Source organism: Pyrus communis, chromosome 5 (genome assembly GCF_041283825.1).
Source record: "Pyrus communis isolate YQ-2024b chromosome 5, ASM4128382v1, whole genome shotgun sequence".
NCBI classification, from domain to species: domain Eukaryota; kingdom Viridiplantae; phylum Streptophyta; class Magnoliopsida; order Rosales; family Rosaceae; genus Pyrus; species Pyrus communis.
In genome coordinates this window covers 18,716,762-18,860,940 of record NC_142569.1, presented here as the reverse complement: position 1 = coordinate 18,860,940, position 144,179 = coordinate 18,716,762, and the positions used below count along the sequence as shown (strand labels likewise).

General features: G+C 37.0%; 6 protein-coding genes, 2 long non-coding RNA genes and 1 pseudogene across 11 annotated transcripts; 3 read left to right on the top strand and 6 right to left on the bottom strand.

Moving 5' to 3' along the window:
- Positions 1 to 15,130: 15,130 nt before the first annotated feature.
- Positions 15,131 to 21,181, bottom strand: LOC137725467 (phototropic-responsive NPH3 family protein NPY2). The gene is made up of 5 exons (XM_068464156.2): positions 20,470 to 21,181; positions 19,088 to 19,873; positions 18,009 to 18,078; positions 16,256 to 17,419; positions 15,131 to 16,016 (listed from the first exon to the last, which is right to left on the bottom strand). Exons 2-5 carry the CDS (start codon positions 19,147 to 19,149, stop codon positions 15,450 to 15,452), a joined length of 1,863 nt encoding a protein of 620 aa, XP_068320257.2. The 5' UTR covers positions 19,150 to 19,873; positions 20,470 to 21,181; the 3' UTR covers positions 15,131 to 15,449.
- Positions 21,182 to 60,800: 39,619 nt separating this feature from the next.
- Positions 60,801 to 61,990, bottom strand: LOC137726639 (zinc finger protein ZAT10). Its single transcript, XM_068465578.2, has one exon. It carries the CDS (start codon positions 61,732 to 61,734, stop codon positions 60,994 to 60,996), a length of 741 nt encoding a protein of 246 aa, XP_068321679.2. The 5' UTR covers positions 61,735 to 61,990; the 3' UTR covers positions 60,801 to 60,993.
- A 9,276-nt stretch (positions 61,991 to 71,266) lies between these two features.
- Positions 71,267 to 75,312, top strand: LOC137725721 (ATP-dependent Clp protease proteolytic subunit-related protein 1, chloroplastic). The gene is made up of 9 exons (XM_068464489.2): positions 71,267 to 71,616; positions 73,053 to 73,168; positions 73,304 to 73,507; positions 73,622 to 73,726; positions 73,837 to 73,899; positions 74,166 to 74,277; positions 74,411 to 74,472; positions 74,550 to 74,732; positions 74,820 to 75,312. Exons 1-9 carry the CDS (start codon positions 71,370 to 71,372, stop codon positions 74,904 to 74,906), a joined length of 1,179 nt encoding a protein of 392 aa, XP_068320590.2. The 5' UTR covers positions 71,267 to 71,369; the 3' UTR covers positions 74,907 to 75,312.
- A 430-nt stretch (positions 75,313 to 75,742) lies between these two features.
- On the bottom strand, positions 75,743 to 79,141 carry LOC137726087 (mitotic checkpoint protein BUB3.2). Its single transcript, XM_068464955.2, has 9 exons — positions 78,840 to 79,141; positions 78,629 to 78,759; positions 78,442 to 78,524; positions 77,852 to 78,118; positions 77,523 to 77,598; positions 77,039 to 77,119; positions 76,403 to 76,481; positions 76,211 to 76,311; positions 75,743 to 76,060 (listed from the first exon to the last, which is right to left on the bottom strand). The coding sequence occupies exons 1-9, from the start codon at positions 78,957 to 78,959 to the stop codon at positions 75,973 to 75,975; spliced, it is 1,026 nt and encodes a 341-aa protein (XP_068321056.1). The 5' UTR covers positions 78,960 to 79,141; the 3' UTR covers positions 75,743 to 75,972.
- Positions 79,142 to 105,343: 26,202 nt separating this feature from the next.
- LOC148696934 (uncharacterized) lies at positions 105,344 to 125,530 on the top strand. Of its 3 annotated transcripts, none has more exons than XR_015962903.1 (3): positions 105,344 to 105,430; positions 124,421 to 124,757; positions 124,844 to 125,530. It is a non-coding gene; the product is annotated as an uncharacterized LOC148696934 (long non-coding RNA). The 3 variants fall into 3 exon arrangements; XR_015962902.1 differs by lacking the exon at positions 105,344 to 105,430 and adding an exon at positions 123,427 to 123,657; XR_015962900.1 differs by lacking the exon at positions 105,344 to 105,430 and having other exon boundaries at positions 123,664 to 124,757.
- Positions 113,896 to 116,716, bottom strand: LOC137726221 (beta-glucosidase 12-like; annotated as a pseudogene). The gene is made up of 11 exons (XR_015962050.1): positions 116,663 to 116,716; positions 116,438 to 116,513; positions 116,189 to 116,266; positions 116,008 to 116,095; positions 115,671 to 115,926; positions 115,365 to 115,480; positions 115,008 to 115,225; positions 114,840 to 114,871; positions 114,644 to 114,746; positions 114,374 to 114,482; positions 113,896 to 114,257 (listed from the first exon to the last, which is right to left on the bottom strand). The product of XR_015962050.1 is annotated as a beta-glucosidase 12-like (transcript).
- A 6,790-nt stretch (positions 125,531 to 132,320) lies between the features above and the next one.
- On the bottom strand, positions 132,321 to 133,859 carry LOC148696933 (beta-glucosidase 12-like). Its single transcript, XM_088694681.1, has 6 exons — positions 133,738 to 133,859; positions 133,387 to 133,604; positions 133,219 to 133,250; positions 133,023 to 133,125; positions 132,747 to 132,855; positions 132,321 to 132,630 (listed from the first exon to the last, which is right to left on the bottom strand). Exons 1-6 carry the CDS (start codon positions 133,761 to 133,763, stop codon positions 132,459 to 132,461), a joined length of 660 nt encoding a protein of 219 aa, XP_088550807.1. The 5' UTR covers positions 133,764 to 133,859; the 3' UTR covers positions 132,321 to 132,458.
- Positions 133,860 to 134,039: 180 nt separating this feature from the next.
- Positions 134,040 to 137,304, bottom strand: LOC137726188 (cyanogenic beta-glucosidase-like). Its single transcript, XM_088693403.1, has 7 exons — positions 135,607 to 137,304; positions 135,357 to 135,426; positions 135,041 to 135,099; positions 134,816 to 134,891; positions 134,567 to 134,644; positions 134,386 to 134,473; positions 134,040 to 134,304 (listed from the first exon to the last, which is right to left on the bottom strand). The coding sequence occupies exons 1-7, from the start codon at positions 135,775 to 135,777 to the stop codon at positions 134,040 to 134,042; spliced, it is 807 nt and encodes a 268-aa protein (XP_088549529.1). The 5' UTR covers positions 135,778 to 137,304.
- Positions 137,305 to 138,419: 1,115 nt separating this feature from the next.
- Positions 138,420 to 140,617, top strand: LOC148696932 (uncharacterized). Its single transcript, XR_015962899.1, has 2 exons — positions 138,420 to 139,832; positions 139,919 to 140,617. It is a non-coding gene; the product is annotated as an uncharacterized LOC148696932 (long non-coding RNA).
- Positions 140,618 to 144,179: the final 3,562 nt, after the last annotated feature.

Genomic DNA, 144,179 nt, shown 5'->3' with positions numbered 1-144,179 from the left:
GGTGTAAATGTGCATTCTAGCAACCATCCATTATTGCTTTTGCATCTAATAGTAGAAGAATATCTGACTTTCTCTTTCTTTCTTTTTTCAAAGAATGATAATCCCTTTACAGGACAAAAGGGTATCACATTTTATACTTAATTAATATAAATAGAAGATTTCACATTGTATTATTTTGACTAAATTTAAGAAAATTCTTCAAAGAATCACATAATTAATGAATTTCATTAATTTTTCTTCTTCCTGTTGATGACATCATTACTTATTTGGAATAGATCGGAAGTTATGAAATGAGGAAGTCAAGAATAAGGAGAAAATGAATGTGCATTAGATTATGAATTGTATTGTGGAATCAGTATTTTGATTCCGTAAGTTAGAAATCCGAATAATTTTCAAGAGTAACTTTAGGTAAACATGCAATAAAATTAGACTCTATGCGATTAATTTTCCATATTAAAATAATTCGATAACATAAGATGTTATACAATATGATAACTAAAAGAACATTATTACACATAATCATATAAGTCTTTTATTAAACGAATGATTTAGACAAATTAATTTCACTTAAAGAGTTAGTGAGTGGCTATATTTACAAGGCGCAGAAGTTGGGAAGAAAGTGGCACGCATGGGACTAATGATAACGATAACGATGAAGATATAGACAAAGTAAAGGCATTGAAGTTATAGTCGCGACTCGGGGACGTGGCATCTTTATCTTATTAGGACCACAATTCATTATCTAATCTCACATAAAATATGTTTAATTTATTGTTAATTAAGTGATGTTCCAACAAAATGAAGTTTGTGGAGAATGGGATTCCAATACAATTAAATTTTCACAGCTCACTTTGATTTGGATTTCACATGCTTCCGAATGTAAGGCCACTCTGGTCATTATGGATTATGCTAGTCTATATTGTGGGTGGTGTTACCCACACTCTCATTTTTACTTCTCACACACCTCGTTTAATTTCCAGTCGTCAGATCAAATTAATTGAAGAAAATTAATGGACAAAAGTTACAAGAATGATGGAACATCACTTGGCCGTACATACGATGCCAAAAAATGAATTCATTAGATTAATTGTAAGACAAGGATGTGGTATAGGATGTTTCCATTTGCAATTGAAGCTATTCCAAAACGTCCCTTCTGAGAGCTAGAAGGACACATACTTTTCGGGAGAATTCAAGACATGACTTTCAGCCAATATATGAATGTTCTTTAACTATTTGATCTTTAAGAAGTTTCCCATAATTTACATTTTGTTTTTAGTTTTGCCCGCATAATCTCAAAACCTTTTTTGGGAAGCCCTCTATATATTGACATTCTTAGAGCTGCACTTTTTAAGGTTTAGAATCTTTCATCAATTAGTTTCACAAGCAAATGGTGAAGCTCTGTTTATCATGATAGGGAAAGGTGCGTCAATAAAGAGTAACGTTTACCACATTTGGCGATTATATCTTTATAAACTTAAAGTTAAAACCCACTTGGATGAATAAATCTCACTTTATTGGATTTCGGATGAGTGAGAAACGTAATGTAATCGCTAAATATAATATTATGTGACTAAACCCTTTGTTTTTTCGATGACAGAAAGAATAACCCTAATGATCCAGATCTGTCAGCAACTACAAGGCTTTAGGATAAAATCTAGATGTGTAATCAATCATTTGCAAACTAAATATGTTAAGTAAACTCATGCGTTTACACCCGATTCTGTGAAGGTTTAAACCTAGGACATCGAAAATTACGACTTGTTCTTACTCACCTATGCCACTACACCATTTGGGTTAAGGGTAATGCTATACGGAGACTAAATTTTTTTGTAAACTAAATGACATGAAAATCGATGATTGTATTATTACTTAAGTGTTGATTAACATTTTGATTTCTTATTGGTGACACATCATTTATTTTCCAAATTTAGTCTACCTAACATTACTCTTCAGATTTAATTAAAAAATTTAATCTTTTAAGGGTCGGTTTTCCTTCAAATAAAAAGAATTCAGGTTTAGCAAATAAAACACATTGTGCTTACTTGGGATTGTACTCTTGTGACGGCAAATCCTTCGTAATGTACGCTCCACAGGTAAAGATAAACGTGGTTCATGAATGGCCTGTCTTTTATTCCCCCTGTGAGCCGTATACCAAGCCTCTGTGTATGCATTGAGTTGTCTTTGGCAGAAACAAAGCGCACGAACATACAAAACCCTATCGATTTGAATACAACTAAGGGAAGTTAACAGCAACTTATTTTAAGCAAATATCTGCGTAATTTAGTAATATATCATGGATAACTGCTAGCCGCGACACACAGTATGTGACCTTTAACCTAATCTGTGATTTTTCTTCTTGTTTTTAACTGAAAATTTGTCACCTCAAAGAAACGAAATCCAGATGTGGAAAATGGGTTCCGGAGAAAGTTAATGTGAATGTGATGATGACGATCATTTCCAAGATTGTGGGGTGGCTTGTAAGAGTGACTTCAGGTTTTGAGCGGTTTCTTTTATGCAGGAGTGATTGAATTTTGCTGTCAATGGTTCCCTATCATTCTAGCTATTAATTTTTTAACAAATAATAGCGAAAATTATATATCCTTGAAATTCGTGTGTTAGAATTAGGGCTGATTTGAGATTGTAATACTTTTAAAAAGGAAAAATTGACATAAATGACTTATTTTCTTAATCTTAGAACCAAAATATGATTTTTCGAACATGCACTGAACATGCATATGATATGCGCAACAATAGAATAGAAATTATATTTTTCCTATCCTTGTAATGACTTAATTGCCCTCGTATATAAATTGATTATTTCTTCCAACCCAATCAGCATTTGCATCTTTCTCCGAAAATCTCTCACCCAATTCCTATGTCAAAGAACCCTAACCACCAAATCGTGGGGAAATGGCGAAGTTGGGATTTCTTCCTCAAATCATCATCTTCTTCCCCAAATTTGAAATCTCATTCAAAACCCATATAGGTCCATCTAGCTAGTTGTATTTAGCAAAATCTCACTGTATTTTGTGAAATCCTTCCAAATCTGGAACCCCAAATTCGAAATCCCATTATATCCCTTCGTCTTCTTCTCCGTTGATTTCATCGGATTCGGGCTCGCCGTCGACATTTTGGGAAGAGGGAATGTCATTGGAAACGACAATTTCTTACAGAAAATGACTCATTTATAGGGCTCGTCATCTTCTTCTGTGTGTTTAGTGAATGATTTAGGGAATGTCGTCGACGGTTTTTTATGCAATTTGTGTGCTTTTTTCATATCAGAACCTCTCTTTCTCTCTCTCTCCCGGTAATGTTATGTTAGTGCTTGACTGGAGAAATTGATCGATTTTTTTTCTGATATTTCTTGCAATTTCTTAGATTTTTCTGAGATTTATTGCAATATCTGAGATTTTTATTCTTTTGGGTGTGTGGTTTTGGATGTATTAATGGATTTCACCTGAGAAATTGGGATTGTGTTTTGACATTACAAACAGATGAATGCTAAAAAGCTACTGTATGTACACGACATGCATATGACATACTCACAAATCTGAGTTCAACCCAAAAACTCAAAGCTCAAGCTCTCTCTCGACATCCCTCCCTTTTCCAATCAGAAAAGTGATGCAATGAGCTTAGAATTTTTAAAATTTATTTGTGAGTATTTAAGTAATTTCAATTTTATAGATTGTGTGCATGGCATGTGAATGGTCGATTTGTCCTATTTTAGTTCCAAAATTAAGAAAATGAGTCATTTCTGTCAATTTCTCTTTAAAAGCAACTTATTATTAAAAAAAATCTAGAACATCAAATGTGTTTAGTAAAATTTAAAAAAAGAAAAAAAGTTTTTTTTTCTGAAAGCACTTTTTTCTTTTTTCTTTTTTTTTTTTTCCTAAAAGCCCTTTTTCAAAAAAAGTTTTACGAAACACTCAACAACTTTATTTTACAGCTGTTTATTTGCACAGTACAACAGAAGTAGTTTTATTTTATTTTATTTAAAGTACATCAATACCAAACTAGCCCCTAATATTCTTCTAAAATAAAATACTTGCAACTTTGCATGATTTGCTAGGTTTTACCTGGAATAATGATTAAATAGGTCCTTCTTATTCCATCCATTGCGTTTTAGGTACATTCCCCTCTCTTTAGTCTAGTTTTGAGTAGCGATATTACCTGGAAAACACAAGATGCATATGAACCACCTTATTTCTAGCTCATTGTGAGGCTAAGTCCACTCTCTCTTCTTAGTATATAGATAATATCGTTTGTTCAAAAAATAAAAAAAAATAAAAAATAATAAACACAAGAGGCATATAGTAAGTAGACCTGGCAATTTCTGACACGACCCGATAACCCGACACGACACGACACGAAATTAACAGGTGTTTGGGTCAACACGATAACGAATCGGGTCTTATCGGGTAACCCGATAAGCACCTGTTAAGATAACGGGTTGGGTCGGGTATACACGTGGGTAAACACGATACACGATAAGCAGAATATTATTTTTATAATTTTATAATCCTCAAAAAATACTGTAATAATTATATACATTAATTTTACAATTTTATACCCCTAAAAATTATAATAAATATATATATATTAAATTAACTATAAAATTTATAATAATTATAATAATTATATATACTATAATAATTATACCCCCAAAATATTAAGTCTATCTATACTAATTATATATATATATATATATATATATATTAAATTTTATAAAAACTATAATAATTATTAATTAATAATTTAATATGCATGATCATGCATTGCATATTTGCATGATTTTGCATCCATTGAAATTTGATGCGTCAGGACTCATATGTGATTTGTTTCCATACTCAAATTTCAATAATCAATTTCTTGCCATTGCCATTTGCCAACTTGCCGCCCTTTTTGAAAAAAAAATGGAGGGAAAATGAAAATGTTAAGAAAAGTTGAAAATAAAACAAAAAAGTGAGGGAATTCAATTAGGGAAAGATGTTGGAGGGAAAAGTGAAAATGATAAGAAAAAGTTGAAAAGGAAACAAAAAAGAGAGGGAAAAATGAAAATTAATAGAAGTGGTGAATCTAAGTATAAATAAACTCTAAGTGTTAGTCAATCTATCGTTTTACGAATTCTCCAAAACTAATTTCAACGATCCAAACCGTCAAAATTGTTTGTATATGCTTGGAGATCACATCAGCAAAAAATCACAAAAAAAAAACATTCAGAGATCAAGTAACGGGACAAAGCTTTTCAACGGTTATAAACGAAAAATCACGATTTAACGGTTATTTTAACTCCGATTTTGATGATTTTTTATAACTACACTCCTTGACCCTATATGAATACAATGAATGAATTCGATCTTCAATTTAAAATATTTACACAAGTGGATACCACAAAATCTTATGTTATACTTAATAAAAGTATAAATAAACTCTAAGCGTTAGTCAATCTATCGTTTTACGAATTCTCCAAAACTAATTTCAACGATCCAAACCGTCAAAATTGTTTGTATATGCTTGGAGATCACATCAGCAAAAAATCACAAAAAAAAAACATTCAGAGATCAAGTAACGGGACAAAGCTTTTCAACGGTTATAAACGAAAAATCACGATTTAACGGTTATTTTAACTCCGATTTTGATGATTTTTTATAACTACACTCCTTGACCCTATATGAATACAATGAATGAATTCGATCTTCAATTTAAAATATTTACACAAGTGAATACCACAAAATCTTATGTTATACTTAATAAAAGTATAAATAAACTCTAAGCGTTAGTCAATCTATCGTTTTACGAATTCTCCAAAACTAATTTCAACGATCCAAACCGTAAAAACTGTTTGTATATGCTTGGAGATCACATCAGCAAAAAATCACAAAAAAAAAACATTCAGAGATCAAGTAACGGGACAAAGCTTTTCAACGGTTATAAATGAAAAATCACGATTTAACGGTTATTTTAACTCCGATTTTGATGATTTTTTATAACTACACTCCTTGACCCTATATGAATACAATGAATGAATTCGATCTTCAATTTAAAATATTTACACAAGTGGATACCACAAAATCTTATGTTATACTTAATAAAAGTATAAATAAACTCTAAGTGTTAGTCAATCTATCGTTTTACGAATTCTCAAAAACTAATTTCAACGATCCAAACCGTCAAAATTGTTTGTATATGCTTGGAGATCACATCAGCAAAAAATCACAAAAAAAAAAAACATTCAGAGATCAAGTAACGGGACAAAGCTTTTCAACGGTTATAAACGAAAAATCACGATTTAACGGTTATTTTAACTCCGATTTTGATGATTTTTTATAACTACACTCCTTGACCCTATATGAATACAATGAATGAATTCGATCTTCAATTTAAAATATTTACACAAGTGGATACCACAAAATCTTATGTTATACTTAATAAAAGTATAAATAAACTCTAAGTGTTAGTCAATCTTAAAAACAAAAACTCTTTATCCTTGCACATTTAATATTTGTAATAGATTAGTAGTGTATGTATTATTTTTTTTATTAGGTTTTCATTTTCGAGTGTAGATATAGTACTTGAACGAGAAATGTTTTAATGTTTTCAAGTAATATTTATGTCGCAATGTGTGGTATGTGCAAATTTTAAAAAAAATATTTTTTTTTCTTAACGGGTCATAACGGGTCATAACGGGTCGGGTCACTTTACCCGTTGGGTAAAGTGACACGACCTGTTAAGGACCCGTTAAGATAACGGGTGTGACACGACACGACCCGTTAAGATAATAGGTGTTACACGAAAACGACACGAACACGACAGACACGACCCGTTTGCCAGGTCTAATAGTAAGTGAAAAATACTATTTGGTGTCATGTAGCATTAAAAGCTATGGCCATTGGATGACCTAGATTCACAGGACTCCAAGAAAATCAATAATCTAATACTTGTAGCATTTAATACTACATATAGCATAGAAGAATTTTCCAAAAATATGATGAAAAATCAACCATTATTTTAAATTTTAAAATTTATTTATTTAAAGTGTTTACCATTTTCATTTGTTCAATAATACGTTAAAACTTTGTAGAATACGTAAATTTTATGTCTTGTTAGAAAAAGTATGGAAATTGCGTGTATTAACTATTAAGTGTCATGAAGACGAGTGCATACACATGTATATTTAAGTGTATAGTAGAGTTAATCTTAAAAATGCATGTATTTTAGTGAATCTGTTTGGACCCAAATTTACATCATCAGCCCGTGTAATCAAGGCCGTTGAGTAAATATAACTCTCAATCGTTGGATGGAAAGTGAAGATAATTTTGTTATTGTTAAAGGATAATATTATGATTTTTATCATAATAATTATCTTTTAATATGAATTATTCTAGCATCTTTTTCAACCAGATAAATAGGGTGTGAATTATATCCCGAAGCAAGTGGTACAGTTTAAATTGAGTTGGGATGTGTGTGTACATGTGGATTGGATATGCTGCAAGATGATATTAAAAATGATGGCTTTGGGTGATAACGAGACAAGCCTAGAAAAGCTAGGTTTTTTGGTGGTGGTATAATGATGACCTAGGAAGCCTAGGTAGGCTAGGCTTTTCTTGTTTTTTTGCATGGTGATGGAAATATGAGTTTCTGCTGAAGGTTTTTTAATGAGATCAGAAACCTAGGTGGGCAAGGTTTCTGATGTGGTGTGGTAAAACCTAGATAGGCTGTTGCTTATCTAACTGACGAGTTTGAAAAGTCAAGGAACAAAATCAATTTGAAGGATATGCTTCAGTTCCACAAATTAGGATTGCAGTAGGACTCTACAAAATTATTTGCCCTCACCGCACAACATTTGCCTATAAATACAAGACTCGGTGCAACGAAAGAAGGACCTCCAATTCAACACACAACTGCCCTGCGCAAAACCTCTCAAACACCTTGAGATTTTTTATTTTCTTTTTCTCGTCGACACATCTTCAGTTTGGATAAACAACACTGGGAAGGCAACTGGCGAACACCTTCAGTTTGGATAAACAACACTGTTGCCGTAGAATCAACCGACCAAGGAGCACCTTCAGTTTGGATAAACAGCACTGTTGCCGTAGAATCAGGCGACCGAGGACCACCTTCAGTTTGGATAAACAACACTGCGTCGAGGCTGACTGGTTACTTATCCAAGTCTCGGTCGAGAAGGGTTTTCGAATCCTTATTGGCAAAGGTCATCTTATTAGCCTTCTCGGCGAAGTAAGGTGTTACGAGTTACGACATTCGGCGTATTGGACGCCGAGTGATTTTATGATTGGATACTCATAAGTGAGTTTCAGAGTTCGACATTCTGACGGCCGAACCACATTCACCATCAAGACATACATTACTTTTGAATACTTGTGTCCGTACAGTCTGGTGTCGATTCGACGTGCTTATACTCTCATGAATATAATCACTATGACCGAATCTGGCACCGACGATTTGTGAACTTCGCAGAACTAGCAGCCTTGTCTTAAGGCTTGAGAATCCAAAGGCCGAGATTTGTTCCTTCCTCGGCTGCAGTTGCAAGATAAAGAAGTCAGCAACGCGCTTAACGCAACACCAACAAATTTTACTCCTCGGCCGAGCACGACCGATGAGTTGGCACGCCCCGCATTCAACCGAATGACGTAGTTAGCTTATTAGTTACTCGACTTATGTGTCACGTAAGTTTGGTAGTTTTTAAGGCCAACAGAATCATTCATGGAAAATAAGTATTTTTTTTTCAAAAATACGTATATAAAACATATTATACTCTAAGTTACTAAATTGTTAACAAATTATATACAAATTAATCGTCTAGTACGTTAATTTTTTTTATATTGAAAAAGAGTAGAATGTATTTAATTGAAATTTTGAGGAATTTTAATGGATCTATAAATCCATGGATTTTGATGGAGTTTAATTGATTTGTAGAGAATTCAAGTAAAATTTTGATTCAATTCCCTCGAAATCTTGGTGAAAATATGAGATTTGTGAATGCTAAAAATAAACTACAAAATCTCTCTAAATCCCTAAATTCCTCAACTTTCTAATGTGGGAGCATTCAATTGGAATTTTGAGAGAGTTTCAGAGAATTTAATTTCATGGAATTTGAGAGAATCTGAGAGAGAGAGAGAGAGAGAAAAAATCAATTTCCATGGATTTTGAGTTAAGTTTCATAGAGTTCACATATGAATTGTGAGAGAATTCTGTACATGGGCTTAGAGAATTTCCAAGAGTCTGTTCATGGATTTCAAAAGATTTGTTTGAATTCCCATGAAATCATAGTGATTATTTTATTTCAAGAAAAGCCAAATTGATTGGTACAATTGGGTTGTCCCAAAGGCAAAAGGAAGAAGCAAAATAATAACCCAACCACACCACATGAATACGCATCAAACTTCTGCTTACAAAATACATTTTAACTGGGGTTATCACCAATCACAAATGTTGGTGCCACTGCTAGCCTTGAATGTGATCGCATGATAAACGAACTAACTGCTGCAAACATTGCTTACAGTCTTGACAAAAAGTAACAAATTGACTTACATGTAAGAAATAGAGAACAACCTGCAAATTTTGCTCAACTCAATCAATAAAATTACTAGCCGAATGGATTTTTACCAAACAGTTCTTTTGAACAAGAAAAAGAAACATTTTTCAAACTCAACATATGCCAATGATCCTCAAGCCTTTTATTCTACCACCATCCTAAAATCCGAGAGATCAAGAATAGAAATTATAAAAAAACCCCGTAAAATCAAATAATCCCCTCTATTTCTCATCTTTGAATCCTATCATTCACAACATTGTCCACATATTTGTAGCTATACCAGCTCTCCATGCATTAGCAATCTGTCGTTTGTTTCTCTTGAGTGTGATTACCTGGTTCATCATCATTTTCTTCATCTTCAGATTTATCGTCTTCTGATTCAATTGAAAATTCATCAGAACGACACTCCTTGAGAAGAAGGTTGTGCAACCCTGCACAAGCTAACACGAACTCTGCTTGTGTTTTAATTGGAAATGGAGGTGTTGACTTAAAAATTGTGAATCGAAATTTAAATTGTTCAAGTACAAAATAAAATCGAGGTACTAACATAATAAAATTGTTAAAATACAAAATCTATAAAAGTGAAAGATCATTATGTAAATAATATATTCTATAAGAAAAATAACTCATCCTAAGGAAGCTTTTCCATACTTCATCACTAACCATGAACTTCTTTGTGACGGGGTCCTCTGCGCTATCTACTCATCATTCCTGCAACGAGGATATGATCAGGTGAGTTGATAAAAGAGAATAGGGGATGGTGGTTTGCTTTTCAAACGTAGGTTTTCAACAAAATCACCCAACCAAATCGAAAACTATGCCTAAAAAGCTGACATATTGATTGATATCGACCCCTCAACGTTTTCATATGGTTCTTAATTAATATGATCTTGAGTTTTTTGACACCCAAGTTTTTCATTGAGCATGGGAACAAGTTTGGCTCTATAGTCTGCTTGCTTATTATGCCATTAGCATCACGCCATCCATTTTTTACGGCCTGAACAAGTAGTTGCAACAACATGTTGTTCTCTTCCGCGGACATTGATTATAGTTTCATTTTTTCTTTTCTTGTTGTGAATCTCCCATTTATAATATTAGATTATACGTTATAATTATTTTATTAGTCATACATCTTCTATACAACGAATCAATGCACGCAATAAAGACAAATTGAACAAAAGAAATTGAATAACAGACCAGTCAAGTCTCACCCTAGTTACATTGACATTTTGATCGAATGCTAAAATCTCACCCTTATTTGACATAAAATCAACGGATGCTAAAAGCATGATAAACAAACACATAATGAACGTCACAGTAAGGTCACTTTTCCTTGCAAACGGAAACAAAAAAATTAGGCCAAGTTTTAAAAGACTTCTTCATAAAAGAGAAGGCAATGAAACAAATAATGGAGCGATACTGGAATACGAGACTAAAGGGACATAGCAGGCAATGAACGATGGACCCCAAAACCATTTTTGTGGATTCCAGTTGATCTTTTGACAATCAAAAGCACAAAATATTTCAACAAAACACCAAATCATAAACCCACACGCATATTCAACAATAGGGTTTCAAATCCTAATAAACCCTAACCCTAGAACAAGATTGTATCCAAACAAGAAAAATCATGAGAAAACATGTACAAGGTAAAATGTTTTACCTTCAAGCAACTCCGTTTTTGGAGGAGAAGGTGCCGTCTCTGGAGAGGAGAGAGTAACATACAAAGTTGCTCAAAATTTCTATAGGTCTCACCTTGAAATCCTCCAAAATCCACCAATTCACAAATTTCTTCAATTTCAATTCGTTTTCCAATACACCTAAATTTTTAGAAACTTTCAAAAAGTCACAATTGAATACACCTAGATTTGTAGGAAATTTTTTTTTTTTTAAATAACCGATATTGTCTACACTATGGGGGAGGGGATAGGTCTCATAATGGGCTAGCAATATTGTGCTTCAAATTTGCGTTTGGCTATAATCAGACCTAAGACCTCTCACTTACAAATGAAAAGGAATATCACTAGACCATAGTACTAAGTGGCAGATTTATAGAAATTTTTAAAAAGTCTCTAGAAATCTCAATTGAATACACCTATATTTCTAGAGACTTAAAAGTGTTTAGAATTCTCAATTGAATACACCTAAACTTTTATGAAGCCTTTTAAATTCCGAATTGAATACACCTGAAAGTATTAGTTCCCTAAATGACACACTTCGGCCAGCACGCCTTGATTTCGGTCGGGGAATTGTCACATCTTGGCCCGGGCCCCCACCACAACCCGGGCTCGACTTTACCGTAGTACAATATTGTCCACTTTGGGCCCCAACCACGTCCTCACGGTTTTGTCCACTTTGGGCCCCAACCACGTCCTCACGGTTTTGTTTTTGGGAACTCACACGACAACTTCCCAGTGGGTCACCCATCATGGGATTGCTCGCACGCTACTCGCTTAACTTCGGAGTTCCTATGGAACTCGAAGCCAGTGAGCTCCCAAAAGACCTTGTGCTAGGTAGAGATGAGAATGTACATATAAGGCTTACATGATCCACTCCCCTGGGCGATGTGGGATGTCACACTAAAACTCTCTCAGTATCCCGATTGAATACACCCCTCTCAAATTCTTTAAAACAAATTCCTAATTGAATACACCTAGATTGTCATAAACTTCTTTAAAATCCTAATTAAATACACCTGAATTTCTAAGAATTTTAATAATCTATCTTAAAATCTTGATTGAACATAGGTTGAATTTTAAAGAATCATTTAAAATCCTAATTAAATACCCCTATACTCATTAAAATAAAAAAATAAAAATAAAAATAAAAAAACTAAAATCCTTCAAAATCTAATGGACGCCCTTAAAAATGAGAAATGTTAAAGCCTTTTCTCGTCCTAGCTAGCCTAGGTAATCAAGTATCTCCATGCATGAAAGTAAGATAAAGGTTTCTCGACTCAAACGGAGATTGGCCGTCATTAACAATTTACATGAAAATAAGCAAAATGTATTTCTTAGGAAGATGCACGCTAACTATACTGCATATATTATTCATTACATATAATGAATCTTATGGATTAAGGGCATGTTTGCTTGAAAGGAATGAAATTGTAAGAAATAGTTATCATTCTTATTTATGCGTTTACTAAGATCTTGAAAATGTGTACTAAAAAAGACCTATAAAGTCAATAAATAAGTGGATCCCATATTGATTATGGTATGACATACTCAAAATGTCAAGGTATGGTGTCGGAACTAAATTCAAGCACCGCTACATGTGGTGGAAGATGTACAAATTTGTTTACCTGTATAACAAACAATCGTAAACAGCCAAAGATGGGGGGAGGTGTGTTGGATGACTGTTTTTATACCAATCAAGAATGAGACCTTTTAGGTTAAGGAATCTGCATGAAACCGAGATAATCCAAAGGAGATCTAGAGAGTAAATATTGTATCCTTTTAGTAGTGTGATTACTTGTGACGCACGTCAATCCCGATAAACATCTTCGGATCTCCTTCTTTGTCTTTACCAAAACTCCCAAATCTTTTACTCAGGAAAAAGTTTAGATACTTTTATGGATTACTTGCTTCTTCAACCTTTGTCTCTTCGATTCATTAATCTCTCTCAATATGAGCCCCCGATGGCCAGAGTACGCAGCAAGGAAGAAGGAGAAACCTTAGCTCACAGTTGCCAGCATTTTCTGATTGATGCACCATTGGGTGGGAAGCTAGCCACAACGTCCAAAGTGCCTTGCCTACCCCTTCTAACCCTGAACGTCCATGTACCAGGATTCACCCTTGTTACTTGGATTTGGGGCTAAAATTTCCTCTTTCCCCTTTTCTGAAACAAGTCTTGAATTGCTACATGGTTGGCATCTGCAACCTTACGCATGCATCCTTTTGCATTATCACCTGCTTCAAACTCTTGAACAAGTGGCATGGAGCAGACCTCGGTATCCAGGAATTTCGTATGCTTTACACCATGTGGAAGAGTGTCAATCCTCATTCGTTCTTTCAATCTCGGGTAAGTGTTAGATGGCCTGCCTAAATCTCTGACTTGCCTCGCCATGACAAATACTGGTACAAAGATATCTTGGTTGTCGAAGGTGAATGGGAAGGTGACATTTTTGGGCCCCGAGTTTGAAATATTTCCTCCGTCTGTCTTCGATGTAATAGTGATTTAGAAGGTATTGTCAGTGCCATCCTCAGCTGATTAACAAGGCTTTAAGGTCATTCCAGTTGATCATCATAACTGGAAGTGGCTTATTGCTCCAGAAAGACTCAGAGAGCATGAAAGGGATGTCATGTAGACCACTGCTCCAACCACCCATATTTCGGATTTAGCATTGGTTGATGCAAGGGCAGCCGAGGATGGGAGAGACATGGTGAAGACTCCAGAAGTCCTTAAAACCGAGAAAAAGCTTAAGGTAACGCTGAGCCTCCCAAGAAAAAGCTTAACATTGTGGGGAGTTCTGGCGTTTCTCAGAGGTAAATTGATAAAGTGCTTGAGATCCAGGATCCACCCCTTTCGGGCTAGGATTGATTGATGCAGAGTAGTAGCAGGTGTCAATTAACATTGAGGAAAAGGAAAGAAGACTTTATTTAGGTGATGGCGAGGGCTTTGTCGAGGCCCCTGGAATCCAGGTTCCTTTGGCCGTTGAGCAAGAGCAGCAACCGAGTGATCCTGCCCCTACTCCTGATCAAGGGTTAGTATCTGAACAACCTCATGCTCCTATTTCTGGGGGCAAACCAATAATAAGTGGCTGCGTCGGACTTGGTCCATCATTTGCCGGAGCGTCAAGTTCTTCTGATGCGGTCGCTAGAGAAGCTCCCTCTCTAGTGGTAATCAAGCTTCTCTACGACTGTGAGGTGCTTCCCTTGAATGTGAGCGGTCTTCACAACGTGAAGCATCCTCGTTTGACTATTATTTTGAGGAGGTAGCTTTAGAGTATGGCCATTAGGTGAGAAATTGTTACCATAGCCGATACACGGTGAGTTCTTTTCTGTTCAATACTTAACGTTTCGTTTAGATTACCATCTTGTTTTTCACAAATACACTCAATCAGGCAAATGCTTGGACGGAGGCTGAACTCCAGAGCCAGACGGTGAAGATTTATAAGGTGGAAGCGACTTATAAGAATGAGCTTGGCAACAAAACTAAGATAGAGAGGCAGCTGCAAGGAAAAAAGTGCGGAGCTGGAAAAGCTTTTGGCCAAAGAGCAAGAGGCACCGTGAGGAGAGCGGATGTTGGCAGCGGAAGGGGAACTGCGCGGTGAGGAGAGCGGATGCTGGCAGCGGAACAGAGCACATGGCAAATTTTGTAATTAGTTTCTAATCTTGTAGTTTTAACATAATGCAAGATAGCAGTGGCAAGAGTGTTTTATTGCACATCCGCAATGAATGCAAACACGATTGATTAATCTAATCCGACGAGAGAAAAATGACGACTTTTAATTAATCTAACTCTACCAAAAAAGCGTGAACTCATCAATCAAACGGATTTTGATTAAATTAACTGTGCTGGTGACCGCGTCAATCGAACAGCTACAATTGTGCTACAAACTGCGTTAGCGTCACATTGTAGAAAGAATCGTAAACCCTAGATATAGATAGAGAAATGTTTTCCTTGCAAGACGGGTCATATACCATGCAAAAATATCTAACAAAAAATTTGACAATTGGATCACCACTGCAGTTAAATTCTTTAGCTAAATCTCTCATTTTCTCACAGCCAGTGAATTTTTCTGCAAGTACAACAAAAACCCTTCTTCCAAACCATATGTACTCCACTTTTGCTCAGGTAATACACAACCAGTTTTTCTTTTTAGTTGCTAAGATCATAAAAGATCAGGAGAAACCCGAAAATTCCCAACCTATTTGCGTGTCAATTAATTCTACTAAGAAACCGAATGCCTCCTATTTCTGGAAGGTGTGGATTTCGCCTCTTCAGGATTAGCAGAACCAAGACTCTCGGATGAATCGGAGCCACTGTTCTCACCTTGTACACCTTTGCTTGACCAAAGCTTTGCAAAAATCTTCTTCGACCTGAGCAACCCTCTCATTTTACTTACTGCCGCCTTGTCAACACTGCTTTTGCCGTCTCCATTCCTGTTGCACGCTCCCACACCGCTGCTCAACCTTAAGGAAGCTAGCTCTCCCCTTAGGGCCCTAAGCTCCTCAGCTGATGCTACTGCATCCCAATCCTCCTCCGTGTTGGTTGTTGCAGATCTTGAGCTCCCATGGGACCCACTGTTTAAATCCTTCATTCCTTTAGGTAGGTCTGGAGTGCTGCTGCCTGATGAAGCAGCAGCCCTGACTTGCTCAAAAAAGAGTACCTGGACAACTACACGCAACGGGAGTCTCTCATTTTGCACCGCATGCATGCACGCATCAACTGACAGCTTTTTGCAGTCCATCAGCTTGCATATCCTCTTCCTCTCACTCTTGCTGATCCCTGGGTGCTCCTGCAACAAAGATGGCCAAAGTGTGAAACGCATATCCCCACCAACACTAACAAGATACAACACAGACGCACTGTGGAAAACAGAAATTTTATGGCATGAACATATTCCAGCATCGACTAAAATACAACAGAACAGAAAATTGGAAGCCACTTGTTTGCACTGTAACATGAAAAACTTGCATGACATCATAAAAGGCCCCAACTTTTTGTCAATCAAATAAAATGTACAATAGCCCTTACCTTAAGGTACATGTCAATGGCTCGGTAAAGTCCGTCATGAGAAGGTAGAGAGAAACCTCTCACCATCTCCGCAAGATCAACAAACTTCGACAAGGGGAGGTTGGGATCCTTAGATATTTCAGCAAGATACCCATCTATCAGTTTTGCCACCATCAGCTTGGAAGCATCCAACAAAATTCCTGGCCTTCTCACTTCCTGAAGTTGATTGCCCTCTTCTAATGATTCAATCTCTGGACTTTGACCTTGCCTTAGAAACTCTTCTACTATTTTTTGGACTACAGTAACATCATAAACTATTGGTTCTCCTTCCGCTGCTCGTATCAAAAGATCATTTACAGAAGCCTCCTCCAGTTGCTGCCCTATTCTCCTTACCAGCTCTCCCTTAGTCGTGTCGCTAGAATCCACAAATATAGCTGCTTTCAACATTTTGAGCAAGAAACTACAAGAGACAGTGCCTTTCTCTTCAGGCAACAGCCAGACAATTGCATCCACTGCTGATCGATGCTTTGTCATATCTCCACCCTGGATCATACCTTTGCTGAAACCTGGCAGCCTTCTGTATGCATAAGCTTTCAAGGCCTCTCCTATTACTTCACCAGATAGTACCCCTTTGGTTTTAATATTGGCTAGAACACGCTTGTATAAATCAATCTCAAGCTCACACAATTCTTCAACCCACCAGTCTTTTGGAACTGGACGATTTCTTACACCATTCCCATTTTCCTCTTGGATCTTCTTCCGATTATAGGTATAGGACCAGTCAACTTTTGAAATATCCATGCAGGCCTTAGTAGTGATAGAGTCAATGCCATGGCTGACCAACTTCAGTTCCTCAGATATTGGTAAAAGAGACTTCGTAGTCTGAAGAACAATGATGGAATCCTTCCAGCTCCGGAAAATGCTAGAGCTAAGGAAGACATCAATCTTGTAAATGAGATTTCCTTTCTCGATAGACTCATGCATCCCCAGATACTCAGCAGCACAGCGAGACACAACAACATTGTAAGCATTGAGGGTGACAGTCATGCCATAACAAAACTTCGCACATATCTCAAAGGCAGCAGGGCCACCAGGAATGTCTGAAATGTAAATTTCACTAGTGTTTGATTCATTAGAGTTTGCAACCAACTTCTGTAAGCGGGCACTCCTTGATAGAAGAGGAAACTGCATAAAACATTATTACTTCGATCAGTATCACAAAACATGTATCTGTAGATATACAGCAGATTTTCACATAAAATTTGAAAATGAAAAGAGTTGTCTTGAGAATCGAGATAAGTTTGCCAAGACTCTAGCATCTATTTAATTTAAAAGCTATATCTATAAGGATCAGCATCTATATTTATCAATGCTATGTTGGTCTCTGGAAAATCATAATAATTCCTCAAGTGATAAGGAATTTGTCGAGTATCAACAAAGTGGTCCTTAATTAATGTTAACTAGTCATATCCCGTAAATGTTCAGTTTATTTATATGAAACAAGTTAAGCACATGCAAATTACTTATAAGCATTACACCTCTTTTATCAATATCATAATCATTATAGCTAAACGTATCTGGATTTGTTCTGGTTGCTTTAAAACATGAGTACTATAAAAAATTCTCAACTATAGATCCCTCCACTTGACAATGCAACAAGAAAAGTAACTGGGGACCCGTTTATTTCACCAATAAATGAAAAATACAAGAGGAAACGGTTATTGGCAATCCTGATACAAGATACCATACACAGAAAAATGGACCAGATGATTACCTTATGTACGTAAAACTTTGAATCTCCAACATTAACAATGATGTCTGTTGCCAAATCAGTTGCGACATACCTTGCATATAAGAATATTTTTGTAGTGTTAGTAAGGACTCTGAATATAAAAGAGTACTAATAAGAAGACCTGCATACTAACATATTAAGAGCTTGCAATGAGCAATTGGAAATCAACCCTTTTTTTTCTTTTTGAAACATTTTCTTTCCGGAAGCCCAAAAATTTCTCCTATAGGATTTAAGATTAACTTGAAAATCCCTCATTCAAAAGACTGATAGGCTATGGTGCAGTGACCTCATTATACAAAAAATACAACTCATACCCTGCATCCGTCTTTCTTTTATTATAACATCGCTTGAGCAAGAGATTTAATTTGATTAGCATTTCTACATTTTGTTTAGATTAGACACAACTTTGTCATTTCTTACAATATTATCCTGGTTTAGTATAACTTATTAGCTCACAGCCTCTTGCATCCTTAAATTAACGAACAATAGTTTATGTACATGTGAATAACAAATGATGTGTGGTGATCTGCTTATAAGAGCTACAATAGCACCAATAAATACTAGATTGACAACAGCTCAGATTTGATAATGTCAATGATTCAGAGATTCCAAAAGAATTGATCATAAAGCAAGTGACACACTGAGAGATTCAATAAAGGTTTTCTTGAGGCGGGCGCGGAAAGAGAACAGTTTTCGTGAACCAAAAAAGAAAAAAAATAAGTGTCAGCAAGTTTGATACCAAGTCATAGAACAAGAATAATTTTAATCAATAGTGTGGGGAAATGATGAGAATCGAAAAAAGGAAAAACTTACAGCCCAATTTTAAAAACCAAGATTGTTACTAAAAATTAGTGATCATAGGCCTTATCCATGAGAAGAAATACCCAAAATTTTCTAATTAACAGAAAACCATTTAAAAGGTATGCAAAGGAATCATACTTTGAGGTTTATGCAATCGGAAGTACTATGCATGAAACACAATAGCGAAAAACATGATTCAAATTAATAACTGAGGTAAGAGGTAGAACACGGTTTACAACGAAGGGGATACAAGATCTCACCTAACATTATTTCCATCAGTTTGAAAAGAATCCGGCTTCGATCCAAGTTTCATAAACTTCATCTTGACAACCCAACGGTCTGCTCCTCTACTTCCTCGAAACAAAACTACCCCACTACTCAACCTGTCACTGCTTGATCAAATACTTCACACCAAGACCACCACACAAACCCAATAAGAATGCATCTCTATCGAGGAAGAGTTGCTTGAAATGGAAAGGAAGACTCGAGAAGTGGGGACCAGAGAATCCAACTTCCTGAGCTCCAAGAGAGAAAAGAAGGATCTCAAAGAGAGGGGGGAGGTTATATCTATGAAAGGCGGGGTATGACCGAATCTTGACAGGGACCAAGGCAGTCTAAGAGAGAGAAAGATAGGGAAAGGGAAGATGGGGTTTGTGCAATTATTTAAGAAAAGGTTCTCTTGAATGGCAAGAGAGCCAAAGAAGATGGTGTTTCCTTGGTCGGCGGCAAAGCCCACGGAGTCCGGGCGCACCAAGTCAGCCGAGGGGACATAACCAACAGACTCTTAAACACTAAACAATTATCATACACCAGAGACACTCACAAGCACAAATCTGACTCCACCACACTCCCCCACTATTTCTTAATCTTTCTCTTCTGATTACTCTGTTTCTTTGTTTTCCTTTTTTAAAAGCTAATTAAAGATTCATGCCACCAAGACCTCTTTGGACGCCTTTAAAGCTTCAAGTTCCAAACCCAACATGTACACATCAACAACACCTATTTTCTAGATTATTTTTTTACCCTTCAAGTTTGAAAACCTGCAACTGAAAACAGCATCTTGGTATCAGTTGAAGAAACCACCAAAACGGTAGACAACAAGCATCTCTTTTTATTTGGGCAAAGCATGGGAATAAATGAGCAAAAGATCACACACAAATTATAAAATTGTTATAGTAATGGACAACCAAACATCAACTTACCAACAAAAATAAAATTATCACAAAATTGGGCTCAAATCTGAGGAATCTACCAGAATATTATCATGGAAAATCTAGTTAAATAACGAGGCAAAAGATCATATATCATGCTGCTGAAGTACAAAGCTTTAAAACCCCACATGAAGAAATAAGCAAAGAATCTCAAGGGGCATAAAGAAATAGGGAAATAATTAAAAGGAAAGACCCCCCAAAATCCACTCTCCGTGTATAACCCCACAAAAACCAAGACCCCATTTCATCAAATCTACAGAGCTATACAAAAACTACCAACAAATATCACCCACTTGCAATTTGAAAACAAAAAAAAAAACCCAGTTCATGTTTGAGTGCAATCAGCCAACACCAAGCCTAAAAACCCCAAAAGAAAAACCATAACCACAGAAAGTGGAGAGAGAGAGAGAGAGAGAGAGAGAGGGACTCACGCAAAATCTTACGCCATCTATTCAAGTTTTTTGCTTGAGGAATCAGGAGGAGTTTTCAGCGCTCAGAGGAACGGTGACAAGAGACCAGAGGGCGAGGCTTTTGTATGCTGCTGCTGCCCAAGCATTCAATTCTTGAGAACCAAACCCACCACCAAACCAACTTCCACGCAAGTCAGGAAAACAAGAACCAAAAGGGCAACAAAAAAAAAAAACACGAAACTCAAAAGCACCCAGCTGTTTAGTACTACTGAGTTCCAAAATCTAAAGTTTCCCCGTCTCCCAAAATACTGAAATAAAACTACCCAAGTGCGAAAAAAGCAAACTTGATAATACCAAATGCATGATTCAGTCCTCAGAAATACTACCACTTTTCCCTTTAGCACGCAGAAAATGTTTTTCCTTTTCCCGTTCTTTTCAGTTTTGCCCCACTTTAATTTTGGTGAGAAAAAAAAGTAGAGAGAGATTCATTGAGTTTTTGGGGGGTTGCATAATTAACACACTCACTCACCTCGCTCGCTCACTCACCACCTTGCACAGTAAAGCACGCCAAAACTGACAACTCTCTCTGCTTTTTTTGCTGCCCCCATAACGCGGACTCCTCTTTATTAAATGACCCTTGCGCCCTAAAACTAATCCCGCAAAGGCCATAACTTGCGTAGTGGATATGTGTGGTCTATCATGGTGTATCCGTACCATACGATTTTCTTTATGTGTTCATGTCTATATCATACAATTTCTTTTGTTTATCATGCGTTCGTGTTCATGGTGAATGTGATGGTGATTGCATTAGAAATCCAATGGTCATGTTCTAAAGGTGGCTTGTTACATGTCAACATTTAATTTGGCTAAACTTTATGTTGCTAGACAACTAGAAATGCATGTCTTTTAATTAAATGGAAATAAATTTTCACACTTTACCAAAAAAATACGGAATGACATTTTAGGATTCATACCGCTGACTCCACTTAATTAATAGGAAAAGGTTTTGTTGTTGTACCAAAAAAAATGAGAATGGATTATACTTATCTTGCTAATTGGAAATTAATTATACACTTAGCTTGTTATTGAAGTTCTCAATTCCAAAGGGGTGCATTGCACATACAAGTTAAGTAAATGACAAGTTTGTCCTGCAATGCGAACAATATCAAAGTTTTGGAAAACTGGTGTGGTGTGAGCTAAAGAGCCTCTAATGGATTGGTGAATGAAAGCTTAAGAAGAAATATGAGTTCCAGAGAACTTATGTATGATTTATAGGTTATTTGTATGTACCTTTAATAATGATTGGGTTTGGTTTCTTATTTTGTTTTTAGTTAATTCGTCGAATTCGGTACAATTATTCAAAATTTTAGTGAAAGACTAGATTTATTATCTCATGTTTGCTTTTCATGAAAAAATACCAAATTGGAAGTGAAGTGTTTCTTCAAACAATAAGGAGTTGGATCAATTATTTAATTAAATTAAATAAAGGGTGGTGGTATTCGCAAATCCTTTATTATATTTCACATTCCTCTGTTAATTTTTCTCATTTAGTCTTTTTTAATTCATTCGATCTAATGGTCGGAACTTAAGAAGATGTGTGGAAGTTAAAAAGAGATATGGGGATAGCACCACGCTAAATGAAATTGAGCATGTTTCCCATCTCTTCTCGAGAAACAAGTAGGCTATGCAAAATTGTGCTCAAATCCATATGCGACAATTCCGCCAAGATCTCTTCTTTAGTTGGGAGAAAAATCAGAACAAATCGGATTTCTTCAAGAACATATCGAGAAAGAATTTGTGAGACAATGTGTGATTGTTGAATCGGTTTTTAGCAATGTACGACAAATTTCATGTCATTGTTCAACATTGTGTAAAAAATTATCAAAATGTGCAAATTTTTTATCTTCAATTATGTTTGTTATGTAAACAAAAATTGAGAATTTATGAGAAAATTACTACTAGTTTTCAAGTCATTGTTGGATAGTGACGTTGAGACTGAAAAATTTTATTGCTCGGTTGGAGAACTTGATAGGAAGTTTTTCAAGTCATTGTTGGACAGTGACCTTAAGACTGAAAATTTTTATTGCTCGGTTGGAGAACGTGATACGATTGAGTAGCAATCATATAATCATTTTGAATTACAATAGTAGTGTCACATCCCAGCCCGGGCCTAATGTAAATTAGCTAGATTGGTTCTTAGTTATTCACATTTCTTTATATCATTATCATTTCCGCACAGCGCACATGACTACGTCACCCTCACGTGACGGCCAGCACGCCTTGATTTCGGTCGGGATGTGTCAAGTAGTTATTCTTTTGATTGACTTTTTTATTTGTACCTAAACTAAACATATTTTAGATAATTTAGTTTAGCTAAAAGTTTTTGTAGAGTTGATATTTAAATGAAAAAAAAAATTAATTTTATAGAAAATTCTAGGGATATCATATTTTTAGACTATATATTGTGGATCACATGGTATGGTGGCAGGTGGTTGGATTCGTTCTCTAATGATTTAAAGAAAAAAAAATCAATAATCAACTGCAACATCATGTGGTTTACAAGTTACGGTTCAAGTATGGTCTCTCCCAAATTTAAAATGAGTAATGATAGGGAAACCACATATTTATATACCACATAATATGGCAAGTGATATGTACAAGTCATGTTTATTAATCAATTTATCTAATTGGATAGTGATAGAAATTCATTAATTGATGTGACATGTATTATACAAATGTAGTCTCCCTAACATTTTTTATGTAAAATACAAAAACTTTATAAAAAAAAATTATGATAAAAATTAAACTTTTATGTGGGAAATGGAGATCCAGATTAATTTGGGGACTGTTACAACCAAGTAAGAGAAATACCAATTGATCACTAGGAAAATTTATATTTTTGGATTTGTATGATGTTAATTATATAGAATTTCCTTCTCTTGAGGAATTATTCTACCATCCCATTTGTATTTTAATATTTCTTTTGGGGTCTTGAATAGTGTGTTTCATTTGTATACATGTTCACGCAGGTGCTACCAACTGAGTTCCATGTGAGCAAAAGATTAAAGGAATCAACTCAGTCTCTGATAGGTTTCACGCCAAGGCCATATTCAATGAAACTACGTACGTATATATATAAGATAGATTGAGCATAAATCCATCTTCTATGCGGCCGTAATGTATAGTTTGATCTAAGTAGAGTAATGTGATGTTCTACCATCAAACTTATATCATCATACAAATTTTCATATCATGATATTGTAATCTGAGTCATCAATGTTTGTGTTAAAAATAATGTTATCAGAAAGTAATGTCATATCTTCCTTTTCATATATCATGAGAAGAATATTATATTGTAAGCTGTGTATTTAATTACAGCTTCAGACAAAAAATCAATCAAAAAATTGTGTGTGTATAAAAATGTATGTAACAAATCCTATGAGTTCTTAGCACAATTAGCAGATACATTTAGCTGGTATTTGGCAATCTGTACGATCTTTTGGTCGTCAATATTTAAGGAATCACATTACCATGTGAAGAAACTAAGAATTTCTAATAGAAAGTGATATATTTACACCGACGATTCTCATCCTTTTACAAATGGTGTTTTTGAGGAAATGATACAACAGAAGATGTCCATGCGCACAGTGTTCTTTATTGGATATTAGCCAAAAGTAAAGGTAAGAGCAATACATGCATGCATGTGTGAAAAGTAAGGATATCGCGATTGAAATGACTAAAAAGGGCAGACTTGAAATACTAAGACGAGAGAAATTAAGATTGCTTAAGAATTGGTATGAACAGATACCACATGGATCACTATATGGATGTAAAAAATATTGAGAAAATACTATCTTTTTTTCTTGATATACAAGCAATATTAGTGGATGGAAGAATCAAATACATGACTTCGAGTACAAGCCTCTTAAACTACATACTCCTTACAAGAATTAGTTAGGGCAAGTTTGGAATTGTTTGTAGAAGGGCAAGAACCAAAAAAACCACTTTCTAATATCCAAAACACTTTGATTGTGTTTGGCAAAAAAATTTAAAGGCATTTATGACCCAAAAAAGTGCGTTGAGGGATATTGTTTTTTCAAGAAGCACTTGAATTTCAATAAAACATCAACGTGTTTATAATAAAGCATTTATGTCAGTGTTTGTGAGCATAAATACTTTTAAGATAAACAATCGCAAATGAACTTGTAGCTAATTAAACATAAATTATCAATTAGAATTTTAATTGGTTGTAGTTGAGCCATGTATTAACCAATTCAATATCACTATGGTATTGACACACCTCGACCGGAGTCGAGGCGTGCTGGCCGTCACATGAAAGTGACGTAGCCAAGAGTGCAAAAGAAGTAATTAAAAATGTGAACAAATTAAAACCAAAATTAAACTTATTTAAACTAGGAATAAGTGAGTATGCGGAAGTGGTCAAACCCATATTATAAACGTTCAGAGCATAGATAACATAAAGGTGTAGTCGAACTGATTAAGTACTAAATATACAACCACAGAGAAAATATCCCTACATAATTTGATGGAGTGTCAGAATTGCCGGGTAATCCTCGTGTGCCACAGAGGAAAACAGCTATCTAGGACTTGGAGGGGCGAAAAATAGAAGGGTGAGTGGGCAAAAACAAAGCTTTAGAAAACACATTTCTCTTTTCTGAAAGTAATAACCCCTCATTGTAAAGCCCGTATAATTTCCAGAAAATAATACTACAAAAGTACGAAAATGAATGCATGAGTGCAGTGAAAGCAGAAGCATGCCATGCCACAATATCTCAGCAAATACTAAGTGTAAGCCAGGCATGAAAGCAGTCTAAACTAGCATGCCAGTCGGAGTCACCTAATGTGACCTGTACGACTGGACCTATTGCCCATCAATCTATGCTTGCACACGAGTCGGAGTCACTTAGTGTGACCTGTATGACAGGGCTGGGTATAAATATGTACGCTCTAGTGCTATGATCACGTGATAGCTAGCGATAATCGCGGGTCACCTACGAGTCGGAACTGCCTAATACAGTCTATACGACAGGGCTGGCACCAAACTTGGATCTAAGGCGAGCATGTGGTGCGAGGGGTGAACATCACGTGAAGGATTGTGTCCTAGCCCAAGGCGGAAGCACTAACACCAGGTACAACAATGATGAATTCTAAATGAATATATGCATGCTTAATCAATACAACCATTTCAATCTCATAATAACTCACCTGGACTTACCTGTGCCTCAGTAGGATCATTTGGCATGATCACAAATCTCATCACAATGCAATATTTAAGTATAACACATTTAATTCATCGCATCCTATGCATAATCAATTTAAAACATTTTTGAAAACCTCAAGGTGTGTGTGTGTGTGTGTGTGTGTGTGTGTATGTATAAACAAATGGCCACTCACTGATATGTTGAAGGATCGTAGCCCTCCTAGCCTCGCTCGTCTGCGCTCGTCCTCGGGGTAAGTCTCCCTTATATGCGAAACAACTATTTTTAGTTAGTTATATAGCACATACACAAGAATTTAGGAATAACTTCTCATAGTTTGTTCAAACGGAAGGTTTGAATTTATGAAAATGTTCTACTCGAAGTCACGAACCCACACGTAAAAACCACTTGCCGGCCGGAGGCCGGACGAGCCATCCAACCCACGGCCTTACGCGCGGCCACACGCAGGCACGTGCACAGCATGTGTGACAGAAACCCTAACAGACGTTAGGAATACTCCGTCAGAATAGACGAAATATTTTGTTAAATAGTAACAGCGTTACCTGATGCAGTCAGAATATTTCGTCATCTTTGACGGAATATTCGACTTCTTCTCTGGTGAGCTTCGCCGTCCGCCGTTGCCTGATTCGTCGGTTTCCGGAAAATCTCGCCAAATTCTGGGAAAAGTTTCAAACATTTATATCTTTGTCATTTCTCAACCAAAATCCATAAAATTTATATGGATTTGAAGATCTTGAGGAGTAGAACAAGTTCATACCTCTTAAGCATCCAAAATCAAACGGAAAATGGCCTAAAAATCCCTCGAAAGTTCTAGCCAAAACTAAAACTTCTCGAACTCGCTTGATCCGACATCAACTCCTTCCCAAACTTAGTCTAGGGTCACGATGGAGTTGAGTAGAAGTTTCCCCATGTCCTAAAACCTTGTAATCTCGTCGAGATCACAACGATAACAACTCGACCAAGTCAGAGCTTCCAAGTTGGCGAGTTAAAACTCATCCATTCGTCGATTAGGTGGTACGACTGGGTTAGTGAGGTCAAGATGAACACGATGATGGTCTTTGCAAGTTCGATCTGTGATGATTTAAGGTATGTGTGTGGTGTTGGTGGCTCGAGTGCAAAAAGGAAGAAGAAGAAGAAGGTGCGAGAAGGAGGGAGAGCTCAGGTCTGATTGGGCAGAGGAGAGAGAGATATTTTTAATTGGTCCAAAAGAAAGAAAAAAATATATCTGATTGGGCTAGAGAAAATAGGAACTAAAATAATTGGTGGATAAGGATAGTGATAAAAATAATGTAAAACTGCTTATGTACATCCATGTCACTTAGTCAATCAGGGCATAATCGTCACTTTACACACTCAGGGAGAAAATTATATAAAAAATAAGGACGGGTCGTCACAATATTGTTTTCTACATTATTATTTACTATTAAATGTTAAGCTAAACTAACTTTTGACTAGTTGACAGCAGTAAATTTCTTATAAATAAAAAATATTGTGCCTCTGCCTCTTGAAATCGCCAAACAAACACGAACATCAGCATGAATATTCATTATATATAAAACTCGGCTTAAGATATATCAAATTCCTATCTCCAACTGCACTTCCCTATGATAGTGCTAGATTTCTTTACAATTTAGAAACACCTCACACTACCAGATTTCAAGGCCCTCCATATCCTCTCTCTCTCTCTCTCTCTCTCTCTCTCTCTCTCTCTCTCTCTCTCTCTCTCTCTTATACCCTCATATCCTTTCTACCTCAGTATATATAAATAAAATACACATGGTGCAGACTGTTGTATCGTTACAAATACTATATGCTGCATAAAAATTAAACAAAAAAAAAATCTCTTCTGAAATAAAAACTAGGGTTCCTTACAGAATACTTGATTCCTTCTACTTTAAGCTGCTTAATGGAATATCATTTCTCAAAGGTTAAGGGGGTTTGAATTCGCAGAAAGTCACCGTGTGGTGGGGGTTCTTCGATAAGGATTTGTCAACAGCTTGTCGTCACGCGGATGGTTTGGAATGGTCCTACATGCATTGCCTAATGTTACAAGCATTATTAGAATCTATAAAGAATATGTTTATATCATATCACAAAGCTTGTGGTCATATACTATAGTTTAAAGAACTCGGGTCCCCTAGCTCTTTTGATTGCCTACTTTGACCTAGAACATGAATTGGGTTGTTGTTTGATATGCTTGTCTCCCTCATTTGCATATATGCTTTTGATATGGCAAAAGATTACTTCCCGCGATTTGTGTGGAGAGGAGAGACCCCTTATACATTCAATAAATCATCATAGCAGGGTCTTCTAGAGATGCCTATTGTCCATATACAAATGGAAAGGAACTTTGCTATAATATCAACGTGAAAAATTGATAATCGTTGATTGATGTACGCATATGTGATTTTCAATCACTCATGCACAAATATCATGTAATCATCTTGAGCAATTGATGATCGTGGATATGTGTATATCAAACATTTTATAGGACCTACATTAACCAAAATAATCATCATGACTTATGTAAGCATGAGCTATTAATGGGAATAAGTGAAAATCGTTGATCTGTTTATTAAATCTTTTGTGTATTAAATCTATTTTAAAGCTCACATTAATCAACGACTGTTATCGATTCATGTACAGTAGGATATCAATAAATAAATAAAAATAAAAAACTGACTAATCAATGATTGTTACTTACATGGACCGGTTATTCACACACATGTAAATGATATCCATGACAACGAAATCTATATATCAGAGCCAACCTCAGAGGGACAATATAGCAAGTACTGAAGATGGAGGATTTTTATATATGCCTAAAGTTGAAGATATGCACACAGATTGCAATCGTATTAGCATAGCTGGCTACTTGTACTTTTGTCTTTGGACCTAATTAAATGGTGATCACATTTACAACTCACCAATATAATGTCCCATTTGTGGCAAATCTGGATGCACTGTTATCGGTAGTCTTAACACGGTGCACATGACCACCATGCAATGCCGAGTATTTTCTGTCTAATTAAGTAAAAATTGATTTGAAAGATTACTACTGCATTTCCTTAATCACGTCCAAGTTTTGGCATTTAAACAAAATCCTAATCATGACAGCCATTGGGTTTTTATGCGTCGGCACACAATCAATCGAAGGATAGCATGCGTCATAGTTGAAGAAGACTGTCACTGGATTATCTAATTAGTCCTAATTATGCTACGTACACCTAACTTAAATTTATAAATATCAAGCTTGAAGAAATGAATCAGAAACATGGTCAGGACCACAACTGTGGTAGCTTAAGCATCTTTCCCATGTTTCCGCGTGATTTACGAATAGGAAAAATGAAGCTAATTAATAAGGGCCAACCTATTAAAAAGTAAGGAAAAGTACAAATGCAGAACCAAATTCTTAATTTAAGATGTGATTAGTTCCTAGTTTTCAAGTTTAATTAAACAGTACTGTAGTCGCTGGAAAGCTAATTAGTTATGTTAGTAAAACAACTTGGCACCCAATGGGAGTTAGTTTATAGGTTAATTAGGTTTTGAGGCAAAATAATTAGGCACCCAATGGGAATTAGTTTATAGGCTTATTTGGTTAATATGGGCGTAAATACTAGGAATCCAACGGGAATTAGTTTATGCTCTTAATAATTAAATTCTCCATCCAACCACTCCAAGACACTACTACATAAAATAGTTATCGCGACAAACAAGAAATCGTCGCGTAAATAAGAAATTCGCCGCCTAAAATTATATACGACGAAAACTTCGTCGTCCCAAGTTGGTCGCACAAGGCTCATAAAGGAAGGTATTGCGCGACGAAAAGAAACACTTCGTCGCACAAACAGTACATGATGAAAAACAACATCGTCGCTTCAAATTAATAGGCGCAAAGGCAATTCGTCGTATATACCTGTGAGCAAGATGAAACTAAACTCGTCACATGAAGATTAGAGGGACAAAAGGTTTCATGGTGCAAGGCGGAAACGACGAAGAAATTCTTCATCGCATAAAGTTTTAAGGGACAAAGGTTTCTTACGCAACGAAGTATGAGGTCATCACGTAAAACAAATAGGGACGAAGATTATTCTACGCATATCTGTATTCGCGACAAAACAGGGCTGGTTGCATATAGATTAGAAGGACAAAGGGTTTTGTGCCGCAAGAACAAAGTGACGAAGAGATCCATCATCGCAACGGCGAATTATTGCGTCGCGCAAACCCCTTTTTTTGTTCTTTTTTTTTTGAAATTGTTAATAATCTGAATTTCAAAACAAAATAATTTTGTTTGGTTAAATTTAATTGAGAACAGAAATTGATGAAGAAGAATATTAATTTAATGTGCAAATGTGGAAAATTTTTAAATGTGCAAATGTTTAATAAAAAAAACTACAATAAAAATTCATCAGATTCAACTTCTATGGTCGGCTGTGTTAGGTTGGGGCCTGGGTGTTCGAAGTAGTAGGAGGAGGTGTAGCGGCGAGGATGTTGAAGCCGGACAGTTGAAGTGCAGCGACGATCTAGGCCATCTTAGACTCTTGGGCAGCAATATGAGCTTCTTGGGTGGTGATGTGGGTAGACTGCGTCGCAATGTGCTTATGTTGGACTTCCACCTACTGCTCAAGTTCCGCTACTTTCTTCGTCAATGATGCAACCTGTCCCAAGGTAGAGGTGAAGAGGAGGCTCCCGTCTCACGATGGCGGGCATTTTCCATACCCCGATACACCTTTTCTAGCCTAGGACCGAGTCTCTAGTCAAGGGTGTCCGTCATGATACGGAGACCCGTATCCTCAAAAGGGGGCACCTCCTCCATCGGGGTGTCAAGGGTAAGCTAGGAAGCCACTTCCTCAAGGACAACCGGGCTCCTCTCCATCATAGTAGCCTATGAATAAGATTTATAAATTTAAAAATTACAAAAACTTACATGGAGCCCCTTTGTGAACTCATCCCCAGGCTGCACGTACACTTCCTTGAACGTGCTAATGTACGCAAACTTCAACCCCATCTGCACTAAAAAATAATAAAAATTAGTTATTAGTTGTGTAATTGAGAGTAAGAGTAATAACTTTTTTTGGAAAAAATGTGGTTACCCGACGTCGCTCCTCCGTCCTATATGAAAAGCGTCGGGAGCCGGAATGGTGAAAAAGCTTCTTCTTCGACCTATTTATTGCGTTGGCCTTGGCTCTTTTATGTAAAAAAGAAACGAATTGCATTAGTGCCGATATTAATTATAAAGTATTAAAATAAATTAATAAACAGAATTGAAGTATTAATAAAATATTATTAATCTATAATAATTTATATAATTCACTTACCAAGCATTTTTCGTCCTAAAAATGGGTGCAAAGCCAGACCCAATTTTTAGGGTGCTTCACCAACTCCAAAGGGCACTCGTGTGATAGAGTGTTAGTCGGATCATTGAATCTCTCGAAATACTCGTGGAGGTCGATCTTCCACTGAGTGAACCGGCTGGTGAAAAGTTCTTGGATGTACTTGACTTGATTGGCATCAAGGTCCTCGAGGTCATAGTGATGCTGCAAATACAAAACAAATTAATCAAAGTTAACAGTTATTAAATTTCACAACTTTACTTACAAAATAATGAAGAAAAACAAAAAACTTTACTAATCGATAGCTCATGAAGTTCTTGGTTTCCTATAGGGACAAGTCTCCAAGACTCCCACTGCATGGGGTAGTGGTGATGCACAATGAAGCCAATGTCATGGACTAAATGGTTGTGCTACTCCATTGTTGTTGTTGCCCGATGTCGAGCTTCCCACGAAATCTTTATATGCTCCTGGGTGGTGCAGGTGAGCTATGACGTGCCCATGAGCCTGCATAGACCCCTAGTTTTTTTACGACCTACAAAATGAAATAAGTTAGTGTAAAAACAATTTAAATAATCTATGAAAAATTCGACAGAACTTCCCCTAAAAATACAACATTTTCCATAACCTACAAACAAATAAACAACACAACCAACACAAGTATACAACAATTCACATATAGAGGAACTAAATAAAAGTATATTAAATTTATTAAATTAAAAATTTGGAGGAAACAATGTATTACTTGTGTCAACTTCCTCTCCTACTGCGGTGGAAAATGATGCAGACTCGTCACCCTCATCGATAGGTCGGGGCTGTCGATGAAAGCGCCGAGCGCTCAGTAATGGATGAGTCACCAAAAAAGTCAATGACTCAGGCACTGTCGACATCATGGTCTGGGCCTCCAACATCGGGGCTCGTGCTGGTAGAGCGGTGGTGGCAATAGTAGTAGGTGGTGGAGGTGTCGGATGGGACCTACTAACTAACCTACACTGCCTAATCAACTGTGACATCTACAAAATCCAATTGAACGACCAATGTTTAAAACTATGTTATTAATACCAATTTATATAATCAATACAAAAGCCTAAAATTTAAAGGGTAAAAATTGAACCTTATAATTCTACAAGTAACACAAAGTTTATGAACTTGGAAAAGCAACCCTGGAATTAGTGAATTAATACAAAAAAATTCAAATGTATATCTACAACCTAAAAATTAATCCTAAATTTGTAAAATTAAATTAAAAGCGTAAACCTACAAATGTTTTAAGTTAACAAATTTAACTAATTTAACAAATTAATCCCAACAAATAATACTTCATCCAAATCTTTTTTTTTTTAATTTTAACCCTACATTAATAATATTATACCTACAACTAAAATCTTAATGCTAAAATTGAAAAATTAAACTAAAATTCTAAACCTATGATTCTAAAGTTAACAAATGAACAAGTAAACTTACAAAATATAAAATAAGTCTAAACTAAAATTCTAAACCTATAATTGTGAAGTTATAAAATAATCTCTGACACTAATATTTTAATCCTAACATTATAAAAAAAAAATTAAAAAAAAAAACCCTAAACTTACAAAATTCAAACAGAAAATTATAAAGTTAACAACTTAACAAATTGAAGTAATTTAAATCAAATTTGTTAACATATTAACAAATTGAAAATTAAATGAAATTTGCATAAAAATTATGAAATTTAAAATTTTAACCCTACCCAACCCCCACCCCGCACCACCCCTACCCAAACCTCGATGACTCAGGCACCGCCACCCCAACCCAACCACTACCCCCCACCACCCATCCCTGAAGCCCACTTGAGCCCTACTCCCCAAATTTTGAAATCCCTAAATTCCCTATTTCTAAAATCCCTACATCCCCAATTTCGAAATCCATGAATCCCCAAATTGAGATAAACCCTAAATCCCCAAAATGAGATCAATGCTAAATCCCCAAATTGATAAAATCCCTAAATTCGTAACCCCTAATGCCTAATACCTTAATATGTAATCAATCCACAAAAACTGTACATAAAAAATAATTAATAAATGAAGAAAAAAAAACAAGTTACCTCAGAGTTGAGAGAGAGATAGAGAGAGTTCACGAGAGAAAGAGTTGCAGGGAGCAAGAAAGTTGCAGGAAGAGAAAGCTCGAACGAGAGAGAGTTGTAGGGAAAGAGAGAGTTCGAGTGAGAGAGATGGTTGGAGTGAGAGAGTTTGAGTGAGATAGAGGTTTTGGAAAATGAGAGGAAAAAAAGGCTCTCTGGAACTAGTAATGCGAAGGACTTTGCCTGACAAACACATTCGTCGCTCGATTTAATGAATTTAAAAATAAAAAAAATAAATAAATAAAAAGGCCCTATTTTTTGTTAATTTGAGAACAATGCACGACAAAAGGAAAACATTTGTCGTGTATAAGTAAAAAGCGCGACAAATATAGCACATTTCATCACGCAATATTTCATGAACCATTTTTTTTTTTAAAAAGGTGCCTACATTTTGATTTAGGAATTTTGAAGGACCTGGAACGATGAAGTTATCCCATTCGTTGTGCAATACAGTATTGTGCGACATTTTACACTCATTCGTCGCTTAATGTTTAATGAACATTTAAAAAAAAAAAAAAAAGCGCCCATATTTTGATTTTGGGAATTTTTGAAGACCTTGCACGACGAACTAAACTTGTTGCATCGCGCAAACCGCCAAATGCGACGAATGTGACCCTTGCATCATGCAAACCTACCTTGAGTGACGAATTTTCTTGTTTTCATCGCGCTATTATGTTATGCGCGACGACTTTCTAGTGTTCGTCCTTTTGAATTGACTTTAATTTGTTTTTTTTTTTAATGCTTTATCCAATTACAAATTTAATAAATCAAAATTTGTTTATATACAAATAATTAAATACACTTAATTGCATTGCATATAAGTCAAAAGTCCTTAATCCTCATCCTTGGTACAATAAATATCACTATCTTCACTTTGATCACTTTCAGTCTCCAATTCATCCTCATCCATTGGTACATCAACAACATCATCCGCACCCTTAGGTGGATTGTATCTTCAGAGACTTCTAAGATCAATTGTTATTAAGTTTATAGGAATTTTGATTTAAGGACCTCCAACTACCTAAAATGGTTCTTGGACAATATTAGTATCCCGAAGTGTTTCTGCACCAATTTGTATCGAAGTTTCGAGGAGTTGGTCGGCAAAGTTTCATCATCATCGTTGTCGTCAGGATCTCGGTCCAGAATATCATATACCCCTCTGTGATCAATCCTTGGAACAACCTTCCATCCCTTCACGGCCTTTGGATCATCGATGTTGAAAATTTGCTTGGCCATAATTGCAAGAATGTACGGGGTCTTCATTGTACCAACATCGGGTAGTGTTCACCGAAAGTAAACCATCATCCTGTTTAACACTCCCATTCCTACTAAGATCTGTATCGAACCAATGATACTTAAAAGGATGACTTGGCAACGGTCTTTGTAAAGCAATTGGACCACACTTGTTAGTTTGCCATAGAAATCAATGTTTGCAATATCTCCCACTCTTGGGACATGTACACCGCTATTTTGAGTACAAAGCTTGTCATCATGGGCAGCTCTGAAGAATTTTATGCCATTCATATGACACCTTGAGTACAGTTCCACGCTTAGAGGTTTGATAGCCAAGTTGTATAATTCATTAGTATACGCGGGAAAACTGGCTTCCTTCAGTTTTTTCACCTAATTTATACCAAAAATTTGACATGTTGGTTTTACCAAAATTTAAGACAACTGACATGCAATTATATTTTAGGAGAAAACCAACAAAAAAAACTTAAACAACTTACTTATTCGCGAAACCAACGAGGAAACAAGTCACGGTGCTTCACAGCATATAAATGCGAAGGATGTTCCCGCTTCAAAAACTCTTCATGCTCATCTAGGTACTCAATTACATTGTCCCAATTGTTAAGTATGAACTAATGAGCTACTTGCATGTTCTTTTTGGTGAATGAATCGCCTTATACTAGTTTGCCAAATGGTTGTGCGATTTGGGCAAACACAAATAATTTTTGCCTTCTCACACCACCATCATTATTATGGTGTGGTCAATTGAACACCATCTCAACATCTTCTAAGTACATAGCACAAAACGTATTTGTCTCAAATGCCACCCAAGCCTCCACAATTGATCATTCGGGCTTCGCCCTATTCCTTACACTCATCTTTAACTCACCCAGTAATCTGCAAAAACGAAATTATGATGATTCGAATAAGTTAAATCGTCAATTGATCACAAATTAATTAATGACTAAGGACTTTATACCTTTTAATTAGATACATTCATAGATAGTTGACGAGTTCGACAAGTAATGCCTCATATGACAAGTGAATCATTACGTGGATCATGCTTGTGAAGAAAGAAGGAGGAAATATTTGTTCAAACTTACATAGGACTTCGACAATGTTAGTGTGTAACTGTTGTACATCAGACTTTTTCAACGTCTTATCAGATAATTAAGAAAAAAATCTCGCTAACAATAAAATCGGCATCACCACATCTTCTGGCATTAGGTGTTGAATACCAATCGGGAGCAGGCATTGTAGTATAACATGATAATCGTGAGTCTTAAGCCCAGAAAATTTACCCCCACCTACGTTTGCACATCATCCGATATTTGAAGCATACCCATCTGGAAACTTTACAGAGGAAAGAAACTTTAAAAACTCTTTCCTCTTCTCCGGTTTTACTGAAAAATAAGCTAGCCCCTTTCTGGTTATCTTACCTTCGTCATCCATAAATGTGGCCTTATTTCCATTCGCTCCAAATCGATGCGAGCTTCGATCGTGTCCTTCGTCTTTCCCTTTATGTCTAATATAGTTCCAACCAATGTATCAAACATGTTCTTCTCAACATGCATAACATTAAGGTTGTGGCGCAGTTTTAGTTTGGACCAGTACGGCAACTTAAACAACATACTTTTGTGTGTCCAATTTAGATGGATGTCTGGTTTGGTCTTATTTACTGATTTGCTAAACGGACCAAAATCCAAACGATTCAAGTGCTAAAATAGTTTCTCCAGACCATTCTCTAGGTCTTGGTTGAATCTTTGTTCCGTCGAAGAATGTTGTCTTGTTCTGACGCCACTCGTGGTCCCACGGCAACCATCTATGATGCCGTAGTTAACAAACTTTCTCAGTGCCAAGAAGACGTTGTGTCTTCTTTGCAAACTGGGCATGCCACCTTAGTACTTCACCCGAACATCATAGCATATGTAGGAAAATCGTTTATAGTCCACATCACTACTACTAGCAAGGTAAACATCCGCCCAGTTAATTTATCGTATGTCGAAACTCTGTTTTCCCACAAATCTTTCAACTCATCAACCAACGGCCGCAAATAAACATTGATAGACTTGACCGGATTCTCAGTTATCAACATAGTCATCATCATTTTTTTTTCATGCATTTCCAATGCAGCTAATTGTACGGAATTGAGAAGATTGGCCCAAGTGTTGTGGTTTTGGTTTAATACCCTGAACATATTAAATCCGTTTGTGGCCAGCCCCAATCTTACGTTTTCCATGCATCACCATCAGCTGGATGCCTCATCAAATCATCTCCACCCATATGTCCTTATGCCATATCATCTCACTAGCAGTATGCGCCGACATACAAACGCTGAAGCTTGGGCTTTATTGGAAGATAACACATAACTTTTTATAGAATCTTCGTCGGTCTGTTTTGAGTTGTCATTTTAAACCTCAACTCTTTGCATATAGGGCATTTATCTATCGCTTCATTCTCCTTATAGAACAATACAATTATTTTTACACGCATCAGCTCCACAATAGCCATCATTACCAAAAAAATCCTCGCAACTAGAGTATGATTCTTGTTTGGCATTTTTTAATAGTTTTTCATTATTTTTAAAGGCTCCAGTATCCAGGCTTCGAGGGACGTCATCTCCCCTTTCCTGATCAAAATTGGTCGAGGTGTCTGGAAAACCGTCATCTAGGATATCCATAATTTGTTCGTTTGGATCAACATAAGATTCAACTGCCTCAACTAATGGGGTCACATGTGAAGATGAAGGATGTACTAATCGTTCTCTATGATGATTCCAAGTGGTATACGTCTCCATCATACCATGTTGTACTAAATGGTATCGAACACCTTCATAATACACAACCATTGAATTGTTACAGTTCCTACACGAACACTGGATTAAAGGTGAACCTTGGTTATGTGCCATTGCGAAATCAACGATCTAATTTATTCCATCCAAGTATTCGTCTGCACATCTGTTAGGATTTTGTATCCACTGTCTGTCCATATTGGTTGCAAAAAAAACAAAATCACAATGGTTACAAACACTTCAATTTTAACATGCCACCTTATGCCTCCAGTAAGGGTCCTATCCCATTTAGGAATGCACGGCTACTCGTCGTATTTTACAATTATATCATACTAGATTTCGATGTTGAAAAAATTTGGCAGCATATCTCTGCAATTCTTCAAGTGCAGCACGTATGTACTAAATATGTACGCAACACTCGAAGAACGCGCAGACACGCTACCAAATTTCTCCTTATAGAAATCTAATCCGTGAACCGCAAACTACTACACAAAACTGTGCATTCCCAAACTATCCAAAATTTGGGATAATTCAATAATTAATTAGACCACGGTCATGTTTTCGCATCCATGCACGAAAACCAACTAATTCTCAAATGGGAAACTATGTTTTCATGAAAATAACACATGAAGTTAATACTTAACTTCGTACAAAAATGTTTGCTCACAAATAAATTGTATCACATAAATGCTAAAAAACAAATAAACTACATTTAATGTTAAAGAAATAGTTGAAGAAAATATACCTCATAATGCGTTCATCACCGATAGTCGTTAAAAAAATACCTACACACAACAAATTTAATTTTGTTAGTTTCATTGTGTAATTTAAAAAAAAAAATTATTGAAAACAAATTTGCTTTTCAAATGATATATAGGTGATGAAAAGCGGGAGCACGAGACCTAGTGATTGAGCTAAGGGAGAGGAGAGACAATGAGTTGATGAAGGAGAGGCAAAGCTACAATGAATTTGTAGTTTCTTCCTCTCTGTGTCTAGGAAGCTAAATTAAATTTCACTCTTGCGCGATGAAGCATTCGTCCCGCAAAATTTGTGCAATCGAATACATGGCACAAAATATGTTCTCCTTTACCGCCTTTTTTTACCGACCAAGCGCGACGAAAGATTTGTCGCGTAAAACATATGCATTCCACGATATGATGCCTACTCATGGCCAATCCCACGTTTTCTGATAATCTTTGCACGATGACGGTGTAGTACCGCGCAATTCCACTTTGAGCGACAAAAATAATTTCATCGCTATTTGTTATTTTTTTTTAAATACTTTTTTTCATTTATTACTTTATTCATTTTAAATCACATACACACTTAATAAACGAAGTATTAAATTACACCCGAACAAATCTACAAATATTTAAATTAATTAAACATTCATGCATATTTAATTAATATAATCGTTTATTACAATAATATTTTATTTAACAAAAACTTTAAAATTGCATATTAAAAAGTAACGTTCATTAATAAAAAACTTAAAACCCAAATGTTATTATTTAATTAAACATAAAAGAAAAACATAAATAAAATTCTATTCCGCTGCTGGTGGTTCTGGTACTCGGTTTAGTTCTGCCTCACGTTCAACATCAAACTTACACTCCCGGAAAGATGATTTGAATAAGTTGTCGATGCACTTCATCAAATTTGGGTCACTTTGGTCAATGTCCCAATCAGGCTCTAACTCATCGATCAAGTGCATCTTTATCTCCTCCAGGACAGCTCTCCAAGACTCCGAATCCACACTGCATTTGTTACGCACTAATACCCGCACATCGCGCATAAACTTGTTGCGCATATCCAACTTTTGAATTCCGATCAATTCTTTATAATTGATTTGGTAGTGGCTCCCTCCAAAACTATATCGAACCGCAGGTGCAACTCTTTTTATTCTTGTCTACTAAAAAAATTTATATTAAAAATAATAATGCAAAGTATAAAATGTATAGAAAACACATAATTAATTTAGTGGGTATTACCTTTTCCGAAACTCTCGCCCTTTATCCTCTTCGACGAATGAGCACTTGAGTCGGCAATCGTGCTTAAATTTGAATAATAATTGGAATTGTAATCCGTAAAAAGATTTGATAAATATGGAAACCGAAACTGGTTATTTATAGGAACATAGGCCACCTTGCACGACGAAAACTTCGTCGCACAAAACCCCTCAGCAAATGCCACACTGATTCTCTTATTCAATAGCATTAAATCATCTGATTGAGAAAACTAACCGTCTAGAGTAAAAATCTTGTGCGACGAAACCTTTGTCACACAAGACTCTGGAGTCCTCACCCTTTGATTTCACCCTTACGTGACGAACATTTCGTCTCTCAAAACATATAGATTCGAAATTTGGCGGTAAACTTAACCACATTTTTTACGGCCTTTACACAACGAATACTTTGTCGCGGTTGGAAATATGCGGGACGAATAAGTAATTCGCCTGCACATACTTATTGTGTCTAATGTTTCGTCGCACAAAATGTTTAGCGACGAACAAATAGGTAATTCATTGTAATTATGAAAATTACGTAAACATAGATCTTTATAATCTATATTTACGTAAATTTCATAATTACAAAGACTTATTCAATTATAATATTTATTCTAAAATAATAGAAAACTTAAATAAAGTAAATTAACGAATTCAATTATTTAAACAACAAAACATGAATTAAAGGCTAGTTAAGTCCAAATACAAAACTTTAAATAAAACCTTAAAAATAAATATTGTCCTAAAAAATTCAAATTTAAAACTACTCCACTGGTCCTCCATTCTGTTCCACGTCATAACGCTACTGCTTGTAACCCATTTTCAATGCCTTCTCCATCAACTTCATTAACTTTTTGTTCGTATCATCAAGAGTATAGTTACATTGTTACACATATATGCAAATAATTATTTACAACATAGAAAAAATAATTTCACAAAATTAATTATTTTCAACATTTGTCACACTTACTAATAGTTGATCCATCACCGCCTTCTTCACATCCTCGGGCACAAATTTTCTAGAGCGCCACTTAGCAGTAGGACAATTGTTTTGCATTGCTAAACAAATTAAATGCACAAACTCCACATATTGCATCATATCACGGGGCCAGGAAGGCGTACTGTTTCTTTCCACCATTCGATCCCAGACCATCGCTCTCCTACTATCCCTATTATTGGCCATCAGATATACAAAAGAAAATTGCAAAACAATATGTTCTTATAAAGAACACATAAGACTTTACACGACAAATCCTTTGTCACGCATAACCATTGAGTGACGAAACCTTCGTCGTGCACAGTACAAAATAAATACGCAATAAATGTCACGACTTCAACGCCACCGACCATCGCTTTGCGTGATGAAGTCTAATCCCTCAACGTTATGCGCGACCAAAATTTCGTCACATAATTAAGTGGTAATACGCAGTAAAAACAACGCCTTAAACGCTAACCAACTATTTCATAGTGTTTTTGTGCGACGAATTCTAGTCCTGCAAAGGTATTAGCAACAAAAGTTTTGTCGCGTAAAGCCTTGCGCGATTAACTAAAAATATTTATTTTATTTCGTCTCAAAAACAGTTTCTCAACAAAATAATATTAATATTATAATATTTTGGAAATCTGTTCTCAAAACGAAACAAAATAAATACAGTCCATATAAATTTATTCTTCCAAATTAATAATAATTCAGTGTCATTATTTAATAAACCAAAATAGACTAATAAAAAAAAAACTATTCTAATCGTCCGCTGGTCCAGCCACTCCGTGTCATGTTCAACATCAAACTTCAACTGCCGAAAATGATACTTAAACACGACGTCGATGCACTTCTTCAGATTTACGTCACTTTTGTCAATGTCCCAATCAAACTGATATGCAAAAATAAATAAATTATACATATCACTATTATATTTTAATCTAAAGAACTCAATTTTTATTTAACCAATTACTAATTTACACGTACTGATAATGCAACGATCATGACTGTTTTTATCTCCTCGGGGATGTCTCTCCAAGACTCCTAATTCACTCTGCATCTGTCACGCACCAATAACCCGACATCGCCCCTAAACTTGTTCACCATATCCGACTTCTGATATCCTACTAATTTTGCATAAGTGATTCAATAGCAGCTCTTAGTTGAAGAAGTGTATCGAACACATGTCGCAGCTCTTTTCTTTTTCTTGTCTATCAACAAAATAAAAACTTATATTAGTCTACTTAAATATTTAATTAATTAAACAACCAACAAAATTTAGTACATATTACCTTTCTCAGAACCTTAGCCCTGAACTCGAAGGACCACCATAGTCGGCCATCGCGTACAAAAAAAACAAACAAAAATTGGAATAATAATTCAGTGAAAGTAAAGAGTTTTCGGATTGAATTGTGAAGAGAAATAGCGAAACTGACTATTTAAAGGAATTCAGACTACTATGCGCAACGAAACCTTCGTCATGCAAAACCATGGAGTAAATACCACATTCAACATTTTGACCAAACAACTGACAAAACTTTTGCGCGACAAAAAAGTGGTTAAGCTTTTTTGGCGCCAAAAATACAAGCATTCGTGCGTTTTTCTGCAAACCTTAGTGCGACGACGAGTTTTTTTGTCGCTTAAGCTACTTTTGCACCACAAAACATGGCGTCGCTCAACATGTTTGTCCCATTAAATTATTTTTGATCGGTTTGAGCGACGGAATGTTACCTTCGTCGCACTAACCTGTTTTATGCAACGAGTTTTATGTCATCGCATAAAGTTTGGTCATGCAAATGGTTTTTCTACCAATGAAAATCACGTGATAAGTATTGTATACTTGAGATATATCACTTATACAGTATAATCTCATTATAACACTTTTAGGCTAGTGCTTTTCAGTGTGGGGATGAAAATTTTAGAATATTTGATATGAACTTGTATCAGAAACCATTTTGTATGGTTTTTATAATTTTAAGTACTGGGTAGGACCAAAAATAAAACAATAGGAGTGGGAGATATTCAAAGGAGAAATATGTGGATAAAGATGGATATTTTTAGCTTTTTAGGAGGATATTCTAACCATGAACTCCAAAAGAAAGAATCAGAAATCTAGAGCAATTATAGTGGTTTTGATAATTTTCTTTTCTTTACTTACATGCCAATTAATTCTGTGGATTGAGGAAATGATGATTTGGGAACTAATCATGCAAATCCAACCTAACGGTAGTAGCTAGTGTGTATGTGTATATATATATTTGCTACAATATTAATTAAAACATGTGTTTAGAAAGAAACCTCCATGCCACAAAAGTTTGTGGCCCAAGTTCATGCATGGACAATAGTCTCAAGTGTGCCTTTGCCCAGAAAGCAGTGAAATGATTATTTTTTAGGCCCTCCTCTTTCTGCTCTTTACCCTCCCCTAGAAGATTCTCTCTCTCTCTTTCTCTCTCTCTCATGACAGCAGCATTCTGACAAATGTGAATAGTGTGATTCTGTGGACACTGGACAACAAACGACACGATGATGATGAAGAGTGCCATACAAAAGTTGTGGTTTTGTAATACTGCACGATGATGATGAAGAGTGACATACAAAAGTTGTGGTTGTGTAATACTGTAATTATATATGTATCTGTTCAGCCAAGGCCAGGCAGGAGTCTCTGAACCTCTCAGTACTCTGAACCATTTTCTTTTCTCTTCTTCTTCTTCTTCTTCTTCTTCTTCTTCTTCTTCTTCTTCTTCTGCTTTTCTTGCATTTAATTTCTCCATGTCTCTTTCCCCACCTTGTATATATTGTATACGTTTCGTTTGCGTAGTGTAACCTGTATAAGCCTGAGCCTCCACGGCTCCACAGTTGGTCTTGGTTCTGGTTCACATGATTTCTCACCAACCCAATTCTCAAGTTATGAACCATCTAATTGCATGGCAGACGCAAGGAAATTGACAATCATGACCTAGATATTATACAACGTACCAGAATGCTTATTTTCTCAAAAAAAAAAAAAATGATAGAAAAACATAATTTTGGACTTACCATGCATGATTCTATCTAATTAAAACATATATAAATATATAACATGTGTTACAAAATTTGAATTACACATAAAAACTTATTGAGCATGCTCTGCTTCTACTTGACAGGCCTGTAGCACTCAATTTCCCACGTCCCCCCTCTCTTTTCTTATGGCACTTATCGCTTGGTCACTCTGATGAATGCCTAAGAAGGAGGAATATCTTGTTTGCAAAATTCTCTGTATGAAAACTTGAAGTGCATGAACAAATAGTTTTGAGGAACCATTCCTGTGACCAAAATTCAAGTCCAACTTGCCGTTCAATGGACCTCTACAAATTTGATTGGGATGGAGGTGTATACTTGGGTTCTTGAAGTTCACTTGACTTGCAAACTAACTTATAAGCCCAAGTTTCCCAGCTAATTTATAGCTTTACACTTGGGCCACTGTCATAATTTTGTTGTACCAATTATATGTATTTTTTTCGGTTAATTATTGTTGTATCCCTGTAGTCTAGGTTGAGTAACATTTTGGTCCCTAACTTTTGAGAATTGACACGTTACTACCCTTATGAACTAGTACACCATTGTTCTCTCTGTTAATCTATCTATCAAATTAACTTTATTTTTAACACGTAGCCGTTTCATCTTTTGCTTGTATATAGTCGTATCGATGACAAATTAATGGATACAAATGCCATACGGACAATCAAATAAGAACTTTTTTCAAGAAATCTTTAGCCTTTTAGATATAAGTAGGAATGATTAATGTCACTAATCTGACGTTCGTGTAAGTAAAAAATACGCCTATCGAATATCATGTAAAAAGATAATAGTTAATTTGATGGTTCATTGTATGAAAGGGACATTACTGTAACGACATGTCCCCAATTATTATGATTTTTATAATTTTAAAAAGTGAATTTACGAAAATGTCTTTGGAGACAAAGTGTTGACTTTTGTTGACTTCCATGTCATGTTACATAAGGTTCATTTTCTTGGTGTATTCCCGTAGTACTCGTTGCTACAGATGCGCAGGCACAAATGGATCGTGATTTAGAGTTATAACGAATGAGATATTAACGTTTAAAGTCGGGGGCATTTTAGTAAATTAGTTATTTTCTGGAATGCTCCAGATTTTTGGAGCAAAATTTGGTGGAGCCACGTGTGTGGCCCAGATTAAAAGAAAGAAAGATGGTTGGTGGAGATGGAGGATAAAGGAGAGAAAGGAGGGAGGAATGGGACCAATGGGGAAGAGAGAAAATGACGAGAACCAATGGGAAAAAAAGGAAAGGAGGAAAATGAGAGAAGGGGAGAAGGACAGGAACCTGCTGGGTTCCCCATTGATCGGCGACCCGACCGGGTTCCGCCATCTTTTCCGGCGGTTTTCGTCGGTTTTTCTGTCAAATCGTTGCCACACACTACCTGAGAAACCTTCCATGACCTCCCATCTTCCATTTCCAATCAAATTTCACTAGATTTAGCCTTGATTCCGGGAAGAATGGAACCCGTGGGTTCCAGGGGTGCACGGCGAAAATTCAATGATCGTGAAGCTAACTCCATCAACCACCACTACCAATGGACTCTCCTCAATTCCAGGAGCAAGGCCCAAGCCTTGGAAGAGGCGTCGGAGTTTGTTTGGAGACGAATCAACAACTACCCAATTTTAAGGGTTTATGGTGGGTTTGGATGAAATTAGAACATTTCCCGGCCAAATTGGCCTTAGTCATAGGTATGAAAGTTGCTTTATCCACTGAGATCTTCATTTCTGTGAAGTTTGAGAATTTTTGGAAATAATTGAATTTTTCTAGCAAGCTAGAGCGGCCGACCGTCACCTGCAGCGGCCCGTGGGTCGAGACGTCCCCTAACCTTCCTAGGCTAAATTTGAATACCCTGATTCCATTGGTGAAGTCCAATTGGCCAATTTCTGTCATTTAAACTTAGTTCCATTAAGGTCTGCCACTTGATTATTATAGCAATCGACGATCCGACTGTTGGATAGTCACCAAACTTTGATGCGTTATAATACATAATATTTGAGGATATTTGAAACTTACGGATCGGGAATCCGACATACGGATCTTCCCGAATAGGCTATGTAAGTTATATGTTCTATTGATAACAATTCTAAAACATGATTTGATAATTATTCTAGGCGCCGATCGTTCATGACACCTTGATGTTTGTGCTAAGGAGTTGTAGCGCGGACTCCAGGTGAGTGGGCTTTTGGTTTTCTATATATACGTATATATGTTTTCCATTTTCCCAGAAATGATTTTAAATGGATTTACGTTTTTAAATGTCATGTCAATTGCATTACATTTTAGTGTATGTATTAGTATAGATATGCATATTATTGCATGACGCTATGGACGCCTAGGTAAGCTTCAGGTGAGTGCATATGGATGGTAGTGATTGTAGTGTGTATGGTTATGTTTAGATGCATTTAATGCTCATTATCCTACACCCCGATGTTAGTGCTCCACCCGAGGCCAAGGCCAGCCTTCACGTGATCGTTCACCTCCCACACCGCACACTCACCTTGGATCCAAGGGAGGTGCCAGCCTATCGTACGGACCACATTAGGTGGTTCCAACTCGTAGATGACTTGTGATACTTTGAACAGCCTTCATGTGATCGTAGCACTTGAGCGTATCTATTTACACCCAGTCTGTCGTACAGACCACATTAGGTAGTTTCGACTCGTGTGCAGGAATTGGTTAATGAGCTATAGGTTCAGCCGTACAAGTCACGTTAGGTGACTCCGACTGGCATATCATTTTACATTGATTTATTTCACCTAGCTTACTTATTTCATTGCTGAGATACTTGACATGGCATATACTCAGTTTTCACTACTCTCGAGCATGATTTCTATATACGTATGTATTATTATTTTCTAGGAAATTATACAAGTTTTACAGCGAGGGGTTATAACTTTTCAAAAGGTTTTTATTAAAACTTTATTTTCAGGTCCACTCACCCTTGTTTTTGCGCCCCTCCAGGTTTTAGCTGCTGAAAGTCCGTATCGACGAGGATTCTTGGCAAATCTCAGTATAGGTGGCTACCTCAGAGGGTATGATCCTTACCCACACTACTGTACTTTACTTATACTCTAACGTCGCATGTGAAATGTGTTCATCCCTGCTCACAACGCACTCTCGTCTTTAGGTACTTTTAGGTTTAAATTTATTCACATTTTCCACATCACTATACTTTATGGCTTTGTCCTCTGGATGTTGGCCAGCACAGTCCAATTCGAAATCCTAGTGTCATTAATGTAACCATTTATAACTTTATAGTAACAAAATGTCCATTTTTAAAAGAAAAGACAAACTATTACGTGCGCTAAACTGCCCGAACCATAACGATTCGAATTGTAATTTATTTTGTTTATTACAATTATGTTGTTTTTGTTATACAACATGCTAAACATCCCAAACCAACGAAATAGAAGCGAATTAATCCGCAAGGCATAAACAAATGATTCTGTCTAACAACTATAGAAAAATCATGTGTGCAAAAGTTTGAAATGAAATGTGAAGTGTAATTCGGCAAAATCTTTCTCCTTTATTTTCTTTTAAGGAAGTTTCACTGAAATGAAAAAAGAAGAGGAAATGTCGTTCAAAGGAGAAATGATGTCGGAAGAAGAGGAAATAAGACTCTAGTTTCTGGAAATGTTTCTTCTTTCTTTTTTACTTTTTTGTAAGTGGATGTGTTTTATAACTGCCCTTTTTCATATCAACTTTGATCGATGTTAACGACTGACAAACGAAAACCTACAAGCATCAAATATCTCTTAAATGTCATAACGTAATTATAAGATAAAGAACTTTATTGAAAACCAATGTTACCCAGTTCCAACAACTGAGCAGTCATACTTTGGAGCAATTAAACTATGATTAAAGGAAGCTAAAACTTAGAGTGAAACTGTAGATATCTGGAGAGATTTTTCAGTGTGCTTGGAATACAGGGCAGTAAGCCATATGTTATATTATACATATGAACGAAAGTTTTTCTTTTTAAGTATTCCTTCATTTGTATAGTGACATATAACATATATAATCATATTCAAAACACACTAAAAAATCTCTCGTATCTGTGGGTTTTTTGCCCGTTCTTTTTGGGAAACTGAGTAGGAATCTGTGGTTAAATATATGGTATTAGTATGCAAAGTCAATTTTGAATTTAACTGTACATGAAGCATGTGCCTAATATCTTGGCTACGACCAAATACAATGTCATAAACCTGCTCACTGGGTGTCTCAGCAGCTGACCGAACGCACAACGGTTTTTCCCAACTGCAAATAATTTACACCAAATTAATTAGCAACTTTGAACCCCAATACAACTCGTCTTTGAGTCGTTGCGTGCGAATGCCTGCTAATGGTTTTCAAATAGGAGAAAACTTTTAGTCCATTCACATTTTCTCGTAGTATTATAATTCTTATATGTAACAATAGTGATAAAAGTGGCTGCTAGAAAAGTATCCTCGTTGGATCCCTTTTTTAGGATCTCGTGATTATGATCGTTTATCGTAAATCGTACGGTTAATTTTTATTAGGTATTATTTATATTTAATTTTAAATTTTTTAAAAATCTCGTGATTATGACCGTTCATCATACATCGTAGTATCGTACATCGTATGGATAGTTCGAATCATGGAATTCCCGAGATCTCCAGAAAAAGAATCCTGCGAGAATCCTTTTCGGTTGAAAAAGCCCACCCTACAATAGGTGCATGCATGCTTGTATAATTATTATTTGGGAGTTTTAATGAAAAGTCCACGGTACTGTTTACTTTAACGAAAAACCACATTTTGATGCTAAAAAATTAATCCTGGTACTATTCACTTTACCTTTTATTTTGTTTTTATCATTAAAACTCAAAATTTTCAAGCTTTTTTCATTAGTTTTTCTTTATTATTTAACTTTAATTTTCCATGAAAATGGAGTGTAAAACTAGAGAAGCGATGTCGTCATTTCCTTCCTCTAGAACACCATATCACATATTTCATGGAGTCCAACGCTAACAGTTTGGTACCAGAAATGGATATTATATGTTGCACCAAATTTGAACAATTTTAAGACAAGAAAATGTGATTTAAATTCCAATTTGAACCCAATTGGTCGCATAGCCAGCCATCCCTAATAAATTTTGACTAATCAATATTACTGTTTCTGACCAAATTTTTTAAGAAAAAGACAAACAGTAAACTCAAATAAACTAAATTAAACACCAATAAAATAGTACTAGCTAGTGGATAATCTTTTTATTACCAAATTAATACTTTGTTTCTTTGACCTTCTTTCGCCTAATGTGACTGCGTACCCTTCAAAATCCGCTAACAAATAGAGTCAAGAGAAGCGAGCGAAGAAGCAAATATTTTAGATCAGTTTTGTGTGTAGAGTCGACTGCAGAGCCATCGAAATAATTATAACGAAAAGCATAGCAATTACATTAGTATTATGTAATTAACACCTCAATCCCCAAATGTCAAAATTAGGAAAATTAAATGAGAGTAATGACGTACTATCAGATGGTCTCCAGTCTTTTTTCTTTCACGTTTCTCTTGACTTTATTTTCTTGAATCTCCACCATAAATTATCAGATCAATTTCTATTGATATGCAATATTAACGTATTTTAATTTCTAACCCAAGAAAAAGGTAAATCAAGGAATAATTTATAAACTTCGGCTTAATTAAATTGACTAAAACACGATGCACCTACACCAAAATTTGAATTCCAATTTTTCGTAATTCAAATAAATTTAATGTTAAATATTACCTGTATATATTAAGTAAAAAATACAAAACTAGCTACTCAAAATTTTGTCGATTTGCAAAGGTAACTAACATGTTTGTGACACACCCTGGCTCGGATTGTCCACTAGGACTCCTAATCGAGTTGTGTTGGCCGACATATGGAAGGTGATGAAACCATAAAGTGTAGTGATGTAGAAAATGTGAATGAATTTAAACCTAAAAGTGCCTAAATACAAGAGTGCGCTGTGAGCGGGAATGAACCCATTTTACACTTGACGTCAGAGAATAAATAAAGTATAGTAGAGTGGATTGAGAATCATACCATCGAAGGTAATCTCCAATACCAAGATTTGCCATTAATCCTCATCGATAAGAAATCTCAGCTATTAAAACCTGGAGGGGCGAAAAACAAGGGTAAGTGGGCCTGAAAATAAAGTTTTAGTAAAAATAAAAAAACCTTTTGAAAATGTTGTAACCCCTTGCTGTAAAACCTGTATAGTTTCCACAAAATCATACTACGTATAAGTATGAAATCAAATGCAAATCAATAGTAAATCCAGAAATATTCCAAATCACTACATATCAACAACAGCATAATAAAATCAGGTGCTCATCAATCTATGCTGTCACACGAGTCGGAGTTGCCTAAGGCAACCTGTACAACTCATAAATCAATCTATGATAACACACGAGTCGGAGTTGCCTAAGGCAACCTGTACAACTCATAAATCAATCTATGATAACACACGAGTCGGAGTTGCCTAATGCAACATGTACAACAGTGTCGAAGTTGCCCATTATTGCAACTTGTATGACAGTGTCGGAGTTTCCTATTATTGCAACCTGTATAACAATGTCGGAGTTCCATAAAACATAAATATAGTTATGCCATAACTCAATCATTTCAAATAACACCATAAACTCACCTAAATTGACATGCGCATCCCACGTTCACCTTAGCACTTCCAAGCATTCTCAATAATTATACGTAGGTAATATGCATATGGATATGCCATGATGCAATCTAAAACTCAACCATATCATAGTATTTAAAAAAAAAAAAAAAATATATATATATATATATATATGACATGGCATAAAATGTATAAATCAATTTAAAAGCATTTGTGGAACTATCAATCATATATATACTATAAAAAGGATAAGACCCATTCACCTGAAGTCTGTGCTACAACTCCTTAGCACGAATATCAACGCGTCACGAACCATCGTCGCCTAGAACAATTATCAAATAATGTCTCAGAATTCTTATCGATAGAACACGTAACGTACATAAAATACATCCCCAAAGACGTTCTAGAATGATTTGAAAATCATTGACCAAAAGTCAACCATCAGTCAAAAATCCACTGTAGGGTCCACAATCCTACGTAACTCAATCCAGAAGATCCACACCTCAAATTTCTGATTCGTAACTTCCAAAGCTCCACAGTATGCTTCTAGAACATCATACTAAAATTTCATTATGATCCAACAGTCGGATCTCCGCCAATTGCTAGAATTAAGTGGCGGCCAACGTTTTATTTTATGAGCTTCCCAATTCACTTCGGAAAGATCCATATGTTATATTCCCAATCCATCAGTTCCTATTGTCCTCAAATATTATGTATTATAACGTATTAAAGTTTGGTGATGATCCAACAGTTGGATCGTCAATTCATATAAGGATCAAGTAACGGTCTCTATCACAACTATGTTCAAATGATGAAATTTCATCAATCAGACTTCACATATGGAATTGGGGGTATCAAATTTAGCCTAGGAAGGTCAGGGGATACCTCGGCTCACGCGCCACCACATGTCGCGGTCGGCCACCCCGACTCATCAGAAAATCCAACTATTTCCAAAAATTACTAAAATTTACATGAATGAAGATTTGAATGAGTAGAACAAGTTTTATACTTGTGGCCAAGTCTAATTTGGCCAGGAAAAGGCTCCAATTCATCTCGAACCCTCCGAAACCCTAAGAATGGGTGGCTTGGATCCATCACTTCCGGTGCTCCGTTATCCCTATAGTTGTTTGGGCTTTGTTTCAGGCCTCAATGGAAGTCTAATGGTGGTGGAGATGCATGTAGTTAGCTTCAGATTTAGGTGATTCGAACACAAAGCCGCCACATCCCACCGTGCGAGTTCTCCTAATTTCAAGGCCAAATCCCTTGATTTTTGGGGTGTAATAGAAAGAGGGAAGATCTTGGAGGATTTTCCAAGTGATGGTTTGATTTAATTCACCAGAAAAATGGGCGGAAAGCCATTGGAAGAGTAAGGAGCCGATTGGGTCGGGTCAAAAGGGCGCAGGTCAAGAATCCCTCCTGTTTCCCCTTTCTCTCCTTTCCCCTCCTTGTTCTTTCCCCCAATTGGCCATCTCCCTCCTTCCTTTCCCTCATTTCTCTCCTTACTTCCTTCATCTCCTCCGTTCATCTCACTTCCCTTTTCAATCTCAGCCACACACGTGGTTCATCCCATTACTCCAGATTTTCCGAAGCCTTCTAATTAAATAGTAAATTATCTATTTTTCCCTCCACTTCACTCATTAATAACTCATTCACTATAACTCCATTTCATAAACGGTTTGCGTCTACGCAATCGTGAGGTCGAGCTCTATTCAAATATGTCAAGAAACATGACAGAATATATGAGGATCAAATACGTCCTCGAAAAATTACGTTTTCCCCCTAGGGCATTTCCGTCAATTCCCTCGATTAAAATAAATAAAAACATAAATTTAGTGACGGGTTGTAACAATCTACCCACCTTAAAAAAAATTTATCCCCGAAATTTAAAAAAAGAAACACTTGTTACACATAAAATACTCTAGATAGAAAGAAAATGTATAAAGACGAAATCAAGTTAGAGCAGCTGTATAAAGGAGATTGACATTCCGTCGTGATCGGAGTACAATGATCCCTCTTTCATGCTTCTAAACTCAAACTCTCATTCTCCTTCAGTACAATACTAAAATAGACATTCCTTTATAAAAACAGAAAGTAGAAAATAGATGTATAACAACGTAACGTCGAAGTACGTATATAATAAAGTGAAGTTAAAATAGTTGTATTGAAAACAACACTTAAAATAGAAAATCTTCGCCTACACAACCGTAGGTGTCACGTGCCCCAAAGATGAGTGTGTGGTATCTTTGGGTTAAGCCCAAACAATAAATAAACAACTAAACATAGACTGACCTAGATGTCCACTTGCTTAATGAGTTCAATAATTAAGTTCTTAATATCACGGTTTGCAGCCCGTAATGCCAATAACTCACTGTTGTCCCAATAAGTGAACAATAAATTCTCGAGGGTGCAGTTTTACCATCATGCCCCCCATTGGGAAAATACGCATAAATCATCCAATTAGCGCCTCAATCGCGCTCACGTACTGCCTTCTCGGGCGACAACGCAAATAACACACAATTTGTTACACCGTAATCTCAATCATTCAACTACCTGTTCATAATACTTTTCTATCAATCATGTGCTATGGATAAAATTTTCACAGTACGTCTCAACAATGCCATACTCAAAATAAAAAATTGTAACCGTAGTTACAACCAACTAAAATAAAGATAACTATGTATTACAACTATGCTAATTGTAGAATGGACAAAATGCAACATGTCCACTAAGGTTTGAGTAGCTCGTTTCAGACTAATCATTAGCTTAAGGGTGAAAATATGATACTAAACAAAACTTAGTACTCATAACCTTCAAAAAGGCTTCCCACAACTTGGAAATAAAACGAGTGTCACAGAGAGATGCAATCGTGATATGCACACTAAGTAGTCAAACAGTGTAGTCCACGATGTCTTAGCGAGCAACTTTATATTGAATTTCCCTCTCGAATCGAGAAGGCTAAAAGAATAATCAAGAATCTGATGGTCAAAACAAGTACAACAAATCTAGAATATAAGGTAATTGGAATTAATGTATAACATCTCACTGCCTTAGTAGTTTCTGGAATATTCAATCACCAAAGATCAAGATTCATTCAGCAGAGTATTCATTGGGTGATTGAGGAATTAATGATCACACTAAAATTTAAGCGTTGACCAGTTTTCTATACAGTCTGTCTACATCAAAAAAAATAATACGAGATGCAGTTGTGTGGACACATATCCCAGGATGATTGGAATGCCTTCCAGCACAAAAAGGTGAATATGGAATCACCATCGGTGTAGACGCTGATCGAAGTGCTAGAAAATCCAACAAATTTAAAAATAAGTAATTTTACCAAGTGGTCAGAAATGTACGCCTTCTGGACTAATGGAAAGTGGGGTAATTTGTCAAGTCGGTTAGTAATCACAGAAACATCATCATGATCTCCACATGTGCAAGATACCCCATACCGGGAGCGTATGGTGATATTTTCCATCTCCATTCGGACACAAAAAATAATTATAACCACTCGAATGATTTCTTGATGACCTGGAAATAACGTCAAACCAATACTTGCGAATTTCAACTAAAATGGAATAAGACAGGCTGAAAATAACTCATGGGTAGATAACGTCTTTTGCTATGGCAAACGGCCGCACCATCAGGATGATACACGATAATGCAAACGTAGATGTTGATTTGGTTCTTCCACTACTGTTGTCAGCAATTTAGCTTATTTCATATGAGAATATATTTGAAAAGTCTAAGATTGTTAAAGGTCCTGGACATGTTTCTCCACTGAGAAATACCATTCGGTTTTCAAATGAAAATGATAATTGTTGACCCTAGATCATATATATGATGGTTCATTTCGAATGATTCTAACCGTTGGAAAATATAAGTGATACTCCGTCACGTTGCCTCTGCACAATTGAAATACCTAAGGAACACATCATCATGGATTTCCAAGATGATCAACGTCATTGAAAAGTGTAAAGCGATGGTGAGGTGAGAACAATAGTTCGGTTGTCAGAAACTTTATTCATAATCAACACCCCAAGCTTAACTAACTTTCCTTAGCCAATAAGTGAGGAAAAACACTATAGATGAAAAATCGCTAACCAATTGTCGATAAACTCGACAAGACTAGGGATATCTCAAATCTCACAACACTTTGTGAGAATTTCAATCTTCTTCTTCTAAACTATTTTTGGAAAAAAGGAAAGAATATTGCCTACGAAGATCACGTCCCCCGAGATAAGTACCAATCTAAGCAAAACTAACGTTTGAGAAATTGGGTATAAAACTGATTATCGACGTTTAGAGAATTTGATCTCATCACCGAGGTGGATGAGAAGTCATTGGTAAGACTACTGTGAATTCAACAAGCTTTGGGAGAAAATTCTGAGTTCCAAAAGTTTGCCACGCAGACCAACAATTTGAAGTATGGATGAACGATTTTAATTGTTACCCGATTATTTGTTAAAATCTAGGTACTAACATAAGATTCGGCCTTTCACCTTCGCGGATAGATTTGAGATTCCCTAGATAAGGTGTTTGGTTAGATAAATTCCTAGTCGGTAAACTCTCGTAACCAAGTTCCTCAAGATCGAAGTAGTCTTTCAAATGATGTAAGAAAACTGGTGTAGTACGAGAAAGTGGATTGATGGTGGAATCTACTTTTCGCATCAGTGGTATCCTTGGTAGAATTTTGATAAGTGATGCCAAATATATGCATCCTCAAATCAACTCCGACGCTCTAACCACTGATGGAGCTTAAATGAAAGTCAATTTTCCTCCTGAATGTTCGAAATGATCAATAGTGTTTGAAGATATTAGTTCCCTCAAGAACCAAAAGTGATTGTCCCAAAGTGTTCTCTCATCGAGTGCTACCACTTTAGCACCTGGTTATCACTTAATGATGTTTCTGAAATCTCGACGAAGTAAACTTCGCAAGAATTCTAATAGATGATATACTAACGGATGCTACCAAGGAATCAAAATTATTCTTAGCTTCCATTCTTGAAAGGTTTGGCAGAAATGACTAAATGGTAGTGGAATTTGTAGGTAATTCTCCCGTGATGTACATCTGTCGATATAGTAGCCCTGCTTTAGGGCTATCAACTTATCTCAAATCTACATATTTCTTTGGCAGGTAAATTCTTCAGTTATCACTTAGAGGCATTCGCCAAAATGATCTTCTAAAATGTCGACGAGTCGACAAAACTGCCCAAAACTTAGGAAAAGCTAGCACATTTTTTGTATTCGATGAGGTGGCAAGACTCGATACTTAGGTTTAAAAACTAAGAATGTTTACATCACGTGTGTGATGAATGCAATACTGCCCAACTTATGCTCTGATATCAAACCGACACATCCCGACCCAGATTGTCCACTAGAACTCTGAATCGAGTTGTGCTGGCCAACACCTGGAAGGTGACGAAACCATAAAGTGATGTGGAAAATGTGAATGAATTTAAACCTAAAAGTGCCTAAATACAAGAGTGCACTATGAGTATGAATGAACCCATTTCACACGTGATGTCAAAGCATAAGTAGAGTACAGTAGAGTGGATTAAGAATTGTACCATCGAAGGTAATCTTCAATACCAAGATTTGCCACGAATCCTCGTTGATAAGAAAGCTCAGCTATTAAAACCAAGAACCTTTTGCAAATGTTGTAACCCCTCGCTGTAAAACCTGTATAGTTTCTAGAAAATCATACTACGTATAAGTATGAAATCAAATGCGAATCAACAGTAAATCCAAAAATATTCCAAATCACTACATATTAGCAACAGTATAATAAAATCAGGTCCTCATCAATCTATACTGTCACATGAGTCGGAGTTTCCTAAGGCAACATGTCCAACTCATAAATCAATCTATGATAACACACAAGTTGGAGTTGCCTAATACAACCTGTACGACTTATAGGCAACCTGTATGACAGTATCGGAGTTGCCTATTATTGCAACCTGTACGACAGTGTCAGAGTTGCCCATTATTGCAACATGTACGACAGTGTCGAAGTTGCCTATTATTTCAACTTGTACGAAAGTGTTGAAGTTGCATAAAACATAAATATAGTCATGCCACAACTCGATCATTTCAAATAACACCATAAACTCACCAGAACTTACCTGCGCCTCCCGCGTTCACCTTAGCACTTCCAAGAATTCACAACAATTATATGCAAGTAATATGCATAAGGATATATGCCATGATGCAATCTAAAACTCAACCATATCATAGTATTTAAAATATATATATATATATATATATATATATATATATATATATATGACAAGGCATAAAATGCATAAGTCAATTTAAAAGCATTTGTGGAACTATCAATCATATATAAACTAAAAAAAGGATAAGACCCACTCACTTGAAGTCTGCACTACAATTCCCTAGCACGAATATCGAGGCATCATGAACCATCGTCGCCAAAAACAATTATCAAATAGCGTCTCAGAATTCTTATCGATAGAACATGTAACATACATAAAATACATCCCCAAGGACGTTCTAGAATGATTTGAAACCCATTGACCAAAAATCAACCGTCGGTCAAAAGTCGACGGTAGGGTCCACAATCCTACGTAACTCAATCCAGAAGATCTGCACATCGGATTTCCAATCCGTAACTTCCAAAGATACACATTATGCTTCTAGAACACCATACTAAAATTTCATTACGATCCAACGGCCGGATCTCCACCAATTGCCAGAATTAAGTGGTTGCCGACGTTTTATTTTACGAGCTTACAAATTAAGTTCGGGAATATCCGTATCTTGGATTCCCGATCCGTCAGTTCCTATTGTCCTCAAATATTATGTATTATAATGTATTAAAATTTGGTGACGATCCAACGGTTGGATCATCAGTTCATATAAGGATCAAGTGATGATCTCTATCATAACTATGTTCAAACGATGAAATTTCATTAATCGGACTTCACATATGGAATTGGGGGTATCAAATTTAGCCTAATAAGGTCAGGGGATACCTCGGCCGACGCGCCTCCACATGTGGCAGTCAGTCGCCTCGACTCACCAGAAAATCCAACTATTTCCAAAAATTACCAAAATTTACAGGAATTAAAATCTCAATGAGTAGAGCAAGTTTTATACCTATGGCCAAATCTAATTTGGCCGGGAAAAAGCTCCAATTCATCTCAAACCCGCGGGAACCCTAAAAATGGGTGGCTTCGATCCGTCACTTCCGGTGCTCCGCTATCCCTATAGTTGTTTGGGCTTTGTTCCAGGCCTTAATGGAAGTCTAATGGTGGTGGAGATGTATGTAGTTAGATTCAAATTTAGGTGATTCGAACACAAAGCCGCCGCACCCCACCATGCGGGTTCTCCTAATTTCAAGGCCAAATCACTTTATTTTTTGGGTGTAATAGGAAGAGGGAAGATCATTGAGGGTTTTCCAAGTGATGGTTTGATTTAATTCGCCTAAAAAATGGGAGGAAAGCCGTCGGAAGAGCAAAGAGCCGAGCAGGTAGGGTCAAAAGGGCGCGGGTCAAGAATCCCCCATTTCCCCTTTCTCTCATTTCCCTTCCTTGTTCTCTCCCCCAATTGGCCATCTCCCTCCCTTCTTTCCCTCCTTTATCTCCTTGCTTCCTTCATCTCCTCCGTCCATCTCACTTCCCTTCTCAATCTTAGCCACACATGTGGCTCATCCCATTACTCCAGATTTTCTGGAGCCTTCCAATTAAATGGTAAATTATCCAGTTTGCCCTTCACTTCACTTATTAATAACTTATTCGTTATAACTCCATTTCACAAACGGTTTGCACCTACGCGTTCATGAGGTCGAGCTCTATCCAAATATGTCAAGAAACATGATAGAATATACGAGGATCAAATACATCCTCATAAAATTATGTTTTGCCCCTAGGGCATTTCCGTCAATTCCCTCGATTAAAATAAATAAAAACGTAAATTTAGGGATGGGTTGTAACACTTGTCTAGGACAAATTTCTAGTCCAATTACTTAACTAGGGCATCTTCAAGAAGACATAAAACTACATTTTTCTAATATCTATTTAGTTGGTCCATAGGTTTGGAACACTAAGTAACAATTAACGAATTGAATTTGCTTATCCTATTTTTACGATGCCATTGCCACCTGGGGTTTTCTGTACACTTCCTGCACGCAATCAAACCGAAACATCCTTCTGAACTTCTCTTTTTCTTCACAGTATGCCCCCAAAATCTTCAAACATGTTCAAGGAAGCAACCCCATCGAGGCTGAATTATTCTGCAGCTTCTGTTGCGTGTGAAAGAGTTCCTTTTATTAAACTTGATAAAATGAAATATCCAAAGCCGTTTTATTAGGTATACTTTAACCAAAATAAGTATAAAAACCATGATGAAGAAGCGTGTGTTCATAACTAATTACTTTTTATGGAAAAGATTAGAAACTTTCTATTGTCAAAGAGTTATGTTAGTAGGTGTCTCAATACAAAACCCAATGATCAAGGAAGTTCTTCTCTATCTAAATTAGTATATGCATGAGCTAAAAGGCATAAAAAGAGATCAACTATACTGAATTAGTGTACGGCTCAGATACGACCACATTCAGCTTTGTATTGCTTTGATTCAGCTAAACAAAAAACTTTACTCAATGTAAAGTGAGGATATACGGCCAAAAATTGTTGAATGGTATAAGATTCCCACATTGGATAATTGATGACAAACTAGTTTATACAATTAAGGGTTCCACTCGTAATGACGCGGAGAAGTTTTAGAATAAAACCCAACTTACATGTCATATAATGTATAAATATTGGTGTGATTAGCCGTGGATCGCTAACAAAACCACTATTTAATTTGCTTTTTGTTGTCAATAATTACACTCTCTATAACCTAACAAAATTCTTGTTGCTGCGTACATTTTAAGCTTGCATATATCAAATTCTTATTACCTGTAAACCTACATTTCACGTTTAACAGTCCATTTAAACAAGAGTATAGCAATGATTGTAAAGACAAAACTAAGATATTAGGCAAGTATAATTGTCAAGGCCGCGTTTAGAGGAAGCAGCTTTGGCCACACGGCAATTAAACCTCGCATTCACACTTGAAATCAAAGCTTAATTAGCAATAATAATAAGCCATTAACTACTGATTAATCAGCTTCTAATTCTCAGGCGTGCAAAGCGGGAGAGTAGTAAGAGTGGAGTGCGTCAACACGACAAGTGTGATGAGTGTTTGTTAGAGAATAACAGGCATCAAGCTTAATTGCTAAACTACCAAAACAAAAAGAAAAAGTAAAAGAAAAAGGCAACATGTTACGGATATGCATGTAGCTATAAACCCTTCATCTGGACATTTATCACATATATATTTATATGTTTAATTATCGAATTTGCTCGATTAAGTTACCAATCACGTACGTCACTAAAATTTCTTTTTAACAGAATGGCAAGTGTCTCCATATATACCTCTCTTTCTATCTTTAGGTCGGTCTTAAACAGTCGTGAACGGAGAAAAACCAATTAAATTGACCATTGTTTATCAATTTTATTAAGTGTGTTTGTAGTTTAATTAATTAAAACATAGAATTCGTAATTACTCCCACACATCTCATTTTACTTCTCACACATCTTTTTAATTTTCGGCCGTCGGATCGGATGAATTGAAGAAAATCAACAGATAGAAATTATCAAGGGGTGTGTGAGAAGTAAAATAAGGTGTGTGGACAGCACACCCTTTTGTTAAATTAGATGTTAAATTAGGAAAAAGATGGAGTTTGATTCGTTCAAACCCACGTCGTGGTGCAAGGACAACACCCCTCTCTACCACTGTGGTAAAAGGCCACTTGCATTTTTTCATCGTTTCAAAATGGCAACAAGATAGCTAGAGGATTCCGATCATTTTCTTATAAGACAATATTATAAGTTACTCTAATTTATTATACAAGAATTCAAATTCAAATACAAAATCGAGCATACTACTTCGGTAAAGTTGTCAAATAATTCTTTAAAGTTAGGCAATGTCCTACACTCTTTAGATTCAGAGAGTGTTTACCGAAAAATAAATAAATTAAAACGGTTGAAGATGCTCTTAACAAAATATTAATATTGGATGTAGTCTGGAGGCAATTTATCATGATGCCCTCTCAACATGTGATTTAAAGGCATGAATCCACATGGTGTCGGCCTTTGGCTTCAATGGCTAAACACTTTGTCTGCTTCGTGCATGTTTGTTAATACATACATACTTGGCTCACCACTATCACCGCCACCACTACACCACCAGTGAGGCAGGCATGCCTGCCTGCTGTACCTCCGTTGTTCACGCTGGATTTCTAATAATACGCATGCCCCACCCCCTTAATTAAGATATTAGAGAACAATAAAAAGGAAGACCAAAGCAATTAGAACCTAATTTTGGCATATGACCTTTATCGTAGTCACGGAGCAAAAACAATGTTTTTGCATTTTAATGCGGATTCGATACTTACAATCTCTTTTTTCCTTAACTTTTAACAATTTAACCTATTAACATTATCGTTTGTAGATATATAAAAATATAAAAAAATAAAAAATATAAAACTAAAACTTGATTCGACAATCAAATGAAAATATTCCAATCAAATTTACATATGCCTATAAAGATCTTGGGTGCCATCAGAATAGATATAAACATGAATATTGAGTCATTGCATAAAATTGCGTTAAACATATCAAGTGGCATCAGATGTATAGACAAAAGTAACAATTTAGTTACTATATAAATTTATACACTTGATGGCAAGACAGAACGCAGCCTTACATTAAATCTCTCTCATTTCTGAAATATTTGTTGCACAAAGTTGAGGTTGCTTACTCGATTATTGGTCATAAAATTTGTTTTGGGTGTTCTATATGGTTAACGCTGAACACCCGTGGTAAATACAGAGCAATAACGAAAAGAAAATAATTTATAATTAAGTAACAAAATTGAATTAATTAAAACCCAAATCGAATAGAAGATAAAATAGTAATTAAATAACCAATTGGAGACACGAGAACATTGTCTACAAACAATGAACGAATTGAATTTTCTGTACACCATTCAACAACTCAAATAAAAAAGAGAAAATAAAATTAAAATTAAAAAACATGCAGCTATGAGCTAGCTAGCTATACTGGGCTTTGTAATTCACGTAAATCCAAATCAATCTCGACCCAACAACCACCGCGGCTTCTTGGCTACCATCGGGCTCTGCACCTCCTGCTCGCCGGAGAGTTGACTCTTCTTGTCAGCGCCGAACCCAGGCCAGAACTCCGGCAACGCTGGCAGGTTCAGGTCAAAGCCGCGTTGACTCTGATGACTCTGACTCTGACTGTGGCTCGAGGCCCCAGCACCGCCGCCTTCGGAAGTAGTGACAGCGATACCGCCGTCGTAGTGGCAGCGCTTGTGTCCACCCAAGGCCTGGCCGGTGGGGAAGGTCTTGTGGCAGATAGAGCACTCGTGGGTCCTAGCGCTTGTTGTTGGCCCGGCGGAAGCAGCGGCAATTGGATGATCCACCGTGGCAGCGGCGGCGGCGGAAGAGTCGGATTTCCGGTGGCTGGCCTTGTGTCCGCCAAGAGCTTGGTAAGAGGAGAACCCCTTGTTACAAACAGAGCACTTGTAAGAAAGTTCCCGGGACGGCGGCTGCGCAGGCGATTCAGAGCTGCTAGTGGTGGCGGCGGCAGTGGTGCCGCGGGCGAGCATGATGAGGCAGAGAGCGAGGTACTCCTCTTCGGTTGGTGGGTCTTCGCTGCGAGGCCGCTTAGAGCGCTTCCTCTTTGCCCATGGCTCTTTGGAGTGGATTTGGTGATTGGCTTGACGACGATCCTCCGCCTCTTCAAACGATGAGAAGGGTGGAGAAGTATTAGTGATGGTACTCGCGGATTTCAAAGCCTCTAAGGCCATTTTTTTTTTTCCAATTTTCACGTGCGCCAAAACGCGAAAAATATGTGATCGATATGGTTGTCGAGATACAAAGACGGAGACTGGTTTCACTGCCCTTGGAGATTATGGTGGGAGGAGGATTGAGTTTATTGCTTTTGGTGGGATTTGGGTTGTGGTTGTGGTGGAGAGATGGTGTATTTATATGTGGGATTTGGGTAAGGGTTGGTGAAAGGAGTGAAGTCGGTCAACCAAGGAAAAGGGTAGAAAGAGAGAAGGTGGAGTGGGAGGGAAGGGAGGCGGTGGCTGAGCTTTTTGTTGGGACTTCTTCCGGGTCAAAACGTTTGTCCGCCTGCTTACTTTAACTTGCTTTGCTTTCTATTTGCGTCCACTAAACCAAAACAAATCTCACTACTTGGGTCCTAGTGCGTGCACATCACGCCACCCACTTCAATTTCTTCACTCTGCATGTATCGTTTGAATTTTATCGGATTTCTTCGAGCGGATTCCAACTATTTTTGTCTAATTACTTGTTATACTTGTTGATTATTACTAAATATTTACTAATTACTAATGGAAAAGAGAAATCACAAGGCTCACAACTTTGTCATTTTTGAAAAGATGGATAGGAATAGTGGGAGAGGAATCCTCAATGTTGTCTTGGTGATCCTTGTCATTGCGTTTAACGGGAAAGGAACTAATTACTACTTTTTGATCAATACTTTTAGCACACTTTAAACAATTTTTATCATATTCTACATCATGGGCACTTATCATATAAGAAAAAGGTTGCATTTTTAGTGAGGTTAGTGACATAGATATTATGGCATCATTGTTGCTATCTATAGACAACAAATCAAGTTCCAAAATATTTAGATTGCAGGGAGATCAAATTTTGTAAATCAAATGATATGGATGTTGCCTATTGAATTATTACTTAAGTGTCGATTAGCATGTTTATTTCTTATTAGTGACACATCATTTGATTTAAAATGTTAATTTCCCTAACATTATTCTAATAAAATATAGAAGATGATAAACTTTGTTTTTTAGATTAGTAGATACAAAGAAAAAAAGAAAAATATCGCAGTAAATGCAACCTTGTAATTATTAGAAGGTTGTGTTCAGGCGCCCAAGAGCGCGTGAGCACCATTCAAACATAGAGGTATGTGAGCCAGATACGTATAAATGAAAGTCCCTTGTATTTGGTATTAATAAATTTGAAAGATCTTTCTTGATCCGATCCGTTAGATACGAATTAAATGATTTTTCATTCTCGCCATATCTTCTTTGTTTTAATGATTATATAAGATTTTTATTGAGTCATTTATTTTATAATTCATTAAAACTATTGCTTCAACATGGACCTTTTCGGGTTACCAACCCACAAATTGCATCTGAGCTAACAAACAAGCATACTAATTTAATTGACAAATTAAATTGAATTAAATTAATGAGTTCTCGATTTAACGATATTTTCCTTTTTAATATTTGAATAAGGCTTTACTTATTGTGGGTTTACTGTTAATTGTCCTTCGTGTGACAAAGGGAAAACCCCCAACCTTGTACAGTTGAAATCCACCCGAGTCTTTACGTCTTAGCTTACGTGACCGTGAGGTGAGAAAGGATGAATGCTTATTTCTCCAAATTTCTAATTCCACGTTTGCTGACAAGTTGATTGGTAATGCTCTTCCCACGTATAATATATACTACACATAAAATGTGCGAAAAAATTTATTTATAAGTAAATTACACTTTCATACATCAGGTTTAGAGTCTATTTCAATTCTTTACGACATCTTCAAAACATTTCACTTTCATACATTAAGTACTATTTTATTTAAAAATAATACCTCCATTACATTTTCCATCCATTAATCTGTTAAGCGATGACGTCACTACCACATTTGTGCCACGTGACTGCCAAATGTGTGCCATGTGGCAAAAACTTAATTAATTTTTGTTTAAAAACCTGAATCTTCATCACAAAAAAATAAAATAAAAAACAAAAAACCTAGGAAACCCAGATCCCATCGGCGAAACCCATTTGAATCTTTAACGGAAAAAAAAAACTTACCCCCCCCCCCCCCCACAAACAAAAAAAATTCATGTTTCCCATCTGCAACCCAAAAAAAGGAGGGGAACAAAAAAAAAAAAAAAACCATCCCAAAAATTCATCTTCCCATCTGCGATCCAGAAAAGAAGGGGAACAAAAAAAAAAAACCCATCCCAAAAATTCATCTTCCCATCTACAATCTAGAAAAGAAGGGGAACAAAAAAACAAACAAAAAAAAAGAAAAAAAAAGAAAAAAAGAAAAAAAAAACATCATCTCCCTTTCCCTGCAACCTAGATCCCGTCTTCCCCAATGGGTGTGGATTTAAGGAGTGGAGTGTATAGAGGAGGGAAGAGGGTGAGGTGCGAGGGTGGGTGCGGAGGAGGACGTGGAGGATGGGTGCAGTGGGTTTGGGGAAGACGGGAGGGGGAAGAAAGGGGTGGGTTGCAAGGAAGGGGGGGTTGGGGAAGATGAAGATGGGTTTTATTTTATTTTTTTTTATATTTCTCCTACTTCTTCTTCTGGGTTGCAGGTTGGGTGAGGGATAGGGAGGGAAGATGAAGTGGGGGTTGCGTTTGTTTTGGGCTTTTTTTTTTTTTTTTTTTTTTCCTCTTCTTCTTCTTCTTTTATTTAGAAGATTCAGGTTTTAAAAAAATTAAATTAAATTTTTTTTTGCCACGTGGCACACATTTGGCAACCACGTGGCACAAATGTGGCAGCCACATCATTGCTTAACGGATCAATAGATGAAAAATGTAACAGAGATATTATTTTGAAATAAAATGGTACTTAAGGTATGAAAGTGAAATGTTTTGAAGATGTTATAAGGAATTGAAATAAACTCCAAATATGAGGTATGAAAGTGTAATTTATCCTTTATTTTTTTATTTTTATTTTTTGAAATAGAAGGAGAGAGGAAGAGAGTAATAGAGAATGTGGGAGTATGAAGTTTTTTTTAATTTTTTTTTTTAATTAGAGATATGTTAGGATTACATGTAGATGGGGTTTTGAAAATAAAAACAAAAATTTGAATGTGTGAAATTACATTTCTATCCCATTTTTTTTTATTCATGGTTTATTTTAATTAGAATATTAAATTGATAATTTTATATGATTTTAATTAATAATGAGTGCTTTATTAACTAATATATACACACATGTATATGTCAATGCGGGTCCCACCCGGCTACCTTTTAACTCTCCATATCCGAGGATCCGATTTCTCATCACTCATCAGTGCTTGCAATTTTCCGTAGTTTATTGTTGGGTTTGGGGCTTCTGGAAAGACTGCTAAATTTCGCGAGGAACATGCATTGTTAGCCACGTGTGCTTAATTGTCATTCCCATGATTATTCTCGTTGTTTTCTAGAAAAAAACCACGGCTTCTTTTGCCCTACAATGCTTGCTTTTACCAAACTGCCCTTCCAAAATATTTAACTTTCAAGACCAGCTAGAGACGCATCGATTTTATAACGACTTAAGACATTGAGTATGAACTTTGAATTCAATGTTTAGCAAGTAAACGCCTTCACTATTTGATCATCGCCTGATGCTTCAAGCCACTTTCCTCTCTCATGGGCCTTTGTTGATTTTCTATCTATTTATTGTGATGAGTAGATTTGATATGGTTATTAGGAGTTGATGAGAGATGGGTCTCGAGCACTTCCTTGGTTGACCAATGCTATGAATGTGTTCATTGATAGACATTTTTATAAAATGGATTCATTGATACCATGATGTTTCAAACCAGTAATGCAAGGTCATGTGTAAGAAGTGATGGTTCACCTGTTATGCCCAAGTCCTTTTTGTTTTTATCGATTTTTCTACTAGAGAAAGTTGGATGTAAAAAAAAAAAAAAAAAAAAAATTGTAGTCTTCATTACTCACTATGAAAAAGTATAAGCTACCAATACTTGAATCTGAAATGAAGATAAGATATTTTTGTATGCATGTGATATTTTACACTAAATTCATTTAAACTATGAAAAATAAAATTCAAACATGAGTGCAGAGAAAAGAGCATATTACTCTTCCTAATTTGACTAAAAACTTTAAGCATCGAAAATAAGACATATTTAACAAATCACACATGACTTGTTTATGTGATAAGTTTTTTTTGAGAATGCAATTCTCATACTCAACAAGTTTGCAGACAAAATTTGCAAATTAAATTATCTGTCACCAATTGAGATGAACACGTTCATCAACGTTTAAGTAATAAACAAATCGTCAACTTACATGTTCTTTGATTTTTAAAATTTAAATTACAATTTTAGTCTCCTAGGATTATAACGCAAATATAAATATTTTATCATTCTTTGGTTAATAATCTTCTCATTCGGATGTAGTTTTATCTAGGGAAGCTTAGATTTTAGATGTTTTATCTAGCAAGCTAATGGTGTCAGGGGTATTTGTGTAAAAACATTATCCAGTGAGCTAAGCACAGTGAGGACTGAGGAGGCAAAGTGGACTAAAGAGTGGCTTCAACGACGCGCAACCAACCGTCGAGCGTACGACACGCTACGTACGCGCTCCTCTCTTCACGAATTGACCACGTGGCAGCTTGCGAAGTCTTGAGTTCACATATTTAGAAAACCGACAAGTTATCAGTTAGCAATTGCATGGGGACCATATCAAGGAAAATTTTTTAATTACGACGAGACATAAGTGGTACATCACGTATTTTAATAGAAGTGGTGAAAATTTTTATTTTTTCAGTTATTAACTTTTTAGTACACATATCCTATAATTTGTATAATGACACGTGATGTACAATCTCGTGTACCGATCACATTGAAAAATCTTTCCATATCAAGCCGTCCATCGATTTGGAGCAGCCATAAAGCGCAGGTGGAAGTCGCTGATGCATCCCCCTGCCACGTGTAGTTTAATGCCCTTCCACACTTTTGGAATTGTAACTCTAAACTCGTATGTATTTTGTTTGGTGTACGACAGGAGTAGAGTCCTCGTTGTCGCTCTTCTCTTTGTTTATAATTGTTTCGATGAATTTAATTCATTCAAATAACACGAATAGTTGAAATTCAAAGCTTGTTAGGGCTTTTTTCCAATTAATTTTAAGTGTATCTAATTTGATGCATTATATTTCAACCGGGTTGAATTCTTCAACACATTTCAAAGCTTGTTAAGGCTTTCTTTCGGTAATTTTTAGATGTATCTAATTTGATGCATTATATTTCCTTAATTTAACGAAGTTGAATTCTTCAACACATTTTAACGATCGAAACTACTTTATACGTGACTATATTTGCTTTCTTGTAGTTTAAATCTTGTTGACGTGGGGAGGTACGTAAGCTTGTTGTCCAAGTCAAGGCGAGTGTGGTGGCGTCAAACTTTGGCACACTCCGTAAATGCTACCCTACAAAGTCTGGAGAAGTGTATATGATTGTATTATTTTTTAGTTATTTTTCTCTTTGAAACTTTCACTATATTGAAAATGTCCCTCTCTAATTAAAATGTTAAAATGATAATATTTGAATTATTAAAAGAAATTAATTAAAAATTCTGAAAAATAAAAGAATCCCCCACATAGTGGGCAGTTTTTGTTGTTTATTTCTTTGAATTTTTAAAGTAACTGTAAAGTTAGTTAGTATTTTAAATAAATTATAAAGTATATTTAAAAAAAAATTGAAAAAGAAATTGCCACACGCATTACATTATTAGCATATATGTAATGAGTGAAAGAAGGTACAAGTAAAGCAGCTGAAGTCATGCCTCACATAATCACTTCCATCCTAGGGTTTTGGCTGCCTAATTAAGTTTTATTTTAATTACTTGTATTAATCTGCATAATCATTATTATATTTTTGCCCTTTTCTTTTCTGTGGTGTACAGATGAATTAGAAACTTCAAGAAACCGTGGAGGAAAGTAGACCATATTTGACTCTCTTATCTTTGTAATTTTGTCTTTTTTTTTTTTCTTTTTTCTTTTTTGTTAGAAGGAAATAAAAACACAAAAGTTCGAAACCATTAGTCAAACTTAGGCATCTTTCCAACTTATGAATGCTTAATTGAGAGTTTTAACTTGGAAAAATTGATTTGGCTTTAATTGGATCTAGCTTGATTTTATTTCTCACACAAGAATTTAACATTAAAGATGAATTGGACAAACTTTTAATGTCCATGCTTAACATAGTTGTGAAATCTTGTCCCCAAATTTCACTGTTTAAAATTACGTATTTCGTATTTCGTATTCTTATTCGTAGTTCGATGCGTTTATATTTACGGCGTATAAATTTTTCTATAAGTGAAATGACGAAAACACCCTTAATGAACTAAACGGAATTTTCAAGGACGTATTTGATCCTTTCATAATTTTCCAGATTTCTTTATATATTTGGATATTATGTGTCGATACAAACACGTGAGTGCAAATGGATTGTAATTTGGAGTTATAATGAAGGAGTTATTACCAAACGAAGTTAGGAGCAAAATGGTATTTTGGTTATTAATCTGGAAGGCTCTAGATTTGTTGGAGCAGCAATGGCTAAGGAGAAGCCACATGTGTGGTTGGGATGGAAAGGAGAGAAAAGAAATGAGAGATTGGGATGGGGAATTGGCCAATCAGAAAGAACATAAGGGAGAGAAAGGAGAAAGGTGAGAAGCACCAGATCCCTTTGGCCCATTTTCAAACCCGACAACTCGGACTTTGACCCGACTCCCGGCAACTGTTCTGCCGGGTTTTCCGTCGATTTTTTCTGGCTTCTTCAACCTCCCATCACCACTAAACCTCACCACAACATCCTAACATCCAATTAGAGCCAAAATCGATGAGTTTTTGTTTTGATTTCACGAATGACACTCGTACGGGTGCCGTGAAACCCTAGCCATCAATCCACCATTTTCTGAAACAATTACCTCCGATTACCACCACTAATCGAAACCTCTGGAGGCCAGCAACAAACACCAAACAAGTTTGGGGATGGTGGATCACCGAAGTGGACGGATCGAGGTTCATTTTTTTCGAGGTTTCCGACGGTTCGAGGGCTTTCAGCCACTTCCTTGCCGAATTGGACTTCGACCCATGTATGAAAAATGTTTGCCTCATTGAGTTGTACATTTCTGCATAATTTGGTGAATTTTAGAGTTGTCGAAATTTGAGATTTTCGTTCACCAGAAACCGCCACCTGAGGCGGTGCGTAGCCAGTGGGCCGACGTTGCCTTTTTAAGTTAAATTCGATGTCCTAATTTCATATTTGATATCCGTTTGATGTGTTTCGAGAGTTTGAACCTAGTATTAATATTACGCCACTTGATCAATTTATGATTTGACGATTCGACCATTGGATCATCACCCAATTTTAATACGCTATAGTACGTAATATTTGAAGACCATAAAAACTTATGGATCGGGAATCCGATGAGTGGATCTTTCCGAATTGAATTTCTAAGTTTGTAAAATCAAACGTTGACCGCCACTTGAATTTGCGATTGGCGAAGATCCAACCGTTGGATTGTAATGAAGTTTTAATATGTTGTTCTAGAAGCATGATGTGGACTTTGGGAAGTTACGAATTCCGGATTAGATTACTAGGGTTGTGGACCCTACCTTTCATCTTGATCGACGGTTGACTTTTTAGTCAAATAGCCCGAGTTCTTCTAGCATGTCGCTAAGCTTAGAGTGTTGTTAAGATTTCATGGAGCTTATTAGGCTCAACATGATGACGTGTCTTCCTCAATTTACGTGCACCTCAATTTATGTACTGATGACATCACCTTGTGATATGCTTGTTTATTTTATGTGATTTGACATGTGTATTGAACTTGTTGTGGAGTGTGGTTGATTTATATCTTTGGCCTGATGTGATGAAATGTGAGGGCTAGGAGTGAACCATGAACCCATTGTCATGGGGTTTGTTGCTTCAAGACTTTTTCACATATCGTATCATTATTTAATTTCTCATTTTGTTGAGCCATTCTAATTATGTACCTTGTTCTTTGTTCCATTTCTTGTTTCGTTGAGATTTTGTATTTTGAGTACTTGTTTCATGTCTTTTGCTTCAAGTGTTGCTATATTTCTTGGACTTCCGCTCGGTTCCGTTGAGTGATCTAGAACTAGGTTTCCGCTGGGGTTTCGTTGAGTGGTCCGGTTCCCTGCTCTGCCTGGATTCCGTTGAGTGGTCCGGTATCTCTCGTGATCCACGATTTCGTTGAGTGGTCCAAAATCGTATCCAGCTTGTATTTCATTGAATGGTCTGATATGCATTGTACTCTACGATTTCGTTAAGTGGTCCGGAATTGTATCTACTCAGATATCGTTGAAAGGTCCGAAATCCCTTCTACTCCTTGATTCCATTGAGTGGTCTGGAATCGTATCCTGGTTTGGATTCCGTTGAGTGGTCTGAAACCTGATGTTGATGAATTTCGTTGAGTGGTCCGAAATCGCATCATTTGACTTGTTGGTTCCTTGGATTTGATTTTAGCTTCAGAGATGTAGGCTTTGGCCGAATTATGCCGCTCTAGCTCTGCATATCGGTGTATGGTATGTGTTATTAATTGATGTGATTGTGGAATGATGTTGGTTGTGATTGTTGTCATTATGATTAGACTCGTTGACCAATATGGCTAGAGTTTTATGGTGCACTTCGTTGAATGTTCCTCGTGATGCTACATGCCTGTTGTGTGGTATTATGTTGAGACATAGTGATTTATGTGATGATTGTTTGATGTAGTAAAGGTGAACTACGAATGACTTGATCTCTATTTAGGGTACGTAGGCAGTCTAACGAGAAGGTTAGATGCACCCACAAAGTATACGAAAATTACTACGCAACCCAATCTTGAGTTGTGCTTTGTTCATATTCTGGAGGCGGGGTATGTTAGATATAGGGTACATGGTAACATCACGTGTCAATATTGGACGTATATCGGGATCGAGGCATGACAATAGTACTGTCTTCCATGGTGAGCTGAAAATTTTGAGCTACTCATATCTTAAGTTGAAAATTTTAAGTCTCATATGGGTATTTTGAATTTGATTTGGATAGAATATACCTCTCACAACTATTTAACTCACACTACTATTGAAACAATGTTATAGGAATCAAACTTAGGTAGCTTGATTCTTATGTATGGGAATCAAATTCACGCAAAAACATTGGAGAAGCCTCAGAAGCTTTAGGTTGTGAGTTGCATGAACTTTGAGTTACAAGTCACTAACCACAAACTACTACAAATATAAGGAGCTTTTAATTCAAGTAATTAAGACATTGCACTCAAATCTTATGTTGGATTCCTTCTTCCCAAATACCGCTGCGTATATTGAGAAAAAAAAGAGAGTGAGGAAGCAAATCACTGAACACTCTTACACTCATATATATTTTGAGGCCCAATTGGAACCATCCCAAGTGGAAACAACCGATTAACACTCTAATGGGCTGGATCCATCTGTTCAAGCCCAACAACATAAATAGATCCGACCCAACTACACGCATGAGCCCATGGATTATGACTCTATGGAGCATCCCCTATCTCACACGTATGCACAAAAGCCTCAAACTTCTCTTGGCCATGTGTGCTTCCCAAAATTAGCATTCATACAGAAGAGCTCGACACTGTCTTCAGCTTCGAGAAATCTCTTTCTTTATCCATGGCGACTTCTCTGCTTTCTCCGCTCTCAGCTCCGCCGTCAGCCGCCTTAGACAGCAGCCAAGGTAGCCAAACAGGCGCCTTTAATGCTGGGATCCCAAACACCTTCCTTCACGGCACCAAGGTCGTCGCTGCACCACCTCTCTTTCCCTTAAGATTGAAAGCTCAGAGACGCTTCAAGTCTGCTTATGCTAAAGCTTCGGACCACGTTCCCAAGCAGTTCCGGCAGGAAAATCTCAAAGATGGAGGTGAGTTTTCACTACCCTTTTCCTCAATTTTTTGTTTATTGATTTTTGTAGATTGCCATCTCTTCTAATTTTGTTTTAAGTGGGAATTTGTGATTCGTTCTGTATTTTAATAAAAATTTGCTATGTGGGTATTGTTTCCTTTCTGATTTTGATTTTTGTTTTTTTGTTTTTTTTGTTTTTTTGTTTTTTTTGGGTTTTTCGATGGGAGGTTTCAAAGTTTCAATTGGGTTGCTGCGTAAAGAGGTAGGGAGTATAGGGAAAGTTGAAATTTGAACATTTAGTTGTTAATCTTATGATATTTGAGGGGACAATAGGTTTTATTTGGTTGAAGAAGGTAGTAAATTTAGACAAAATTGAGGGCAATTTCATGTTGCCATATTATTACCAGGCATCATTCTATACAGGAAGAGGTACTGTTGGGGTGAGCTAGAGTGGTCATGCTCTATTGATATGTTGAAAGTGAATGAGACTGACCATAATTTGATTGGAGAAGTCAAGAGAAGTGCGTAGTTGGCGATTGTATAATTTGGATTATTGTATATCTACATGTAGTGGTTGAGTGTTCCCTAAAAGCACTAAAAGTTCAGTGCTTATTATACTTCAGCATTATTTATGAGCTATGTCGATAAAGGTAATAGCCACTAACCATTGATGTTAACAACTTGTTCATGTAAAACTGGTTTGCAATCGTTTCCTAAGTCGGAATGGTCTGTATTTTTAATGTGGGACATGGGTTTCAAAGCCCTATTGCCTCGTCAACTTACTGTATCAACACTGATCCAATTTTTGCCTTCTTCACCTTTGGTATCTTCCTCACTTACCAGTATTCAGTGACTTAGCACCTTAAGTACCTCTTTTCATGCTCTGATACCAAGGTTTAGAACTCACGGGTTGAACTTGCCCTTGAAAATGTGTTTGTGTGGGAAACAAAATCAATAGCTCATATGCTAGAACAGGATGGTTCTATTTTTTACGGAGGGGAATGCTTGTACCTTGACCATTAATATCAAAGTTTTTAGCCACTTGGTACTTCGGTCTAGTGGTATTCCTCTTCACTTGTAAGTGAGAGGTCTTAGGTTCGATTCTCGCCAAAGGCGAACTTGAACCACATTATTGCTGGCCCATTGTGAGGCTTAGCCCACTTCCCCACCCCTTTAGTGTATATAATATTGTTTGTTCAAAAAAAAAAAAAAATATCAAGGTTTTTAAGGTTGCCATTATTATGGATCTTAACATTTCCGATTTATCTGATTTATCAATATTGCAATTTGATTCAGTCCTTTTTATGCTCATTTTCAGCCTTTTGCAATTTATTTGAAACTTTAGTCTTCTGATGCTTTAATTTCCCAAAAATATGGAAATTTGGAATGCCAATTATAATTCAAGTGAAATAAGTTAAATTTCCTCCTTACCTTCTTCATTGTTCTCATTTGTAGTGATGGATAATTTTAAGAATGTGCCACATTATCTGTATGGCCTTTCTCCTACCCAAATGGACATGTTCATGACAGAAGATAATCCTGCCAGACGTCAGTCAGAAAAAGTTATAGAGGTTCACTCACTATACACTCTAACAATTTTTAAGCGGCTCCATATTAATAGAAGGGCTAAGTGGATTTCAATTAAACTAAACTAAATGCGGCAAATCAACTAACTAGACATGTTTTTCTTATCCAAAATTTAACAGCAAAGCATCTCATCTGCCAACAACTACTTGAATCATGGAGGGATGTATGGTATGTCAGGCATGGATGGCAAGGGCCCTTCACAATACAGTATGAGTGTGAGCATGTATCGGGGAGGTGCAAGAGGAAATGGAAGACCCCGAACTGCTCCTCCTGATCTGCCTTCCTTACTTTTAGATGCTCGGATATGCTATTTGGGCATGCCGGTAAGAGATTATATATATTTTTAATTATATTTCTGGCAACAAGTTTCTTTCTTCACGAACCATTCATTCATTTTGTTCCGACTCAGCATTTTATATTTGATCTGACTTCTGTAGATTGTACCAGCAGTAACTGAGCTTCTTGTCGCTCAGTTTATGTGGTTGGATTATGATAACCCTTCTAAGCCTATATACTTGTACATAAATTCATCGGGGACACAGGTTAGTGTTAGAAGCAATTATGAGTGCAATAGAACATCAAAGGTTTCCCCCATCATTTTCCCTATCTTGAAGTATTACCTATCTGTATTAATTTTTTTGGTGCATTTTAGAATGAGAAGATGGAGAGTGTTGGATCTGAAACCGAAGCATATGCCATAGCTGACATGATGAGTGTAAGTATTATTATCAACTCTAGGAGGTATTCTGTTTATATCTATTTATAATGGAAATCAGTTAAGTAGAATGGTAATTTTCATCATGTACCATATATGTCTGTTATATGGGATGATATATTTTTAAAAAATGTGCAAAAGTCAGTGCCAACCCAATATATGGTCTGTCATGTCATTGGGAAACAATATCCATCGAAAAGCCCTAGCCGTTTCTTTTTCTACCAATTTGAACAATCTAACCTGCTATTGATTTTTTCTGCATGCAGTATGTCAAATCAGATGTGTATACTGTGAATTGTGGCATGGCATATGGTCAAGCCGCACTGCTTCTGTCACTTGGAGCAAAGGGTTATCGTGCCGTACAGCCAAATTCCTCCAGTATGATTCCATCTTCAAATCGAGCTGACCTTTTGACCCATTTTCATACAATGTGGGAAGCTGTAAAGAGGGTGCTATTGTTTTCACCCCTTTGTTGTGTACATTTTGATCACTGTTTTATATTGAATTGCAGCGAAATTATATTTACCAAAGGTCAGCAGGTCAAGTGGGTCAGTCATTGACATGTGGATTAAGGTACTTGTCACGCCTCCTCCGCCCTCCATTTTTCTCTCCCTCCCCTCTCTCACACATTTTCTGTTAAAACTTATCAGGCCAAGGAACTGGATGCAAACACAGAGTATTACATTGATTTACTTGCAAAGGGAACAGGGAAGTCCAAGGAAGAACTATCTAAAGATGTCAGGCGGCCTAAATATTTTCAAGCACAAGAAGCCATAGAGTATGGAATCGTTGACAAGATAATCGATTCACGTGATGCAGCATTTGAGAAACGGGTACTTTTCTCATTGCAATTTTTTCCATTAATCTCTCTGCTGCTAAATGCCTGTATTGCAATTTCTGAAAGAGAATTCTTTGATCAGAATTACGATGAGATGCTTTCGCAATCACGAGCTATGAGGAGAGGAGCAGTGGGCGGTCCACAAGCAGCTCCATCTGGATTCAGGTGATTGCGAAGAAATGGCATTGCATATACAAAGGAAAGATTTGAGCTAGCCCTCGCAACTTTTCGGTATCTAGTACGTTGGAGGAGCAGGGTTTTGGCTGAAGACTGATTACCACCACCCCTTTTGTGATACTTCTGATCCAGTATGTGTGGGTAGTTTTCGGAGTGTTATGTCAAATATCCTATGGAATATCGTCCGGAAAAGAAAAACAGCTTGTAGAACCACAATTACATAGAAAGCTCCTTTTTATCTTTTTCTTCAGGGGATCGTACACCTTGTATTTCAGTCGATACTTTTGAATAGTACGACTTCCCATGTTTTTGAAGAATTTGGTTCCGATATTTCTATTTCCTCCTAAGCAATAAAACAAAAGGAGTAGTCCCTATGCTGATAGGGTGATTGGAAGATAGCTCATGTTTAAACCCGTGTTGAAGTCTGATAGGATATAGACCCAAAATTGAAAATTTTGTCAACTCTTCATTAATTATTAGCACATTAAGCTTACATGTGAGACTAAAAAGATAAAGTTAGCCTCACATGTAAGCCCCACATGCTAACAATTAACGGAGAGTTCCGTTTAATCTTAATGTATGCCTCTAGTTCTAATAATTTACAAAGAGTTGACCGAATTTTTAATTTTAGGCACAAATCCTAAAAGACTTCACCACAATAACTTAAATCCTAATTTTTTTTACCATAAGAACTATCTTCTAACTATCCTATCATCATAGGGACTATAATCCAATTAGGCCAAAACAAAAGCAAAAACTTGGAAGAGGTGCTGTGGTCAAGGATATTTGGCACCAAGGACTTTCAGAAGGAAAATTTACAAAACGAGATAACAAAAGTCAAAAACTGCTTCGACTGGAGGCATTTTGTCTGCGAGATGAAATCATAACAATTTGCGTTACAAAGCGTCACCGTTTCTAACAGCGGACGAAGTTTTAGAATGCAGATGGCCAAAGTCGCATACACTTAAGTCTCTTTACATATTTCGGGACCTTCGTCAAATTGAATAATAAACATATTCAGAGTAACTAATACGAAATGCGAAATTCTTCGACTCCAGTTACGCTGGCGGATTAGGGTACACTTTTGGCTTTGGCTTGACCTCTATCTCATTTACACTTCGAACAAAGATGGCATCTGGCTCATGGCTGCAAGATGAACGAACAGATGACACATTAGATGGAGAGAGAAAGAAGATGGATGAGAGAGAGAGAGAGAGAGAGAGAGAGAGAGAGAGAGAAAATAGCCAGATGGGTAAAAATCAGTAAGGAGAGAGGACGCGGGAGATAGGTGCTTACGGTTTATCTCCCTCTTCATATGTGTAACTTGATGCCACAGCCAAAAGGCGGCCATCTCTGCTAAAAGAAAGTGCCGCAATGCTTGTTGGGTACTTCGAGTACTGGCAAAGGAGAGCACATTGAAAATTTAATATAATTGTAATTTCTCCATGGGAGAATTATTCATCAATGTCACCTAAGGCAAAAAATTACCTGATAGAGCCTCTTCTTGTTGTTCCCGTCCCATACGTTCACATAACCATCACAACCTCCAGTAGCAAAAGTACCATAGCTGCAATTGAATTTCAGAAAAGAACTAATAAAAAAAATGCACGTGGACTAAAAAGAAACTGCTAGCATCACTACTCTCATACACCAAACAGTATGATTGCAACTCTCATCAAGCGAAAGTACGTATACCCCTTTTCAATTTGTCCCGAGAGGGCAAACTAGCTTGTAAACATGACAGTCAATAATGTACAAGAATCTCATTCTCAAACTCTCTTGATAAACTTTATTAAAGCATGAGCTACGTATATCTGAAATTAATAAGCTCCCCTCGAGCTTAATTTAAGTTTTAAACACTCCCAACTCACGGATCAAGTATAATCCAAGCCATAATCTATCGCATAAACAAGGAACAATTCTGATCCTTATTTTTTGAACCATTCAACCAAAGAATAAACCATGAACTAAGTCAACTACTACGAAATTCCCAGATGTAATTATTGTAGTCACAAGATGCCTGCAACGGGAAACCAGACATGGCCTATCGTTTTCATGACTTCAATAAATCAAAGCACAAAAGTTCACTATTACGCAATACTTTAATAGAAAAATGTAACTTACACGGGGTGGAATGCAATTGCATTTACTGGATACACAATGTCCCTTCCAGCCTCTGATTTTCTATGACACTTAAATGCATATCTGCACAAAGGTTAATACCATTAACAAATTAAGGTTGAAGACACAGGTGCATGATACATTTATGCATGCCTGCATTTTGGAAAATAGTTTCCTTGAGAGGGCCCCAATCTCCAAACCAGTTGACCGCCCACAAATCAGTGACCATACAAGAAATGCTACGGATATTCTACCAAGAAAAATCTACAAGTGTGCAATGGTGAACTAACAGAAGCACACTTTATGATGATGCCACACCCTCATATATAAGGAGAGAATCATACATATATCAAGAACAACTTATTTAGTGGTGGTGGCATCAAAGATTTCGAATACATTTTAAAGAAACCCTAAAGATATAACACAATGAAACTGAAAATATCACTCATTGTAAAGCAAAATTTCTCACTGAAAGCTTAATACATACTTTTTAGTTTGACTAGCCTCGGAGAGATCAAAAAACTCCATTGCAACCCGTCCTTCAACAGAACTGAGAGCATAACCTGCAAAATGTGAATATAGAATCAAACATGAAACAACCAACAGTATCGACCAATTCCATTCACCAAATAACTCTATTTTGTAACCCTTATTTTTCTTAAAGGCGTCCTAAAATGAAAAGGCCCTGTTCTGTGAGCAAGGAAAAACCAACGGGCATGATTAGCCATGGAGCAACACAATACCCAAAAAACCAAGCGCACGAAAGAAAAAGTTTGTGAGATTAGTGTCCTGACACTGAAAAGCTACTAAAATTACCTGTTCCATTGGGATAACAGCGCACACATCGAGTTTGATACTTTAAGGAAGACTCCCTCCGTTGCTCAGGCTGGGACATATTTCTCAAATCATAGATATTGACATGTCTTCCGGCGGTTGCAACCACTAATCGGTTCCCCACAAGTGAAAGAGAATAAACACGCTCGGGTTGTGGGTATGACCCAACAAGAGTTCTCTCCTGTCCACTTGCGCCTCTAGGGTCCCAACACTTAACTGTTTTATCCCAACTACCAGTAATCAACTGCCCTGGTATTATTAGCACATAAGAGAGTTGGTTACAAACTCGGAATTTTACAGTATAAGGAAACAATTTTTCTACTTTCAAACTTACAATAATTAAATGTGATTACCAGAAATACCAAATACATCAGAGATCATGATTTAAGGTCGTTTATATAGTCATTAAATGTGAGAATTCCTTTGACAATAATAAAGCAACAAACACAATGAAGCACACTACAAAATCAGATCAATCAATAGATTTGGGGCAAAAAATCTGCAGAAAAGAAGTTCAAGGCTTCGATTAGAACTAATTTCAAATGTAAAAATTGAAACTTTGGAGAACATACCTGCTGCATAAGAGTATTCAATGCAACGCACCGGCGCGTCGTGCCTTCCTAAAATGTCTTCCTTACTGGAGCTGAATACGAACCTGGGGTATTGACATAAAAGTATACACAAAGCATCAGAGTTAAGAAATGGGGTTTTTACAGCATTTTCCGAGCAACCAAACAGAAAATTAGGGATTTTGATTACCGCCTGACAGTGTTGTCGGCACCGGCGCTGAACCCGGAGGAATCATCGTGGAAGCAGCAATCGAGAACGGGACCTCCGTGCATGAACTCTCCTCGCAGCACATTGGCGCTGGCGTCGTACAATCGGACGGTCTGCGCAATGAGAGAGAGAGGGGTTGGAAACAGATGGGGGAGCAGGACGCGCAGCGAGAGTTAGGAAGGCGAGGGCGTACCTTGTCCCAAGAGGAGACGAGCAGGTGGTCGCTATGGTTGGAGAAGCGGAGGTTGGAGATGCCGTCCGTGGGGGGGTTGGAGAGCTCTCGGCCTGGCGCCGGCGGAGGGACAGCTGTCATGGCGCGATTAGTCGGAGGGTGTGGGAGTGATGTGATGAGGGGAGAGAGAGAGAGAGTGTTTTAGGGTTTTTGAATTTTGAGAGAGTTGAGATGGAGAGTGGAGTGATGAGAGAGAAAGAGAGAGGGAAGGCCGGTTTGAAAATGTACAGAAAAACGGTGGTGGTTCTGATCCAAAGGTTTCCAAATTCAAACGAGGGGATGACTTTTTGCTCCATCACAAAAGCTTGGGCTCATTTTCTCAAGCCCGAAATACAGGCCCGACATAAGATGTAAGCTTTGGAGTGCACATCTTATGCACCCAAAAAAAGCTGTGGCCTCTCTAAAAACATGACTAACTGTCCACCCACTTAAACACCTTAACATCGTTAACTACTTGTTATCTCCTCAATATCATCCTCCCCTCTACGTCTCCTCGGCTTCCAAAATTCATTTCCCACCTTCTATTCTCCAAAGCCAAGTGTTGGGGATAGATCTGTCCCTCGAACAGCTCACCTGGGGTCTCGTCTGTCGGGCAAGGTTTGCTGCTTGGTGTGCTGCAATATGAGTTTGTTATTAGTTTGAATTGTGCCTTTGCGGGACCTTTGTTAGGCCTTCAGGCTCACAATCAAAGCTAATATGGATCTCAGCGTGCCACTGTTATCTTTGTATAATAAATTGTTCTTTTTTGGTTATGAACTGGCTTGATTACTTGCGCCACAAGTTACTTAGACTTCCTGATTCTATTGGATTGTTACAGATGGGTTAAGTCTGTATAAAGTTCTTTTTCTTGCCTTGTAAACAAGGACTTTTACTCATAATATTGTATGTCCAGATAAAGGGAGTTCAGGGCCCTTCAAATCATTTCTTTGATTATAGTTAATACTTAAAGAAACAAGATTAATTAGTTCAGCCAGATTAGTTGTAGATGAAACTTTGAACGAAAAGCAGTTGAATTAATTTAAAACACAATGGAAGATGTATTAAACACCAGTTCTACTTTATGTAAGTACAAACAAAAGAGACTTGGGTAAGATTATAACCTTGTCAGGCAAGGTTCGTCTTCTTGCAACCACTTCTCTTTGTGTTTTATAAGGGTTGTAATCTCTAGATAACGGGATGTAAATAGGGCTTACTAAAAGGATTCGATACTAAAATATTGGGGGAAGGTAGCAGAGCTTATAAAATTGACAAAAGATGACTTTCTATGGTGGATCTATGACTAAAAGGGTAGAGTCTGGACAAAATGAAGCTTTCTGGTTCCTTGCTGGTTTGAGAGAAAAGTTGGACGTCTTTTGATTGATTGGTTGAGTGTCCTTGTCTCTGGTGTCCCTTGTTGATTTCATAGACCTTTTAGCCTGACTGTCCAAGCCTTGCCCTTTGGTGATGGCCTTCGGAGGATGGTGAGTCACCATTTATTTACCTATCCATGCCCTTGAAAAGTACTTTTTGTTGGGGATGAGCTGCCCTCTGTTGCCCATCACTTCTCACATAGGCTTGTTGCCTATTCCTTGCCAAAATGACTTTTATTTTTTCCTGGGTTATCGACTAGTCCGAGCCTAATCCTCCCTTTGTTTTTTGTATTCTTGGGCCTCCATTCTTACCAAGCCTAGTGTTAAATATTCACTTAAACAATGCCCCTTTAATCATTGTCAAGTCTGCTAACCAAGATATTGATAATGATTAAAATTAATTGCATGCTGAAACTGGGTATTAGGGCCACTTAATTAGCCGTTTCTAATAAACCTTTGCACTAACCCACGACTTCCAAAGTTTAACTACTTGCCCATTAAATACTTTCCATTTCACTTTTCTCGGCCATCTTCTTCAACCATCTTGACTTTATGAACTCCCAAATTTCTTGCATTCTCATACCTCTCTTGCCTCAATCTTCAATCACTTTTTCATTATTCTCTCGATTTTGACAATGGCTCCCAAATCGTGTTATGCATGCGAGTCTGGAGAAGGGATTGTCACTCTGCGCTGTCGGCTCAACGACATTCATCGCCCTCGGGCTGGCCTTAATTTATCCATTTTCTTCAAGGCAAAGGGAGTACACTTTCCGGGGCCTACCTAGATTGCTGGAGTTCCTGTTGCAGTGGAAAACAACATGCCCATTGCTAACTGGTTCATTCCAAATCCCTACATTGCCGAGGTTGGAATCTTCACCTCCAAGTGGTCCAATTTCAAGAGGGGTTTCTCCTTAATGAAGGATAAAGCATGGTCTAAGTGGGTGGATGAATTAAAGCCCATTTGAAGGCAGAAATGGATGGCAAATGGCATTTATGAGCTCATTATGATGTCTAAAACCACCATCCTCATTAAGCATGAGCTTCTCTCGACCGTTCTTTTCTTCTGGAACACTAGGACCAACATTTTTGACCTTAGAATGGGCCCAATGACTCTCACCATTCTGGACATGGCTCAAGTATTTGGTTTGAAACCATCGGGCAGATGTGTAGACATTATACACGACCGGTCATCCTCTTCTTGCCTAACTGTTGAAGGTTCAGAGGCCTCCCAGTCCATCACTAGTTTTGAGTACAACTCCACTACCTTAAAAAGCTATGAGACCTCATTCACGAGCTTCATCCCATTTGCCAAGAAAATGTTCAGCTCGCCTTCCCCTACAATTGATCATGCTTAGAAACACATGTACTTTCTCATCTATTGGTTAAATAAGCATGTGTTCCCTAACAAATCCAAATGAGTGAAGCTAGAATGGATTTTTTTGGTAGAGGCGCTGTATTCCTTTGATGATTTCACCATCGGTCTCTTCATTCTGGCATATCGATATCATCTTCTTTATAAGATGACAAGGGACCAGCCATTTGAGACAAATATCAATGGAACTACCTAGATGGTGCAGCTCTGACTTCAATGGTACTTCTCAGAGTTTCGGGTTGCCAACTTGGAGTTCCCAGAGGGAATAACTCTTGCCCAAATTCTGGTAAAGGCTCCTACTACCAACCACTCCATTCTAGCATGCCTTTACTTCTTCAGAATCTATCAGACTCGGGCTAATTTGGAGTGGGGTGCCTCAGTGCTCAGGAGGTACTCTTGGTTCTCAGACCACCTATTCCAAGATTCATTCAAGGAGGATGCCAGCAGTTTCTGCAAGGAAAAATTTATTAGCTGCATTCAACAGAGGGACTTGGCTTGAGGAGTTCGGAGTGACCGAGTAGGCTACGAACGTAAGCTGGAAGTCTATCACCCCAACTTCTGTGGTAAACAATTGGGTTTTAGACAGGCCATCCTAGTCCCTTTCTTTGATTCATTCCACTGTGGGACCTTTTACCACCTCTGTTCTCCTTCAGAGGCTACATTTCGGGCAAGCAGGCATAACTTGGAAATAATGAACAAGATAGCTCACAAACTTGTAGCCCTCAATTTTGAGTGTACCTCTTTGCCCACCACTTGGTGGTAGGCTAAGTGGTATAGGAAGTATGATGGAGATCTCAGGGAAGCCTATGATAAAATCTTCAGGCAAGTTTTCTTGAAGTCCCTCCCCAAGAAAGAAGAGTTTAAAAGCTGGAAGAAGGCGATTAATCAGAAAAACCAACTTCTGCTCATAGATAACCTACACTGCTGCCTCTTTCCTTCACTTTATATTTTTATATTTTTGTGATTGCTAACTCTTTTCCTGATCTTCCAGCCTAAGGTAACACTAAAGAAGTCGATGTCGGGCTAGAAAAAAGAGGTTGCTGATGCCTTGGTTCTCCAAGAGGCTGATGCAAAGGCAGCTAGGTAAGAAGCGGGCTCTAGCCATGTCCCTGAGGATGTTGGAGACATCTTTGCAATGTGCAGAAAGTCAAAGACAAAAGCTGGGCTTGAAGTAGAGACCAGGGCTCCTTGTTGGGCAAGGTTTTCCGTCGTGGAATCGTCTAAATCTGAGTGTAAGGAGAGGCCTCAGGCTAAACTTACCCTACCTACTCCAAAAACCACCCTAACCAAGAAGAGAATCAGGTCTCAGAACTCCCAAGCCTCTAAATCTTTTTCTGCCCTCCCAATTGAAGTGGGCAGGAAAAAAACACAAGTCTGCCAGTAAGTGATTTAAACCTGATTTTCTTTTACTTAACTTGATCTCCTTAAGTTTTGAACTGACTCTGCCCTTCTTTATGATTAGGCTATGTTATCAGCAAGAAACCCGATCTTTCCCCTCAGGAGATGCAAGCGGGCGTGGAAGGGCAACAAAGTGACAAGGAGGTTATTGCCAAAATTCTGGAGGAGTTGAAGGTAGTATTCTTTAACTTTGATTATTTAATTAATTCTGAAGTTCGCTCTTCTTATATTTAGCTGACTTTTTGTTATTTTCTAATACAGGCTTCCAAAGTAGAAGGGACTTCTCAAACTTAGCCTTTTTCACCTTTGGCCCGACCTGTGCACCTTTCTCCTCCTTGGGCTAAGCCTTCAGAGGTAAAATTCTCATTCTCCAAACTTGTCAACTTTGTATCTTTAAGCTTTAGGTGTTGATTTTACTTCTACTATTTTCCAGGTAAGGGGAGGAACTCATCACCTCAGGTTAGACAAGAACCAGTTATTCTTTCATTCTCTATTCTTCTAGCAATGGTAGTGATTCCCACCTCACAACTCAATCTAACAACTGGAGAGATGTTCCGCTTTGTAAAAGATTACAGTGCCTCAGTAAGTCTTCTTTCCTTAAGCCATTTTTTACATTTTCTTACTGTATTTTCATTTTGAATTTATCCTCTGCACTTTGTCTTTGCCTGTCTTCCCCCTTGCCAGAGACTACCATTCAACCAACATCAGACATTGGGGAGCCTATAGTCCTTAAGATACTAGTTGTCTCAAAGGTGACTAGTCCCAAGGCTTCTTATGTTCCTCTTCAAGTAAGCAACCAACTCTCTCCAAGGTAGCTGTAGCAACACGTCATCCTCCCAAAGCACAAGGCTTCTATCAAGTATAAACATGTTTGCAATCTTGTATTTTCCTCATTCGGGTTTAGGTTGCCTTATTAACTTGTCTTCTTTGATTTTGACAGGCTTCTAGTAAAGGTTCTGGCAAGTCTCCTCAGCCCGCAGAGAGTAGAATAGTTCTTACTCAACCTTCACGAGCTTTTGGTGTTTCAGGGATCCCAATCCCTCAGCCTAGAAATGGTTCTGCTTCTAAGTCTTCCTCTTCTATCTCTATTGATGCTGCCACTGCTGCTGCCGCTTCCGGTAGTGTTGATGTGATACCTCTTCCTCTAACTTCTCTTCCTACCGCGGCCTCTTTGCTAGAACTAGTTAGAGAGTTCGGGAAAATTAGGACAAAGCTGAGATCTCCAAGTGCCCCTTTGAGCCTCAGCATTTTCAAGATTAGTGTAAGGTATTCAGAAAATAGATGCAGAAAGACTTTTCTACCTCTTTCAGCCTCAATGCTTTTCAAGAGGCTGAGAGAGCTCTTAGTGACTTGTACCAAGCTCAACAGATGACTAAGGTGTAGAATGAGTTTTTCATCTCATTCTTTGAAAATTTGAGGACTTTGAGGGACCATCATCTCAAGGCTGAGAGGCAAGCAAACAGAGTGAGGTGCTACAAGGAGAAGCACACTATGACATCCACTACTCTACAGTAGCTGGTGGAAGAGGGCTTGGCCATGGAGGGCCGAATAATGGTGGTAGCTGCTGAGATCCAGAAGCTGGAAGAACAACTTTCTACTTTGAAGGCTGAGCAGATGACCCTCTCGAGCAAGCTCTACAAGAAAATTGAGGAAGTGAAGAGGGCCAATCATGAAATAGAGGAGTCTAAAGCTTAGTTAGCCAACAATAATATCGCCTTAGAAGAACCTAGTCGCATTTTCACCATTATGTAGACTTATCATTCTAGGATAGCTGCCTTGGCTAGGTATGTGAACTTGTTAGGCTAGGGCCTTTGTACTTCTCCCCAATATTAAGTGAAAAGATCTTTGATTGCTTCACTATTTTACTTGCTTATTTACATTTTTCTAACAACAACTACTTTAAACACACAAAAGGGACTCTTACCACTTTTCTAAGTATTAGACTTCACAAAGTATAACAATCTATAACATCCCAAAGAGTTGGGTGGTACTTCTTTAGAAATTTAGCATAGACTAGATGTTTCTGTAAGTTCCCCTCTAAATGTGCCAAGTAATAACCCCCTCTATCTAATACTTTGGTAATTGTAAAAGGGCCTTCCCAAGTAGGACTCCACTTCCCAAAACCTTTAACTTGAGCTCTCAAGGGCAGAATTGTTTTCCATACGAATTCTTATTCTTTAAAAGTCTTCAATCTTACTCTCTTGTTATAGGCTCGGGCAACAGCTTTTTCCCCTTCTTGGATCTTGTTTAGAGCTTCAATTCGGGCAACATCCAAATCCTCAATCACTTGGTTGGGAAGCCTTAACATCCACCCAGTGTGATAACTTCGTCTTATTATCTTCTACTTCTTTAGAAGCCTCAAAATTTCTAAGCACTTTTAGGCTCTGGATCTTTTCCCAACCTTTGAAACACATTCTTAGTAATCTCCTTATTGGCTTAAGTATCCCCAAGAATACTTATGTGGGCGTCCTGTTCTTCTATTTCTCTCATTCTGACCAATTCTCGATCAATGATGGCACCTGATGTTAGTACCTTGAGCTCATACCCACATTGACATCTGTTACCAAAAAACTACTCATTTGACCACATATGCTTGGGGTCTGTCGGGCAACCTTTTGACGCATTATGTTGGCCTACCAACTTGCCTTTTTTCTCCCCTTTCATCCAAGGTAGCTTTTCCTTTTCCCTTCTTAACCCAATTAAGGTTTATTAAGTTGATTGGACCTTTAGGGAATGGATCTGTGTTAACCATCATATTGGCCTAGGGTTTCTCCAATAATAATTTCCTGTTGACTAGAAAGTTTTGGATCTAATCTTTGAATTGCACACAATTAGCAATGGAGTGGTTGAAGGTCTAGTGGAGATTGCAATGCTTCTTCCCTCTGAGGTTTGGGCGGCATCTTCTTGGTGCTGTCAGGCAAGATTACTCGAGCCCTCACCAGTTCCTCATAGATGTATGCAGCAGCCTTGGTTAAATCAAAGGAATATAACTGATGCTTTGGAGGCTTTATAGGTACAAAGCCTCCATCGTTCATCACGATCTTCTGGTCTTTGATGGGTTGAACCAATCCCTTCACCATCAAAGGTTTGAAAGGAGTAGTCATCTCTGTAACACATAACTCTATCCCTTCTCCTATGCTGTTATCATTCTCTCCTGCCTCTAGGCCTTCAAATTCTAGTTGATGTATTGGTGCTTTATTTTTATAAAAAAAAGGGCACTATAAATGAATGCTTCACTTGTTGTCATTTTATCAACAACTTCTTATACTTAGTGGCTGCAATCACCAACTCCTGAAGCTCGTTAAACTGCACATCATAGAACTTCTTCCTCAAATGTAGTTTCAGAGCCTTCTAGGCAATGGCTATGAGTTGAGCATGGTTGAATGGGAATTGGCATCTCATCCTGGTCTTTCTAAACCTCATCATAAAATCCTATGTAGATTCATGTTCATATTGCTTCACTTCTACCATATCATTAATGGTCATTTCAGGTTCCACCCTATAAAACTGCTCATGAAAGGCCATCTTCATTTATCCTCAGTTGGCAATAGAATTAGGGGGTAACACAGAGTACCATTAGGAGGCCAAGCCTACCAGTGAGTTTCCAAACAGTCTTAGTTTGTAGTTGGGGTTGTCCTCGTTGAGAACTTGAAAATGTGATCTCTGGAAGACACATTACAGTCTTCCCCACTGAAAGTTGGGAACGCGAACATCTTAAAATTGAGAGGGAAAGGGTTCTGCTCATCAATGTACTCAAGATAAGACTTTTGATATGTTATCCTAAACATCAGCGGGCCTGCAGTTGAGTATTCTGTACCACCATCCTCCTCAATTTTGCTAATTCATTCCTGAGTTGTAGGTTAGCCATATTATTGTGTAGGGTATAAGAAGTCCTCTACTTCAGGCTACGATCGATGCCCGAAAAAGCTTCATTCTATGTGTCTGGTTGTCTTCATCTAGCTTTTCCTCTTCCTTTATTAGCCAATGGTGATGGCCTGTATGAAAGAGGCTTGCCCCCCAGCTGTGGATAAGCCATTTTCATTTATTTATCCTGCCGAGTTATACGCACCAATCTTTATTCCTTCATGCCAGATTTACCTCGTAACATCTGGTAGAGGTGGCAGAGGATTGGGTAAGCGTGTCTCTTGAAACTTTTCTGCTTCTTGCCGACTGCTTTCAGCCTCTTTATTCTTTTTCCCTTTGTTATTTTTTTCCTCAAGTAAGGAAAACAAGGGAATTGTTGGTCCCTTTTCTGGGTTTACCTCCATGGTTTCTTCATTGGCATAACCATCTTTTGGTGCGGAGTACTCTAACTCTAACTTTCTTTGTAGCGTTCATGTTAAGGAACACAGCCTGCTGACTTCTCATTTGGTTCCCAGAGAAATATTTTCCATGCTCCTTAATACTTGCATCATGGTGGCTTACGAATCTTTATTAGTGACCTTCATACCTGACTTCTTGTAGACATGTAAATTTCGTTGCATGCAAATGATGCATCACAAAGCTCCACGTGGCATATGACTCATCACAAATGGACAAGTCATCAATGACATATGGCACAAATCAAGCAAAGGAAGCTAAAAAACATTCCCCAAAAGTCGGCAAAAGGGATAAAATCCCTCTTAAAATCAGCAAGGGGTCCAAATGGCTCCCAAAATCAGAAAGAAAGCTAAAGCATTTTCACAAAACAAGTAAGAATTGAAGATTGCTCACAAAATAGGTAACAAGCCTTACAATTCGGCCAAGGTAAGGGAAAATGGCTGAAATTGAGACACAAAGCATGCCTAAATTCTCCCATGGACGAATCAAGACACAAATCAAAGCCAAATTCACCCAAAGGCATGGCTTTGGAAGTCTATAAATACAATGTCCCAAGACAAGCATAAGGTCGACAATTTCTACATTGAAGGGCCAAAAATTCTACATTTAGAATAACCTCTGCACAAATCTTTGAAGACTAATATGCTACCAAAGCTCTCTTCAAAGAACGCACAACCAAAGCTTAAGCTTTCTTTCGATCAAAGTTGAAGTTTTCTTTCGACCAAAGCCAAATCATTCCCTTAAAGAATCAATAATCACTTGTGTCGATTTCTTCAAGACCTTGTTGCAAGCTCAAAACTTGTAATGACGTTTGTTTCAAGATCAAGTCACTAAGACCCTTGAATCAACGAAATCCTACATCAACACTACCTTTGCCACAACTTTGAGGTGAAGACCATCCAAGCATCGTTTTAAGCTCAAAACTTAAAGCAACTGTTCAATCGTTTGTCCGGGATCAAGTCATTGCGACCCTTGGTTCAATAATCTACGCATCTACATCAAATTTGAAGACTAAATTAGAGGAAAATTGTAAATAGAGATTGTAACCTTACAAATTCATCAATAAAAATCTACTTTGTTGTTCTCGTTTCATTCGTTATAGAATTTTCATGTTTACACTTCTCAAAAGAGGTCGGGCTATCTAAGATCCTGGGGATGTGTGATGAAGGGAAGTCTTTTGGATGTTTTGTTATGAGATTCAGTTTCAAATTCAGGGTGTGGAGGATCTGGGTCGTCGAAGAATATGGATTTGAAGAAATTCATGGAGGAAAATTGGGAAAGTAGAGGGATTGGAATTACTAGAAAATCGGGGAAGAGAGAAAGGTTGGAGTAGAGTGAGAAAATGTAACAAATTTGGGTGGAGTTGTTCTGGGTTCTTGGTGTTTGAGTGGATATTTAAGCTGGGCTTAGTAATAATGGAGGCCTAAGAACACAAAAAGCAAAAGGAAGGATTGGGCTCGGACTAGTCGATAGTCCAAGAAAATTCCTGAAGTTATGAAGGTTGTTGAATCATTACCTAGTTGTGACCCTACTAGCCCTTTATAGTTGTTTGCAACTCGTTTGTTTTTAATCAAGAGAAGAGAGATGTTCTCTATCATGAAAGATCTTAATGTTTAGCTTACTTGGTTGAATTATGAGTCCATCAACCAATAAGGATTTATACATCTACATTAGGTTTTAGGATTATGAATGTTAGAATTGGTTTGACACCTTCCTTGAATGTTATTTTGGATTCTAAGTTAATTGCGTAGCTACTTTGTTATTTTGGATTATGAGCATCATGGTTTAACTATCGTATTTGAATGTTATTTAGATTATGAGTTAATTCTTTAGTTACTTTGTTTACAATATTGGTACAATTGATGTTAAGGATTATTTGTTAACTTGCAGGGTTTCATTGAATATGGACATTCCAAATATGAAGATGAAGAGTTTGACCTAATAGTATGCGCTTGCTCGAGTTATTGAAACATATTATCTAAAATATATGCATAAAACTTCATGTATGAATTCTTCTCAAACATGAACATGTGGTTAATGGAAGTACAAGGAAATGAGCAACGACGTTATTTGATGTTTAGAAAGAACAAAGAAGTAATTTATAAGTTATCCAAAGATTTTCTAGTTAACTATGGTTTGAGAGGTTCAGTGTAACTGAGATATTAAGAATGTTCTTGCATATGTTAGAACATGGTGTAAAAAATAGATTAGTTCAAGAGTGAATTCAACGTTCCGTAGAGGTCGTTAATAGACATTTTGGTGCTATGTTGGATGTTGTATGTTAGATGACAATAGATATTATCAAACCTACGGATCCAAAGTTTAATGGTACCCCACAAGAGATAAGGAAAGATACTGGATATTCTCATTTTAAGGCAATTATGTATTTATTAATTTTTAGAAATTGTTTCGAAATGTTCTTGTACAAGTTGACGGTCTTTATTAACCTAATCTCTTATTTTTAGGACTGTGTTGGAGCCATAGATAGGGTACATGTCGATGCTTCAATGCTTCGTCCCGATCAAGTACCATATATTGGTAGGAATAGGAGACTAACTCAAGACATCATGGTTGCGTGTAATTTTGACATGAAATTAACATTTGCTTGGGTTGGATGGGAAGGCACTACACATGATACAAAGGTTTTTCTATCAGTTTTATAGAGTTTGCATTTAAATTTTTTTAAGCCTCCAAGTGGTAGTTCCTTATTCTTAATTATTAATTTGAATTTTGTAAATGCTTTCACCTTTACAAATAATAATATGTTCAAACAAATTTAACATTTGATAAGGAAGTATTATTTGGTAGATGCTTGGTACCCACAAAGGAGAGGGTATATGGGACAACATAAGAGCGAGATATATCATCTCTCGAATTTTCGTAGCGCTGGCCAACCAATGGGGCATAAAGAGGTATTCAATTATAGACATTCTTCTCATGATCAATAATTTAACAACCTAATTAAATTAATAATATATCAACCAATTTTTTTTTTGTTGTCATTTTACACAGTTACAACAATTTTACACAAAAGTTTCACAAACACTCTTAACAGTGTTTTTTTGCTAAAAGCATTTTCACCACTGTAGTTTACCAAACACTTACCTTTTTTTTTTCACAGCTATTTATTCTCATAGCACAATAGAAGTAGTTTAAAAACAAAAAAAACAAAGCAATCCCAAACTAAGCCCTAGGGTCATGGATGCTCTTTAATCTTCCTATCTCACCATCATTCGGTCTGCACCTGTTTTAGTTTTAATTTTTAGAAAATTATTTAATGGGTTCTTAGTATTTAGGAATTACTGTCCTTTCACCTTTTTTCATAGCAACTATTTTCCTATTCAACCAACACTTGCTCCTAATAAAGTGTGGATATATAAATGCATAATCTATTATTTTGAAAAGTGGCTAATTTTATTTTTCATCTATTTTGCTCATTGGGTTGTGTGGTTCATCCAAACTTTTTGTCTTTTCGATTCATCAATTTCGGCAATATATATAGTGCAAGCAATATATTTGAAAAAAATTACTCATGTGGCGATTGTCGAATTTTAAAAACTCACTTTTTTTCACACTACTTTCATTTTTCAGGTTAGTAGATAGATAGTCAGGTCTAACCAATGGGTCATGTGATTGCGGAGTTGATTTACAAGGTGAGTTCCAATTTGATAATCCTCATGCATATAATTTATATAGATCGAAAATTCATGTGGGTATACTTGGAAGGGAATTTAGTTCGTGTGAGAGTGCATATAAGTTTTATGTAAATTATGATGGATTAAGGTATGGTTTGGAGTTGAGGTGATTTAAAAAAAAACTGGTATGAAAAAAAGCTTGGAGTGTTTTTGGTGTTTGGTAAACTTCCAACTTCAGCTTTTTTTCATAATTTTGAGTTGAAAAAAGCCAAAAAACAGAAGCAGCAAAAGGCAGCTTTGAAAAACTGGCTTTTCAGCTTCTGCGCAAACCTCTAAAACACAGGTGAACAGTGACCCTTTAATGAAAGTTTCTGGCAATCCTACCCTCCCTTCATCTCTATCATCCCCTTTCTGCTCCTCCCAACTTCATCTCTACCAAAGATCTTTGAAGATTTGTGTCACCCCCAGCTTTATCGCCGAGCTCGCTGTCGAAAGGCAGCACTTCTCCTCTACTCAAATCCTCGGCTTCCTCGACTCCCAATCTCGCTCTTCGCTCGACCATTGCCTTCATTCATTGCGACATCATCGACAAACTCCACGACGCCAGCCAAAACCCAGAAGACAAAAAATATCGATTTGCCGAAACCCATATGAAATTCAACTTGTGAAAAATCCTAAAGAAAAAAAAAAAAAACCCATAAGACAAATCCATAAGCTTTTTTTGAGAATGAATGAGAAAAAATGGAATTTGATGATGAGGGAGAAAGTGGCAAAAAGAATGGAATTTGGTGATGAGAGAAAAAGTGAAGAGAGAGGGACAGAGAGGCAATTGGACAAGAAGGAGAAAAAAGTTGCAGATGATTCTAGAAAGAGAGAGTGTTCTAGAAAAGTAAAAAAAAAAAGAGAAAAGGAAAAAAATGTAAAAGATAGAATTAAGCTTGGTTTTGGGGACCGGAGAAAAAGAAATATGATAGAGAAGCAGATAAGCTTGGTTTTGATCATTTCACATTGTTACAGTTGTTTTGCATAAAAGTTTTCCAAATATTATCATACTGCTTTTTTTTTTTTCCAAAAGTACTTTTACAAAAAAATTTACCAAACACTCTGCTGCTTTATTTCACAGCTGCTTATTCTCACAGCACAGTAGAAGCAGTTTTTTTTCAAAGCACAACAATACCAAACCAGCCCCTAAGACTAACTCCAATGGTGGGCTAAAAGCCAAATTACCCCCCAAAATTTCCCCAACCCAAGGGGGAAATTTTGGGCTAAATGCTAAATGCTAAACCAATGCCAAATTCCTCCCAAAATTTAGCCCTGAAATCGAAGTGGACTCCACTCAATATTTATCAGAATTTAAATTTTTTTAGATTAAAATGTTCATAAAATTAATTTACGATAGTCTACATATTAAATTTTTTTTTTAAAATTTAATTTAACAAAACAAATAGCCTAAGTTCATTCTTTAATAATCCTGGGCTAAAATTTTAGGCTACAACGGTTGGAACAGAAAAGCTGTTTTTGGACTAAAAGCTAAATTTTCCGGGCTAAATTTTCATGAGTAACTTATTGTTGTTCAAAAGAAAGTTACCAATAAAAAGACAAATGGCGTAAAGTTGTAACTTACTCACAACCGGTTCAAGGGTTGGTTGCCAAGCACATGTCACACCCTGATTCTAGATTAAGTTCTAATTCGGCATTAGGACATGATTCACAACTTAATTATAAAGTCTAAAATAATATAATTAAAATGTGAAAGCTAAAACATAAATAAATAAATAAATAAAAACTGAACTTATTTATACACAAAGTTATTAGAAACATAATTGTACTTGAGTATTCTACATTAACGACGAAACTACTCAAAGCAGAATATCAGTTGTCCTTTATTCAACCAAAAACAAATAAAAGAAAAAAGTTTTAAAACAAGTCAAAACTCCCTCATTATTTGATATGAACAAACTTCACATCTCAACAAAGTAAACATCTAGTTCCCCAGTTCATTACCTGCAAAATTTAGTTAGTGTGACCCTACAAGCTCAGGGACCTATACCTTTATGTAATATAAAAGTAAATTATTATAGTTCCTTCCAAAAAAAAAAGTAAATTATTATAGTTCGAATCCAAACAAATAAAAAACAGAAGCACCAAAATATTAAGATGTATGGATGCAATGCAAGATACTCCATTTATTCTCATTAGTTCAAGCAATTAAACACTTAGAATTAGCATGTCCAATACCATGCTAGTCCAAGTGGAAATTATTTGAAATGACCCAAACCCAAACCGTTACTAAATTTTCCTTTTCGCTAGTCATCTTGCTAAAGCTCTTTTTCGCTAGTCCCGATTGCCTTAGGTACCGTTTAGTACGTGGGACGGGACGGAACAGAGTGGGACAAGGCGTTCCGTCCCAAGTTTGGTGCGCCTAAAACGGGTGGAACGAGCTGTTCCACGGGACGAGTTTTGAGTGAATTTTCGTTACACCTCACCCTCCTGGAACGACTCGTTCCACATCCGTGGAACACAAAATTATAACCTCTCCATCTCCTTCTTCTTCCTCCTTGTGTCCATTCGAGGGCATCTTTGTTCCCACTCCGTTCCGTTCTGTCCTGTCCCGTCCCATCCCGTCCCATTCCGTTCCGTCCCGTCCTGTCTGCATATCAAACGATACCTTAAAGAACTTGTGCACTATGACTAACATGAGAACCTGGTACCTGCCAGGAGTTGGCCCAACTCCACAAAAAGCTAACCACTACCCAAAACTCCAAATTTTCTTCTCAACGACAAACAGATTTTCGATTTCATTTTTCATATGACAGAGAGAGAATAAATAATTCTACTGGATAATACAAAGCAGTTCGGCAATTAAATAATCTCATGAAATTGAAATTTTACTACTAATTCATAAGGAACATAACAATAACAGACCTTCTAGTTCACAACAAACCGATTTCCAATATATATATATATATGATTCTTACATGTAATAATCTAAGTCAATTATGTAGGTTAAGGATGTTAGATATTGGTATGGAATAATGACTAGAAACAAGCATGGAAGATGATATGATTTTACTAACACTGCTTAATTATATCTCTCAATCACAAAAATATTTGTAATAGTCTATAAAGAATGAAAATCACAAATGAAGAAACCAAAACCTAAATTATCACTATTTGTGTCATCAAGTTTATTCATTATGGACTAATGTGTAAATTTAATATAAAATGTAACAGAGTATAGGTCCAGCAATATTGGGCTTGAAAATTAGGACGATTTATTCCTCATTCCTTATTCTTAAATTCATGTTATTTTATCACAAATACCAATATAAAATAGCATGATAAACATACATAATAGATAATCCAACAGAACAAATTCATAAATTATATACAAATATATATGTGGATGCAAATTTCTTCCTCCTTGATCTTGAACAAAATTGCACCTACAAAACAAATAACACCTTCGGTCAAGGCCAAGAGCCTCACGCGCCCACGATGAATAGGGGGGCTTTGGCCGAAGAACCTCTGATGCCAAAGTTAGAATTTAGAGAGAAAAGTGTTTGAGAGTTTTGGAGAATTTTAGCAAGAGTGAAGACCTCCATTTTGGTGAAAATGGGAGCCAATATATAGGGCATGGCTGGTCCTCTTTGGAAGAAAGAGTGGCCGGTCCTTGGGTATTTTTTGGGGTGTAATGAGTGATTTAATTGGTGATTAATAGATTAATTAGGAATTAATCCATTAATTAGCCAATTAACCTTCACTTAAATGGAATGTTATGTAGGTTATAAAATAATTACCTAAGATGAGGATGGATGAGAATATCTTTGAATTGGTTACCTATTTTGGACACTTTTGACTTGATTGATGGATGATTGTCCACTGCTTGCGTGTAGGAATCCCGGTATGCCTCAAGGGTTTTTTTGTCCTCTTTTACCCAAAAATCCACGTGTCGCCTTGTGATTATTTTTGGCTCCACAAATGCCCCCACACCTGCTGGGCTGCTCGTAGGAAAGGGCAGTAGGTGTAGAGATCTTCTTGCTCTAGGAAACTTAGGATTGCTTCCCGTTTTGATGTAGATTCCCTTTTTAATATGAAATTAGATCTTTCTAGGAAAGGGAAATAAATTTCTCTCAAAGCCTATTTAAGTCCACCTTAAGTGGGTTATTAAATCAACTTTGGATGGTGATTTATTCTACCCTACAAGAGAGAGAGCGCTTAGAGGATATTTTTCCCCCTCATTTAGCAATTTTCTACATCTTGCCCATGCAAAGGACTGTTTTTCATTGTTTTCTTCATCTTCTCCGTGCCGCACCAGTGTAATAAAAACTTAATATCTTCTTATCTTTTTCTTGGATAGTGCTGTCGTGGGGCAGCTGTCGGGATGGTGCGGCACGTCGGCTGGCAAGGGCCAGGAATCGGCTCGGTATGGGCCGAGGAGGTGTTGTGGTAAGAACCACTACTTTAGGCTGCTCGACTTGGCTAGAGCAAATGGTAGTTTGTGCGGCTGTAGTCGCGGATTGTGGCGCTAGGGTGCAGTGCTAGGCAAGTCGCATGGCTCATGTCCTTTGGGCTCTTGGACCTGACACGAGCCAATCTGGCGATTGAGAGAGATGAGGAGGTCAAGGGCGTCATGGGCTGCTGGAATACTGGGTATGCAGGCCTCCTGCCTACTGGTCTGAGAGAAAAAATGATATTTAGTTCTTTTTGCCTGGAGAAATGTAGGTTGCTCTCGAGAGAGAATGTAAAGAAGATCAAGGCGGAAGAGATCTTCCCCATTTGCTCAAGAGATGCTGGTTAAGAAAGAATTGAAGACTTCCTTCGCTGCTCGTGAGGGTCCACCTACTGTCAAGAGGCTTGTGATTGACATGACTTCTTCCAATGGGAAGAAAAATGAGGCTGCTAGATTTGAGCATATGGTGCATGCTATGTCGAGAATGGCTAATTCAATTGTTGATAGTATTGCTTAATGTAGAGGTTTTGTCATGCCCCTAGTGCTGAGGTCTATGCCAAGACGTCCGTTGGGAGCTAAGTCCAGTTCTCATTCGGAAATGCTTGCTATTATGAAGAGCGATAAGGTGGACTCTGCTGCTAAAGTGGCGCTAAGGCCCACTCCCTCTATTGCTGAGACTAATTCGCTTACTGGGAAGGAGGAGGCTGCTCGTGTGGGTGGCTGTGAGAAATCCACTAAGCCTGCTTCTAGGGAGGCTGCTGAGATATGTGTGCTCTTGAAACCAGATCTCAGATTCAAGATCTTGTGTTTGTAGTTTCTGAGCTTCATTTCGCTGCTTATGTAAAGGATAAAGAGTTGATTGCTGCTTATAATCAAGTGATCCATTTCAAGAGAATCGTCGATAGGCTTGAACCCTAAGTGTTGGAACTTCGAAGTGTACTGAAGATTAACGAAAGTTTGAAGAAGGAAGTGGATGAGCTGCAGCGCGTCCGTGTTGGTCTGCTCGAGGAGAATGAGCAATTGAATGGTGAGAATGGTGGGTTCGAGGTTTGGAGACCTTCTCTATTTCAACGGAAAAATTGCTTGTTTTTACTTTTGAGGCTTCTGTTGGTGAAGTAGTTGAAGAAGTTGGTGCCTAGGCTAGGGCAGCCGGGGGTGAAGCGTTGGATGATGCCGCTGCTAAGAACGTCACTGCTGTTGAAGGTGTGGTGACCAAGTAGTCGTAGGATGTCCAAGCTGCTGGAGTGTAGTCTTCTAGGTAGCCTTTAGGATTTTCTTTGTTTTTCCTTGTAGTTCTTGTTTTTCTTGAACTCCTTTAGCCTTTTCAAGTTGTTTATAAACATCATTCCTTCGCTTTCTTCATATTCGCTTCTTATGTTCATGCCCTAACCTTTAGACTTTATAGACCAATGGCAGGCGTGCTACTTTTCTATAAGCAGACAGGCCCACGTAGTCTATGCAGCCTTAGGTGTTGGTATAGAACTTTGCAAAGTTGTTAGCCATAGGGTTGGCAGTCGGATGCCTTACTTACAGAAGCAGACAAATCCGCGTAACCACTAGGCTGTTAACCTTGGCTTTCTCTAATTCCGTAAGTTGCATAGCAAGTATCACAACACTTTAGGACTTGGTGTAAGTTGTTCCGCACTTGGCAGAGGTGAAGCTTATCGACTACGTAGCATGTCGGCAGTGGATAAAGCTTCGTATATGCATGCTAGCTTGTTTAACCTTTCACAAGAATGTGCGGTTGTATAAGTCTAGCATGGCTTTACTGCTCGAAGGGCAAGCCGTAAGCAATATTCTGGAAACCGTAGGTTACCTTAGTGCACTCAGTAGCAACTTTAGGGTTCCAGGGCAGCCGTCCATCGAATTTACTGTGTAATGTGCCCCTTTCGTCTCTAGGGCTCGGTTCCCTACGGATTAGGCTAAGAGACCCAAAATCCCTTAGTTAGCTAAGCCTTGAAAAAGACCATTCTGGCTACTTCTAGGAATCCCGGCTCAAGCCATTGTGCATCTAGTTATACTAGGGCAGCCAGGCTCATTCACTTCTGGATATTCGGAGTGTAGAGTTTATTCTCCTATCTTGGAGAGTTGACCTATGTGGGTGTCGGGGAATTGGTTTACCCTCTCGCACTGGAGAGCATGGTTGGTCCCTCAGGGGGAGCAATTCCTGCGATGAGTCCCTAAGAAGGGCGCAGTCTTCTTTTGAAGTGCAGGAGTGATCAGTTGTTGTAAACATGCAACTGAGCCAAGTTATGATTACTTCTTAATTCCTCATTGAAAAACAAGTGAAATGAACGAGAGCTTAGCTGTAAGTTAGGAACTGCATAACAACTAGATAGTTCTCAATTTGTGAGGTGGTCCTCGTCGAGCTGCTTGAGTCTTCGAGCTTTGATGTAGTGGGAGGTCACACATGGTACTTCCTCAGATTGTAGGCGCCCCACTGCTTTTCGATCTTTTTGTCGTTTCATGGTGGCGAGGGTGTAATTACTCTTGCCGCCTATTCTGCTGATCTTGTACGGACCTTCCCAGATGGGATCCATCTTTTTGGAGCCTTCTTTGTGGGCAATGATGAAGGCTTTTCTTAGGACTATATTTTCGGGCTGGAACTGCTGAATCTTGGCCCTTTTGTTGTAGCTGGAGAGGAGCTGCTGCTGGTAGGCTGCGATGCGGGTGATGGTCTGCTCGCGCTTCTCCTCTGCCAGATCTAAGCTTGTGGCCATCTCCTTACAGTTTTGCTCAATGCTTGGTAGCAAAGCGGTAATACTTGACTTGATGACATTGGGATGAATGATTGCTTCTGAGCCAAATACCAAAGAGATGAGTCTCACCGGTTGCCCGTCTTTTGGTAATGCGTTATGCCTGTAGATATCCGGGGAGTTCGTCTGGCCATTTTCCCTTCTTGTTGGTGAGGGATTTCTTGAGGCAGTCGAGGATTATCTTGTTGGATGCTTCGGCCCGCCTATTGCCTTGAGGATATCTTGGCGTGGACATATGCTGCTTAATGTCATACTTTTGGAAGAACTTCGTCATACCTTTGCCCACGAATTGCGGGCCATTGTCAGTGACGATGAACTATGGGATGCCAAATCGGCAAATGATGTTCCTCCATATGAAGTGCTCTATGTCCGTTTGAGTCGTGGTCGTCTTGGGCTTTACTTCTACCCATTTGGTGAAGTAGTCGGTTGCCATGATCATCATGCCTCTGCCCCCAGTAGCAGGCGACATGAGTCCTACCAGGTCGATTGCCTATTGTATGAATGGCCAAGGACTTGTATGCTGGTGTAGCTCGCTGACAGGCAGTGCTGGTATCGACATGTAGCACTGGCCATGATCATCATGCCTCTGCCCCCAGTAGCAGGAGACATAAGTCCTACCAGGTCGATTGCCTATTGTATGAATGGCCAAGGACTTGTATGCGGGTGTAGCTCGCTGACAGGCAGTGCTGGTATCGACATGTAGCGCTGGCAGCGGTCGTACTTTTGTATTAACTTCTTAGCGTCTTGGTGCATGGTAAGGGGTCGTGGAGTTGGGGCCATGTTACATGTAGCAGGAGATGCTCAATTGCTGGTATTGGACCATTCTAGAGCTAATTTATGGAGCAAGGGTCGGCTAGGGCCGTGTGACGCGCAGCAGGAGGTAGTGCTCAATTGCCGGTATATGTTGCTCCTATGTAGAATCTTTTAGGGCGATGAGGACAAAACTTGCTTCCGAGTGTGTTCTTTCAGTGTTCGTCTACCCTTGGTGTGTCTTTTGGGCCGAGTTGTTGCGTTCGTCAGAAAACTTTGCATCCACCAGGGTCTACGCCTTTATCGTCGCGTGTTTGGATTGGGCGGAATAATGCGTCATGAGGATGACTGAGTGCGTTTGAAGGTAAAACTTAAGCTTTTGGGTTGCAACAAGTATCACCAAAGTTAGCTTTTGAATTTCTGATAGCATCGAAGGGAGCTTTTGAACAATGGAATACAGGTACTAGAGCCCCCAGCTCTTCTTGTATGATGGTAGTGCTTATTGCTGCTTCAGATACCATCAAACATGTGAATCAGTCTTCCTTTGTTTCCGGTTTGGATAGTAGGGAAGTGATGTCGTGTACTTCTTCAAGTCCTTGAATGTGCATCAGCGAGCTTTGTCCCTAAGTGCATACTTCTCTGCTAGAACGAAAGAGTCTGCTAGAGTTAAATATTCTTTCATGATTAATTTTTCAAATAGCGGATGGTCTGCCAGAAGTTCTTTTTGGAAGGCTGCTCTAGCTATCAAGTCGTTGCATCCAACTATCATTGCCTTCTCTACTTTGAACCTCTTCACATAGTCACGAAGCGACTCTTTTGTGTTCTTCTTGACGTTAAACAAATGGTCGGACTTCTTTTTGGTCGAACGATATGATGAATATTCTTTGGTGAAAACCAAAGAAAGTTCGTAGAAACTCCGAATGGATTGTGGTGGCAGGGTGTAGAACCAATCTTGTGCTTCGCCTTATAGAGTGGTGGCGAATATCTTGCACATGAGATCGTCGTTGTTTTGATAGAGGATCATTGCGCTTCGGTAATTCTTTAAATGTCTCTTAGGGTCTTCATCCCCTTTGAACGATGTGAAATATGGCATGCTGAACTCGCGTGGAGGCTCTGCCTGCTCAATCTCATATGTGAAGAGTGACCTGCTTATGTTGGTCATGTTCCGTTGTAGTGCCTCGTCGGTGACCTTTTTGCGTTGGAAATCACACAATCGCTTAGTCAAGAGTCTCTCTACTTCTTCATGGATTTGTCATTATTGGGGTAATGGAGCTCTCGGCTGCCCTCAGCCGTGACTTGCTAGTCTAGGCTGCTCTCTCATGTGTTTGGCTCGTTTATGCTGCAGATGCGGTGAGTGTGGTACGTTTCTAGTAGGCGATCGAGTTCTTTGCAGGCTGCCGGTTGAACTTGAGCCGGATTGAGTGACTGTTTCTCTTCGTCCGTTATTCTGCTTACTCCGACGTGAGGTGGAGGATGCTCTTTGCGGGCTTAGTCATGAATGAACACTTCGTCTGGAAGGTTGCTCATGTTGATTATCGGAATGTGACCCTAACCGTGAATGTATGCTCGTTCGTGGGCCTAGTCGAGAGTGCACGCTCCTCCGCGCGCTAGGACGGGAGTATACGCTATCTCAGGGGCCCAATCGGGAGTGTACATTGCCCGAACGCTCGATTCATGGCTGATCGAGTGGCTGCTTACCGGGATGCTGCTGGAGAGGTTCTTCGTCTGCCCTTGTCCTACTTTGGGACACCTCGTCTGGGGCATGTTGTATCTCGGTGTGCTGCAAGAGCTGGTTCACCAAGGTCGTCTGTTATGCGAGAGTATACGCTCATCCGCGCGCTAGGACGGGAGTATACGCTATCTCAGGGGCCCAATCGGGAGTGTACATTGCCCAAACGCTCGATTCATGGCTGGTCGAGTGGCTGCTTACAGGGATGTTGCTGGAGAGGTTCTTCGTCTGCCCTTGTCCTACTTTGGGACACCTCGTCTGGAGCATGTTGTATCTCGGTGTGCTGCAAGAGCTGGTTCACCAAGGTCGTCTGTTATGCGAGGGCGCTCGTCAACTCTATGACTTGTTAAGACAAGTGTTGTTTTCTATTTGGGTTGGAAGAGTTTGGAAGGAATGTATATCCTTGAGCAGTGGAAGTGTGGTTGACTCTGGGCATGAGATTTGAGTTGGGAAATGTCAAATCCGCAGAAAAATGTGGTGAAAATGCTCCCGGTTTCAATCATCGGTTCGAAAATTTGGAGCAGGGACGGTTGAACTAATCTTGGACCGATTTGGGCTGCTAGGAAGGCCACGGGAGCAAGCTGGGCCACGGAAGTGAGCTGCTCGGCGGGAGCAGGCTGTGCCATGAGAGTGGGCTGCTCGGTGGGAACAAGCTGGGCCACGGGAGTGGGCTGCTCGGTGGGAGCAGGTTATGTTGCGGGAGCAGGCTTGATCACGAGAGCAGGCTGGGCTACGGGAGCAAGCTGGATCACGGGAGCAGACTGTTCAATGCGTGATGCATGCAAATGCGAGGCTTGGGCTTGGGCCTGTGTAAGCTTGGATGACACGGCTTGGGCCATGGTGGAACCTCGTAATGGTGGTGCCACCCCGCTTACGACCGCATTTTACCTTGTGGATCTCCGCGGTCCCATTTCTTGAGTATTGGAATTTTCTCTTGTGGAATTTTCTAAATTTCTAGCCATTATATTTTTCTTATTCGTTTTATCAAAGAACCTTTGCAAATAAAAAATTCTAATAATAAGAACGTATGAAAAATATTCAAATGGACTAGAAAATAGAGAAAAACCTTTTTATGCAAGAGTCTTCTACGAGTATGGATCTTAGCTCTCAATGAAAGCACCAATTTGCGGATGCAAATTTCTTCCTCCTTAATCTTGAACAAAATTGCACCTACAAAACAAATAACACCTTAGGTCAAGGCCAAGAGCCTCACACGCTCACGATGAATGAGGGGGATTTGGCCGAAGAACTTCCGATGCCAAAGTTAGAATATAGAGAGAAAAGTGTTTGAGAGTTTTGGAGAATTTTAGCAAGAGTCCTCCATTTTGGTGAAAATGGGAGCCAATATATAGGGCATGGCCGATCTTCTTTGGAAGAAAGGGTGGCCGACCCTTGGGTATTTTTGGGGGTGTAATGAGTGATTTAATTGGTGATTAATGGATTAATTAGGAATTAATCCATTAATTAGCCAATTAACCTCCATTTAAATGGAGTGTTATGTAGGTTATAAAATAATTACCTAAGATGAGGATGGATGAGAATATCTTTGAATTGGTTACCTATTTTGGACACTTTTGACTTGATTGATGGATGATTGTCCACTGCTCGCGCGTACGAATCCCGATATGCCTCAAGGATATTTTTATCCTCTTTTACCCAAAAATCCACGTGTCATCTTGTGATTATTTTTAGCTTCACAATATAGATAGAAGGCTTCCCAGAACCCCCTTACTAGTTCACTCAAACTAACTTCTCTGAAAGCTTTGTCGAATCCTATTTCGAACTCCATCAAACAAATAAACAAAACTAGAATTAGAATGCAAGCTTACAGTTTGTAAGTACCCAAAAAGCTGTAATAAAATCTACACTTAAAGCTTTAAGACTTACAAAAACAGAGCTAAGACTTTCTTCTCAAAATACCTAGGAACTCAAATTAGGGAAAACTAAAATTGGGGCTTTTAAGGTAGCTGTTTATAGGAAGGAAAGAAATCATTATCACCTAAGCCTAGACCTTCCAGCTATACCTAATAAGCTAGATTACTCAACTAATCAGAGAGGATGAATGAGCAGGCTAGGCGGATCAGGATCCTCTCCTGATTCTTAAAAATTGATCCTGCTGAGTAGGTAATCGTGACCGTTGAAATTTGATCCAACGGTCATAATTATTAAAACTTTATAGGATTTCCCTGTTTGTAGCCGTTAAATTAAATTTCAACGATCACGATTTCGTGCTCAGCAAGCTCAGTTTTTTAAGAGCAGGAGAGGATCTGATCCTAGGCTAAAATCCAAATTGGAAGACATCTAGCTATAGACTACCACTTCTTGCTTTATATCTCTAATTCCAATGGCACGCTTAACTCGCTCTGAAATAAAGTTTTGATAATGATGGGAATTTAAGAATACCTTAAAAGGTTAGTTGTTATATTTGTCCTTCGTGTCCAGAAGAGATGAGAGGAATAGAGAATAGTTGAGAGAGAGGGAGAGTAAGCTGGAAACATATTAAAATATAATATAGGAATGGTTGAGGTTTGAGGTTGTTGGGCATGGGACAACTAATTGTCCATTTTAGCTTCCCCGTTTGTTTTGTTTTATTGCTTTTAATGGCCTTTAGCTAATATTAATAATCTTATAAAACTCAATAATAACATGCACAAATAGATTGTAAGGGGAATTAACAATTAAAACAAGTTACATATACTAAAAAAAATAATCATACTATTTAACAGTAATTTAAATGAGGGTTTTCACAACATATGACTTGTCTACTTCATTAAAGTTGAGCTTGAAAATTCAAAATTACTTTTTAAACATAAATGTAGAGATATGTCAATGTTTGTATTGATTCAAAACAACATTTTCAAGCTATATAAGAGATTTAGTACACCAATATATTGCCTTACTTTGAAAGAATTCTTAGTTTGTCAACTTTATTTATGTCCTATTCCTTTTCTAACATATTAAGTTCAATTCTCATTTTTCCTTATGCCTCTCATAGGATATAGTAAATGGAACCAAATTTTCATTTTCAACTTCTGAAATTTTGGACGAGATGACATGTCATATATGACAACTACAAATACATAAAAACAAATATAGATGTGTAATTGATGTCATAAATGCTAATTATATTATATATTTACCCGCTTAACTTTCTGTTTGCAGGAATCAATAACAAATTTTAATGTCTTTTCACAAGACGAATGAGGCAAACAACATAAAAATTGATCAAGACTTTCTTTTTGTAGATTTTTTGCAAATGGAAAATTGGAGGTGTGGAGAATGCACATGATATTTTGGTGTTGTGCAACACGAGGAAAAAAAGGAAATGGGCCGGTTCGGGACGGGTCCACGGGTCCTCTTCTTTTTTTTTTATTTTTTTTTATTTTTTTATTTTTGCCCTTTTTTTGCTGGTTTAGATCGCCTCCCGAACTTGCTCGCTTATCCTCCATATCTTTGACATCGCTGGAGCTTCACCGGATTCTGCAAAGAAGATCTAGAAATTGTCTAGGGTTAGAATCAGCTCTATTCCTTCACCAAATTAAATCAAAACCCTCCAGAAAAGGGTGTGAATGAAATAATCTTTCTTGGTTTGCAACAAGTGCCGGCTGATAAAAGCTTGAGATTCAAAGGCACCATCTGCAGCCACACAAACAGAAATCAAAAAGTTCACAGCTTTGCTGAATCTAAGCTTATTTGAATCAAAACCCAACAATATACAACATATAAATACATATATAGAATTTTAGATGTTAAATTTGGTAGTACTTGAAATGAAAGTTGGAGAGGAAGAAGAAGCATGAAGACCTAGAAAAAGGAAGAGGAAAACAATGGAAAAGCAGAAGCAGAAGCTCTGATTAAACACCATACTTTATGGGTTTTCTCTGTCATCACTACCAACCTCTTCGCCCTCTACACTCTTCTTCCAGCTACTACGACTTCAAATTTATCCCTGGAAACGCCGTGTTCACCCAAACCTGCCTCGATTCTACGTCGCGAAAGCCAAAGTGTCTCAAATCCTCATTCGAGCCTTCTCCCTCTGAACTATTCTTCAACCACCCAGCCGCCTTCTCCATTCCATAACCACAATAACCAATCTCCCTCCTCGCCACTGCCGAGTCATCATCAACCCGCCCAGCCCTTATTGTTGACTCGCAGGAAAACAAAGTTTGACTCATCCACGACCTCATGGCCTAAGTGGAAGCCGTCCAGCAGAACATCTTCAACCTTGCCAAAGCTCTAGTGACCCAAATCGGCTACCTAGCAGGTTCATAAGCAAGTGTTGGCACTCAAGTAGGAGAGGAGAGAGATGGAGTTTGAGAAGACGATGGAGATTAGAGTGAGTGACTGAATCTCGAAGTGGAAACCTGGACACACGGGACATCCACTAGGGTAGGAATTAACGCTTGAGATTAGATGATAGAGTATCATTTAATCTACACCGTTCATTATTATTAGAAATGGGTCGGTCTGGGACCCCATTTTTCTAAGGATTAAGACCCGGCCTGCCCCGTATTTGACAACGCCCCGTACCTTCCCGGCCCGTTTAGTTTCTACAATATTTGGAACCGGTCCGTACCCGCCCCAAACCTACATTACCCGTCCCAACCTGTGGTTCCTCTACCCCTTTGCCCACCCCAACCTGACAATATTATCCTTTCTCCTATGCTTCATTCAATTTCCACCTTTCCCTATTTCTCTTGCGCTCTCTCCTCTCGCTCTCATCTGGTTCGAGCACAGACCCATCTATCCTCTTCATCTCCTCTGGTTCAAGCACTCTTCACCAACAAAAGGTGAGTTTTCTTTCGGTTCAATTTCTAATTTGCTTATTTTGACAATTTTTTGTTGGAATATTGAAATATTGAACTGATTCAACTATAAGTCATTTTCTTCATTTTTCTGCAATTGATTTTTGTTCCAAAATGATTTGCTGATTAATTTGGTTAAATTCTATTTTTAATTAATTTCAGCCACTCAAGCTATGTGCCTAAAGGAAAAAACTTCAACCATTCAAGCCATTTGTCCAAAGGAAAAAGCTTCAACCACTCAAGTTATATACACAAATGAAAAAACTTCAATCAGATTTTCTTTTCTCAAAAAAAGAAAGAAAGAAGGAATTGGGCTTAAGAAAAAAAAATATATGTACTTGGGCTACATCCAAAAAAAAAAGAGGAAAGAATTTTTAAAGTCTTTTTTCTTCATTGGCTCGGGAAACATAAGACACCTTCTTCAGTAATCCTCATCAATAGGAGATTTGGGGGACACCTAATATATTATAATACACTTTAGTACTCGACAGTTTCATGAGTACTCACCAATTTGGGTTTTGCAAGTTTCCAACCCAGAAGCTTTCCTCACTCGTGAACTTGGGGGACCACTGTTTGTTCTGTAGTTCACCACCCTCGAAACTACTAAGAATCGGTCAACCTCATACCTTCAAGGATCCACTGAAGAGTTGATGTGGAGGCACCCTTGCTGAAGCACATGAGTTTTTCTCCAATCAAGAAACCAATTACAACACGACAAGCGTCAACCTAAAAATAAAACTCCTAGAGTCTCACATCAATCGTGGATGGGAGCCAAATACCCTCATCAACTATACAAGGAGACCGTTCTCGAACAATTAATTCCTAATGTCATTATTGTGCATAAACTCATCATTAGAACTTAGTAATGATGATTATGCTTAAACTTATGTCTTGTGTAAAATCTTCATTATTAATGAGGACTCCTCCACCCTCGTTGGTGTAGCCCAATTTAAGGTGAACCACGTACATCTTGTGTTGCTTACCTACCTCCATCTCTTTGCATATTATCCTCACTAGGTGATGGAGCAACCTTGCGATGGTTACTTTCACGCCCCAATCCTGACATACGTCCAGAATTGACACGTGACGTCACCAAAAATCCGTATCTATCATATCCCACCTCCGGGATATGGGCAAGCACAACCCAAAAATCGAATCGCATAGTTATTTTTCATATGTTTTATGGCTGCATCTAACCTCCCTGTTAGACTGCCTACGTACCCTAAACAGGGATCAAGCCATTCGTAGTTCGTCACGCACAATAAATGACATATAACACAGTCCGATTAAGTCGAAAGGTATAACATTTCTCAATCAATCAATAGAACTTAACAAGCATGAAAATACTAGACTCAGGGTTACATAACAAACCCATCTGAAAAACATGATTTCCCTTCCAACTATATATAAATCATTATGTCGCAACATGATACCGCAATTCGCAACATATATCACTTCAAAGAACCAACGAAGCACAATACCATTCTCTAGCCACATTTATCAACAAGTCTAATCATAACAATAACCATGATATCCAACATAACAATCCCACATGACGATTAACCTTTCCACTTCATCCATCACGTAATTCATCACTTTTTCCACATAAAATCGCATTTCATAGTGTGTAACATAGTTAAGAATTAACAAAGTACACATGATTCTCTAGAAATATTAATCAACTAAAATCCTCATGATAACCACACTCATATCCAACGTCATTCCACAATCCCGTCAATTAATAATGCCAACCATCACATCATCAATAACACATACAACACGTCGAAACACGTGGGCTAGAGTGACACAGTTCGACCGAAGACTACATCTTTGAAAAAGGGAAATTTTGAACCACCCAACGAAATCAAGGCATCAAAGGGGATTCCGGACCATCACTCAACGGGATCCAAATCGAGATATGATTTCGGACCATCACTCAACGGAATCCAAGCCGAACTCAGTTCCGGACCACACAACAAAACTGAACAGAAGTCCAAGAAACATAACAACGGCTTGAAGGAACAAAACATGATTCAAGTTACTCAATTCCCAAAAAAATCAATGAAACAATCTCGAGCAACAATTCCATATCACAATGGCTTATCGGTCCATTACTAGACCTCACATCTCGCAAGCAATTCAATATGCATTATAATCATGTGTCATAACCATTTCCAATACCCAAGTTAAATCACATTTCACTTCATCATACCAATCACTATGCTTCCAACATTATATTCCGATCCATAGCTTGTAACATATCAAGGAATTACGAAGCACAATATTAATATTTAATTACGTTAATCAATCAGTGAGATAACATATCATTTCACGAATTTAATTAAAGAACTCTACATAATTCCCAATTTGGGTTAAGAATAATAACATGGTAATTATAATTTATTTTCACAATATCTATTGTGGGTAATTCCCATCTACTCGAATTTAGGATTCTAAGATCACCTTACGGAATGAACAAGAGCAAGGATTCCGGACCACTCAACGGAATCCAACAACATTGGGTTCCGGACCACTCAACGGAACCAAAATATCAAGCGGTTTCTCATAATCTACCCAGACCTGTCATATGTAAAGTCAATGCCAAATATTATGGAATTGGTGCACTGGCAAATTAGGCACCCAAACAAGCTGAGAGGCTCGGGTGAGGGACAATAAAATAAGCATGTGATACAATAATAAAACTAGCCATCAATCATAATTTATAAACCTTGAATATAAATCTTTCATAAGAAATCAATACCCTACTTTTGAAAACTATGAGGGAGTCACCCAGACATCCAAAAGTTCATTTCAAACAACCATAACATCTCACACCCATATTCACATACACACAATGAAAGTAGAATTAGGGTGACACTGTTCATCCAAAGCCTACACCTTTGCAACCATCTCAAACTAAACTCAATGAACTAATGTGGATACAATCCCGGACCATCACTCAACGGGATCGCGGAGTAAGAGGGATTCCGGACCATCACTCAACGGAACCCAAACCAAGATACGATTCCTGACCATCACTCAACGGAATTGCAGAGTGGAGTAGGAAGGATTCCAGACCATCACTCAACGGAATCCAAACCAGGATACGATTCCGGACCATCACTCAACGGAATCGCGGAGTACATTGCATAACCACCAATTAATGAAACAACACATGAATCAAGTTGCTCAAGTTATAAAGGCTCCACGAAACAAGAAAAGAAATAATGAAACGAGCATTGACACATGTTTCAAAGCAACAAACCCCATGACAATGGGTTAACGGTCCACCACTAGCCCTCACCTTCATCAAATCAAGCCAATCAAACAAAACAAACCATATTTCCAATATGCACGTCAAATCCCACTTCATATAACAACATCATTGGCTAAATATGAAAATTAACAATTTATAGAAAAAATGATTATAAAACCATTTCATATTCACATATATTAAAGTCACTCACATTTCATCATAACATACCATCTATGTACATCAAACACCTTTCGAATATGCACGTCAATTCACATACCAGGATCATCATCAGTACACAACATGATAAACATAGGTCTATGGCTAAATATATACAAATATATATATAATCACATTTCAATAGAATCACATTATAAGACCAAGTCAAATTCACCGATGATAACAATATAAGAAATCAAGGTAATAACCATATCACATATGTTCAAGTCACTCTCTAACCAATGTAGGCCCATTAGACTTCACTTAAGTCTCCCATAGTACTAATTTTATTATTTAGAACATTCCGAGACATGTTGACCATAAATCAATTCTCGGTCAACGATGGGGTCCACAACAATCCGCAAATCAGATTTACGATCCATAACTTCCCAAAGTCCACATTATGCTTCGAGGATAACATACTAAAGTTTCATTTTGATCCAATGGTCGAATTGTCGACAATCACACAAACAAGTGGCGGTCCAAATTGATCACCACACCAAACAATTGAATCTTTGGAAACCAAGCTAGACATAGGTTCACATGGTCACTAGAAGGTATTTGAAACCTAGATAACACTTGTGAACGATCCCACGCACCGCCACACGCTGTGGAAGTCAAGATGGAGGGTTTACAAACCCCGAATTTCAACATTAACTAGATTAGCTCAAATTTACGTGGTAGCTAGAGCTCAACAAGGGAAACACTTTTCACAACTAGGTCGACGCTAAATTCTAATCGGAAACCATCCAATTTCACCGGAGAAAACCGGATTTCTAGGGTTCTAAACACCCAACTCTAAAATGAAATACGAAAGCACAAACTAAGCATACCCACTTGAAGATTATGAAGAGTAGATGAAGTTTCATACCTCACTCGAAGAAAATCGTTGCCGGAATCGCCGGAAAAATGATAAAACCGCCGGAAAAGTCGTGGACTTTGCGACCTTGAACTGCAAAGATGGAAAAGAAATGGGAAAATCTAACATCACAGAGATGTAGGGCTCGTCAAGAGCTTTCCATGGACAGCAAAATCATCCAAAACGGAGCTCGGATGAAAAAGATACAAGCGGGTCAAGTTTGGTGGGTTTATGGGTCAAATTTCCCCCTAAAACGGGTTAGTGCAGTTTCCATCTCCCATTTTCTGAAAACCCCTCCTTTTCTGGAGGTTTTCCTCCCATTTATAGCATTTTGGTAATATTACCAAAATGCCACCAACTTTAAACGACTCTAACTTCTCCGTTCGGACTCGGAAATAAGATCTGTTTACGCCTACGCGCTCATGGAATCGAACTCTACCTAACCAATTCAAGAGTTGACCGAAAAGGTCAAGAAAATTGGAAATGACTAAAGTAACCCTCACTTTGTTTTTCTCAAATTTGGAGAAATAAAGAACTAGTCCCAATCAAATCTTTGAAATACGTCAAGAATAAAATAAAATCATAATTTTAGGGACGGGATATCACAGTTACAAACTTCACACTTTACATCGTCCCAAAGTCTCACTGATTTTGTGCATCAACATTTGCAAATAGTTTCTTACAAGCAAGTGAGCCTGCGTGATGTTGTGAGTTTTAAAACTGTGTGAAACAGGCGGAATATATTAAAATTTATTAGCATCCTTATGTTCAACAAAGAATAAAAAATAGATGTTTGTAATATATAGCAAAAGTTTTAAAACTCTTTAATTCTTCTAGGTAAATTTGATAAATACGTACAATCCAATCTTCGACCAATTCAAGCGTATACTTTTTCTTTTCTTGTATCAAATTTATCATGTCACCCAAGGTCATATGCAAAGCCAGCTAACTGAAAACATTTGTATTAAATTGTACAAAAGTTGAGTACGCTTTAATTGAAAAAATAATCACTAATACAATTAGGCAAGAAGGGGAAGGAGATAATCCCGAGGATCTAGAAAAATTTTGATTTCAACAAGAAGTTATTGACAAGGTTTTACATACGTACCTGCAAGCTCCAAGCTGTGGTATCAGCTCCAAGCTGTGGTTGACCTCTTCACCAAATCACAACCGAAGGCGACGTTTCAGAAGCTTGTTCAAGGATTGGTATGCGTAAACTTTCTGAGTTGTAACATTGTTAGTTCCCTTTGGAATTATGTCAAACTCAGGGGAGTATCCTGAAGTATACTTGCTTGATCTTAATGTACTATTTTTCCCTATGATTAGAAGCATTTTTCCCACTGGGGTTTTGCTACCTGACAAGGTTTTGACGAGGCTCTCATCTTGGGTTGGTTATATCCCTAATGACGTCCTGTAGACATTTCATTTGACTTTGCATTGCTCACAAATTTTTCTTTAACTATTTTGTCCTTACTCGGATTTTTACCATAGGCTTAGGATTTTTTGTGAGACTTATTTCCTTATGCAAGTTCCTACCTTATTGAGACTACCGTGTTCCTAGAATCAGTGACGACGAGTCGACTTTCTCAACAACACATGATGCCGAATCTACTTGAGGATTTACACACTCGAGGTGGAGTGTTATAAACTTGTTATTTAAGTGTGATTGTGTAAATCTTAAATTAGATTTTATTCTAGTTATTCTTTCCTATTGGGACTTATATTCCTTGGAGGAGAATGATTTCTTTCCAACCTTCTTATTATATATAAAGGCACTGCGTAGGGGGAATAACACATTTAGGAGGTCAATCAATTTGTATAGCTTCCAGAAGGCTTCAAGCAACACATAGGCTTCAACTCTTCAGTGGCTTAATTTGCACCATGCAGTATGAAGCATTATTAACATCTCCTTCAACTAGACAAGGAGGTCAAACATTGTAGCTTCAATAAATTAGTTGGGTTGCCATGGATATGGTTTGAAGGAAACTCATTTATAGGCTTTCTAAAAACCTCAGGCATTTTCTACTCCAACATTTACAAGAACTTCGAAGTCGCAAACTTCAATAACCTATATAGCCACCATGACAACATGCAAGTATTATATCTTAACTTTACTTGCCAACAATGGTAAATGGAAACTTCTATCTTTTAACCTAAGTGTCCACAGAAAAAAGCTTCAACCACTGAAGCTATGTGCTTAAGGGAAAAAGCTTCAACTACTCAAGCTAAGTGTCCAAAGGAGAAAAGTTTCAACCACTCAAGGTATGTATCCAAAGGAAAAAGCTTCATCCACTCAAGCTATGCACCCAAAGGAAAAAGCTTCAACCACTCAAACAACGTGGCCAAAGGAAAAAACTTCAGCCAAGCTATGCGCCCAGAAGAAAAATCTTTAGCCACTGAAGCTATGTGTCTAAAGGAAAAAGTTTCAGCCACTCAAGCTATGTGCCCAAAGGAAAAAACATCAACCCTTCAAGCCATTTGTCCAAAGGAAAAAGCTTCAACCACTCAAGTTATATACACAAATGAAAAAACTTCAATAAGATTTTCTTTTCTCAACAAAAAAAGAAAGAAGGAATTCGGCTTAAGAAAAAAAAATATATGTACTTGGGCTACATCCAAAAAAAGAGGAAATAATTTTTAAAGTCTATTTTCTTCATTGGCTCGGGAAATATAAGACACCTCCTTCGGTAATCCTCATCGATAGGAGATTTGGTGGACTCCTAATATATGCTAATACACTTTAGTACTCGAAAGTTTCATGAGTACTCACCAATTTGGGTTTTGCAAGTCTCCAACCGAGAAGCTTTCCTCACTCGTGAACTTGGGGGACCACTGTTTGTTCCGTAGTTCACCACCCTCGAAACTACTAAGCACCGGTCAACCTTATACCTTCAAGAACCCACTGAAGACTTCATGTGGAGGCACCCTTGCCGAAGCACATGTGTTTTTCTCCAATCAAGAGACCAATCACAACACGACAAGCGTCAACCTAAAAATAAAACTCCTAGAGTCCCACATCAATCGTGGATGGGAGCCGAAGACCCTCATCAACTATACAAGGAGACCGTTCCCGAACAATTAATTCCTAATGTCATTATTGTGCATAAACTCGTCATTAGAACTCACTAATGATGATTATGCTTAAACTTATGTCTTGTGTAAAATCTTCACTATTAATGAGGACTCCTCCACCCTCGTGGATGTAGCCCCATTTAAGGTGAACCACGTACATCTTTGTTGCTTCCCTACCTCCATCTCTTTACATATGATCCTCACTAGGTGATGGAGCAACATTGCGATGGTTACAAACTCGACACTTTACGTCGTTCCAAAGTCTCACTGATTTTGTGCATCAACGTTTGTAAATAGTTTCTTACAAGCAATTAAGCCCGCGCGATGCCGTGAATTTTAAAACTTTGTTAAACAGGCGGAATATATTAATATCTATTAGCATCCTTATGTTCAACAAAGAATAAAAAATAGATGTTTGTAATATATAGCAAAAGTTTTAAAACTCTTTAATTCTTCTAAGTAAATTTGACAAATACGTACAATCCAACCTTAGACCAGTTCAAGCGTATACTTTTTCTTTTCTTCTATCAAATTTGTCATGTCACCCAAGGTCATATGCAAAGCCAGCTAACTGAAAACATTTGTGTTAAGTTGTGCAAAAAGTTGAGCACGCTTTAATTGAAAAAATAATCACTAATACAATTAGGCAAGAAGGGGACGAAGATAATCCTGAGGAGCTAGAAATATTTTGACTTCAACAAGAAGATATTAACAAGGTTTTACATACGTACCCAAAAGCTCCAAGGTGTGGTATCAACTCCCAAAAAAAAAAAGAAAAAGAAAAAAAAGAAAAGAAAACCATCCTAAACAATAGTATAGAAATGTTTTAGTCCATCTAAAACCTTTTCTTATTTTTTTTTTATTTTTTTTATTTTTTATTTTTTTTGTGGCCTTGTTTATTATTGTACTTATTAACAATTACTACCATGTCGAGGCGAGTTTCTTTACAATAGGACCAAGAAAAATAATAACTTATTAGAATGTGCTATTTATTCCTCAACCCAAACTAGGGCCAAAACTGTTTACGGCTATAAATACGTTATTCCATTGTATAGAGAGGTCTTATTGTAGCATTCATAGCTCTTTTAGCTTTTTATTGAATTATTGAATCTCAAAGAATACTTACATTATTGAAAGGAAATACAAATGCGGAAGGAATTGAAATACAAATACATAAAAAGGACAATTATCCACTTAAATGTTTATAATCAACAATAAATTTCTTTTAATTCCTTCAATTCTTCTTAAGCAAAATTTTGAACCAATGTGCTGAGAGTTTTGGGTGTCTTTTTAGCCCGTCATTATAATCCACGTAGTTTAAACCAAATCGGACAGTGTATCCAGAATCCCATTCAAAGTCATCCAATTACAATGTCCATGGAAAGTATCCCTTCACTTTCGCACCATTTCTGCACACAAATACACAAATGTTCAAATGGATTAGGTCAATATAATGATTAAATAACAATAACTTAAGAAGGCTAGGCAGTATATAGCCTTAATTAATTTGTTAATAACTACTTACTTGATCGCCGCTTGAAGGTAACACAGGTGACGGTAGTGGTAGCCAATTCTATTGGTATCATGAAGAGCCTCGTCAATTGATAGTTCTGGATTATTCAACTCTGATACACCTACGTACATAATATTGCACAAAAAATTAAATTTAGTTTTTTCCTCCAAAAAAAAAAAAAAAAAAAAAAAAAAAAAAAAAAACGGGTAGTTTCATTTTACACCATTATAAATATGTGAAACTTTTGCATTTAATCAAAGCTTAAAAGTATGTATGACATACCATTCTCAGTAATATAAATGAGTGGATCATTATATTTTTCCTTTGTGTAGAGCACAAGATCGTGAATTCCTTTTGGATATACATATAACCAATCTGAAGCAGTCTGCAACACCATTTCAAGATAATACGTTAATGTTGGGGTAAAAAACTAATCCTCCAAATGCAAATAGCTCAAAATGATAAATTTGATGTATACCTGTGGACCAATAAGTACTCCATTAAGCTCAGCTGCCACAATATTTACAAACATTAGAATACAATTGGTGTAAATATTAGAATATAATTAATGTAATTAAGAAGTCAAACTAGGTCAAGAAGAACAAAGAACTTAAGCTATTGAAAGTAAGTTTCCTTTCGCACTCACTTGTAAGATCAGCTTGAGGGTCTGTTACGAAGCTTGCCTGTAGTAAATTGTTCTTCGGTGTACTAGTTGCGTATCTAGCAGTATAATAATTTATTCCAAGAAAATCAAACGATCCGTTTAGCAACTTGGATTGTTCTTTTGTGAATTTGGGCAATCTTTTTCCAACAATTGATCGCATGGTGTGTGGATAGTCACCACTTGTTAACGGGTCCAAAAACCTACAAAACATGAAAATTCCAAATATTAGCCTAATTATAGCATTATATATAAATAGTAATGCTAGCTAGGTTGCATCAATGTTACAAGTCATAAGTAAACGTGTAATTGAGTTTATATATAATTTATTAAGACACTTGCCATCCAAACATAAAATCCAAAGATCGTAAGGCAGCATCTTTATCTTGCTTTGACTCCGAAGCAGGCTCAAACCAGTATGTCACCAATGTTATTCCTATCAAGCCTTTCTGAGATGCCTGCCCAAGAATATGAATTTTGGTTGAATAAATAGGAGTTATAGAAAAAGATACAACCTTTAGATTATCTTACTACTGAGAGTATTCCCTCTTGTATTACAACTCAATAATAATGATTCTTATAGAATTCTCAATTAGGAGCCAATATGCTGACCCAAAAAAATAAAAAAAAAAGAAACTGTTATTGAACCTGATATCTATTCTTGTACAATTCTACAGCTGCTCCATGAGCAAGAAGAATGTGGTGTGTCACCAAGTATGGTTCAATGGCTGAATCTCCACCGGTGCAGTTTAGATTTTGCCAAGAAGAGCAGCGTCCCGGTGCTAGAGTCCCAACAGCATAACCCATGCTACTAAAAGTATATGGCTCATTTACCGTGAACCAGTGCTTGACTCGATCACCAAATTCCTTATAACAAAGTTCTGCATAGTCTTTAAAATGATCGCTGTAGATGCAAATTTATGTTACGTATATCAGTATGTATTTTATCAAATTATCAATGAGAAAATAAATTTTGTTCACTTACACAATACGAGGGCTTAAGAAACCACCATATTCATCTTCTAAAGCTTGGGGAACATCCCAATGAAAGAGTGTTACAAACGGCTTTAAACCTGCAGTACATGATCAGTAAAATCAAATTAAAAGTCTAATTGAATGATGTTCTAAAAATTTATGTAATAATTGTTTAAGGTAGGATGATTAACCATTGCGTAGGAGTTCATTGATGAGATTGTTGTAATAATCAATTCCTTTTCTGTTAACGCCACCACTTAATGTTCCATCTAATTTGAAAAAAAATAACAAGAAAAAAAAAGGGTTAACCAGTAGATAACTCGATCACATTACTTTAGTTAAAAGTATATAAAGAGAATAATTTTCTTGTAGGAAAAATAATTCTTATGCACAATATTGACATTGGTCCCAACCAAATATGAGGATGTGGAGCAACTTACTTGGTAATAATCTGGACCATGAAATAGATAATCTGTAAGCATCCAACTCCATATCCTTCATAATCCCCACATCTTCCTAAAATGACAAAAGTTTAAAATTAAATATTGAGGATCTCATTATATATTGTCCTTTTTATTTTATTTTTATAAAGGCTCCAATTTAATATGTTAACATGTGCCCTTCAAGTATAAAGGGTCAAGAGACAAAGTTATGAGGTTTTAGACCTTATAGCGGTGATATTGATCTATAGCGACGTCTCCATTACTGCCATCAGCGATTTTTTCTGTAGTTATTCAAAAACATAATGGTGAAATCCATATCATGTGCAAAGTACTTTATATGCGTGCGCAATATGAAGTATATACATATATTGTACATATCACATTAAGTATATACATATATGCGTGCGCAATTGGATGACTAAACAGTCTTCAATTGGAAATAGTTTTTTGTATATATGATATTCAAATTAAGATTAAGAAATTAATAACTTATACTACAAAAATACATTATTTATAAAAAATTATTCCTTGAGTTGAAAAGTAAGATAATGTACACAACAATTTGATCGATCTCATCTTAATTTGAAATGATCAATCCTTGAATACTCTTGAGTTTTCCAGCGAAAGAAAATGTTTTCTGGATTCGGAAACAAAGAGTCATTTATCTGCATGTTTATATTATGCCTGTCCAACTGTTGATGGGCAAAACTTTTGAAGTTGAATATGGGCGATTAACTACAGAGACTTATTCAAACAGTAGAAAATTATTTGACCCAACAAAAAAGTAGAAATTTATGACCAGAATTCTTTACGTAAGTACAGAATCGATAAGGATGAAGAATTAATTAATCTTGATCTTTTTCTGCTTGTTAGAGTTTTAATATTGAATCAGTAAACCCAATGGTTTTGTGAAATTGTATTTCCACGCTAATTAAGAAGGCATCGAAATAGCTAGGTTCTCAAATTGGCTATTTCGCTCCTAAAGATTGTGAAAGGATACCATTGGGGTGGCTTCTTCTTGGTAGTACAAGAAATTGATTAGTGTTTCAAGAGACTTGTTTTATTAGCTTACATCTATTTATTTTGATTTATTATTTTTCATTTATTTATATTTTTACAATTCAAAAACACAAAAGTTTGACCCCTCTCTAATTTTTCTAATTTTTTTCTTTATTTGAATTTTTGGGACTTATATTGAATTTTTGTGCGTCTCACAACCTGATGGAATTGGGGGGGGGAGGGTCATTTCATTTTTGGATATAAAACAAATAGGTTCAGGATATGAGAGAATTAAGGATACCCACCAGAAAGACTAATCCAAACCATAATGATGTGCTAGAAAATAGAACATTTTTGTTACCCGACCAACCCTCAGGAGAAGCAATTGCAACATGTACACTAATCAGTATGATTAAAGAAGTAGCAATTAATGCAAAAACAGCCAATAGGGAAGCAATTTATCATGTTCGTAATCCTCCAATCTACCAACAAAAGAATTATACCAATTGATCCCTTTATCAACCAAAAAATTGTACACCTTATATACTGCTTTTGGCCAACCCTCTCAACAACTAAGAGATCCATTCGAGGAACAAAGGGACTAGTTGAAGTATGGATCCTCCCAATATTGGGAGGATTCGTACTTAAATTGAGATGATAACAAATCATTTCACCTTTTTAGTTGTAACATTAGGCAGTTCTCGAAAAAAGATAGCGAAAAATATTATTCCTAGAGTTGAGACTAAAAGGAATGTATAAACCAATGCTTCCATAGATTCGATCGCGGTTTACAATTATAGCTTCCATACCTGTTTGTTTGGGATCGTCTCCCGGATAAATAAAGAACAAGAGTCAAAGAAAAGGCAGTGATTCATAGGGCTGGAAAAAAATCCCAAAAATCCCAAACCAAACCGAAAAAATCCCGATCCCAAACCAAAAAAATCCCAAACCAAAATTCTCGAAATTTTCGGTATGTCATCCCAAACCAAACCGAAATTTTCGGTATGGGATTTGGTATTCCCATACCGAATCGAAATAAATATTATATATATATATATATTATTTTTTAATTATAAGAGAATTATTTCAACCGTTCATTGTTTTAGATTTAATTTGTGCCGTTCATTTGTTTTTAGGTTAGATCCCCCATTTCAATTTTCACTTCTGTTCCATACTTCCATCAAGAGCTTGAAGTTGAAATGCAGCTGCTGTGCCACTGCCACCAGCCTTCCTTCACCAGAATCACCACCCAGCTTGCCTTCCTTCGAATCGTCTCTGACTCTCCAGCGGCCCAGCCTTCCTTCACAAATCAACACCCAGCCACCTCCACGCCAAAGCATCAAAGACAGAACTCTCCAACCTTCCTTCACGATTCCTTCATAAATCGTCTCCGACACTTGCGAGTTGTGATCTCTCTCTCTCTCGGGCAATTTTCCCTCACAAACAGAACTCTCAATTTAGCACTGAGTCTGAGTCTCACTCTCACCCAAATTAGGTAATTAATTTATGCCGTTGGCAATTTTTTTGTGTGTGTTAATAACTTATACATTTCTTCCATCTTCATCTGTAACTCTGTTTGTTAGCAGTCATTTCTTCCATCTTCATCTTTATCTGTAACTCCATCTTTATCTGTAATTCTTTTTTGAATGCTCAGATTTTTGAACCATGGGCAGATGCCATGTTTGCCTTTCTTTCTTCTTTCGTCAAAGCCTTGAGTTTTTCCACTATAATATTCATGATCATGTATCATTGCGCTTGCATTTGCTTTCTAGATTTTGCCCTACACAATTTTTGATTACTTTGGCATCATAGTGTAAGCGACTCCTGTTGAAATCTCTATGATTTACACATAGAAAAGATGTCCCTGTTTCTAGATTGTTTGGTAGACCGATAGTTTGATTAGATGACTTGTATGCTGGAGCTATTTATGTTTACCCTAGAAAGCAAAGTACTCGTAAAAAATATATAGATGTGTGTGTGTTTTCTATATGGCACTAAGCAGGGTTCTTAGTTTATTTATTGATAAGCAACTAGTCTAACTTCAAATTTCATGTATCTATTTCCACCTGTTCAAACTTCAAATTAGTCACACGTTGCGTCAGGTAATATTTTTGTTTTGGCTTTGAGAATCTTAGATACATGGTCTTGCCTTAATGTTTGATAGCAAAGTATGAAACTATGTCAAATTGGCAGATTGGGCAGATGCCATGAAAGTATTGAATAGGCAGATTTCTTTTGATTTCTGTTATATATTTTGAGTTATTTTTCTCACAACCATATATTTTCTATGTTGAATGCTCAGATTTTTGAACCATTTATTTTATTTATTGATTGGAATTTGGATATATGCTGAACTGTGGTTGTGATATATTAATGTGCATTGTTATTTTATTTGTTAGGATGGACGGGTCTAGTAGCCAATCTAGTACACCTATGGTCTCGGTATTAGGAAAATGAAAACAAACCCAACCTAGTGGTACCCTTCAACTAAGCACTCCCTCACCTCAAGATTATTTGCATAATGATTATTATGAAGATTGTTGGGATGATGATCCGGATATGGAGGAGGATATTGTATTAGAACAAATAGAAGAAGATGAGGAAGAGGGGGAAGAAGGGGAAGAGGAAGTAGAAGAAGAAGAAGAAGAAGTAGTGAGACAATGGGAGGGTCCTTCTCGGAAAAAGGGCAATAGGAGAAAGGGTCCAAGTCCGGCGTGGAATGATGCTAAGAGGGTAACGATCACCGATAATAATGGGGAGAAATCTTTCATGGCCGAATGCAAGCATTGCAAACTCTTAGTACCGGCACACCCTATAATTCATGGGACGACGGGAATTCTTAAGCATTTGAGGAAATGCCCGGGTTCTAGTCTCTTTGAGAATGTGGATCCGAAGCAACCTACATTGACACAAGCGACGATGGGAGGTCCGGTTGTCACTCACACTTTCAATCAAAAAAGACTTGATAGGAGATGTGTGAGGTGGATTATAATAGCGGAGATGCCTTTTAGGGTGGTTGATCAAGAAGACTTTCGAGATTTTATTCGTGATTTGAATCCAAAATACAAACTTCCTAATAGGCATAAGGTGGCGGCGGCGGTTTTGGAGTTGTATGTTGAAGAGAAGGCTAAAATAAAAAGTGTGATTGAGGGGTTGAGAGTGAGTATTACAACCGACACTTGGACCTCAATTCAAATGATAAACTACATGGTCATCACAGCCCATTTTTTGGACACTAATTGGGGGTTGTATAAGAGGATCCTAAACTTTGTCCAAGTTACTTCTCATAAGGGTGATGATATTGGAAGATGTCTAGAGGTTTGCTTGAATGATTGGGGCATTGACAAGGTGTTTAGCATTACCGTTGACAATGCTAGTGCAAATGACACCGCCATTGCATACATGAAAAGAATACTCAAGTCAAATGGTACTCTTTTACTTGACGGGGCTCACTTGCACATGAGGTGCGCTTGTCACATCCTCAATTTGATAGTTAAGGATGGAATGACGGAGCTTAGTTGTGAAATTGATGCCATAAGAAATGGTGTGAAGTTTATACATTCATCCCCGGCAAGGTTGGAGTCTTTTAGGGAATATTGTGTCTTGTTGAGGTTTGATAGGATGTCAAGTATCCCTTTTGATGTTGTCACAAGGTGGAATGCCACATATGAGATGCTTAATAGTGCTTTCAAGTTTAAAGAAGTGTTCTCTAAGATGGCCTTTGAGTGTGACTCTTTTATTGCTTACTTTAAAGAGAAGGTCTCGAAAGAGGTTGATGGGGTGACAACAAAGACCAAGCGGGTGGGTCCTCCGGAGGTGGATGATTGGGAAAGGTCGATGAGTTTTGCTCACTTTCTTAAAAAGTTTTATGATGCCACCTTGACATTGAGTGCAACCCTTACTCCAACGTCACACTTAATACTTAGCACAGTGATTGCCTTGCAAGTGGAGATACAAGAACAAAATTTAAACGCCTCTAATGCCACTTTGCAAAGTGTGGCTACCTCAATGAAGCTCAAGTTTGACAAATATTGGGGTCACATTGAAAAGGTGAATCCTATTCTCTTTGTAGTCCAAGTACTCGACTCTAGGTACAAATTTGATATGTTGGAGACAAATCTAGAAGAGCTCGGCTATGGATGGGACAAAATAAGAGAGGAGAAAGTAAGGGTTAAAGGCTACGTAACCGAGTTGTATAATGCATACAAGGAGGGAGTGGTCCTTAGTAGTAGTAGTACTAGTAGTACTAGTAGTAGTGCTACCTCAAATGTGGAGCAAAGATCAAGTGTTGTACTAGATGATGTGGGGGGGGTGTGATTGTAGATATTGATGTTGCTTCAAGGATGACAAAGAAGATCCAACGAAAGAGAGCGGAGGCACAACAAAATGAGATAGCCAATGAAGTGGATATGTACTTCAATGATCCACATCAAAGCCTAACATATGAGGGTTTCAATCTTTTGGATTGGTGGAAAGGAAATTGTGCTCAATATCCAACTCTTAGTAAAGTTGCTAAGGATGTTTTGGCCCTTCCTAGTAACACCGTTGCTAGTGAGAATGCCTTTAGTCTTGGTGGGAGAGTTGTTGATCCTTTTAGAATTTCCTTAACACCTAAAACGGTTGAGGCTTTAGTGTGTACTAGTGATTGGCTTAGAGGAAAAGGATTTTGTTTCTATAAGGAGCCTACACTTGACGAATTCCATTTCTACAAGGAGCTTGAACGCTTAGAAAGAAGTAAGTAAACAATTTAATTTCCTCTTTTATTTTCTTAGTATTTATTATCTATTAGACTATAATTCAATGTAAATGATTTGTGGTTTATTGTTTTAGGCATGGCTAATTTGGGAGGTGAGGAGAATACAACACAAGAAAATGAAATGCCACCTCCACCTCCTCAACCACTCCAAGTTGAAGTTCAACAAGGTCAAAATCAATCACTACCTCCACGACCACCCATTGCAAGGGGAAGGGCTCAACCATCAACATCAAGGGGAAGAGTACAAGTACCAACAAGAATGGAGCAACCACAAGCATCAACAAGATCAAGAGGACGAAGGGGCCGAAGATGCCAACAATATTTATAGACTTTAAGCTTTGCTTTTTAGCTTTTGGTTTGTAACTTAATTATTGAAACTTTGGCTCATAACTAATTTTTTTGATTTTGGGTTTGTTACTTTATTTATTTTAAAACCTTGGCTTGTAACTATTATTTTTTCTTTTGAGTTTGTTACTTTATTTATTTTAAAACCTTGGCTTCTAACTATTATTTTTGCTTTTGGGTTTGGTACCTAATTTATTTTTATTGCATGCATGATGCATGTGTAGTGGGCAGATTGAAACTTTGTTATTATTGAAACTTTGTGCACAAATGGGTAGTGGGTAGAGTGAAACTTAATTTATGAAATTATATCAAATTTGTGCAGTGGGCAGTGGGCAAATTAGTAGAAATAACAAATTGGCAGTTTGGGCCTAAAAGCATAATATGTCAAATTTTAGCCCAAAAACATAATATGTCAAATTTTAGTCCAAAAGCCCAAAAGCATTTCAGGATTCCCGATTTGTCCCGAAATCTCGAAATTATTTCGGGATTCCCGAAAATTGGGATTCCCGAAAATTTGGTTTGGGATTGGTATTGAATTTGGGATTCCCAAAAATTTCGGTTTGGGAATCGGGACAAGGGTTTCGGTATGGGATCCCATACCGAACCACCCCTTCAAATCAAGATTTATCTGGTACCCCATATAAATATGAAAATAACATCTATTTACATGAAACTAAATTTAGGAATTGAAGGTACCAAATTATAAGTTTTTTTTTTCCATGCCAAATTTCTAAATTTATATGTCCTCCTCTAAACATAAGGCTGGCTTTGGATTGCTTAATTGAAAAAAAAAAAAAAAGTTGGAACCATAAATTGTGTTTGGTTAGAAAAAAGAGTTTTTTTTTTTTTTTTTTTTCCTTCAATTGTGGATCAAAAACAATAGAAAGCAAAAGCAGGTTAGACTCTAAAAGAGCACTTTTTTTCATAGAAGAGCGTAAAAATTGTCAATTAATGAAACATTTATGCTGACAATACTATCCTTTTCTCCTATGCTTCGTTCAATTTCCACCTTTCCCTATTTCTCTTGCGCTCTCTCCTCTCCCTCTCATCTGGTTCGGGCATAGACCCATCTATCCTCTTCATCTCCTCCGATTCAAGCACTCTTCACCAACAACAGGTGAGTTTTCTTTCGTTTCAATTTCTAATTTGCTTATTTTGACAATTTATTGTTGGAATATTGAAATATTGAACTGATTCAACGATAAGTCATTTTCTTCATTTTTCTGCAATTGATTTTTTTTCCAACATGATTGAAATTTGCTGATTAATTTGGTTAAATTCAATTTTTAATTAATTTATGGGACTTGAGGTGGATTAATTTCTTTGGTTAATTTGGTTAGAATCGTTTTTTCCCGTATAATTAGTTGATTAGTTGTAATTTAGTTCGGTGATTAGTTTTTGGATGATACTGGAAGATTTGATTGCTGTTAAATTAAATTTACACAGACATGGATACTCTCTTTCACGTGGTATCAGCCAAAACATGTCTGCAACATAAATTTACATTGGCATGTGGATAGTGAACATTTCAAAAGTAGTTTTTTTATTTGGACCAAAAGATAAAAAAATAGTATGAGTCGCATGAAATGGAAGATTGCAGAATCATAGTAAGCATATGATTTTGAGCAGGCAATGAACATCTCAAAGCCTTATCTCTGGCTCATAATTACAATTATGTTATGTAAGTCTTGATGATGTTGTGGTTTTTTTTACTTTATTGCGTGACTTGTTGTGGTCTCCATTCCAGAGCTATATACATCATATAGCTTCTGATGTTGTTGTGGTCTCCATTGAACTTTGTGTCTTGTTTTGCTCTATCATTAAAATTCAAAGTTTTCGAACCCTTTTCATTAGTTTTCCTTTAATATTATATATATAAGGATGGCAAAAAAGGTGGGAACTTCAGCAAGAGCTCCACATGGTACATGCAATGATCATAATATATCCGTATTCAGTGAGTTGTGCATCAAGGATGTTGAGGTCGGATGTCGTCTTGGCCCTCACTTTAACAAAGAAAGATCGGCAAATTTGATAGAAAACTTTAGGAAAGAAACAGGAAATTCTTATAGTAAAGTGCAATTGAAAAATAAGTGAGATAGACTAAAAAAGGATTGGTAGTTGTGCAAAAAACTAATTGGGAAAGAAACTGGCCTAGAGTGGAATCCAAGCAAGGGAACAGTGGATGCCTTTGATGAATGGTGGAATAATAAGATTCAGGTATGTGCACTTTGTATCAGTTATGATGTTATTCTAGTTATAGTAATCATAAACTACATAATAACAACATTCTTTTTTATTTGTAGATAAATCCTGAATATGGAAGATTGCAGAAAGGCATCACTCCTGAGTTCAAGGAAAAGTTGGATAGGATGCTCTCAAACAGCGTTGCTATTGGTGCACTACTACCAAATAGTAGGGAGGACTCAACAGGAAATGTTAATATACAAAATGAATCTATTGGATCATATGATGACGAGAGTGCACTACCCAATCTATGAGAAAAGGTGCTAAGAAAGGAAAAAAAAAAAAAAAAGAGCTGACCAAGGTTAATTGAAAACAAGTAAGTTTGATAGGAAAGGGAAGGTTGGCGGTGCTGCAAAATTGTATGGTCAAATTGACTGCCTTATTGGTGTAGTTGAGGGTAAGAGCACTATTAGGCAATTGGTGATAGGCACTAGTATTCCTGAAGTTGTGCAGGTTGTTCAACCGTTACCGGTTGTGAGCGTACTAGCCCATTGTGGCTGTTTGCAGCTCGTTTGTTTTTTAATCAAGAGAAGAGAGAGATGTTCTCTATCAGGAAAGATTCTAGTGTGCAACTTACTTGGCTGAATTATGAGTTCATCAACCAATAAGGGAGTTGTAGTTTTACAAAACATTTTGGATTTGTACACTCTTAGTCAGATTTTAGGATTATGTCTTAGAATTGGTTTGACACCTTCCTTGAATGTTATTTTGAATTATGAGTTAATTTTAAGATACTTTGTTTTCAATATTGGTACAACTGTTAATTGGCAAGGTGCTTGAATTTTGTTAAGGATTATTTGTTAACTTGCAGGTGCGCTTGAATATGGACATTCTAGATAATGATGAGGAAGAGTTTGACATATTAGCATGCGCTTGTAATCGAGCTATTGAAGCATATTGTCTAAAATATGTGCATAAAACTCCATGTATGAATTTTTTTCAAACAGGTAACATTTGGTTAATGAAAGTATTGCAAGCTAACTATAGTTTGAAAGGTTCAAGGAGAAAGTGATATTAGGAATGTTCTTGCATATGTTAGTAGATATTTTGGTGTTATGTTGGATATTGTATGTTAGATGGCAATAGATATTTTCAAACCTATGGATTCGGAATTTAATACCACCCCATGGGGTATAAAGGTAAAAGACATCATCTCTCATATTTTTATAGGAGTGGCCAACCAATGGGGCATAAAGAGGTATTCAACCATAGACATTTTTCTCTTAGAAGCGTAATTGAGCGTACGTTTAGAGTATGAAAAAAAGGGGGGCAATTTTGAGGGATATGCTTGATTGTCTGTTCAATAAGCAAGTGAATATTGTCATTGCTACAATGGCTCTTCATAACTACAAAAGGAGGCATTATGAACATGGTAGGCATTTTGATGACCTCGAAGACTATAGTGAAGAGAGCGATATTGATGATGATGAAGAGGAAGATCGAAATCACGACCAAGGAGGGATGGAAGCATTAAGAAGTAGCATAATGATGAACGCATATTTTACTATTTATTTTCTCACGAAAGCTACATTTTCTTGTGATATTTTGGACTTAGACGAAAGGAATTACATAGTGTTGTGCTTTTATAGTTATATTAATGAGGTGGAGGAAAATATCATGTTATAATTCCTTATTTTTAATTAAACCTAATGGTCTGTTATGATTTAAGTGTCTACCTATTTGGCTTTATAATATACTTGTGGCCTACATTCATTTTCTTTTGATTTATGTGCAATGAATGTCACTTGTTGGAATTGGAGAAGCCTTCAGCACGAGTTTATTTCATAGATCACAAGTCTATGCAATACTGAACCGACAAGGAAAAGAACAAAACAAAAAAAAAAGGGCAGAGAAGAGGATTGATGGACAGAGGGAAGATACATATATTATATGGATGCCCCAGAAAAGCAGGAGGAATCGGCTGCTGGTGGAAGGTTGAAATCCAAGTCTTGGAGGAGAGAGAGAGAGAGAAAAGCATGTCAATCCCAATCCTTGAAGCTTGCAAAAAGAGGAAGCGAAGGCAAAAGATTTTAGGGTTTAATTCGTTCTGCGATTCGGGTAGCTCGATCAGTCGTCCTCATGGTCCATTTCGTGATAACATTCGGGTGTTTCTTCAAGAATAAAAAAAACAAAAGAAAGCTGCATATTTCCTCTCCCATTTTTCAGGGTTAGCCTCCATACGAAACCAGAATAAGAGAGACCTTAGTGAACTTAAATTGGACATAAATATGGTGAATCACCTACACAAAGCAATTTCAAATTCATGGGTCTTTGCCAAAAGCATAAATTTGGGATATTGGGTTGCACAATCTGTTCAATTGCAGAAGAAGTCTGATCAGCCATAGTGGATATCTATTTGGAGATGAAACTTCGATTGGAATTGTTATGTCTTTACCATTAGAGGCACCGTAATCTCTTAGAGGTCAACTAAACAGACCTTAGTTGCCACTTCGCCCAACAGTGCTGAAATTCTCGCCGTACACGATCTATGAAGACAACGCAACATGCATTGAACAACTCAAGAATATTTCTGGATGGTAGCGGCTGTGGGTGATATTTGAAGCTCCTACGATCTTTTCCCCGTCGTTGACTTCCCGACGATGATCTATGAAGACAACGCAGCATGCATCAAATGCTCAAGAAGGGTTACATCAAAGGAGACAACACCAAGCACATTGCATCGAAGTCTTTCTTCTCACATCAACAACAAGAGCATCAGAAGATGAAAGTCACGCAAATTCGTTCACAAGACCACCTGGCTGACCTCTTCACCAAATCACTACCGAAGGCGACGTTTCAGAAGCTTGTTCAAGGATTGGTATGCGTAAACTTTCTGAGTTGTAACATTGTTAGTTCCCTTTGGAATTATGTCAAACTCAGGGGAGTATCCTGAAGTATACTTGCTTGATCTTAATGTACTATTTTTCCCTACGATTAGAAACATTTTTACCACTGGGGTTTTGCTACCTAACGAGGTTTTGACAAGGTTCTCATCTTGGGTTGGTTATATCCCTGATGACGTCATGTAGACATTTTATTTGACTTTGCATTGCTCCCAAATTTTTCTTTAACTATTTTGTCCTTACTTGGATTTTTACCATAGCCTTAGGATTTTTGTGAGACTTATTTCCTTATGCAAGTTCCTACCTTATTGAGACTACTGTGTTCCTAGAATCAATGACAACGAGTCGACTTCCTCAACAACACATGATGCCGAATCTACTTGAGTATTTACACACTCGAGGTGGAGTGTTATAAACTTCTTATTTAAGTGTGATTGTGTAAATCTTAGATTAGATTTTATTCTAGTTATTCCTCCCTATTAGGACTTGTATTCCTTGGAGGAGAATGATTTCTTTCCAACCTTATTATTATATATAAAGGCACTGTGTAGGGGGAATAACACATTTAGGAGGTCAATCAATTTGTATAGCTTCCAGAAGGCTTCAAGCAACATATAGGCTTCAACTCTTCAGTGGCTTAATTTGCACCATGTAGTACGAAGCATTATTAACATCTCTTTCAACTGTACAAGAAGGTCAAACATTGTAGCTTCAATAAATTAGTTGGGTTGCCTTGGATATGGTTTGAAGGAAACTCATTTATAGGCTTTCTAAAAACCTCAGGCATTTTCTACTCCAATATTTACAAGAACTTCGAAGTCGCAAACTTCAATAACCTATATAGCCACCATGACAACATGCAAGTATTATATCTTAACTTTACTTGCCAACAATGGTAAATGGAAACTTCGGTGGGAAATGCACACTAGTGTCCAAGAAAAAAAAAAATTTCATATTCTGCCAATTCTCTAACTCATCAACAACATGAGAATGACCCAACAAAAAATTGCTTCGCACACTCTTGATCAAGACTATGCAAAGCAAAATCAATATATGGAGTGGTTAAAGCTTGAAAAAACTTCTACCTTTCAACCTAAGTGTCCACAAAAAAAAGCTTCAACCACTGAAGCTATGTGCTTAAGGGAAAAAGCTTCAACCAATCAAACTATGTGTCCAAAGGAGAAAAGCTTCAACCACTCAAGGTATGTATCCAAAGGAAAAGGCTTCAGCCACTCAAGCTATGCGCCCAAAGGAAAAAGCTTCAACCACTCAAACTACGTGTCCAAAGGAAAAAACTTCAACCAAGCTATGCGCCCAGAAGAAAAAGCTTCAGCCACTGAAGCTATGTGTCTAAAGGAAAAAGTTTCAGCCACTCAAGCTATGTGTCCAAAGGAAAAAACATCAACCCTTCAAGCCATTTGTCTAAAGGAAAAAGCTTCAACCACTCAAGTTATATACACAAATGAAAAAACTTCAATCAGATTTTCTTTTCTCAACAAACAAAGAAAGAAGGAATTGGGCTTAAGAAAAAAAAATATATGTACTTTGATAAGCTTATATTTATATATATTTTATATCAAATTCACTTGTCTTTTCTTAGTCAGTTCCTTATATTTTTTGAGTTATTTACTTTGTTTTTGTGTTTTGTAGGATTTGTCAAGTAAAGAAAAGAAAAATAACACAAGTGGAATTTTAAGTAACAAATTCATCAAAACTGTCTGTGCAGGTCAGCTGACTTTGGAAGCAAGTTGCGGACAGCTCAGAATGAATTAGAGAATGAGCCTTATATGCTTGCAAAGCTACGGATGTCTATTTTCTGGGGCATTTGGTGGATTGTTAATATCATTATTCTAGAAGAAGTTATGGGCGTTTTAACACTGAAAGGTTCCTAAGAGGCTGAGCAGTTTGTAACTGACAAGAAAGCATTGAAAGCAATAAATCCAATAAATCTAGCAGCCAAAACTGATGCAATCAAGAACAAACCAGCTGACAGGAAATGGAATTAAAGATTAGGATTAAGAGGGAGTAATTGGCATAAAGGCTACCCAAGGAGTTACAATTGTTTTACCATTTCCTCTCACTTATTGTCATCACTAAATGGCTATAATTAGTGGGTGAGTTAAGGACAAGAAAATGATGCAACAAGAATTGGTTTAAAAGTAGCGTTGGGGAAGGAAGGAAAGAGGAGAGCCTTAGTCGATTTCTTTCGGTTCTATTTTCTCAAACTTCTTTTGTTTTAACTTAAGGATTGTGTTACTAAATTTTTAGTAGTTAGGGGCTGTTTTGAAGCCCCGAATATGATTGCAAGTTTGTTATGACATTTCGTTTGAATTGCTTTTTTGAATGGATGAAAATTGGTTCACTACTTGTCTTATTGATGAATTCTTTATGTGTTTTCTACGGATGCATACTTAGTAAGCATATCTAGGATTCTAATGCTATGAATATGTGTGTGCTTGCCCTTGTCGAATGAGGACCTACATATGTTCTAGAGTAGTACTTGTTAATTGCGATTAACATGTGAATCAATTTCTAGGATAAGTAAGACAACGCTAGTACTTACGATGCCTTGTGATAACTCAAACTCTTTTCGTTCTTAATGATTTCTACTTGTTAAATCTATGAACACACCATTCTAGATTGCATGCTAGGGACTAAGTTAAGTTGAAAACGTCATTCTCTCAACATACTACATAAGAAAGAGTAATAGGTTGAGTTCTAACATTGAGCCAACTTGAGCATCTTCATCCGAAAATGAAGGGAATTTGAATGAAACATAACATGTTTGCATGAATATTTGGTGGTGGATAGCAATTCCCCTAACTCATTTTTCTTAATTTGTGAACTACTTAAAAATCTGTTTCTGCTCTGTGTGTCTAGTATTTTCATCTAAAATTTGGTAGACTTTACATAAGTATAAGTCGGTCTAATAATTATTTTTTGGTGGCTGCCCAGTAGGGACAACAGCCCAGTTTTTGTGACATTTTAAGTAGTTAGATAAAACAATCTTTTGCGGGAAAGACCCTTATTTTCATATGATACAATTGACAAATATTATTGTTAATAAGGAAAATTAATAGGACATTTGTGTGCTACTTTGGGCTTAAGAAAAAACAAATATATGTACTTGGGCTACATCCAAAAAAAAGAGGAAAGAATTTTTAAAGTCTATTTTCTTCATTGGCTCGGGAAATATAAGACACCTCCTTTAGTAATCCTCATCGATAGGAGATTTGGTGGACTCCTAATATATGCTAATACACTTTAGTACGCGAAAGTTTCATGAGTACTCACCAATTTGGGTTTTGCAAGTCTCCAACCGAGAAGCTTTCCTCACTCGTGAACTTGGGGGACCAGTGTTTGTTCCGTAGTTCACCACCCTCGAAACTACTAAGCACCGGTCAACCTTATACCTTCAAGAACCCACTGAAGACTTCATGTGGAGGCACCCTTGCCGAAGCACATGAGTTTTTCTCCAATCAAGAGATCAATCACAACACGACAAGCGTCAACCTAAAAATAAAACTCCTAGAGTCCCACATCAATCGTGGATGGGAGCGGAAGACCTTCATCAACTATACAAGGAGACCGTTCTCGAACAATTAATTCCTAATGTCATTATTGTGCATAAACTCGTCATTAGAACTCACTAATGATGATTATGCTTAAACTTATGTCTTGTGCAAAATCTTCACTATTAATGAGGACTCCTCCACCATCGTGGATGTAGCCCCATTTAAGGTGAACCACGTACATCTTGTGTTGCTTCCCTACCTCCATCTCTTTACATATTATCCTCAGTAGGTGATGGAGCAACATTGCGATGGTTACAAACTCGACACATTACGTCGTTCCAAAGTCTCATTGATTTTGTGCATCAACGTTTGTAAATAGTTTCTTACAAGCAATTAAGCCCGCGCGATGCCGTGAATTTTAAAACTGTGTAAAACAGGCGGAATATATTAAAATCTATTAGCATCCTTATGTTCAACAAAGAATAAAAAATAGATGTTTGTAATATATAGCAAAAGTTTTAAAACTATTTAATTCTTCTAAGTAAATTTGACAAATACGTACAATCCAACCTTCGACCAGTTCAAGCGTATACTTTTTCTTTTCTTCTATCAAATTTGTCATGTCACCCAAGGTCATATGCAAAGCCACCTAAGTGAAAACATTTGTGTTAAGTTGTGCAAAAAGTTGAGCACGCTTTAATTGAAAAAATAATCACTAATACAATTAGGGAAGAAGGGGACGAAGATAATCCTGAGGAGCTAGAAATATTTTGACTTCAACAAGAAGATATTAACAAGGTTTTACATACGTACCCAAAAGCTCCAAGGTGTGGTATCAAATCCAAAAAAAAAAAAAAAAAAAAAAAAAAAGGAAAAAAAAAAGAAAACCATGCCAAACAATAGTATAGAAATGTTTTAGTCCATCCAAAACCTTTTCTTAAATTTTTTTTATTTTTTTTGTGGCCTTGTTTATTATTGTACTTATTAACAATTACTACTATGTCGAGGCGATTTTCTTTACAATAGGACCAAGAAAAATAATAACTTATTACAATGTGCTATTTATTCCTCAACCCAAACTAGGACCAAAACTGTTTACGGCTATAAATAAGTTATTCCTTTGTATAGAGAGGTCTTACTGTAGCATTCACAGCTTTTTTAGCTTTTTTAGCTTTTTATTGAATTATTGAATCTCAAAGAATACTTACATTATTGAAAGGAAATACAAATGCGGAAGGAATTGAAATACAAATACATAAAAAGGACAATTATCCACTTAAATGTTTATAATCAACAATAAATTTCTTTTAATTCCTTCAACTCTTCTTAAGCAAATTTTTGAACCAATGTGCTGAGAGTTTTGGGTGTCTTTTTAGCCCGTCATTATAATCCACGTAGTTTAAACCAAATCGGACGGTGTATCCAGAATCCCATTCAAAGTCATCCAACAATGTCCATGGAAAGTATCCCTTCACTTTCGCACCATTTCTGAACACAAATACACAAATGTTCAAATGGATTACGTCAATATAATGATTAAATAACAATAACTTAAGAAGGCTAGGCAGTATATAGCCTTAATTAATTTGTTAATAACTACTTACTTGATCGCCGCTTGAAGGTAACACAGGTGACGGTAGTGGTAGTCAATTCTATTGGTATCATGAAGAGCCTCGTCAAGTGATAGTTCTGGATTATTCAACTCTGATACACCTACGTACATATTATTGCACAAAAAATTAAATTTAGTTTTTTCCTCTAAAAAAAAAAAAAAAAAAAAAAAAAAAAAAAAAAAAAAAAACGGGTAGTTTCATTTTACACCATTATAAATATGTGAAACTTTTGCATTTAATCAAAGCTTAAAAGTATGTATGACATACCATTCTCAGTAATATAAATGAGTGGATCATTATATTTTTCCTTTGTGTAGAGCACAAGATCGTGAATTCCTTTTGGATATACATATAACCAATCTGAAGCAGTCTGCAACACTATTTCAAGATAATACGTTAATGTTGGGGTAAAAAACTAATCCTCCAAATGCAAATAGCTCAAAATGATAAATTTGATGTATACCTGTGGACCAATAAGTACTCCATTAAGCTCAGCTGCCACAATATTTACAAACATTAGAATACAATTGGTGTAAATATTAGAATATAATTAATGTAATTAAGAAGTCAAACTAGGTCAAGAAAAACAAAGAACTTAAGCTATTGAAAGTAAGTTTCCTTTTGCACTCACTTGTAAGATCAGCTTGAGGGTCTGTTACGAAGCTTGCCTGTAGTGAATTGTTCTTCGGTGTACTAGTCGCGTATCTAGCGGTATAATAATTTATTCCAAGAAAATCAAACGATCCGATTAGCAACTTGGATTGTTCTTTTGTGAATTTTGGCAATCTTTTTCCAACAATTGATCGCATGGTGTGTGGATAGTCACCACTTGTTAACGGGTCCAAAAACCTACAAAACATGAAAATTCCAAATATTAGTCTAATTATAGCATTATATATAAAGAGTAATGCTAGCTAGGTTGCATCAATGTTACAAGTCATAAGTAAACGTGTAATTGAGTTTATATATAATTTATTAAGGCACTTGCCATCCAAACATAAAATCCATAGATCGTAAGGCAGCATCTTTATCTTGCTTTGACTCCGAAGCAGGCTCAAACCAGTATGTCACCAATGTTATTCCTATCAAGCCTTTCTGAGATGCCTGCCCAAAAATATGAATTTTGGTTGAATAAATAGGAGTTATAGAAAAAGATACAACCTTTAGATTATCTTACTACTGAGAGTATTCCCTCTTGTATTACAACTCAATAATAATGATTCTTATAGAATTCTCAATTAGGAGCCAATATGCTGACCCAAAAAAATAAAAAAAAAGAAACTGTTATTGAACCTGATATCTATTCTTGTACAATTCTACAGCTGCTCCATGAGCAAGAAGAATGTGGTGTGTCACCAAGTATGGTTCAATGGCTGAATCTCCACCGGTGCAGTTTAGATTTCGCCAAGAAGAGCAGCGTCCCGGTGCTAGAGTCCCAACAGCATAACCCATGCTACTAAAAGTATATGGCTCATTTACCGTGAACCAGTGCTTGACTCGATCACCAAATTCCTTATAACAAAGTTCTGCATAGTCTTTAAAATGATCGCTGTAGATGCAAATTTATGTTACGTATATCAGTATGTATTTTATCAAATTATCAATGAGAAAATAAATTTTGTTCACTTACACAATTCGAGGGCTTAAGAAACCACCATATTCATCTTCTAAAGCTTGGGGAACATCCCAATGAAAGATTGTTACAAACGGCTTTAAACCTGCAGTACATGATCAGTAAAATCAAATTAAAAGTCTAATTGAATGATGTTCTAAAAATTCATGTAATAATTGTTTAAGGTAGGATGATTAACCATTGCGTAGGAGTTCATTGATGAGATTGTTGTAATAATCAATTCCTTTTTTGTTAACGCCACCACTTAATGTTCCATCTAATTTGAAAAAAAATAACAAGAAAAAAAAAGGGTTAACCAGTAGATAACTCGATCACATTACTTTAGTTAAAAGTATATAAAGAGAATAATTTTCTTGTAGGAAAAATAATTCTTATGCACAATATTGACATTGGTCCCAACCAAATATGAGGATGTGGAGCAACTTACTTGGTAATAATCTGGACCATGAAATAGATAATCTGTAAGCATCCAACTCCATATCCTTCATAATCCCCACATCTTCCTAAAATGACAAAAGTTTAAAATTAAATATTGAGGATCTCATTATATATTGTCCTTTTTATTTTATTTTTATAAAGGCTCCAATTTAATATGTTAACATGTGCCCTTCAAGTATAAAGGGTCAAGAGACAAAGTTATGAGGTTTTAGACCTTATAGCGGTGATATTGATCTATAGCGACGTCTCCGTTACTGCCATCAGCGATTTTTTCTGTAGTTATTCAAAAACATAATGGTGAAATCCATATCATGTGCAAAGTACTTTATATGCGTGCGCACTGATGAAGTATATACATATATTGTACATATCACATGACCACGTACTATTCGTCTCCCAACAAAGTGCATGGTTATTAGAGAGGTTGGAGTTTACTTGTCCTCACGAAGAAAAGAATGAGGTGCTATTTATACTCCTTTTGAAATGAAGTAGCTAAAGTTTTCATATTACCAATTGATTAAATCACAGACCTGGATGTTTGTGGGTGAAGGTATCCCATATGCTTGGGCCTCTTCCATCTTCTTTTACTGCACCTTCATACTGAAATATACACACATGCATATACGTAAGAGTACTACTACACACGCAAGGAAGATGTCAACATTATAATTCATGCATGGATGCTAACTGCATGTATAAAATACACCAAAAATATGGTAAATAATCCCGAAAGAAATATATAAATGTGTGTGTGTGTGTAAAATACATATATATACAGACCTGGTAAGCTGCGGAACCTGTGCCAAATATAAACCCTGGTTCAAAACTGCTGCGATTGAGAAATTCGCAATGAACAGGTGGATCTGTATGAGTTGCTTTGCTATTTGTCAATGCAAAGCCAATGAGTAGCAGCACACCAAAGAGCAAAGATCGTGAATATTTCATTGCCATAACTTGGGAGTTTTGATATCGATCGAGATAATTAAGTTATCTCCTCCTGGAATATTGCATGGGGTTTATATAGAGAAAGGGAGGAAGGGATATGGTGTCTACGTACTAGCTCATGAGAATAGTAAAGGGTTAAAAATTGTAAACAAAATTGACTTTGAAAGCCCTAGTTTAAAGACCAAGTCATGGTCTGTTGAAATCCTTGAATACTCTTGAGTTTTCCAGCGAAAGAAAATGTTTTCTGGATTCGGAAACAAAGAGTCATTTATCTGCATGTTTATATTATGCCTGTCCAAATTTTGATGGTCAAAACTTTTGAAGTTGAATATGGGCGATTAACTACAGAGACTTATTCAAACAGTAGAAAATTATTTGACCCAACAAAAAAGTAGAAATTTATGACCAGAATTCTTTACGTAAGTACAGAATCGATAAGGATGAAGAATTAATTAATCTTGATCTTTTTCTGCTTGTTAGAGTTTTAATATTGAATCAGTAAACCCAATGGTTTTGTGAAATTGTATTTCCACGCTAATTAAGAAGGCATCGAAATAGCTAGGTTCTCAAATTGGCTATTTCGCTCCTAAAGATTGTGAAAGGATACCATTGGGGTGGCTTCTTCTTGGTAGTACAAGAAATTGATTAGTGTTTCAAGAGACTGGTTTTTATTAGCTTACATCTATTTATTTTGATTTAATATTTTTCATTTATATATATTTTTACAATTCAAAAACACAAAAGTTTGACCCCTCTCTAATTTTTCTATTTTTTTTCTTTATTTGAATTTTTGGGACTTATATTGAATATTTGTGTGTCTCACGACCTGATGGAATTGGGAGGGAGGGTCATTTCATTTTTGGATATAGAACAAATAGGTTCAGGATATGAGAGAATTAAGGATACCCACCAGAAAGACTAATCCAAACCATAATGATGAGCCGGAAAATAGAACATTTTTGTTACCCGATCAACCCTCAGGAGAAGCAAATGCAACATGTACACTAATCAGTATGATTAAAGAAGTAGCAATTAATGCAAAAACAGCCAATAGGGAAGCAATATTCATGTTCGTAATCCTCCAATCTACCAACAAAAGAATTATACCAATTGATCCCTTTATCAACCAAAAAATTGTACACCTTATATACTGCTTTTGGGCAACCCTCTCAACAACTAAGAGATCCATTCGAGGAACAAAGGGACTAGTTGAAGTATGGATCCTCCCAATATTGGGAGGATTCGTACTTCAATTGAGATGATAACAAATCATTTCCCCTTTTTAGTTGTAACATTAGGCAGTTCTCGAAAAAAGATAGCGAAAAATATTATTCCTAGAGTTGAGACTAAAAGGAATGTATAAACCAATGCTTCCATAGATTCGATCGTGGTTTACAATAATAGCTTCCATACCTGTTTGTTTGGGATCGTCTCCCGGATAAATAAAGAACAAGAGTCAAAGAAAAGGCAGAGATTCAAATCAAGATTTATCTGGTACCCCATCTAAAAATCACAAAAAGAAAATAAAAATGAAAAGTAACAAGTAACAATGCATATTGTATCAGACTACTTGTCTTCTTGTAGTTGGATCTCCAAGTTTTTGGAATGCGCCAAATTGTAGTTGAGCATCTAAATCTGGATCAATACCAGCAAAAACATCTCGAAACAAGGTTCTAGCTCCATGCCAAATGGATTTATTTTTTGTCCCATAATCCCCCACTACTATATATATCGTGAAACATGTCATCTGTTTGTATATATTTTTTTTTTTTTTAAGTCATTCGTTTTTTTTTTTTTTTTAGGCATAACATAATATAGCATATTTGTATTTTTTTGTTATAATATAAGATATTCTTCCTTTAAGCATCCTCAGCTCTAATTTATAGATTTCCTTTTATCTATTTCTTCCACTTCATCGAAAGATATATCTTTCAATACAGTAGTTATATGACAAGTGGATCTTACCTTTGTCTAGTGTACTACCACCAGATATTATGGAGGAATCCACGGAAGATGTTTGTTTACAATCTAAAACTGTTGGACCAAATGATGAGGAGAAGAATGAGACTATTCCATACAGAAGAAAATATGATAAGAAGGGAAAAAAGAAAGTAGCTAACTAGGGCGAATTGAGAAGAAATAAGTCTGATAAGAAAGGAAAAAAGTTTGGTCGAGATGACATGTCATATATGACAACTACAAATACATAAAAACAAATATAGATGTGTACTTGATGTCATAAATGCTAATTATATTATATATTTACCCACTTAACTTTCTGTTTGCAGGAATCAATAACAAATTTTAATGTCTTTTAACAAGACGAATGAGGCAAACAATATAAAAATTGAGCAAGACTTTCTTTTTGTGGATTTTTCGCAAATGGAAAATTGGAGGTGCGGAGAATGCACATGATATTTTGGCGTTGTGCAACACGAGGAAAAAATTGGAAGGATTTTTTTGTTTTGTTTTTGTGGCAAATTTTGTGCACTCTAGAAATTTGAAGTGGAGGTTGCACCATTTTCTTTTTGAATTGTACTATCTTAAGTTAAAATAACTTGTAGTTGTGTTCATATATTATTAGAAAAATGGAGACAATGCTCTTATTGATTATTAATTCATCTTCTTTATGTTATACTACAAAATGATGTACACACATAGCATAAGAATAAAACCTAACAATCTGTTTGGATGAAAATAATTTATATTACTAAAGAATTTTAAAATGATGGAAATTGAAATGACAAAATTTTATTATCTAGAAATTGTGAATTTGCTTGTTTGATTAACCTAAAAGAACATTTATGCTGACAATACTATCCTTTTCTCCTATGCTTCGTTCAATTTCCACCTTTCCCTATTTCTCTCGCGCTCTCTCTTCTCCCTCTCATCTGGTTGGGGCACAGACCCATCTATCCTCTTCATCTCCTCTGGTTCAAGCACTCTTCACCAACAACAGGTGAGTTTTCTTTCGTTTCAATTTCTAATTTGCTTATTTTGACAATTTATTGTTGGAATATTGAAATATTGAACTGATTCAACTATAAGTCATTTTCTTCATTTTTCTGCAATTGATTTTTGTTCCAAAATGATTGAAATTTGCTGATTAATTTGGTTAAATTCTATTTTTAATTAATTTCTGGGACTTGAGGTGGATTAATTTCTTTGGTTAATTTGGTTAGAATCGTTTTTTCCCGTATAATTAGTTGATTAGTTGTAATTTAGTTCGGTGATTAGTTTTTGGATGATACTGGAAGATTTGATTGCTGTTAAATTAAATTTACACAGACATGGATACTCTCTTTCACGTGGTATCAGCCAAAACATGTATGCAACATAAATTTACACCGGCATGTGGATAGTGAGCTTTTCAAAAGTAGTTTTTTTATTTGGACCAAAAGATAAAAGAATAGTATGAGTCGCATGAAATGGAAGATTGCAGAATCATAGTAAGCATATGATTTTGAGCAGGCAATGAACATTTCAAAGCCTTATCTCTAGCTCATAATTACAATTATGCTATGTAAGTCTTGAAGATGTTGTGTTTTTTTTTTGCTTTATTGCGTGACTTTTTGTGGTCTCCATTGCAGATCTATATACACCATATAGCTTCTGATGTTGTTGTGGTCTCCACTGAACTTTGTGTCTTGTTTTGCTCTATCATTAAAATTCAAAGTTTTCAAACCCGTTTCATTAGTTTTCCTTGAATATTATATATATAAGGATGGCAAAAAAGGTGGGAACTTCAGCAAGAGCTCCACATGGTACCTGCAATGATCATAATATATCCGTATTCAGTGAGTTGTGCATCAAGGATGTTGAGGTCGGACGTCGTCTTGGCCCTCACTTTAACAAAGAAAGATCGGCAAATTTGATAGAAAACTTGAGAAAAGAAACAGGAAATTCTTATAGTAAAGCGCAATTGAAAAATAAGTGAGATAGACTAAAAAAAGGATTGGTAGTTGTGCAAAAAACTAATTGGGAAAGAAACTGGCCTAGAGTGGAATCCAAGCAAGGGAACAGTGGATGCCTTTGATGAACGGTGGAATAATAAGATTCAAGTATGTTCACTTTGTATCAGTTATGATGTTATTCTAGTTATAGTAATCATAAACTACATAATAACAACATTCTTTTTTATTTGTAGATAAATCCTGAATATGGAAGATTGCAGAAAGGCATCACTCCTGAGTTCGAGGAAAAGTTGGATAGGATGCTCTCAAACAGCGTTGCTACTGGTGCAAATGCTTGGGCACCTTCATTTGGTGCACTACTACCAAGTAGTAGGGATGACTCAACAGGAAATGTTCATATACAAAATGAATCTATTGGATCAAATGATGAGGAGAGTGCACTACCAAATCTATGAGAAAATGTGCTAAGAAAGGAAAAAGAAAAGAGCTGACCAAGGTGAATTGAGAACAAGTAAGTTTGTTAGGAAAAGGAAAAAGGTTGGCGGTGCTGCAAAATTGTATGGTCAAATTGACCGCCTTATTGGTGCAGTAGAGGGTAAGAGCACTATGAGGCAATTGGTCATAGGCACTAGTATTCCTGAAATTGTGCAGATTGTTGAACCGTTACCAGTTGTGAGCGTACTAGCCCGTTGTGGCTGTTTGCAACTCGTTCGTTTTTTAATCAAGAGAAGAGAGAGATGTTCTCTATCATGAAAGATCCTAGTGTGCAACTTACTTGGCTGAATTATGAGTTCATCAACCAATGAGGGAGTTGTAGTTTTACAAAACATTCTGGATTTGTACACTCTTAGTCAGATTTTAGGATTATGTCTTAGAATTTGTTTGACACCTTCCTTGAATCTTATTTTGAATTATGAGTTAATTTTTAGATACTTTGTTTTCAATATTGGTACAACTGTTAATTGGCAAGGTGCTTGAATTTTGTTAAGGATTATTTGTTAACTTGAAGGTGCGCTTGAATATGGGCATTCTAGATAATGATGAGGAAGAGTTTGACATATTAGCATGTGCTTGTACTCGAGCTATTGAAGCATATTATCTAAAATATGTGCATAAAACTCCATGTATGAATTTTTTTCAAACAGGTAACATTTGGTTAATAAAAGTATTGCAAGCTAACTATAGTTTGAAAGGTTCAAGGAGAAAGTGATATTAGGAATGTTCTTGCATATGTTAGGACATAGTATAGAAGAAAAAAAAAAAAAAAAAAAAGAATAGCTAAGAGCAATTTCAACACTCTTCGGAGATCGTTAGTAGATATTTTGGTGTTATGTTGGATATTGTATGTTAGATGGCAATAGATATTATCAAACTTATGGATTTGGAATTTAATACCACCTCATGGGGCATAAAGGTAAAAGACATCATCTCTCATATTTTTATAGGAGTGGCCAACCAACGGGGCATAAAGAGGTATTCAACCATAGACATTTTTCTCTTAGAAGCGTAATTGAGCGTACGTTTAGAGTATGAAAAAAAAGGTGGGCAATTTTGAGGGATATGCTTGATTGTGTGTTCAATAAGCAAGTGAATATTGTCATTGCTACAATGGCTCTTCATAACTACAAAAGGAGGCATTCTGAACGTGATAGGCATTTTGATGACCCCGAAGACTATAGTGAAGAGAGCGATATTGATGATGATGAAGAGGAAGATCGAAATCACGACCAAGGAGGGATGGAAGCATTAAGAAATAGCATAATGATGAACGCATATTTTACTATTTATTTTCTCGCGATAGCCACATTTTCTTGTGATATTTTGGACTTAGACGAAAGGAATTACATAGTGTTGTGCTTTTACAGTTATATTAATGAGGTGGAGGAAAATATGATGTTATAATTCCTTATTTTTAAATAAACCTAATGGTCTGTTATGATTTAAGTGTCTACTTATTTGGCTGTATAATATACTTGTGGCCTACATTCATTTTCTTTTGATTTATGTGCAGTGCTTGTCACTTGTTGGAATTGGAGAAGCCTTCAGCATGTGTTTATTTCATAGATCACAAGTCTATGCAATACTGAACCGACAAGTAAAAGAAAAAAACGAAAAAAAAAACAAAAGAAAGCTGCATATTTCCTCTTGCATTTTTCAGGGTTAGCCTCCATACGAAACCAGAATAAGAGAGACCTTAGTGAAGTTAAATTGGACAGAAATATGGTGAATCACATACACAAAGCAATTTCAAATTCATGGGTCTTTGCCAAAAGCATAAATTTGGGATATTAGGTTGCACAATCTGTTCCATTACAGAAGAAGTCTGGTCAGCCATGGTGGATATCTATTTGGAGATGAAACTTTGATTGGAATTGTTATGTCTTTACCATTAGAGGCACCGCAATCTCTTAGAGGTCAACTAAACAGACCTTAGTTGCCACTTCGCCCAACAATGCTGAAATTCTCGCCGTACACGATCTATGAAGACAACGCAGCATGCATTGAACAACTCAAGAATATTTCTGGATGGTAGCGGTTGTGGGTGATATTTGAAGCCCCTGCGATCTTTTCCCCGTCGTTGACTTCCCGACGATGATCTATGAAGACAACGCAGCATGCATCGAATGCTCAAGAAGGGTTACAACAAAGGAGACAACACAAAGCACATTGCATCGAAGTCTTTCTTCTCACATCACCAACAAGAGCATCAGAAGGTTGAAGTCACGCAAATTCGTTCATAAGACCATTTGGTTGACCTCTTCACCAAATCACAACCGAAGGCGACGTTTCAGAAGCTTGTTCAAGGATTGGTATGCGTAAACTTTCTGAGTTGTAACATTGTTAGTTCCCTTTGGAATTATGTCAAACTCAGGGGAGTATCCTGAAGTATACTTGCTTGATCTTAATGTACTATTTTTCCCTACGATTAGAAGCATTTTTCTCACTGGGGTTTTGCTACCTGACAAGGTTTTGACGAGGCTCTCATCTTGGGTTGGTTATATCCCTAATGACGTCCTGTAGACATTTCATTTGACTTTGCATTGCTCACAAATTTTTCTTTAACTATTTTGTCCTTACTCGGATTTTTACCATAGGCTTAGGATTTTTTTTGAGACTTATTTCCTTATGCAAGTTCCTACCATATTGAGACTACCGTGTTCCTAGAATCAGTGACGACGAGTCGACTTCCTCAACAACACATGATGCCGAATCTACTTGAGGATTTACACACTCGAGGTGGAGTGTTATAAACTTGTTATTTAAGTGTGATTGTGTAAATCTTAAATTAGATTTTATTCTAGTTATTCTTTCCTATTGGGACTTATATTCCTTGGTGGAGAATGATTTCTTTCCAACCTTCTTATTATATATAAAGGCACTGCGTAGGGGTAATAACACATTTAGGAGGTCAATCAATTTGTATAGCTTCCAGAAGGCTTCAAGCAACACATAGGCTTCAACTCTTCAGTGGCTTAATTTGCACCATGCAGTATGAAGCATTATTAACATCTCCTTCAACTAGACAAGGAGGTCAAACATTGTAGCTTCAATAAATTAGTTGGGTTGCCATGGATATGGTTTGAAGGAAACTCATTTATAGGTTTTCTAAAAACCTCAGGCATTTTCTACTCCAACATTTACAAGAACTTCGAAGTCGCAAACTTCAATAACCTATATAGCCACCATGACAACATGCAAGTATTATATCTTAACATTACTTGCCAACAATGGTAAATGGAAACTTCTATCTTTCAACCTAAGTGTCCACAGAAAAAAGCTTCAACCACTGAAGCTATGTGCTTAAGGGAAAAAGCTTCAACCACTCAAGCTAAGTGTCCAAAGGAGAAAAGTTTCAACCACTCAAGGTATGTATCCAAAGGGAAAAGCTTCAGCCACTCAAGCTATGCACCCAAAGGAAAAAGCTTCAACCACTCAAACAACGTGGCCAAAGGAAAAAACTTCAGCCAAGCTATGCGCCCAGAAGAAAAATCTTTAGCCACTAAAGCTATGTGTCTAAAGGAAAAAGTTTCAGCCACTCAAGCTATGTGCCCAAAGGAAAAAACATCAACCCTTCAAGCCATTTGTCCAAAGGAAAAAGCTTCAACCACTCAAGTTATATACACAAATGAAAAAACTTCAATAAGATTTTCTTTTCTCAACAAAAAAAGAAAGAAGGAATTGGGCTTAAGAAAAAAAAAAAATATGTACTTGGGCTACATCCAAAAAAAGAGGAAAGAATTTTTAAAGTCTATTTTCTTCATTGGCTCGGGAAATATAAGACACCTCCTTCAGTAATCCTCATCCATAGGAGATTTGGTGGACTCCTAATATATTCTAATACACTTTAGTACTCGAAAGTTTCATGAGTACTCACCAATTTGGGTTTTGCAAGTCTCCAACCGAGAAGCTTTCCTCACTCGTGAACTTGGGGGACCACTGTTTGTTCCGTAGTTCACCACCCTCGAAACTACTAAGCACTGGTCAACCTTATAC

Bases quoted from the DNA above. Each gene is read 5' to 3' on its own strand.
- LOC137726087 (XM_068464955.2), bottom strand. From the start codon at position 78,959: ATGACAGCTGTCCCTCCGCCGGCGCCAGGCCGAGAGCTCTCCAACCCC. The intron at 78,525-78,628 runs GTAATCAAAATC...TCAATACCCCAG, and splicing joins GCCGACAACACTGTCAGGCG to GTTCGTATTCAGCTCCAGTA. The intron at 76,482-77,038 runs GTAAGTTACATT...ATTCAATTGCAG, and splicing joins GCAATTGCATTCCACCCCGT to CTATGGTACTTTTGCTACTG.
- LOC137725721 (XM_068464489.2), top strand. From the start codon at position 71,370: ATGGCGACTTCTCTGCTTTCTCCGCTCTCAGCTCCGCCGTCAGCCGCC. The intron at 71,617-73,052 runs GTGAGTTTTCAC...TCTCATTTGTAG, and splicing joins GGAAAATCTCAAAGATGGAG to TGATGGATAATTTTAAGAAT. The intron at 74,278-74,410 runs GTATGATTCCAT...ATTGAATTGCAG, and splicing joins CGTACAGCCAAATTCCTCCA to CGAAATTATATTTACCAAAG.
- LOC137725467 (XM_068464156.2), bottom strand. From the start codon at position 19,149: ATGAAGTTTATGAAACTTGGATCGAAGCCGGATTCTTTTCAAACTGAT. The intron at 17,420-18,008 runs GTAATCATCTGG...TGTTTTATGCAG, and splicing joins CAAAGTTTTACGTACATAAG to TTTCCTCTTCTATCAAGGAG. The intron at 16,017-16,255 runs GTAAGGGCTATT...TCTTTGTTGCAG, and splicing joins CCATTGACATGTACCTTAAG to GAGCACCCAGGGATCAGCAA.
- LOC148696933 (XM_088694681.1), bottom strand. From the start codon at position 133,763: ATGGATTTTATGTTTGGATGGCAAGT. The intron at 133,126-133,218 runs GTATACATCAAA...ATAGTGTTGCAG, and splicing joins GAGTACTTATTGGTCCACAG to ACTGCTTCAGATTGGTTATA. The intron at 132,856-133,022 runs GTATGTCATACA...ATATGTACGTAG, and splicing joins CATTTATATTACTGAGAATG to GTGTATCAGAGTTGAATAAT.
- LOC137726188 (XM_088693403.1), bottom strand. From the start codon at position 135,777: ATGGCAATGAAATATTCACGATCTTTGCTCTTTGGTGTGCTGCTACTC. The intron at 135,427-135,606 runs GTCTGTATATAT...TGTATATTTCAG, and splicing joins CAGGTTCCGCAGCTTACCAG to TATGAAGGTGCAGTAAAAGA. The intron at 134,474-134,566 runs GTTAATCATCCT...CATGTACTGCAG, and splicing joins CAATGAACTCCTACGCAATG to GTTTAAAGCCGTTTGTAACA.
- LOC137726639 (XM_068465578.2), bottom strand. From the start codon at position 61,734: ATGGCCTTAGAGGCTTTGAAATCCGCGAGTACCATCACTAATACTTCT.